At 45.7% G+C, this 140,154-nt stretch overlaps 1 protein-coding gene across 1 annotated transcript; it reads right to left on the reverse strand.

The window, feature by feature from the left end:
• Nucleotides 1-42,895: 42,895 nt before the first annotated feature.
• On the reverse strand, nt 42,896-120,977 carry LOC119433387 (F-box only protein 31-like). Its single transcript, XM_037700569.2, has 9 exons — nt 120,809-120,977; nt 99,638-99,694; nt 94,865-94,941; nt 93,359-93,535; nt 92,297-92,368; nt 89,223-89,332; nt 78,413-78,572; nt 75,880-76,103; nt 42,896-46,659 (listed from the first exon to the last, which is right to left on the reverse strand). Exons 1-9 carry the CDS (start codon nt 120,948-120,950, stop codon nt 46,503-46,505), a joined length of 1,176 nt encoding a protein of 391 aa, XP_037556497.1. The 5' UTR covers nt 120,951-120,977; the 3' UTR covers nt 42,896-46,502.
• Nucleotides 120,978-140,154: the final 19,177 nt, after the last annotated feature.

Here is a 140,154-nt window from a genome sequence, read left to right on the forward strand (position 1 = left end):
ACGTTAGCCCTAAGTCTTAACATTAGTCCTAATATTTTTCGTTCCGAAAAATCTTAGGACTAACGTTAAGAGACAGGAAGAGAGCGGTGTGGATCAGAGAACAAACGGGGATAGCCGATATTCTAGTTGACATTAAGCGGAAGAAATGCTCCGCGAAAAGGGTCTATTGGCCGCTGATGATGATTGATTGGCATCCCCTTTGAAACGGGGCGGTGACAAATAGTCTCCTAGCCTACTTGATTTAATCTGGTATGTTGCACATGTTTTTCATTCTAGCATTTTTGAATACATCTCCATAATCGTTTATTTTTTCCTCAAAACTTCTCTCTCTTTCTCTCTCTCTCTCTATAAAACGTCTTCCCAGCAATGCATTTCTGTTTAAAAGTGAAGCCGACTTTAAGGGGATCGGTGTAAGCTTGGTCTTTGTAACCTGGCTTTCCCACGTTCAGTGTTGCAGTGAAGCCTACTCAAAGAAATATATATATATATATATATATATATATATATATATATATATATATATATATATATATATATATATACCTTGTATCGCTACCTATACCTGTAACGGATCCGGTCGCATCTATCTCTTTCCTCCTTTTTTTTCCATCAATACTCTAAACGTCCCTTGCTTATCTCGACTGCTGACCGGTTGATTCTTCCGCCCACTTTAAATACAAGCTCTTCTGGAAGGTGTACAATACCTACAGGTAACACTGGGTGAATCCCTTCGCATTCCATTAGGATGTGCTGAGTGGTCTCCGGTTTTTTTCTGCACCATACACATGCGCGCCTCATCTTGTTGTGCGTATTTGCTCCGGCATGTTTTTGTTCTTAGGCAACAAGCTCGAACCTGAAATAGCAAGGCACTGCCCTTTGCGTTATCGTACAGATTTTCCCTTCTAATTTCTTTCTTCCCATTCTTGAAAATCTCCAAGGCCTTTTTCGTTTCCGATCTTTGCATCCCGCGAGATCGAGCGGAGTCACCGCCTGGAGCGTACTGTCGTCTGCTATAGCCGCTACTTGCTTACACGTGAACGTACGGCGGTCGTATGTTGTCATACATGTTGGTATTAATTTTTTTTTTCGATGTAGAGACTTATTTAGGTTTGCGCGGTAGCCTTTGCGCTGCAATAAACTGCACGCATGTGATCGTCGTGTCATCCACATCGCAATCATTTAAATTCTATTGCAGCATTGTAATCTAAGCACTCGGAGCGACAGAAGGGAAATTTTTGTCTGAGCAATGGATGACATTTTTAAAACTGCGTAATTTGCTTTTGACTTCGGCGGAGTCCTCCTCCAATACCATTGCAACAGTAACGTTAAAATCAGTAATTAAAAAGTTAATTAACACTTGTTAATTAGCGAACGGTCTCCAACGGATACTCGGTCGACCATCAAGCCTCACCGCATGAGTCAAATCTTTTTTTTTTTATCTGTTTCCATTAAAGTTGATCACACGTACGGGTGTTTCACTTAACTTTGGCCAAACATTAAAAATATGCAAATGCTACGTAGCTGGACAGAACCAAGGTAATGTTGTTTGACGTCGCTTGGAGATACCCAGATTATTTTTTTGCATTCCCGTAATGAGATAATTAGTCTTAATTGATTAATCAACTTCTCAATTATTATAATTAAATGAAAAGTGTCAATGAGAAAATTGTAGAGCAACATGAAAAACTCCCGATACTGCTTTCTGTTGCTCAATACGTGCTACATAAAAGTGTTTTTCCGAGCGTGAAAGAAGCCCCCGAATACAGGCAAAATTGCCGCGCGACTGGCCGCTCGAGGCACCTTGCGTGTATTCGTGGGCATCTTTCACGCAAAGAAAGATGCCCGCGTTCAAAGAGCTACCACTCGTTCTCGCATCCCTACCTGTATGGCGCACTGCTAATTTTGTCATGTGCAGAAAGTACACAGCTAAAATCACCCATTAATACAAGTTGCCTTTCAATATCACATTGCTTAGGTAAAGATTCGAAAAAATTGCGCCTTTCCGTTAGTCCATTAGGTGCCTGATCACGTCAATTTAACGATCCCAAACATGAAATCACATAGTATATGTACTAGCCGGCCCGGTGGTGTGACCCACAATTGCACGCATCGCCAACTAGCTCTTTGAGACGTCTGGCGCGTGCGTCACGTGCCACTTTCTCCCATTCCTCGCGACAGCTAGCGCTTTCGCTCGCACCTACAACATAGGGCGCGCGGCCGCGATGTTATCGCACTTGGACTTCATACTGGACGTCACGGTGACGCCGACGACCACGGCGTAATTTCGCCTGCAGTGCCCTCTATCGCAAGAAATTGAAGATGCTCTCAGTCTTCTATGACCAATACAGTTTCTCAAAATACTTACCATCATATTCCATGAACTTTTGCAATCTGGTAAACACTTTTAGAGACACTATTTCTGTTCATTTTCTCTGAGTGCTGCAAGATCACTCTCGTAGGAGTGGATGGCTTCTTCAGGGCTTGAAAGCATCTTACACCGTACGTACATGCAGTGTTTCAGTGTACGGAAAAGGAATTAATTGTGCATTGCCATGTCAGGACTGTACGGTGGGTGAGTCATAAGTTTGACCTCTGTGGGCTCCAAAACCTGAAGCGTGATGTTGGGTGCGTGCGTAGGCGCAGTGTCATGGAACAACATGATCCCCCTCAGTCCTGCCCTTGGCAGCCGTTCTTGCAGCTAGCTGAAACCTTCGAGGAGACATACTGTTGTGTACCGCTTTACGGTAACAGTACTTTGTTTCTCAAGAGGAAAAGTCGTGACATGGCCTGCTGTTTCCGAAGACGCCACCATTCTATTGCTGACAGTCTGTAGCCGCTTCACTTTTGTTGATGGGTATTCACTGCAAAAAATCCCAACTGTGACCGGTACTTATTCGGGAGGTCAAATTTATAAGAAAAAAATGCGGCAGAATCCATCACACGATGACTGTCAACGGTAATACGCTAGCATTGAATCAAAAAAATTGCAGGACGCTTAAGCTTCGCCTTTAACAGTGGAACGCGATAGCGTTATCGGGCCCCGTTCGCATCGCATTTTTCTTTGAGTAGGCTTCACTGCAACACTGAACGTGGGAAAGCCAGGTTACAAAGACCAAGCTTACACCGATCCCCTTAAAGTCGGCTTCACTTTTAAACAGAAATGCATTGCTGGGAAGACGTTTTTTCAGGGGCAATATAAGTGGTCTTATATTAAAATGTGAAGGCCCTAGGACCTTTTTTATTAATTTATTAATTGTTTGCTATTGCCCCGACGCGCGCGCGTGTCCAAAACACATCAGGCAGGCCAAGTCTCAATTTGACTGATGATGATGATGATGATGATGATGATGATGATGGTGATGATGATGATGATTTATTGGCATCCTCTTTGAAACGGGGCGGCGACAAATATTCACCTAGCCTCCTTGATTTAATCAGGTATACTATACATGTTCTTTATCTAGCATTTTTGTATACCTCTCATTATTCTTTTTCTTTTTCAAAAATTTACCTTGTACTGCTACCTATGATTTTATAGGTAGCGGTACAAGGATGCCGAGGATGTGAGCGCCATCTGGATAAGATTTTCGCAAGTAGCCTACCCGAGCACGCCGCTGTTGGTATGGTATAAATGCTGGAAACAGGGTTTGTGTTTGAGTTTCCTCGTAACAGAATTATGTTTTCTCGTACATTCAAATAACAGTCAGACGCCATCATGTCTGTAGGTTGTGTTTAAGTCGTTATTTGCCATTTTTCTGACGGATTTCACTGTGAGAAATTCAATTTTTGTTCACTAACACCTTGCGCCACGTGTAGGGTCTGCGCGGTCGGGGTGGTTCGGGATGATTTGCCCCGCCACGGACGCCGACATCCACGCCGACGCCGGATTTTCTGCGACACGGGGCCCTTAATCGCGTTAACATAGCCCCACAACGCATTCCCACCATCGAAACGATTCATGTATGACGCGTGTACTCTAGTGGGACTCCGCTTTCGCGCTTCCCCGAGAACACTCGGCGTCATCTGCGATGACGTTGCTGGAAACACTCTCATCTCGACGACTGCTCCGACGACAGGGCGCGGAGCGCCTCAGAGCGCTCGAAGATGGAGGAGAGCGATCGAAAAAAACCAGCCGAACACAAGGCGCGCACCCTCTTTCAACCAGCCGAAGATAAAGCCGCTCGCGAGAGCGGTCTAGAGCGCTCCGAAAAAGCCAGCCGAAGGTGCCATGAGAAACGCGTCAAGCGACAATCTGGATCCTCTCCCGCGCTTCTTTCTGGACACGCTGCGCGATCTAGTGGCACTGCCGAGAAGTACATGCGTGGCCTCCGAGACGAGAAGCATGGCGTGCCTGCGAACACGAGAATTGTTTCCTCGATTGCCGCACTCTCAGTGGCACTAACTCAGTGACCCAAGTTGGCGAGTGGTTCATTAAAGAGTGGCACATAACCAGTGCATTCATGGCGCAGCTCGCTAAAGCTTTGGGGTGAAAGGGGTTCATTGAAAAGAGGCACATACCCAGTGCATTTGTGGCGCATCCTGCTAATGCGTCGGGTTGCTGTCTTTGAGGAACTCTTGTTACGTGGGCTCGATTCCGCTCAGAATCGGAGAAAGAGATGTTTTTCGTCATTGTAGAGCGGCACATTTCCAGTGGTTGCAGTACCTATAGTTACCCAAGTTGGCGTCATAGACGGTCATTGAAGAGCGGCACACACTTACTGGCCCATACCCAGTGACCCAAGTTGGAATCAAAGAGGTTCGCTGAAGACCAGCACAGACCTAGTGGCACATACCCAGTGCTCCAAGTCGGCGTCAAATAGTTTCTTATAACAGCGGTGCCTGCCCAGTCCCGCATCTACAGTGACCCATGTCGGGGTGAAAGTGTTTCGTTGAAGAGATACACGTATGCACGGTCAGCCACAATATATTACGGACCATGAAATCCGAGAAAAAGCTGAATATCTCCGTAGCCTCACAACCTGGTATTTGCATTTCGGGCCTCGACTAAATATGCTAACTGAATATGGATCATTGGGGTGGTCTCCACAATGTCGGCAAGGAGTCCAGGAGGAGGAGGAGGCCTCTGAAATGGTCGGACCAAGCCCGTCGCCGGTCCCAACCGGCACACCGGCCCCCCAGCGCCCGGCGCGGCCGGCAAGACCTCGCGCCCGGGCATGGGCCAACTCATTAATGTTGGCTAGCCCCCCCCCCCCCCCCTTTACTTCGGCTCCCTCGTGCGCCGGGAATCATGTATTGACGTGATGAGCAAGCACCTTACCCTCAAGTGCCCTAGCAACCTCCTCACAAACAGCCCCAGTCGAAAAAGCTCAAAGGGCTGATCTCGAGTCCGTATAAATCTCTTCCCTGTCCGACCCAAGGAACGCCAGCGCAATGGCCAGTTGCTCCGCTTTGCAAACCGACGACGTCCTGATTGACGCGGCCGATAATACTCGGCCCTTCATGTCCACGACGTTAGCAACAAAACGACTGGAGTCGCCTTCGTACTGGGCAGCATCTACAAAACATGACTGCCTCGTGCGCATGTGCGTACCACAGAAGCGCAGAGGCGCGAGCCGTCCTCCTACCAGTGTTGAAAGTCGGATGTACGTTCCTCGGATTGGGGGAGACCTTAATAGCCTGCCTCACACTATCCGAAAGCTGAACGTTCATATCCCTTAACGTCTTCAGATTGATCCCGACCTTATCCAGGATCCCCCTTCCCGCCGCCGTAGACGAGAGTCTGGATATATGTGCGGATTGCTGTGCTTAATTCGATCACTTCCTCTAATGTGTTGTGGACGTCTAGGCTTGCTATAGTTTCTCCGTGCTTGTGCGCATTGGGAGTCCTAGGACTCTCTTAATACTCTTCCGGATGAGCGTGTTCAGCTTGTTATTTCGTGTTTCGGTCATCTGTGCATGGGAGTGACATAATTCACATGGCTCATGAGAAACGCGTGAAAAAGCTTGAGGAGATTATCTTCCTTAAGCCCTCCTTTTTAGTTCGAAACCCTTGCAATGAGTCTGATTATTCCTTCAGCATGCCCTATAAGCTTATCTACAGTACGCTCGTGCTGACCGTTAGCTTCAATGACCATGCCTAGCATCCGGAGAGAACGAACCCTGGGGATCTCGCGCCCGGAGGACGTTCGCACCCCAATATCAATCTCCTCGGGAGGCCTCAACCCTCTAGGCTTGGGTCCCCTTCCAGTGGGACGATACAGAACTCCAATTTGGAAGGCGAGAGTCGGAGACCCATCCGACTGACGTGTTTTTCTACGCAATGCACCGCCTCTTGTAGTGCGTCTTCAACGGGGCCGTCCGACCCGCCAGAACACCAGAGGGAGCTGTTTTCCGCATAGATTGCGGAGCCAATACCCTCCATCTGCTCAAGCTCATCGGTCAAGCCCTGCATCGCTATGTTAAACAAGAGCGGCGAGATAACCGACCCCTGTGGCGTACCCCTTTGCCCGAGATCGTAAGCCTCCGATCTCAGGTCACCCAATTTGATTGTGGCCCTCCTACCTCCGAGAAAGGACCGCGCGAATCTGTAAAATCTCTCCCCCAAGTCAAGGCGCGAGATCGAGTCTATAATATGCCTATGCGACACGTTGTCGAAGGCCTTTTCCAGATCGAGACCAAGAATGGCCCTAGTGTATTTATCTAATATATCGTGCTTGATGAGTAGCATGACATCCTGCATGGAGAGGTGAGGCCTGAAGCCTATTATGTTATTGTGAAAGAGACCCTCGTTATCAATGTGCTTAGAGATCCGATCATTTATCACATGCTCCGCCACCATGCCCAAACAAGACGTGAGGGAGATGGACCTGAGATTCTCAGCCCCGGGGCTGCGCCCAGGCTTGGCAATGAGAACCACGGACGAAACCTTCCACTCATCTGAAAATACACCCAATTCCCAAATGCGGTTGATCTCTGCCATTATGATCTTAATCGACCTGCCATCTAAATTGCGTAGCATTTTGTTAGTTACACCATATCCGGTCCCGGGGCTGACCTATCATTGAGTTTCTGTAGTGTTTCGCGAACGTCCGCCTCCTGAAACGGCCTGTCTAGGCCCTCGGCCGATTTGCCCTCATATCGTGGGCATTCCGGCCCCGGGGGCCCAGCCTCGTCCGCCAGGGGAAGACTCCGTACCAAGCGCGTGGCGATTTCGTCATCCCCATGCTGCTGCCTTTCCGCATGAAGAATTCTGTCCGTCCACCACCCGATTCTTTCTTCCTTTCTTTCTTTCTTTCTTTCTTTCTTTCTTTCTTTCTTTCTTTCTTTCTTTCTTTCCTTAAAGACCCCACACGGGGGTAATAAAATACGTAAGGGGTGGGATTACAACAATAGTTAAAACAATATTAGCTAAGGTGAGAGGATCGCTGACAGTTCTTCGTGAATGCAGATGAACCTCAGATGGCAGCGATTGGTTTTGGTCTTATCCTCGTGGAGCAGGTGCTGGAGTAGGTTCCATTTCCCTCCTATTCGCATCTACCCATCCACCATGTTACAAACCTCATCCCATTGCTGTCCCTCAAGCACTTGGCAATGTGCCATAATTTTCTTGTTTAGCTCGACTAGCCTCTTTCTAAGCCTACGATTGAGCTTTTGTGTTTTCCACCAAGCCAGCGGATTCCTTGGTCTCTATTAAGTGTGCTAATCTGCTATCCATTTTATCTACCTCCAGCTCCGTGTGTATCAACTTGGTCGCTTCTTCTACGCCCCTTTTGACTCTATCCAACCATTCCTAGAAGTTCTCCGGAGAATCACCCCTTCTTTCCTCCCTGATCTTACGGAAATGATCCCAGTCTATGTAGTAGAATGTCCTGGGAGGATTTCTGCCTACCTGCAGCACGGTGCTAACAATATAATGATCGCTTCCCAATTCCACCCCCAAGTTAGCCCAGGAAGATTCCTCTGCCGACCCCACGAATGTGAGGTCCGGAGTCGAATCCTGTGACACGGAGTTGCCAATTCTGGTAGGGAAGTCGGTGATTACCGTGGGATTAACGCCCTTTTTTGAGAGAAGCCCCAACAGTTCCATTGCCAGTTCGTAAAGTTCAATATACCGTTACTCGCAGCCATCATTGGAGATATCGACCAATTCAGCCTGTGTACTAGCTTGGACCTCCCCCGAGGAAGCAGCCTTACTCTTAACCAGCGTCTTGACGCCCCTCTTGGCTCTCAGTTTGCCTACCTCTTCCTCAAGCTTGGGAGTCCTTGCGCTAAGAGAGGCCATCGCCTCCGCTATTTGCCAAGAGTCTCCTTAATCTATGCCAAGGAATCTGTGATTTGCACCCGAAAATCGAGCTCCTCGTTCCTGATCTGCTCAGTAGTTATCTTTCTCTTTGCCGGCCTAACCTCAGAATGGTTATCCATTGAAACCTCAGCTGTTGGCGACTCCCATAAATTCTCGATGGGCCTGTTCGGCCGCGATGGAGGAGTAGCCTTCGCCACCTTAGCTCCCTTCATTTCTGCTATCTCACGATGCCTCTAAGAGTAGCATTCTCCTTTTGGATTCGACTAACTAGCTCAAAGCTAACATGCTCTGAAGCAGCACCCTCCTTTACCTGTGGCTGTGCCATTTTCTTGACCTTGGTGGCCCACGTTCCTTGGTCAACCCATTGCGTTGCGATGCGAACCGCAGGATTCCTGGAGCGGGATATTACTATGGAGGCTGATCTCCCTCTGGATCATGATCGGCCGCCCCTGGATCGGGAGCGCCTGCGCTGGATCACGCTGGTGCCCCCTGGCTTGACCGTGTGCAGGGGCGGGAAGTCTTCTTCCGCGTCGTGGCCTCGTTGAAAACCCGGATTAAAGTCTTGCTTCTGCCTTTCCTTTCTCCTGTGACGCACCACATACGGGATCTAGAAGCGCTACTTTGACTTCCTGTCTGCTGTGACGTGTGCGCCTCCGTACAGCTTACATGTCGGCTTGCACTCATGCTCCTCCGACGGGGATTGCTTGCCGCATCCCCTGCATATGACGTCATCTGGCGTAGGGCATACGTCAGCGCGATGCCCTGCCTTGCCGCAAGCGTAGCAAACATACCTGCCTTCTGTACGATAACACAAAGGGCACTGCCTTGCTATTTGAGGCTCGAGCCGGTTGCCTAAGGTACAAAACATACCGAAGCAAATATTCGGAACTAGATGAGGCATGTGTATGCTGCAGTAAAGATCCAGAGACCACTCAGCACATCCTAATGGAATGCGACGGGATTCACCCAGCGATAACCGTAGGTAACGTACAACTTCCAGAAGCGCTTGGGTTTAAAGTGGAAGGAAACATCAACCGATCAGCCGTAGAGATAAGCAAGAGACGATTAGAGTACTGGTGGAAAAAAAGCAGGGAAGAGATTGATATGACCTGATCTCTTAAAGTCATAGGTAGCGATACAAGGTATATTTTGGGGAAAAAAACAGAAAAAGATTATAGAGATCTATGCAAAAATGCTAGATAAAGAACATGTATAGTATACCTGATTAATTCAAGCAGGCTAGGTGACTATTTGTCGCCGCCCCGTTTCAAAGGGGCTGCCATTAAATCATCATCATCATCTCGCGGTTATCGAGTGAGATTTTGTACGTTTGACTGTGCGCGTGTGACACGACGCTTGCTTAGTTATAAGCGCATATTTATGGAATTTATACGAACTATAAAACTACAAACCTTCTTCGTGTAATGGACCTGTCCAGAAATACGTGCGCACCATCAGCGGCGGCCGCAAAGCAGTATATGGGAAGTCAGAGCGCTGGCCGCCGAGGCCGCCGGACGCTAGCCTGTTCGCCTTGCCTGCAGCGTCCCTCTTCCATAATACCTTGCACATAACGACCAGCGGCATAGCGCCAGCGGTGCGGCCGCCGCTGACGGTGCGCTAGTAGGCCATTGCCTACTTTGCTATCACTATTGACCCTTTTCGCGGTGATCCCGTGGGCGCTGCCGTGTTTGATCACGTGGTGACGCGTCCATTGCTTGCCTCAGCTGCCTCTGTTGCCCCCATATTTACAAGGAATGCACATGACGCCCGGTGCGGCTCAGGAAACCTCTGTTTCGGGAGATATCGTAGCTGCTGACTGGGTGGTCGTCACAAAGCTTTGGCCACACCTATAGAGGACATGTAAAAGCGCTTTCGAAGCTCATTAAGCTTTGTCCAAACGGCGCGAGCAGCGTATATGGTGCTTGTTCTAAAAACGAGGCTAAAAATGGAGTCCAAGCTTTCCGCTTAGTAATTGAATCAGAATCAGTGTGATTTGCTCTTCGTTCTTTATATGGCAAATACTTAAAAGCAGCAACTTCTCACGTTTCTGACTGAGTGAAGTTCGTCGCTGCGGTCACTATCTGATTATTTTCAGCCTAATCGCTCGCGGGTGTGCTCAGTTGCAATAGATTTGTTCTTGCTGCGCACAAGACTTGGAACGTAGCTGTTCTGTTCTTTGTAATAGCTTGTAGCAAATATATAGTATCGCTAGTAATTCGCTTACTCCTGTAAACCATCACGAAACATTCAACTTCGACCATTCGTGTGATGTCGGTGTAGTCGCTGTTACCCATGCTTTGGCACATTGATTCAAATATGCGCCCATTCACATATACTTAATACATTGGCGATAGAGTGTGGGTAGTTTGCGTGCGAGTTGGGGTGATGTGTGTAGATAACATGCGCGAACATAGTATGTCAGGAAGCGGCGTTACTCCCTTTGTCATTGTTTCACGAGTGGTACTCACTCTTGCCGATGTTCCGGGGTTCAAGTCTTTTCTTTGGGGGTTAGCGATACAACGCTGAGATTAATTTTTGTGAAACGTGATTTTTCTTTATCCACGAGGAAAGTCGTACATAGAGAAGGGCCGGCAACTGCCCGTATGTAGCAACGGTCCGTGAACTTGGTAACACATATTCATTCCATTCCTTAATATGCCAGTCACCATTTTTTCAGCCAACTACTGTAGACGTCTCCAATCCACCGCTCCACAATTTGCAGCAAATGAAGCACAGTGTGTGAGCTGAAACCCAGTTGCATTTCCGACAGAATTGATCGCACAGAAACAGGGCAGACGCGGTAATGGTTTCGTATTCGTGCGCTTTCGCTGAGGCAACGTATGGCGCGCCACTGAAAGCGCCATCTTGTCTCTCGAGAACTGCTCCACGAAAAGGGTCAATAGTGTACTATAATTGGGAGCGAGGAGTTACGGAGTCGCCATCTGTCGGAAGCGCCTCGCTTGCGTAGTATAAGGGATAACGCGGCGCGCTCTTCATAGGTTTGGCTGTCGGCACTCGATAAAAACACCACGCGGGAGTCCTCCTGGCCATTTTTGTAAGTACTCTCCGAACGAGAGAAGTTCCTTACTGTCAAAATAATAATCTTGGGCAAACAGAAAGCGTAGAATAGCTTACAGGCGCCATATTTTTACCGAATACGTACAGTGAACGCCCACTGCGCGCCGTCGCCGTGATGGAGTCCCCCGAACCAGCTTCTTGCGTGAAAGGTAGGCAATCGCTGAGAGCAGACTACGTTAAATATATTCTTATAGTGCACTGTCTGTATAACAAAACGGAGAATAACATAATGAAGCCTCAATGCAGCGATCGCACGGGTTCGTAGTGACCGACTGCGCGTCTGCATCTACGTCCGCGCACTATGTTTCGCTTTCGCTGCGAGCGCGTTTTCGCACCATGCCGTGTGCCGTGAGCTTTAGGCCGCAGTATATGAACATTTGGCAGTACACAAGCAACCATTGTTGGGTGGACGCTATCAGAGCTGTTCAAAAATAATTTCGTTATAACTGGGACTTACGGCGACCCATGATGTGCCATCGCGACGAGTCAATGTTTTTTTTTTTTTTTTTTTTTTTTCCGTTCTTGGACGTTCCAATGTCATTATTTCTCAAGTTGCGTCGCACTGTATGTTTGTCGGTCTTCTCAGCGAGAAGTTTCCTACTGCTTCTTTTTGTTAATCATTCATTCATTCATAATCATTCACTTTATGTTAAACATTCATTGTTTGGTGCTAACACTAACATGAGCATATGCCATGCTTTTCTTAATTGTGATTCTTACCGTTCTCTTTCCATTCTTGTGAACTTGCCAGTATCTAGCATCAACAAGTTCATGGACCAGGTCATCATGACATTAACCGGGCAGCGCGCAAGGGCGAGCTTCTCAGTGCGCGCTTAAATTTCTGCTACTCTCAGCAGCCCCAACGCCGTAGCAGAAATCTTCCTCGCGGAAGTGATTTCTATACACCCGAGTTGTAGTCGATGGCTGCTTGCCGGTTCTAAGTTTCGCAATCCAAAGCTACACGCAGCTTCTTGGCCTGCGGGTACGTGTGAAGGCTGACACCGGGCTCCGTTGCGCACGCGTCCGGCACTGCGGTACCGAGCAATAGCCTACCATGTCGGACGCCTTCAAAAGCAACCACTAACTATTGTAGTGCTTTCATGTGTTGTGAAGCAGACACCCGAAGCGGGAAAACATCCCCACTTAATCAACCGTAGCGCAGGTGGGACTAAACTTTCGTTTTCAGCTCGCTTCGGCGCTTCCGAAGCAGACGACGCGGCCGCTGCGTCCACGTGATTCCTCATACCACGTCACGCCGACGGTGGCGCCAGCTTTTCCAGTGGTGGAGCTCACCCCCAATATTCTAGTACGCTATACTATCTCAATCAATACTTCTAATTTCAGGTAAAACTGCGATCTATTTTTCTTTTCTCACTGAATCTTAAGAACGTTTTTTGGCGGTTTGATATTCAAATTGATATCTGTTTTCTCGGAATATCTCACACGACGCGTTGTTTTTAATTGTATCATTATTGATACCCGTTGACGACAAATTTTACGTATTTGTCCCAACTCAGCCTCGCACTGTCCTTAATGACGATAAACTGCGCGTTGTTATGCCAACGTAGTATCATGTTACGACGTCCGTGCTATCACGTCTCCACGTGATCGCGATTGTCTGTGTGCAATGCCCAAAGATACCCGCCGGGGTGGCTCAGTCAGCTAAGGCGTTGCGCTGCTGAGCCCGAGGTCGCGGGATCGAATCCCGGCCCCGGCGGCCGCATTTCGATGGAGGCGAAATGCAAAAACGCCCGTGTGCTTGCGTTGTAGTGCACGTTAAAGAACCCCAGGTGGTCGAAATTATTCCGGAGCCCTCCACTACGGCGTGCCTCATAATCAGAACTGGTTTTGGCACGTAAAACCCCAGAAAGAAGAATGCCCAAAGATGTCAAGATTGTCAAGAGCTACCTGAGATGATTACCATACTGCACGTGTCTCTTTATTATTTTCTTGTCTAATTGAAGCGTCGTCGTTTAGTGTGGCTGTAGATGGGGCATATCTTGCAGTATCTCACTGATCACTGCTGCGCGTGAGCTTTGAGGCATCTTAAGGTTCGCGCTCGGCAAGGTCAGCCATCTTCTTTTCCTGCCTGCCCCCCCCCCCCCCTCCCCATTAAGGCAGCTGCTGTAGAGAAACGCTCGTTCATCCTTGCTATTCGCTTACATTGACAATCACCGTCGATGGTTTCTAAACAGTTTTTCCTAGTCCGGATGGTCGCGGCAGATGGCGTATAAAGTATGTTGCAATGATAGTAATAGTAAATAATAAATAGTAATAAATAGTAAATAGACAACCAGGGGTCATCAGAAAGAAAGTGAGAGAAATAGAGACCGTGAATTGGATGCAAAGAATGGAAACGAAAAGGACAATGGAGATTTACAAGAATGAGAAGAAAGAAATTAGAAGGGAAAATCTGTACGATAACACAAAGGGCAGTGCCTTGCTATTTGAGGCTCGAGCCGGTTGCCTAAGGACGAAAACATATCGGAACAAATATTCGGAATTAGATGAGACATGTGTATGCTGCAGTAAAGATCCAGAGACCACTCAGCACATCCTAATGGAATGCGACGGGATCCACCCAGCGAGAACCGTAGGTAACGTGCAACTCCCAGAAGCGCTTGGGTTTAAAGTGGAAGGAAACATAAACAGATCAGCCGTAGAGATCAGCAAGAGACGATTAGAGTACTGGTGGAAAAAAAGTAGGGAAAAGATGGATGCGACCTGATCTCTTAAAATGATAGGCAGCGGTACAAGGTAAATTTTTGAAAAAGAAAAATAATGATAGGTATACAAAAATGCAAGATAAAGAACATGTATAGTATACCTGATTAAATCAAGCAAGCTAGGTGACTATTTGTCGCCGCCCCGTTTCAAAGGGGATGCCAATAAATCATCATCAATGAAACATATCCGTACTTAATCTGATAAGAGGACAAAGGTGCTGCATCTGTAATAATAAATAGTGCACTGTCGATTGGCGAGTCTGAAGAACATTTTATAGCGACTTGGTGTTGTTGTTAGAACGTTTATTGAAATAATCATAAAAAGTTTCCGCCCCCAGGAAGTGAATCCATCAGGGCGGGGGGAGGGGTAAAGGGGGAGGTTAAAATATTATTAATCATTTTTGACTCTTGTAAAAAATTGAAGTAACGACTGGAATATGAGGCGCCGTCTCTCGGGGGACCAGTGGGAAGGCGCCAGGCGTCCAAATCCTGAGGCCTCAGAGTAGGGGGCAGGGTGGCTATCGCTCTTCTCCGGTGCTCGGCGAGATCCGAGCAGCCCCAGAGTATATGATTCTGATCCAGCAGCTGGTTCCCTAGACAGGAGCGGCAAGTGGCTGATTGCCAGGTCTGGAGGCGCATCATGGCGCGGCGGGCTGGTGTCACTGCTGTCTCCGTGACGATGCGTCGCAGGCGTGTGGCTTCAGTACGCGTAAACTTCCCCGGCAGGGGCGTAGGATTTTCCGAGAGGATGTTCCGGAGCGCGGCCCTTCGAGCAGCCTTCGCCTCTGCCAGGACTTTGTCCGGGACGATGGGGTATGGGTCGTCGGGCATTTGTGGACGCGTCTTTGAGGGGCAGGAAAGAAGCTCCCTTAAGAAGAGTCGGCCATTCGGTTGCCAGTGACCCCAGCTTGACCTGGTACCCATGCGAGGCGGACAGTGTGGCCAGCCTCGTCGGCGATTCGGATCGCCCGGTGTATTGAGTGAACAGCACCATTGCGCGAGTCCAGCCGGGCGCAGGCCTTTATGGAGGCCTGCAAGTCTGTGTAAACAGTGTGATGAGTGAAGGCTGCGAAAGGAGGCTTGAGGACGGCGTCGCATACAGCGGATATCGCACCCAGTTCCGCCGTTGATGGGTCGTTGCAGGCAGGACGACAGGAGGAGTAGGCCGTGGCGGTGCGTGGGCTAATAGTAGCCTATGGCTGAAGCTTCGTCACTGAGGGCGGCGTCGGTGTAGACAGCGTGGTGATGGGGAGGAGCGTCGCGAACTTTTGCCTCTCTGCGTGATCGGCATTCACGTTTTGGGAAATCGGTGCAAAGTCCCCGATCAGGGGACAGTCCCACGGGGCAGGGAAGGGGGGCAGAGGCGCTGAGGGGACTGGCAGATGAAGAAGCGAAAGGATGCTGCGACCGGATATCGTGGCTCTTAGTCGGAACTGTTGTGAATGCTTCGCAGCCTCGGCTATTGCCTCGATCGGATTCATCTGGGCCATTTGGGCAAGGCGGTGTAAGGGTGTGAAACGCTGCAGGCTGGTGACAACCCTCATGGCTTCGTGGTTGAGCGATTCCAGTTTTTTTAGTTGCTTTTGGGTAAATCTGTAGAAGTTATAGCCATATACAGCACGTGAGATTAGTAGAGCAGTCACGAAACGACGGAGAGTTCGCTCCCCACTGCGCCAGTTCTCGGACGCGATGCGGCGGATTAGGTGGAGCATCTGATGCCAGGTCCGAGTGATGTTGCGAAGCCATGTTGCTGCACCACCATCTGCATCGATGTAGATGCCTAGAACTCGAACACTGTCTTGCTGAGTTATTTGCTCGCCATCAAAGGTGAACGAAAATTGCAAGGCAGAACGCGCTGCCTTCGTGCCTATAGTTTTATCAGAAGGTGTGAGTCCGACCTCCTTCAGAAATGTGGCAATGGTGTCGAGTCCGGCTTGAATGGCATCGGACTGGTCGCCGTCGGAGCCTCCGTTAGTCCATATTATGACATCGTCCGCATACACACTGAAGCGAAGTCCAGGTATCTCAGCCAGGCGATAGCAAAGTGGTGTCATCACCAAGTTAAACAGCAACGGTGAGAGGACTGCGCCTTGCGGCACTCCCACTCGTGATTTCTTTGGTGCGGAGAGTGTCTGACCTACAGCGACTTGAAATTCACGGTCATGGAGAAATCCGCGTATGTATGCCCAGGGTTTTCCTGTGATACCGGCGCCAGCAGCGGAACCGAGGAACGAGGGGTGAGGTATACGGAGTCAAACGCCTTGTGTATGTCGACCGTAACCAAAAGCTTCACATCCAAGCGATGGCGGGTGTGTATAAGGTCCTGCGAGAGTAGTGCCAAATTGTATTGTGTGCTGTGAGGATGGCGGAAGCCAGTCTGGCAGGCATGAAGGATGCTGTTGCTTTCTACGTGCCAGTCAAGGCGACTCAGTGCCATTTTTTCAAGAAGCTTTCCGGCCTCGGAATATAGGCCGAAGGTTGCTCAGAATAGAGGGTGCATGATTTTCCGGGTTTGGGAATGGGGATGACCGCAGGCGCGGATCCAGGGGGGATGTCCGGATGTCCTGACCCCCCCCCCCCCTCAGATTTTGGCAACGCCCTCTCGCTGACAGGGATGGCCCTGTCGCAAAAAATATGGCCACCAGCATTCTTCAAAATTATTTTTCGCGAGTACCAGTGGTATCAGCCATGTAGAAGTAAAGCTAGCTCGCTCACAAGCTTAGTTGTATTCCGTAGGAGTGTGGTGTCGCGAAGTTGCCGTAGTTATTTTTTCTGATGAACACTTTGGACCTCCTGGCGCCGGCCGTGCCTTACTCGTCCCATCGGTGGCGTCGAATGAACGAGGGGACGTCCCTTTTGCCAAGCACGCCGATGTCCGCGCGAGCGCCTTCGCGCCTGATCAACTTAAGTTCCCCATTGGGGTGTCATCGGTTGCCTCATTCGCTGTCATCGGTTCCGCGACCAACTTGCCTAATGAAAGAGATATCTCGCTGTAGTGTGCATATATAAATAATAACAACTAGCACCTAAACTAAGAACTACGCATAGGCGACTTTTCTTAAACTGTAGCACTCATTGTGATCAACGTTACACGTTGACAATATCCAGTACGAGCACAGTACCGTTCATACGCTACAAGTTTTTTATTGTAACTTCGCAGTTTTATTGTCGTATATTAAGCATAGGAGGCTCAAAGCCGCCGGATCCGTTTATCTGAGTGGGCGTTCTCGCGGAGCGGGGCGAAGCCTCGAGCAGCGGCTGCGAAGTGGGGGAGCGTGACGTCAGCGGCCACCGCCAACGCGCGGGCCTATAGGATAGCGTCGCGTGGTTAGAGAAACATTAAGAGAAACGGGAGCAGATGCGCGCCTTGTGTAAAAGGATGACGTCGCGTGGGAAACAAAACATGAAGACGATGGCTCGTGCTCTCGGCTACTACGCCACATCGTTCTTCTTGCTGGTGGCGTCGTGAGTTTTCATACGCGGTGATTCGCATATCGTAAACAACCAGCGTAGTGGTTGCCCCGTTGGAGCGGAGCGTTGCTCCAAAGCAAACGAAGGTGTCTCAGCCGAACACAAGGAATCTTCTTAAGGAAATCAAGGTGTCCCAACAGAACTCCAAAGACGGATCCGCGCTTACGCATTTATAACGAACCTGCGACAGATCATCCCAAATTTTATTTAAGGAAACCATAAGGCTAGATATACCGGGTGTTCAAAATTAGGCTTTATGGTTTTCTTAAAGTTAGGCACTGGGAGGCACGTGAGAGCGGTTTATGCTTTACGTTGCTGTGGAAGGGAGGCATTTTGAACATTTTTAGGGCATTGACATCTTGATGGGTGAAGTGTTGTCATGAGATTTGTGCATCACAACACCAAACTTAAAGCGGCAGTACGAAATTTTCGTTAGCATAGCTAAAAAGGTTTCTGCTGTTGATGGTGCAGTTGTTGCTCTTGATTTCAATAAAACTTACAATACTTGGAAATCAGCAGTCACTTTATTTGGGCAAATAAATAATGGCGCGAGCGGAGAAGCCGGAGGGCAGTGCACGTGCGTAATGGTGCCTAGACGATCGGGCCTGGTCCTTGCCTGGGATACGCAAATACGTTATGCGGCCAGGCGGACACTAAGTGAGATGACAATTATCGCTGTTAGCAGCCGAATGAACTAAAATTGAATAATTAACTTTTTATTGACTGCAGTAAGTGTGTATGTTTGTATTCAAATGTTAGAGGCAGTCGTGTTTCTACACAGTTTCACTTGGAAGAATTCTTCTAGCATGTCTCTGCTCCGAGATATCCACCCCAAATTTTAATTGTCGTCCACATGATTACGCATGCAAGAGAGTAAGGATCGGCGCAAAGCTCCTCCCTGATGGGACGCGGCTGTTGGGTGCGGCGTTTAGTGTGACAACGCGGCGGAGGCATTGGCAAAAATTATAAATGTCCCTGCGCAGCTCCCAACTCGACGACCAACTCTGGGCTACCCAGCAAGCCCGCGAGGCGGCGAAGAGGCAAGACCTCGATGTCCCCACGTGGGAGGCCTAGGCCCAGCCAACTAAATTGCTGGTTTAAATAAAAGTTTGTTCCTCCTCCTCCCCCTTCCCCTCACGGCTGGCGAAATAAAAAAAAATCGAAGAAGCCGTAACCGCTGTCGTAACACGCGACCGCGCAGCCAGTAAAGATGGTGGCAGCTGCCATGCCTAGGTCACTCTAGACATGCCGAGACAATGGCGCGAGCGGAGAAGCCGGAGGGCAGTGCACGTGCGTAATGGTGACTAGACGATCGGGCCTGGTCCTTGCCTGGGCTACGCAAATAAAGTGACTGCTGATTTCCAAGTATTGTAAGTTTTATTTAAATCAAGAGCAACAACTGCACCATCAACAGCAGAAGCCTTTTTAGCTATGCTAGCGAAAATTTCATACTGCCGCTTTAAGTTTGGTGTTGTGATGCACAAATCTCATGGCAACACTTCACCCATCAAGATGTCAATGCCCTAAAAATGTTCAAAATGCCTCCCTTCCACAGCAACGCAAAGCATAAACCGCTCTCGCGTCGACTCGATAACTCTGCGCAGTACGACAATGGAGTCGGATATCTCGGAGCACGAACACGCTAGAATAATTCTTCCGACTGATACTGTGTAGAAACACGACTGCCTCTAAGTTTTCAATACAAACATACCCCCTTACTGCAGCCGAAAAAAATAATTGTTCAACTTTAGTTAATTGGGCTGCTCACAGCGATAATTATCATCTCACTTTGTGCCCCTCTGGCCACATAACTTATTTGCACAGGTGGTCGTCGCGTGCCTCCCAGTGCCTAACTTTAAGAAAAGCATAAAGCTTAGTTTTGGACACCCTGTATTATCAGGCACAGCCGCCAACGTCCTTTTCCGATAAGCTCGGAGAAACCGATACCTGGCTTCGCTATAGAGCTTCTTCCTCTTTCCTGGGTTTTACGTGCCAAATCCAGTTCTGATTATGAGGCACGCCGTAGTGGAAGGCTCCGGATTAATTTTAACCACCTGGAGTTCTTTAACGTGCTCTACAACGCAAGCACACGGTAGTTTTTGCATTTCGCCTCCACCGAAATGCGGCCGCCGCGGCCGGGATTCTATCCCGATATCTCGTTCTCAGCAGCGCAACGACTAAGCTGACTGAGCCACCACGGCGGGCTACAGGTGTTGCTCTAGCCGTATAAAGCGCGGGTTTATCGTGACCAGAAACGGTGAATTTCGGTAAATGAGAAAGGCTACTATCATCATCATCATCATTGACAGAAGCTGACCCCCCCCCCCCCCCCCCTCAGAAAAAACCTGGATCCGCCCCTGGATGACCGTTGATAGCTGCCATGAATCGGGCAGCTTTCCACTGTCCCAAACCTGATTAAAAAGAGTAAGAAGTTCCTCGAGGGTATTGTCTGGAAGGTTGCGGGGGATAGCGTATGTAATGCCATCCGGGCCTGGTGCGCTGGACGTGTTGGTGGAAAGCAGTGCAGCACGAAGTTCCGCCTTAGTGAAGGGTGAGTTCATCCCATCGTCCATCGCAGGTGGACTTGGGTTCGAAGTTATGTTTGAAGGATCGTATGAGGGTGGGGGGTTCATTGGGAAAAACATCGCATATCCACGAAGTGAATGATGATGAGTGGGCGAAGCACCAGGGGATCATTCGGGTAACCGTGAATCCCCCGCTCATTGCCCACTCGAACATGCAAATGAGTGACAATATACACGTGTACAGTATATAGAATGTTGTTTTATTGGTCGTATATTGTATTGAGGTGCGGACTTCGTTTTCCCTTCATTAAGACTGCCTTGTGATCAGTGCACCAGCACGGCAACGCCGGCAAGCTGGCCCAGAGGCGGCGAGAGCGCGGGAAGCGGTGGCACAACGCCGGAAGCGTTCTCTACCTGAGGTTCGTGGCGCGAGTTTCGCGTACATATACTATACATGTATATATATATATATATATATATATATATATATATATATATTGTAGTGGGGAAGAGAGTCCGCAGCCATTGAGAGAGGAGGACGAAGTCCAGCAGCCCGGAGAGCGCGAGACAGCGACCGACGCTCTTGAGACAAGGCTGTTGCGTAGCCCTAACTGCTGTATAAATAAACCCCTTCACAGTTTGGTGGAGGTGCGGGGTATCGATCCCAGTCTCCCAACCTGGAACTACGAAGCCGTACCTTACCTCCAGCGTCAGCGATGGCGGAAGAAACCACCACGCAAGGCTCCTCTCAGACTCAAGCCACCGTCTGTCCCGGCGTGCTGCCTCAGCGTCACCCACCGATATTCAGCGGGACTGATGATCAAGACGTCGAGGACTGGCTGACAACTTATCAGAGGGTAAGCGCAGTCAACAAATGGGACGATGCGACTAGGCTGACCAATGTAATCTTTTACTTGACCGGCGTCGCCAGTCTCTGGTTCCGGAACCACGAAGCGGAGATTAATAACTGGGCCTCGTTCAAAACAAAGTTTTCGGAAATCTTCGGCCGCCCCGCGGTACGCAAACTCCGCGCAGAACAGCGACTTCGTGAACGTGCTCAACAACCCGGTGAGAACTTCACCAGCTATATTGAAGACGTCGTCGACTTGTGTAAGCGTTTAAACCCGTCGATGCACGAGTCGGCTATGCGGCTATGCGGCTATTCTTGCGGCTATGCAGGACATGTGGCACGCTTCTGTCGCCGTCGCCTTCCTGTTCCAATAGATGTCATGCGACCGTCTGCTTACGATCCTGGGCACTTTGACGGCTCAGCGCGGCTGCAACAATCCTCTTCGCCCGAGCGCATGCCCTCAGCTACCCGCCGATCTCCATCCCCCCGACGTCGCTCTCTGTCACCTATGCGCCGTCGACCCTGCCCTTCTGACGCGGAAAACTAAACGTCGCAGTTCCCGAGGCACGAACTGCGTCGTCGTCGAAAAGTTCAAGTCCTCGAATTTCTCCAGCGAACCTCATTGACGTTATTGTGGATGGCTTTCGTACCCTTGCGCTTGTGGACACTGGTGCTGCCGTTTCAGTGATTGATGTAAAACTTTGCCACTTGCTTCGGAAGGTTACGACGACGTCAAGGGGATTATCCCTCCGTACCGCCAGCGCACACCATATTCAGCCGTTAGCCGCCTGCACAGCCCGCGTCATAATTCAAGATGTTGTTTATCCCATTGAGTTTCTTGTGCTACCAGCCTGTTCGCATGATGTCATCCTCGGTTGGGATTTTCTTTCTCGCCATCATGCTGTTATTGACTGCGCTCGTGCCGAGGTGGCGTTCTCACCGTTGTGTTCCGCGTCGTCTGCACCTACAATGAAAAAGTTGTTTGTCGCCGAGGATACAACCATACCACCCAGTAGTGCAGTCCTTGTCCCCGTGTCCTGTGCCGCTGTTCGTGAGTCTACAGTTCTCTTTACACCCTCCGAGACCATTGAACACCGCAGGAATCTCACGTTGCCTTTTGCCGTTCTCGACATGACCTACGGCGCCACATCCTTATTTGTTATGAATCCGTTGCCGGTTCCCTCAACCTTACTCCGTGGAGAGTGTATCGGCACAATTCAGGCGTTCGACGTATCGTCCATCTTCTGCCTTGACGACATGGACAACTTGCAGCTTAGTGCCCTGACACCTGCTGCTAGTACGCCTGATCGAGCACCTTTAAGTATGTTCGGCTCCGCCATCGACGACGAACTTGCAGAGGTACACAGCGAGAAACTTCTTGCACTCCTCCACCAGTTTCGAGGCTCGTTTGATTGCCAGAAGACGTCATTAGGCCGCACGCATACTGTTCTCCATCCGATTGACACCGGCTCACAAGCGCCTCTGCGCCAGCGCCCTTACCGCGTATCCCCTGCTGAGCGTCATGTGATCACCGAACAAGTTGACGACATGCTTAAGCGTGGCATCATTCAGCCGTCCTGCAGCCCCTGGTCGTCGCCTGTTGTTCTTGTCAAGAAAAAAGACGGCTCAATCCGCTTCTGCGTCGACTACCGCCGATTGAACAAAGTTACTCGAAAAGATGTGTATCCCCTGCCACGCATCGATGATGCCCTGGACTGCTTGCAGGGAGCCGAATTCTTTTCCTCACTAGACTTACGGTCCGGTTACTGGCAGGTCCCTATGGCACCATCCGATCGCCCGAAAACTGCCTTCGTAACTCCCGATGGGCTGTACGAATTCAATGTTATGCCCTTCGGCCTATGTAATGCCCCAGCCACATTCGAAAGGATGATGGACAGTGTCTTGCGTGGGTTGAAATGGAAGACGTGCCTGTGCTACCTGGATGACGTCGTCGTTTTCTCCCCTGATTTCGACAGTCATCTCCGTCGGCTTCACGAGGTACTGAGCTGTTTGACGCGCGCAGGCCTTCAGCTTAACATCAAGAAGTGCCGATTCGGCGCTCGCAAACTCACCATCCTTGGCCACGTAGTCTCTAAGGACGGCGTCCTTCCCGATCCGCAGAAACTTCGTGCTGTTGCTGAATTCCCGAAGCCTACCACCGTGAAAGCGCTTCGCAGCTTCCTTGGTCTATGCTCCTACTTTCGCCGCTTTGTGCAGAACTTCGCTTCTATAATAGCACCACTGACGAAGCTGCTCAGCGGCGATAGCTGTCTGTCTGGTTGGTCGCCGGCGTGTGATGAGGCTTTCGCAACACTACGTCGTCTCTTGACTTCACCGCCCATCCTACGTCACTTCGACCCTACCGCTCCGACCGAGGTACACACGGATGCTAGTGGGATCGGCCTTGGCGCTGTCCTCGCCCAACGTAAGCCGGGCTTCTCTGAGTACGTTGTTGCCTATGCGAGTCGTGCCCTTACCAAGGCAGAGTCCAAGTACTCGGTTACCGAGAAGGAATGTTTGGCAATTGTTTGGGCGTTGCAGAAATTCCGCCCATACTTGTATGGCCATTCGTTTGATGTCGTCACCGATCATCATTCGCTCTGTTGGCTGGCTTCACTGAAGGATCCGTCAGGTCGACTTGGACGCTGGGCGCTTCGTCTACAAGAATTCGATATTCGCGTCATTTACCGCTCAGGACGCAAGCACGCCGACGCTGACGCACTTTCCCGCTCGCCCCTGCCTTGTGCCGTCGTGCCTCTTTCCCTTTCCGCGACTTCCTGTGCTAACATCGATATCACTGACATGCCTTCAGAACAGCGCAAGGATCCCTGGATCGCCTCACTGATCGACGTTCTCTCTATGCCTTCGACGACACCAGCCCCACAGCTCTCTCGTACCCTTCGTCGCCAAGTACCTCATTATGCGCTCCGGGACGCCATGTTGTACCGCCGCAACTACCAGCCCGATGGTCGAAAGTGGCTTCTTGTTATACCTCGCCATTTGCGCTCCGACCTGTGCACGCACTTTCACGCAGACCCACAAAACGCGCATGCTGGCGTTTTGAAAACGTATGATAGACTGCGCCAGCGATTCTACTGGCGTGGAATGTACACATACGTCAGGAAGTACATTCGTTCCTGCATTGAGTGTCAACGCCGGAAAACAACTTGTCACACGCCTGGCCCATTACAACCTTTGCCGTGTCCCGCTCGCCCGTTTGATAGGATCGGCATCGACCTGTACGGACCCCTTCCTTCCACCCCTGCGGGCAATCGGTGGATTATTGTGGCCGTCGACCATCTCACTCGATATGCCGAAACCGCCGCTCTTCCAACAGCTTCAGCTCGTGATGTTGCCTTATTCATGTTGCGCAGCTTCGTTCTTCGCCACGGTGCGCCACGCGAGCTGCTTAGCGACCGAGGGCGTGTGTTTCTTTCTCAAGTCGTCCAAGAGCTTCTTAGTGAGTGCAATATCATTCATCGCACCACTACAAGTTATCATCCGCAGACTAATGGCTTGACGGAACGCTTTAACCGAACACTCGGTGATATGCTATCCATGTACATAGCCTCCGACCATTCTAATTGGGACTTTGTGCTTCCGTTTGTGACATATGCCTACAACACAGCCACGCAAGCCACCACTGGATTTTCCCCTTTCTTTTTACTATACGGACGTCAGCCATCTTCCACACTGGATACTATACTTCCATACCGCCCGGATGCATCCGAATACCGCCCAGCCTCAGAACTTGCTCAATGCGCCGAAGAGTGCCGCCAACTCGCACGCTCATTTACATCAGTGACACAAGGTCTTCAAAAAGAGCGCCTTGACTCGGCTGAACCTACCCCTACCTTCCCTGTTGGCTCGTTCGTGTGGCTTTCAATTCCTTGCCCCACCCCTGGTCTCTCCCGCAAGTTTGCAGCGAAATATCACGGTCCCTACCGGATCGTTGAACGCACATCGCCGGTGAACTACGTCGTCGAGCCTGTGACACCTCCCACCGACAGACGCTGCCGCGGTCGTGAAACAGTCCACGTGAGCCGCTTAAAGCCCTACTACGACCCTCTGGTGCTTGCCTCACCTTGAGTCGCCAGGATGGCTCCTCTTCGCCGCCGGGGCCAATGTAGTGGGGAAGAGAGTCCGCAGCCATTGAGAGAGGAGGACGAAGTCCAGCAGCCCGGAGAGCGCGAGACAGCGACCGACGCTCTTGAGACAAGGCTGTTGCGTAGCCCTAACTGCTGTATAAGTAAACCCCTTCACAATATATACACTGTACATGTGTACAGTATATACAGCGCTTGTATAGCCCTTATGCACCGCAGCGTCCCTAACGGACTCCATGCAAACCAGAGCTACGGATAACTACGAGGGGGGGGGGGGGGGGGGGGGGGGGGCAAGGCTCGGCCCTAAGGTGCTTCGCCCCTAAAAAGCGGTTCCGACGATGTCTGCCACTTCTTGTGCGGTGATTCGGAGGGAAAGAGCTGGGTCTTCTCCTGCTGTGCGAAGGCGGGTGCGCTGGGATAGTCCTCTGAAGGTGCGCCAAACGCGGCCGGCTCCTGTGTGGCTGTCAAATGATTCACAATGCCGCTGCCAATTTTCACGAGCCAGTCGGTTGGCATATTCGGTTGAGTCGGCAGTTCCGCGGTGGGCGATGCCGAGCGATGCGTACCTTGTGTTGGGAGCGACGCTGCTTCGTGAGCTGTTTCTTTAATGGGCAAGAATTATCAGTGGCAATGTGCGGGCCTTGACAATTTCTGCATATAGGAGGCCCGACCAACATCTTCTCAACCTTTGGGCTTCTTGCCTGGCCGCCCAAAGGTTGAGAATATGTTGGTCGGGGACTGGCGTGGAGTCGGTAAGCTGCAAAGTACGTGTGGCGGCACGTCTGGCTTCTTGCAAGCGGTCAAACAACGGCCGTTCTCGGGAGAGATCTCCGAGTGCAGCGGGCCTTTGCGTGGCTCAGTGCCGTGCATGAGTTGTATTCGGATAGGGAAATGGTCGTTGCCCCTGGCGTCTGCAAGGACATTCCACGTACCTGTAAGTTTCTGAAAGAGCCAGGTAAGGTCCGGCGTGGTGGCTGATTGAGTCGCATGTAAAGGGTGGCGGGTGGGCCTGTCTGGCGAATTGAGCAATGAAAGATGAACTCGCTCGATAGCTTGTAAAGTCGATGAACCGCGGGCACTATCGTGTGCATAGCTCCACGCGCGATGTGGGGCATTGAAGTCGCCACCGATGAAACAAAGATGGGGAGTGAGGTTTGGAATTACAGCAAGCTATGATGCGTCCGTGTCACCGGGAGCAGGTTTCCAGTACACCGACGGCACGGACAGTGGCTGGGAGCCAAGTTGTACAATAACTGTTGTGATTTCACGAGTCACTGTATTTAGGTGAGACGTTGGAACTTGCGTCGCTGGAATCGAGCGTTTCACGAAAACGTGAGAAAGACCGGGGGGAAGTAGAGTTTGTTGGCGAGCGTAGCGGGGTGGTATAGAAGGCTGGTTGAAGACGCGGTAACCGCGCACAGGTTGACTGGCGAGAGGTTAGCTTCTTGCAGCAATATAATATCAGGGACTGGGTCTTGGGCAATCCAAACAGAGAATTCGGCTTTTTTTTTTTTTTTTTTTTTGCGGATTCCACGACAGTTTTATTGAAAGATAGTGTAAGGGATTGCCTTAGGTTGTGAAGCCATGTTGTGCCACGACGTTTAGGAGAGGCGAGATGGTGCTCATCGTCCTGGCGAAAACATTTTCCACAGTGAACTGGTTGGTTAGGTGAATGAGTTCGTCTTGTAGGCGACGATTCAGCCTTTCCTCAAGAGCTGCCACGACTGCTCGGTACGACTCGGGCATAGAGGCCATCACTTTTGATTGCGGAACCCGTGTCGCTGATGCGCCTGGCGTAGAGACTGCAGGCGTCTGTGCACACAAGTTTGGCGAGTTTGCTTTCTTTGCTACTTTATTGTGAGAAGGAGTTGGCTGAGATTTCTTGGGGCCTGTTGAAGTCGAGGCTGCTGCCTGATGAAGGTTTGGGTGATGAGGGAGTCTTGGCCACTCCACCGAGTCAGTGGTATGGCGGCTCAATGGAGGTGGAGACTGGGAGCTGTGGTCACCTGGTTGAAATGTGCTAACAATTATTTCACTGTTATGATTGGTCGGTGCTGTGGGAGCATTGGTACGGGTGGGTGGGGGCGATTGGCGATGCCGAGCGATGCGTACCTTGTGTTGGGAGTGACGCTGCTTCATGAGCTGTTTCTTTAATGGGCAAGAGTTATCAGTGGCAATGTGCGGGCCTTGACAATTTCTGCATATAGGAGGCTCACGGCAACGATCTATCTCAACGCGGTGAGCTGGACGCGCCACATGTGGAGCAGCATGGTGTCTCAGTCGGGCACACGTCGTGGGTGTGTCCGAGCAGGTGGCAACGGGTGCAGATCGTCGCCTTAGGGCGAAACGGAGTAATCTGCTTGTGATGTAGGCGGTAAGTTATGAAACGTAGAAGTGTGGGCCCGGCGAATGTCACAAGCACGCTCCGGCCTTGGCTGTCGAGCGGACGTGCGGCAACCGGCTTGTCGGTCCGGCAGGCAATTTGTGCGAGGAGCGTGGGGCCATCGTCTTTAACGTCGAAACCATGAAATATGCCCCTCGCGTGGGCTGGCGGTGTTGCTTCACGGGCGGAATGCGAAATTTCGAACTCCGTCTTGAATGGTTGTTAGCCCGAGAAAACGGGGTATGAGGGAGGGGTTCCATGCGTCAATGGCGATGAGATTCGGGCTGAATGCGGATGCGGTAATCTTGGGTTTGAGGGCCTCCGATGGCCATATGGCACCGTATCCCAGCATTTTCTGGAATTTATTGATTATTGATCGATTATCGATTAGCTATTGATAGGCTATCGCAAGGTATTGACCACGTATTTATCCTGCAGCCCTCCGTGAGGTATTTCCAACACGGCGAAACGCTCGGCAGGTCGCAGCAGGACCGTTTGTGACCATGTTTAGTTGGAAAAGTCGGAGACGAAGTGTGTAGTCTACTGTGGATGGGATGAAAGTTACTGCATTTTAACGCGATAGCGTTAATGGCCCCGTGGCGGAGAAAATTATCCCCAACCACACCGACCGCGCAGGCCCTCCACGTGGTGCAAGGTTTTCGCGAACAAAAATTAAATTTCTCACAGTAAAATCCGTCAGAGAAATTGTAAAGTACGACTTTACCATTCGGTGTCGGATTGTAATTTGAATGTACGAGAAAACATAATTCTGTTACGAGGAAACTCAAATACCAAACCCCTTTTCCAGCATTTCTACCAGACCTACAGCGGCGCGCTCGGGTAGTTTACTTGCGAAAATGATATCCAGGTGGCGCTCGCACCCTCGGCAGGTCAAATTGGGACATCACCTGCCTAATGCGTTTTGGACACGCGCGCTCGTCGGAGCAATAGCAAACAATTATAAAATGATGAAAAAAGGTGCTAGGGCCTTCACATTTTAATTTAAGACCACTTATATTGCCCCTGCAAAAACGACTTCCCAGCAATGCATTTCTGTTTAAAAGTGAAGCTGTCTTTAAGGGGACCGGTGTAAGCTTGGTCTTTGTAAGCTGGCTTTCCCACGTTTGGTGTTGCAGTGAAACCGACTTTAAGAAAATGTGATACGAACGGGGCCCGATAATACTATCGCGTTCCACTGTTAAAAGCGAAGCTTAAGCGTCATCCAATTTTTTTGCTTTAATTTCATATGTTTGTCCGTGTATACTCGACGATGGAAAGTATTAGAAAAATATTCAGAATTTTAAATAGTGGCTCTTCGATTCGAGGACCGAATCGAATAGGACAATATTCAATTCATTATTCTAAAGTATTGAGTATTCGCACACTCATTAAAATTATGCAGATTCCACACACCATAGATATCATTGTTACGCAAAGCACTAGCAACGAGGAAAAGTATCCGACTACCTATATCTGAGATTATCTTGTAAAATTATGCATAATATAATGCTGAAAAGTGAAACACCACAACCAGCATATGTTTCAAATAACTGTGATTTCATTTTTTTTAATATTTGGTTCACAGCAGACACTATAAATTGCAAAAGTGCATACTCATGCAGCCAAACAGCTTGGTTTGCAGACATGACTTTGCACCCATAGTCAGTCCAATGACATGACAAACAGAGAGCTGTCCCACCACAACACACACAAGGCACAGAGACCTGTTGGGTACCAACACATTGGTGCATAAAAAAATAATAATAAAAAAATAAAAATAAATAATTGTTTTAAAATGGAAGCAATGTTTGTATATATATACTGGGTGTTCATTTTTTAAGTTTTACGAAATTTTTAAAAATAGTCTTTGGCAGCATAATTCTTATTGTTGAGCTGGGTTATTGGAAGAGGCGGACATTAATACTAGCATGAGAAATGAAAACACATATTCAACTAATTAAGAAAAATGGACTAATGAACTATAACTTTACGATACATATTGCAATTTACAAATTGTAGCCAGTGAGTTTGCAAGACGCATCCACTTGAAATTAATTTCCAGGATGACACCAGTTTCGAGATATTATTTCCCAAAGTGTGGAACGAAATACATGGGCGTTCCAGTTACTTTTGTGCTTCAATGTATAATACATCATTTTGGTAAAAAAGTAAGTGGAACAACAGTGCATTTTTATGGCGAATTTGATGGTGCATATCTCCAAACTGGTGTCATTCTGGAAATTAATTCCAAGTGGATATGCCTGACAAGCTCACTGGCTACAATTCGTAAATGGCAATGTGTCCTAAAGTAATTAATTAAGAAGTTAATTAGTAAATTTTTGTTAATTATTTGAATATGTGTTGATTTCTCACGCTACTAATGTCCACCTCATCGAATAACCCAGCTCAATGATAAGAATTATGCTACCTGCCACAGGTGATTTCTAAAAATTCCATAAATCTTAAAAATGAATACCCTTTATATATATTGACCTGTGTAACATAGACGCTGCATCTTTCACCTGCTCTGACTGTTCAACTGAAGCCTCAAAGTTGCAGTGAAACTTTCACTTCCCACAAAATGCTTGTTAATGCAGCTATAAGAAAAAAAAAGGAAGAGTGCAAGAGGAAGAAGAAAAAGCCTGTTACAATCTCAATAACAAAAAAAGAGGTAATACCGATATCAGGAAAATCTCGCATAAATGGACTCGACACACCCTTTCATAGCCTTTCCTACACATACACACAACACACAAAGAACACACACACATGCACACACACAAAGAAGACAAAACCTTGGAAATTATTGGGTAACTTTCAAGGAATGTAGCAATTTTAATGAAGTCAATTATAAATGTGGAGTACTTCCTTTCTCCTCCTTAACCCTCCTTTCCTACCACGGAACGACAAAGTTTATAAGCAATGCGTTACTTAATAGGGCAAGGTCATATTTCTGAACATTTCATCAGTTTATTGTATACCCTAGCCACTCTCTCAACCTGATGTGCTTCTTTGCCTAGCTTTTCTTTGCAATATCACAATTGGCACAACTGAAGATGTACATTGTGCAACATACTATACGCAGAACTTCTGAACAAGATACGCTGCAAATGAAAGCTGCATAGGCGCTCACTAGGTTTATTAGGGTGGTTCATGTGTGCTCTTATACATTTCGTGTGGCAATAAATTTCTCAGAAGTTTATCACCTTGTAAGCTACCTTCTGCAGTTACTCTCTGCAGAAAGACAGCAGTGTAGAGCTTCTTTAAGCTTAAGGTAACTTTGGTAAAGGTAAGGTAACTTGGTAAAGGTAAGGTAAGCTTAAGGTAACTTTGGTAAAGAGAATTAATAAAATGCAATAAAATAAAGACATAATTTACTTACATTTTGCTTCATGTAAACTTGAGGTTTGGACAGAAATATATTTTGCATTTGTGCATAGTTATCTGAGCTACTGCATAGTATCATGGGGCAGCACATATAAAACGCATTTGAAATCTATTAGCCGCTTACAAAAGAAGGCAATAAGAATTATTACATTTTCAAACAGGACGGATACCATAAAACAACTGTTCCAACTGATGCGTGTACTTCCACTAGACTCTGTTCACGTATTAAGTGTTGCTAACATAATACATAGAATAATAAAGCATGATGATTCTCCACCCATTAAGCACCTACACGTTAACTGCACGCTGTACAAGAGCTGCAGCGAATAACTGCTTTAATTTACCAGTTGCCAGAAATGCCTACGGTCGAAGGCTAGTAGAATTTCATGGCACTCTTATTTAAATGAATGAATGAACGTTTATTTCCCTTTTTAAGAGAGGGGCCGGGGGGGGAGAGAGGGAGGCCTGTGTGCTCCAATCTCAGCACCTTATGTTGCCAGACGTCCGCCTACCAGTCGTGATAGGCCTCCGCTACCTCCTCAACCCACCTCAGGACTCGGTCCTGCAGGGTGGAATCGGAGCTGCGCAGGGCAGTCTCCCACATTTCCTCACTACTAATTAATGGTTTGAGGTTGCGGGGGGCGATATTTGATGGGCAGTTCCACATGATATGGGAGAGATCTGCTGTCTGGACAGGGCAGAAGCGACACTTGGGTGTCGGGTACGTGTCGGGAAAGAATAAGTGCAAAGTGGATGGGGTAAGAAAAGTGCGAGTTTGTAGTTGGCGCCACAATATTTCTCTCTGGCGTGTGCTTGACACAGAGAGAGGTGGATACGTTAGGTGTTGGTGTTTGTAATGTGTGCAAATTCCATGGAATGTGAAGGGTGCGTCTTTATTGGTGTGTTGTTGGAAGCCATTGGGTTCTAGAGTAAAGCCCACATTTCTGTCCACTCGGTCCGTGAATCCTCGAGCAGCGGCATGAGCCATTTGCATGCTCGACACAGAGAGAGGTGGATACGTTGGGCGTTGGTGTTTGTAATGTGTACAAATTTCATGGAATGTGATGAGTGCGTCTTTATTGGGGTGTTGTTGGGAGTCATTGGGTTCTAGAGTAAGGCACACATTTCTGTCCACTCGGTCCGTGAATCCTCGAGCAGCGGCATGAGCCATTTCGTTGCCTGGTAGTCCTTGATGTGCTGGAGTCCAGATGAAAGCGATGTAGTTTTTCGGCGGGTGAGCAACAAGTAGAGAGTGCGCGAGGTTGGTAATGTAGCCGCTACTGAAGTTCTGGATAGCAGTCTTCGAGTCACTGATAATGACATCGCAATCAGGTAGCCCTGATGCCATTGCAATGGCGGCCTCTTCTGCGTCGCCCGCTGAGGTGGTCTTGACTGATGCTGAACGAACAGTATTGCCCTGCTTGTCTACGACCGCTAGAGCATAACGATGTTTAGTGTTAAAGGCTGCGGTGTGCACATAGTAGACTCCTTCTGCCTGCCCATAGCTGCGTTGTAGCGCCTTGGCTCGAAGTTTCCAGGCGTTCGATGTGAAATTCGGGGTGCATGTTTCTGGGTAGGGGTTGGATGTGGTATTGGCCGTGTATGTTCGGAGGAAGTTGATGTTGCTTGTTCTCGTTGAGTGGTGGAGTGCAGTGAAGTTGTCTCAGGATCTCACGCCCAGCTTCAGTGGTGGAGAGTCCGTGATATTGCGATGATAGATGTGCTTCAGTTAATTCTTCAAGGGTATTAATTGTGGCTGTGGCCATCACCCTTTGTATGGATGCTCTAATCGGAACACCAAGAGCGACTTTGTATATCTTGCGGATCAAGCAATTTACAGTATCCGCTTCCTTCCTAAAGAGTGAGAGATACGGTAGTGCGAAGGTGATTTTGCTTAGGACAAAAGCTTGGATGAGCTGAATTAGTTCCTTCTCTCGAAGCCCTCCGTGTTAATTAGAGATCCTTCCTATGAGGCATAGCGTGTTAGCTATTGTTGTTTGTAGTGCTTGCAAGGTACGCTTATTTGCTTGGTTGCCTTGAAGGTGAAGTCCTAGCACACTTATCCTGTCTACCTGGGGTATGGAGTGCCCTTCAATCGTGAGTTCGATATTCGGGGGCGATGTCCTGAAGCGTCTCGTGGAGGGCAGAAGAAGAAGCTCCGATTTGGTGGGGGAGCACCTAAGATTCAAGTCGTGACCTACTTGTTCGATCTGGTCAATGGCTGCTTGCAGGGTGTCTTGGATGTGCCCGTCCGAACCTCCGGTCATCCACAGCGTAATATCGTCTGCGTACAGTGTGAATCGGAGGTCAGGAATCTTCTTGAGAGTGAAAGCTAAAGGTCACATAGCCAAATTGAACAGGAGGGGGGAGAGTACTGCCCCTTGGGGCATACCAGTGCTTCCTAAACATATGTGACCCGATTGTTCGCTGCTTAATTGGAGCATTGCAGTGCACTTCGTGAGGAAGCTGCATATATAGCGGTAGATTCGCTTTCCACAGTTTACACTGTTAAGTTCGCGTAGAATTTATTTACTCTTATTTGGAATGCTATACCGACTGATGTGAAAGCAGCACACAAGTTTTCTGCAGCCATGAAGCGTTTCATGTTCAGTGGATAAGTGGTACAAATAGATAAATGGTCAACTTGTTTGCTGTTATCCTCTGTATAATTGAATCATGTGTTTTATAATATCTGTATTCAGTTTTGTTTTACTTTTGCCACTGTTGTAACCGCTTGCCGAATTATGTAGGTATGTTGAACAATTGGTCCCGTTACTAGCCAGCCCGGCTATGGGACCAAACAAGTTTTGCGAAGTTTTCTGTAATGTAAAGATCAAACTAAGAATTAAAAAAAAAACTGGCCAACCAGGCCAGGTTTTTGAACACTTGCAATCAACTATGTGCAGTCAATAAATGATGAATTCAGACGATCGAGGAGATGCATTTAGGAGATATTCACCACCTCCTAATAAAGGAAACTCAAAATGACACACACTAACAACATGCAAGAGACAAAACCAATTACACAAACGTAGGCTACATTACAACTGTCACCATGCCATGAACCATAAACAACCTATACCTAAAAACTGAGAGTGCAAAGAACTTGCAAAGACTGAATTTTCTGCTAATTTAAGATTTACAGGACTATTCCACTGTCCTGTATCACTCCCCTTCTATGCATATTTAAGAAAAAGTTACAAAAAAAAAAATCCAGTAGACAGTACCTATCAATACAGCAAGTGAAGAGAAAAACCACACAATGTTGACAATCATTGTTGCCATTCTTATGCACATAACATTTTTTGTATAACAAACATAGTTTTTATTTGCTCATTTATGAACACTAGCCATGAAAAACAAAGTGTACTACACTGCAACCATAGATAGAGTAGGTGTGAGGCCTTTTGGCAGTGTTGCCGAAGCTCTAGAGACTGTATACAGACCTCCATATTGAATTTTGCATAAATCATGAAGCCAGGTAGAGGCATAGCTGAATTGAATTCTGGGGTTTAATGTGCCAAAACCATGATTTGATTATGAGGCATGCCATAGTGTGGGGCTCCGGATAAATTTTGACCACCCGGGGATCTTTAACGTGCCCCCAATGCACGGGACACAGGCATTTTTGCATTTCACTCCCATCGAAATTCGGCCGTGGCGGCCGGGATTTGATCCCACGACTTAATGCCTAGCAGGGCAACACCATAGCCACTAAGCCACTGTGGCGAGTTAGAGGCATAGCTGGAAGGTCCATTCATGACTGGCTCCCTTATTTACATAACATTCAGTACTCACTAGCCCAACTACACACCACTAACAGCAAGCAGCATGCCACAAATCTTCATACCAACTCGGGCCATGGCTGCTGCGAGCTATGCATTTTAGGAACAGTGTTGCATTGGTTCTTCAGTCTATGTGTCAGCTCTTTTATGGCAAAATTATACACAGAGGTAATTATTCAGCCACCTTATCTAGTGTTGACACCTGCCTGGCTTGCCCAGAACAGATATATATGCATCTGTATGAGATAAGACCCAACCAAAACCAGATACATTTCACACAAAATATAGTTGTGCCATATGCTGGAAGACAGACATTTCCTTAACCCCCTGAGCTCTGCCTTCAGTGCAGATTGTTTTTGTCTTTACAGGGAGCCACATAACCGTATGCATCATGAAGTTCTACTACTTGTAGTTACGTAGTGGTGAATACAGCCACTTTATATAATTTGATATGTATGAAGCAAATGCCATACTCACACATGGTACCACACAAAATTCATCATGGGACACCACCTTTACATAAAATCAGAGCAAATAAGCAAATGTTATAAAGGCATTTCTACTCACCAGCAGTAGCGTGCAGTGAAACCTGTATGACACATGTAACCCAACATGGCTGTTAAACTTCCACAACCATGAGGAAAGCACAAAGCAACAGCCAAGAAAGTGTAACCAATGAAAAGTTATGCTGCCTGCAGCTCACATTTATAAGTTGCACTCAAATGATGCTTCTTATGAGAAACAAAATGAACTTCATGTACACAATACTACGTGTACTATGTCACTTTCCAAATCTGCTCATTAGGCCCCTTTGGGCCCTCCTGCTTGCCAATAAAATGCTAGTTTAGCCAGCTTACATTTCTCGATTGATGAGCAGCAGCTCATGAGATGAAGGTTGCTGGTGATCATAGAGATGCCTCTATCACTGAAACCCCATACTTCTCACAGATGACACCATCAAACTGCTTCTAGTATGTACAGAAGCTGAATGGGATATTGAACTGCTGTCCTGCACAACAAGCATTGAAAGCAGGACTGATTTTCGCCATCTCCTCCACATGTCCAAAGCTACCTTTGTCATTCTTTGTTGCCAAGATACATGAGACTGATTTATGAAGCTCTCTCAAATCGATTTGTTTAGAACAAAATTTGGCTGTAGAGTCAGGTACTCATGAATTCAATAGCTCAAAACAGCTATAAAACACTTATCTTCCTGCTTGCCAGAGACCAATCAGTAATTCTTCCAGCAAGTGTTTTGTAAATTTGGTAGGTTTCAGCATGAAGAACAGAAGTTCTATTGATAAACCTGCTATCCAAAGAAAGCTAGACAGCCGATAAATTATTGAAGCCCTGAGATCTGTCCAAGTCAGCATCAACAAATGTTACAAGGAAAAATCGGATGATGGAAATGATAAATCACATCACAAGGTGATTTCTGCCATTTGTTTCCGATTTTGTTCTTCAATCTGCGCCCTTCTCTCATAACATATGCATAGAATAAGGGCTCATTGTTAACGACTAAAGAAATCAGACAGCAAGACAGCATATCCCACTTTCTTTTTTTTCTTTTCTTTCTCACGCTACTAACACAGTAAAATATCTAGTGTTTTTGCAGCTGTTACCACATGTATAATATGTGTTGTACTTCTGTCTTGTTGGCAGCGAGCTAGCACCTCATGTCTGCCTTGACGCGCGTGCACGTGCGTGCGTGCGTGCGTGCGTGCGTGCGTGTGTGTGTGTGTGTGAGTGTGAGTGAGTGAGTGAGTGAGTGAGTGAGAGAGAGAGAGCTCTACTTGACTCAATAACAGCCTTCGAAGCGTTACACTCTGGATTAGTTCAACACAAAATGAGTATTGTCAGAATTTTGCTCTTCCTATGATACACGTAAGTCCACTTCTGTTGCAATTTTCTCTTTTGTGCACCGCAATTTTTAGCATCATAGTGCCATTTCTGCTCATGTGAAAATACTAGCAGTAACACATCTGTAGATTTGTCATGAGTTGACCACATTCCTTACTTGCACTTAGACTGTCCACACAACAGAACAAACCAGCTGTCAGTAGCAGAAAGTAAGGCCAGAAAGTTAAAGCACCCTGCATGCTTCTGCCAGTGGCGGGGCATGGGTCTACATGAGAGCATCTCTGGTTCGATTAGCCTTCACCAAGGTCTTCGAGAGAAGTGTCATTAACCCTTTAAGGCGCTTTGTGCACAACTGTGCACACCAAGATGGTGCATCGAAAGCAAAGGCATTTATGAAAATAATAATATTTAAGACATGTCACATACATCTTGAAACACTTCTGTTTGAACCTGTTCTGAGATTTTGAATAACATGCTAGTTTTTTAGTAAAATTAGTCAGAAGGCAGACAGCTGGGTGTTTCTTCTTGGTGTCAGTATGTCGTCATGTAGTGGGTTCCCGTCTTTTATTCATTTTGCTATGTTCTACATCAGTCACATTTTTCAAGTGGCATGATGGGTGCTTTCCAACTGTTAGACAAAAATAGTTAATGTTCTCATATATGAGATCCTGTCGAGAGTTCTCACATAAAGTCCACATTGTTAATTTGATAAAACTCACTAAAAAGTTATAAATTCTCAATTCGTTTTGCAGCTATGCACTTTTCACAATTCTGAAGATGCAAGTACTGCTCTGAAACTAAATTTGCAATGGATAGAATTTACTGGTGTCCTGAAGGGGTTAAGTATGCCTAAAGCTTAGTGTGCTTCAGCCTTAACTTGACCAGACTTCACAGTGATGAATTCAACACAGCTGAAAGTTTGTTGTGCTGTCAGGAAAATAAAATCCAATGTTGTTTTCCATCTTGCATGTGGCAAAGCAAGGTTTGCTGCACAAGTTCCGAGACAGTCAGGACGATTCCCATACTTGAGCTCTATGTGCATAACATTTCAGTATTGTTGTTCAAGCAAACACAGACCAAATCTTACACATCCTTTGTTACAATTTCTCTTTTTCTTAATATTCATTCTTTGTATGCTCCTTGAGCAACAAATTGACTCTGTGGAACTCGGCAACTGGTCTTGCAGCATTCTGTATGAGGACAGAACAAAATAGATCAAAAGCAAATTTGAAAACAAGCTCACTGTAAAATACAGCTACTGACTGACTTTTTGAACATATTCATAATACCCTCACACTCCCCAAAGAGTCAGTATGCAATATCAACTGAAAGTTCATACGTCATAGATCCTGTCCAATTTTTCAGGCACGATTTGTTCAATACAGCAAAAGACCAGAAAACTTCAGATAGCACTTTCGTGTTTCGTGAGCCATAAACATGCTAGTTGGCACTATGCCTCATTAGTGGCACTATGTACCACCAGCCAACAGCAACTGAGCTAGAGATTGTGCCCATGTAATCAACTAGAAATCAACAGCCAAGCAGCTGACAGTGGTGAGTGCTGATTTAGAACTAGCTTGCATGGGAACAGTTCTCAATCCATCCCCACGTGCAAAGCAGTAACAGCAAATAGCTGGCAAAGTATTATACAGTGAGACTTGCATTGCTTCAAGCAGTATTGATGGCAGTAAACTTTTGCAGCAGTATGTGAACAATGTGCACATCATTGTTCATCGGATACAGGGCCTTGGATGTAAGCTTCCACTACAACAGTACTTTAGTCAAAGCCCTTTCTAAGCCCAAGACAAGGGAGAGTTGTATACTGAAAGCCCAGCCCACAGATTAGGCTGGACAAGGCCTTCAGCCAGAGCCCATGCAGAAATGGGCAAAAGTAGAAATAGGCACCATAAAACAAAAATATTTAATAAAAATATTTAGTAGGCAGATTAATTATCCAAGTATAAATCGTGAGAAAGAAGTGCAGGACTTTGTTTCATGGGCAAAGATCGCTGTTATCTTACCTGCAATAACGGTTACCTTAACGCTCATAGTTGTGAAAGCACTTAGTTTCATAGCTCACTTGGCTAAATTTGATAGCAATCTGGGGCTGCACTCTTGGTTGTTATTGTATGGGGGGCACGTTTTCACTGTAGCATAATCTGGCCTCCGGCACACCTCGCTGCAGTGACAGGTGCTCTGCCTGTTGACATAGCCAATCAAGATACAGCTGAAAGTGATCTCCCATAAAGTGAAAAACTAGAATAGAGCCTTAGGTCATGTTTTTACCCGGATAACCCTATGCAGCATTTTAATATCACTAGCATTGCACTATAGAAGGCTGGGTGTCGCATGCAATTCCCACCCCAAGAATATATCTTGGCAATAATATTGGTGCACTTCAGTCATTGCTTCAGCCTAGGAGTCCTGTCACACAACTCTGCCTGCACATATCCCGTTGGAAAGTATGAAACTGCCCCTCGAACTGACAGCCACCTGCCTGATACCGAAGCCATTGGTTTGTCAGCTTTGCTTATTGCTTTTGTCACCAATTAACAGTGTTTATGAATGTTCCTTTCTGCATCTTTATTAACACTTAAGATATTAGAAATAACTTGCATGTTCTTCAGGACTTTTCCTCAGCACAGCATGCCTACCTAAGAAGCAAGCACTACTACCCATTGTTGCTATGGCAATATATTGTAAAACCACAGTGCTCTGCTATGGCCAGACTTGCATGCAATGAACTGCATGCAATTACTTGTCATCGAGCATATTTCTGGTAATTTTACAACTGATGTTATCTTTTGTACACGGTAACATTCACTGTAATTCAGATGCCTTCATCAGCAACCAATTACACATAAACAATTACTTTATTGACGACACATGCTGCAACAAGCGATGCCAGCTTTGAGCACATGAATAGACCAATCTTGCCACACTCAAAGCGCATGCACAGCAGCGCCTTGCCAGTGTCATGATGAATGTAATCCTTACTGCTTTTCACTGTACTTTATTCAAGATAGCATTAAAGGGTGTGCCGAGGACAATGCCATTGCGGACATTTCCTGTGAATTTTACGAAGAAGTTGCGGGTTGCACCTCTTCAACCCCACTCCTATTGAAGAACCTTTTTATTCTCAACCCCCTGCCTTTTGATCACGAGCACTAAGGATATTTGTCATGGTACAAACACATTCTTCTTACCACAGTTTCCCTCCAGCCTATAAAGGACTACTAATACAACTGGCATATGCCTTGCAACAGTGGTAGCATAGTGAAGCTCATCGTGAAATCTGTCTACTTGGCAGTAACTAGCATGCCTGTGGTCATGTTACACAGCAGCCTCGTGGATGCTCATGTTCAGACAGGCAAGTATGGGTGCTCAATTTGACAGCAGGTCATGTGGCCTGTATCGTTGGTGCTTCATTTTGTTTTGATGCCCTACCAGTACTGCAAATGTCATAACACTCGTGTTCAACAAGTTTTCACTTTGTTTTTTCCATTGTTATGGAAAGTTCTCGATGTTGGTTCATTAACTGGCCCCATCTGTGCCTCAAACTTTCAGGCACTAGTGTGCAAGGTGTTCCCCTTCCCTCGAGCACGTACATTGAGAGTTTTCAGTGTTGCTGCTGAGGCTTCCATAAAGAGAGGATGACTGCTGAAATATTTTAGAAGAAAATGCATAAAGAGCCAGGCCAGCTTGTTCTATTCACTGTATTTATGCACATTTTTTTTTTTAAGTTGAGGAAACTAAAGTAAAAATTATAACTGCTTTTAGTAACTGTTCAATTACTTCCTTGGGGGAGTAATTTGTCACTGTAATCAATTACATCTTTGAAACTGTAAATCATAATGGGTTATTTTTTTTCTCCAGCATGTACATGTCTGGCTATGGCGTTTGTGCTAAAATCTGGTGGGCCTAGACATAAGCAAGTGGGTCATGTGTCGCATTGTTGTTGCAGGCTCTGCAAATATGTAAATAGGCACAAAGAATTGCTGACACGGTGCTATGGATTTCCAAAGCCCAAGAAGACAAATTATCTGGGTAGGGTAGTTGAATAAGCTGGCAGTTCAAATCTTTAAAATTTACATTAGATTTTGCAGGACTGCAGCATTTCTATAAACAATTTCAAAGAAACCACCACTGTTAGCTGCAGCATGGTTTTTGCTAAAATATATTTCTTTGGTGCGAGACATGCAGAGAATCTACAGCATTGCCAGAGCCTTTCCTTTTCTGTGTATGCCTTTTACATACACAGAACAGAACTACACGGTCAATAATGGAACATGATCATGGCTACAGTGATGCCACAAGAGCAGATAGAAAGCACATATACCAGATACTGCTGCAAAAGTTTGCATGCGGCCAGAAGGTTTCTTACCTGTGCTGCCATTAACTTGCAGTCACAGCATATATGTGATTCATGCATGCTGCCACATCATATAATAATATCACCACACTGCGTATAGAACTGCATGCCATTTGATTTAAAACAAAGCCCCACAACAAAATTTTATTATGATTCAATTTATGAGCTGCCCGATTTTTCTGGGATTTTTACGATCCCTTCATTGTCGAAAAAGTCAGTCACTACAACCTGCCTGCAGTCCCAGCCTAGTTTTCTCTTTCTCCAGACCACCCCTACCTTTAAAAAATCTGTACCAAAGTAATGATTATATTTCAATGCTATTCCTTTCCGTGCTTGGTCAATGGTTCAAGCAGAGCTCGGCCCACATTACCCACCAGAGTTGGCTGGCCATGAGGGTGAACATTAAGCAAAAGGAACCTTTACACTTAACCGACCCTGGTCACATTACCTAAAGCACATGCTAGCTCTGAAAATAGACATCATAAGAGAAAGCACATTGCATTGGCAAAAACGCAAACTGCAAAGAAATTACACATCTCTAAGGCAATGGCATCCAGGAGGGCAAAGACAACATAAATTCTGTTATCAAAATACTATACACTCCTACAACAAACCAGATATATACATAAAGACTGCTAGAGATGGATGAATAAAGACTTCATACTTTTCAAAGGCACGAGTTGCTCACAGAAAGCTGTCAGCACTCAATACCACAATCTAAAGGTTTTATGAATGAGCGAATCACATGGTTTTGAAAACGGGGAGTGTGAAATGGAGCAAGCAGACAGGGATATAAGAAAGGTGGGGGGGTGAGGGGGAGAAGTGAGCAGTTGCATTTTGTGTAGAATTAAGCATGATGCATACCAAACATGAGCTTGGCAAACCAATAAAGGTTTCTGGACTAATTGGTGCAAGAATACTGCAGCATACAGCCTGGAAATACGGACACATTGCTAAAGTGTCATGTCTGCAGTCCTAGGCTGTATGCTGCAATAGCTCATCACAGCACTTTTTGCCAACCTGCTCAAGGAGTCGGAAGAAGAATTACGCTCCATCACTGCCAGTAATAGAGCCACAATGCCTTGCCCAACGTGAGTTAAGAAGCACAAGGCATGTTTCTGCATCAGCTTGGCAGACACTGAATGGTGGCGAGTAACAGCATGCACAGCCAATTACAAAGCATGGAAAAATGCAGTAGAGCTCCAGGTATGGCTTACACTACAATTCTTCCACACAATAGAGTAGAGAAGCCTCAACTTTTACAGTTTTTATTAAATCTTTCACACTTGTATAACCTTCTAATGAAAGAGAAGAACATAAGGAAAGACCAGTGTAATTGCAATCAAGTAGGGGTGTGCGAATAGTGAAATTTCATCTCAAATCGAATTCGAATCGAATAGTGCCAAATAGTGGCCGAAAATATCGAATCGAATATCGAATACAAAAGATTTTATTGAAAAATTACAGAAAGAACAAAGAAATGATGTCTGCTCATGTCCTCGAGCACACAAAGTGGTGAGTGACGGTTACTGCAAGGCTACAAATTGTCAAGGAAGATGTGAAGGAAGATGTCTGTGTAAAAGTGTTTTACGGCGCTTGCGGCATACGCGACCGAACTACGCAGAAGTCCGTGCCTTCGTTTCGGAAGCGAAGTTGTGAAGGGCTTGACAGATTTCTCATATGTGTTTCTTTTTTTTTTACGTGTGGAAATGGCATAACCTCCTTTATTATAAGCATGCGCTCGCTTTTGAACCAGGATACCGGTGAAAGTTTTCATGAAAGGCCTACTGTAACGACGTTAGCATCAGTTTTAACCACACCACCCTAACCAAGTTGCACCATTGGCCTTTGTCGCGTTTTAGATATTCGTCCTGTCGAATTATTCGAAACTTCGAATACTAGCTATTCAAAAATCAAATCGATTAGATATTATTCGATTCGAATTCAGAACTCAAATATTCGCACACTCCTACAATCAAGCCAAAAATGATACAGAGCTCAATGAGGACTGCCTCAATAACCAGTCTTTTTTTTTAAACATGAATATTTTCTTGAGCAAACAAAACATAATACAACAAAAAGGCCAAAGTACCAGGTAAATTTTTATTATGCCAGTCACGTGACAACCACTTAATATTCGTTAAAAAATGTCATACTGCAAATTGGGTGTGCCTTATTTAGACAAAACTCCCAATAAAAAAAAAAGTGCTTGAGCTCTATCTGACACAAAACATGAAATAAAAATCAATGCTTACAACAAAATAAAGGAACCCAAAAAGTAACAATCCAGTGTCATGTGTTCCTTGCTTAAACAAATTTATGTAAAAGGAAAAAGCTTGTCACACTCCAAGCTGCACTTAATAAAACTCCACATTAGCACAACAAAAACCGTTAAAAAAAATTTGAGTATCACAGCACTACAAAATGGCATTCAGGTTGTAAAAACTCAAGGAAAGCTCACCACAATGTACAGTCGTCATCAAACATTTGGGGACCACGGCACCAGCAAAAAATTTAAATATATTCAAGTGCAGCTCTGTGGCCTGGAATTGGTTTAAAAATTGGGAGGACGCTTAAGCTTTGCTTTTAAGAGAAACTAAAATCGCGGCACCTTTGGTCCCCAAACTTGATTGCAACTGTACAAATAACAGCGACAAATTCACATTGCCGGTAACATGAAAGGTATCAGAAAGCTGTGCTCGTACACTCATTCACCAAGTTTCTACACAAAACGCTACAAGCTTAGACGGCCCCGTAATAGTTGGCGAGGACTTCAATTTGGCCACAGAAATTCACAATTTCACCTGATAGGAAACCACGACCATAAGAGCGCTAATAACACCTGGTACCAAACAGGAACCTCATGAACTGCAGCAAACAAAAAGGCGTTCTTAAATACCCGCACATCTTCGGTCATTTGAATAGGTACAAAATGCCCTTTCACATCACTTAATTTTTATTTTTGTATGTGCATTTTTTAATTATTATTATCCTTTTTTTTTGGTATTGATGATTCATGTTCATGCAACTGTGGAGACACAACTAGGCACGATAGAGAAAAAAGTTGGAGGACACTTAAGCTTCGCCTTCAAGAGTGGAACGTGATAGCATTCAAAGATCCTTGACTGATTCACACACTTCCCGGCAACCGCAGCTTTTGTAACCGTAATGTTTACCGGGAAACGCTGGCGGTGCATGCTATGCACGAAGGCGCGCTTTCTGGTAGAAACGCGGCCTCTTTTGTGGGCCGCCCTTCTTTTATTGTTTGCACCTTTAATATTCCAGCCTGAGAAGATTTAGCATAAAAGGCATGCGCTGCCGGTGTTTTGTTTCATGACAATTGTGGGCTGTCACTCAGAATTCCGAGGAATAACATTGTAAAGAATGAAAGACAAAGTGTGAGCAACTTTAGCGGTAAAATAAATTTGGAGGGCCTGCGTGCTTGGGGATGATTTTCTCTGCCGCGGGCGCCTATGACAACCCGATGCCGGATTTTCTGCGACACGGGGCCCTAAATGCTATCACATTAAAATCCTAAATGTCCTCTCAATCTTCCCATACCACAAATTTGGTGCCGCATGTACACATGGCAAAATACTTCACTTATGTGACCACAGTTGCATGTTTTATCAACTAAACAAGTTTACCTTCACTTTACATAAGGCCAATTCAGTGTCCCTTTAATACCTGTACTTGAACCCCAACATTAGTAAATGTTTACAGCTAACCCTGCACATTCAAAAGCATAAATGTAGCAGCACTATGTGCAGGCATGAGTGGTTCGGCCAATATTGGCCTGCACAGCTCCAATCACACAGATGTACACACAACTGATGGTTTTCAGTTTGTGATGGCAACATTTACGAATTGGCTTAAACTCAAAAAGCCTTTTGATAAGCATATGCTGCCACATGCAGTGTTTTTACAGATAGAAAGGTATATCGAGCTTGAAGGTGCTGGTAAATGTAACGTTTCACTTGGAACTGCACGGCTGTGTTCTGTACGAGTGTGACTGGGGCTTATGCATAAAAGCACAGCCATTAAAGTCTCTCACAATACGAAACAATAAAAAGAAAGAACATGGCTAGACGTTGCAAGAGATCATAAACATCACACTATATGGCTGCTTACAACCACAATATATATATATATATATATATATATATATATATATATATATATATACAGGGTGTCCCAGCTAATTTGGACCGAGATTTAAAAAAAGACCAAGAGCTCTAGAGAAATCGTACCGACTGCATAGCAGCGACAGTCGTGTGTACTTACAGCCAGTATTTTTTTCATCACGAAATATTAATTAATTGCTTTTAATTAGTGAACTTTTTAATTATTGCTTGAATCACAAACATTTAAATTACAAAGTTGTAGGGCACCTCAAAAAACCTCCGAATCAAGCATTTATTTCGTGCTGAAGTGTGCCGGGTTGTTTTTTCTAAGAAAAAACAAAAGCCTGCAAAATACGCGAAATATGAAATAGTTGAGTAGCGGCGCGCGAGCGCGCATCTGTTTCAATATCTCGCGTATTTTGCAGGCTTTTGTTTTTTCTTAGAAAAAACAACCCGGCACACTTCAGCACGAAATAAATGCTTGATTCGGAGGTTTTTTGAGGTGCCCTACAACTTTGTAATTTGCATGTGTGCAAGTCAAGCAATAACTAAAAAGTTCACTAATTAAAAGCAATTAATTAATGAATACTTCGTGATGAAAGAAATACTGGCTGTAAGTGCACACGACTGTCGCTACTATGCAGTGGGTATGATTTCTCTGGAGCTCTTCGTCGTTTTTTAAATCTTGGTCCAAGTTAGCTAGGACACCCTGTATGTATATATATATATATATATATATATATATATATATATATATGTCTGTGTATGTATACAATTATATATATTTGTATATAATTATATGTATGTACACATTCTTTGATCTTTTCTCCTCACAAACATAGGTCTGCAACAGCAGACAGCCTATGAACAACACTTTACACAAACTACCACAGGCTTCTAGTAACATAATTTCACCACATTGAATTTTGTGACATGCATGCATGCATATCATTTGTAAAACAAGCAAAGGTAAGAATTATTTTTACTAAAGCCAGGAATCAAAAATGGCCCAATGCTTTCTAAAATGGCCTCTGTAAAAAAATGCACATTGTATAGCAACACCAAACACCAAACACACACACACGCACGCACGCACACACACACACACACACAACGTGCTATCCTCACAAACGTACTCTCCACATATTGTCTGAATGGCACTACCCACCACGGTTAGGACAGGCAGGTGAAATCTACAGACGACCAGAGTTGAATGAAACCCCACCTGAAATATGTGGCCTTGCACACATGAACAGGGTATCAGTAAGGCAGTGCCATTGCTTTCTGAGCACTACATTTAACACTTCACCTTTCCGTAACAAGGCAAGAACTGCCCACTGAATGCCAGACTGTGACACCACTCCTAGCAATCATAGCAAATCGGTGGCACCAAGCTTTGCAGTATTCCAAGATGTTCGGTACACCCGCACTGCATGGCCTCTTAACAGCATTCACAATGATGCCTTCGGTAGGGCAGCTCTGGCTCCAGTTCCTTAGCGGCTTTAGCAAGAACACACACAACAGCCTAATACCAACACTGATCATTCCAGCATCTCAGTTGGAGGAGACTTCCTAGGCGAGGTCCTCCTTAACTCTGTGGTACATGCTCAACGAAAGCAGTTCCAGCCAGAGGAAGCCAAAGAGGTCCTCGCTGAAGACAACCCAGTGACCTCGTGAGAAGGATGGGTTTGTGTAACCATGTCCAGCCACCTGGCCCAAGCCATGGTACCTGCGCAGGTAGCAAATTACAAATCAGAACCTGGTATGCCTTATTAGCGCATTTGGACACAACACCGAAGCCATCAAGGCAATGAAGAGCCACAAGCCGGTCACCAGTGCATAATTATTTAAATGGTTCGCTTCTCGAAGGAAAAGTTGCAGTGGCCTCCCAAAGAAATGTCCTAACAACAGCTCACTGATGTCATTGTAAGGTGACATGGAAATACTTGAAGTCACAAAGTACTTTATGCTCCAGCAGAGAGAGGGACAGCAGCGATAAGCCCAGGGTTCTCCCCACGCTGGGCGGTGGTGGAATTACCACCCAGCTATCCGGTTTACCGCCGACTGCTCCAGGTTTACTTCTCACTCGTTCGAGGGAGTACTCGGAAAATAGATGGTCGCCTTGCTCAAAATTTCCTGTTTTTTTTTTTTTTTTATATATATCCTCAGATGTATCTTTATCACGTGTGGAAAAATTTGAAAGTGACGCAGAACTTCAGAAAAATCTAACTTTTCTAGAGCACTGTCGATAAAAATCTGGTAGAAAGCGGCCGTCAGGAGGTACCATCGCATCACAGAGTGTGCAACTTTCCGTTGACGTAATACCGTCATTTTGAAACCATTGCAAAGAAAAGAGATCTTAGCTTCAGATAGCCCCAGCAGCGTATTTCCCCATGCAGCAATAACAGCAAAACAAGGCAATGAAAAGTGAAAAAACTAGTGTCTTGATTCATTACTGCTGCCAAGAGCACACAAGAAACGTTCCTATTGGCTGATGCAGATTTGAATCGCTGGTGCATATTTCACAAGCATTTTAATGGCGACGAGCTGTGCATTTCTTTGTCCCGGCGAAGTTTGGTGGTTGATGTAGGATGTGTCACTGGCTCGCGTTAGTTTCATTAATGCATCCAAAATGCAAAATCGATGAATTTACATTTCAAGATGGCAGAAACGTATCGGAAAAAGAGAGAGAGGCTTAGTTGCGTGTATAACCCCCCTCCCCGGTCACAAGATGTCCACCCCTCAAAAAATTGCTGAGAACCCTACATAAGCCCCAAAACTATTATAGAGAACCTGAAGGTCCACCAACACTATGCCAATGTTTAGCTGTATCAACTTTGTCTTGTAGGTAATTGGAAACAATACTGGGTTGAGCAATGAGCAATCATTTAAAGCCAATCAATAGACTGATCTCACTGCTAGTTGCGCTATGTCACCACTGCCGTAGTGCATGCTGGTAGTTGTAGTACTCCAGCTGCATTGGCCTATGGAGAGTGCATGGAACATGGAATGCACCAAGCCGTTTTGATCATTTGCAACGTTTTTTTATCAATGCATTTTGACGGTGTAGTAAAGGAATGAACTGTCACGTGCCTGCGTGCTGCAATAAAATGTGGAAAAAAAAAAGCCTTTAAAGGGTCCTGAACCACCCTTCAGGCTTGGTGAAAAAAACATGGTCCGCGGATAGATGTTCACTGCTGTGAACATCTCAGTCAAGCTTTGCAGTCGTGTGCGACGCATGGAGCTCGCAAGTGGAGCGCGGAGTCACCTTTCTCTCAAACGCTCTCTTTTCAACAGAAGCCTGCTCCTTACTCACTTCTGGATGCTTTATTTCGTAATAAAGTGGATTCACATATGTGGCTGCTATTGGTCAATAGCTGACGTCAATCAAGAAGGGTGTTTGGATCAGTGGGCTTCTTCCTACTGTTACTGTGTATATTTAATGATGAAGTTCAATAAACAGGCTGAAGGAAGCGAAAATGTGCTTTCAAATTTCGATAATAATTATGTACTTCTAGAAGAAGCCGACTTTCGTCAGCTCACGCTCGGCCTAGCCCACCCGCGTAGGAATTTAACTTTGGCCACCCTGCTTATCGGTGTTGTAGCCATAGGTTCTCGCTAATTTTTACTATAGTCGGGTACAACTTAAGAAGACAGGAGAGGCCCCGCCCAGATGACTGAGCGCAGGAGCCGATTTCCTCCGCGACTAAAGAAATAGTCCTGCTGACGCGATTCGCCGTGGCTTGAAGCGCGGGCTGCCATGTTCTCCGTCGGCGGGGACACCGGTCGTCCGGCTCATGACGCAAGTCTTTAGTGTGTGCCCATTGGTGGAAGCTCATATGCATCCGCGTTTGAGGGGGCAGATGCCGCTGCCTTCTAAAGTTGTACCCGACTATAGTTTTGAATGCTCAACTAGCCTCAAACCACGCAGAACTAAAGGTCAGACCACACCAGCGTGCGCTCACTCCTGGCCACTCCTGGTTAGACACCTTGGCAGACTAATCGATGGCACTTCAAAGATGTGCAAATTGGATGTGGCTACTATCCATCGGTCAAGCTGGTGAAGAACAAAGCCGGTCCGCACCACGCAGCATGGCCAGACAGGAGCCTTTTAGCGCGAACATGCACTCAAGCCCTGTCATGCACAAAGCAAACGCAGCACATAAGTACTACAGTTGCATGTAGCTGCGGTCTGCTACGTAGTGTAGATACCGCGGCCGCCGCATGGTGCCGTGACGAGTACACTGGCTAAGTGCACTGCGGCTTGCTGAGGACAACCGCATTTGGCTTATGTTTGGTGCACCGTAGGCGCCAAAATTGGAAGTAGTCTCGTCTACGTTAACACAGAACATCAAATTTGAACTGCGCGCCACGGTCACATTTAGAAGGCGGAGTGTTGTGGGCACGCCCTGCTCTGCCATAGCTTCACAGCACAAGGCATGTGCATGAAGAAGGAGCGGAAGCACCATGAAGGCCATGTTTGATTGCCACTAACTCCGTTTCTACTGAACGCATTGAAGTACTTCTTGCGACAAAGTATTTCTGAAATAGCCTATCTTAATTTCAAATGCTTTTCTCCACTTCTATGAAGAGAGATTCAGTGCCCCTTTTAAGAGGAAGCTTTAGCTTGGGATCAACTCCGATTTCCCAATACATGTAAAATGCAGACGCTGAACCAATCTGAATTAAATTTGTTGCATTTGAAACAGAAAGCTAAATTCTAGTGACTACAGGAAACAAAATTTCAATTCAGGGCTAGGAATTGTTTTTACGAAACTCACAAAATTTGGCAAGCTAAAAAAAAAAAAAGGAAAAAACATTGAAGCACAAAGGTTATGAATCCGTAACCCTGCACTGAATATAGATATCACAGTTCTCTGAACTGCACCTTTTACAGCATCTAAAGCGAACCAATTTGATATATAAATTTACAGCTTATGTGAAACTGTTGCAATGCTTACGAGGGTTGTGGAAAAGCTTGACTCACAAATTAGTGATATAAGAGTGGCGTATATAATAAGTACATGAATTTTGTCTGCTTTAGATGTGTTATTAGGAAGAGATTAAATAATTGTGACATCGTTTTTCATTTTTGAGTTAGAGTAGTAAACTTGATAGCTCAGTTTTCTGAAATTTTGCAATTTTCAAACCATTTTATAAAAAGTTGAAGGGCTTAAATAAAAAATTCGCTTTTTCTTCAGTTACTAGGTTTTTAACGTTTGCTTTTAAATGCAACAAATTTCATCAAAATAAGTGCAGTGGTTGAAGGAGGAAAACAATATCTCCGTTCCCATGCATTTAAATAGAAGATCCCGAGCTAAAGCTTCCTCTTCAGTCTTTATGTCCTTCGAAAAGACACGACACCTGGCCACAGGAATGTGTATTCAGGACTAGTATGGCAGGTAAAAACTTATTGTTTTGTAGGTTTATTTTATTTCTTGAAAGACTGCTGCAACTCCTAGTGCATCTTGTAAAAATTCAGCGAATGGTAAAATGGCATGAAATGTGGCAATGAGGCATTTGTGCAACAGCGGATGCAGTTACGTATGTTGCAAAAGATGCGAAAAGATGAAGGAACAACAGGACAGGAAAGAATAATTTCAGTGAGATGCCTACTGCTCTGGATGAGTCGTGTGCATTTAAGTCTAACCAGTTTTCTCAAATGAGAGAGGCAGTGATGAAATCCAACAATAGCAGATAATATTCAGACATTCAAGACACGCGAGTATTCAATCTGAAGCATTGCTGATGTGGCCAATCTCTGCCTACACAAATTTGTCACTCGACAGCAATAACCAAATCTCAGACCGTAGAAAAATATACTCAAATCGTAATATAATAGCTAGTTCCAATACTAGGTTCCAATACTAGGAACTATAATAGCTAGGTTATTTAGAATAAGACGGTTTTCTTGCACTCCTGGTGTTGTTTATAGGCAGCGCTTCGACTGCAGGACCGCGGGTGCATGGTAGCAAGCATGTCTTGCGGCATAAACAAATTGAAGCCGCTTTGACACAACAAATAATTAACTTCGTGCTTGTATATCAACACCATCCTGTCTGCACCTATTCCCATCAATAGCCCACTATCAATGGTTGCAAATTCATACTTTGCCGCTTTCTGAGTGCTCTCGGACAGCTAGTACCAGTTCTTGGGTTATTTAGGAACTATTTAGTCAGTTTCAATTTTGGTTTTCTTTTTCTATTTATTCAGAATGCCTCTGAAGAAGGGGCATGGTCAGCGCGATGAGCGCTTGTAGTTTCCAAGATGGTTGACGTTGCACGCTGCTCATGCACGGAAACATTGCATTTCCACCATTTCCTATGCATCTGCACGCGAGTTTTGGGACTTTGGAAGCAGCACTGACGCGGAAGACAACTTCGGTTTGTCGTATTTCCAAACGGAGTTTCACTTTTTTCGCAAGAAAAGTACAGAATAAAGCATAACCAATGTTTTGCATAACTGGAAGCAACCACATAAATCTGCCATTCCTATGAATAGCACATCCGACTGGTCATTTCCTAGCATTCTTGCCCCCATTTTTTTAAGTTCTTTAACAAATCTACAAAGGTTTATCATGACAACTAACACTTTGTGACAAAAACAGTGTAACAAAGCTTTGTTGTTTCATAAAATTATCAAAGCGCTCGGAAACAACCAGTCGAATATGCCATAAGCTTACTGCTACCAAGGGCCACGTAGCGTCTGTGATTTTAACAATTGTAAAAACATGTTCATTAGGCAAATAAACATAGTCAGAAAAATTTCAACGCATGCCAGTATATTGTGTTGCAATACACACACAGATTAGTTCCTCAGTCGAGGCACTGCTGAAATGAAAACACATGAGCACCACTGCTTCTATATGCAAAATGTAATTTGGGAATGCCAAGCACAAATATTATTGCACAGTGTCTTTGAAGAGCAACAATATATGCCCGCACAAGTTTTTCACTGCAAACAGAAAAAGAATGTGTAAATGCACTTCACATATCTGGTGCATGTTAACAAATACCAGCTTAAAAAAAAACCAAAAAAAAACACGCCGTACAAATTGAGAGAATAAACTTTTGCATGCTTCCAGCCCCTCAACCAGTGGAAAAGTTTTGTAACTGAATATGCACTCTTACAAGCCTTCAACCACTACTTCCACAAAACTTTAGTTGGCAAAGAGACGAAGTGGACAAACATCATGCAAGGCCTTCTCGTCATGCTCGAGTATCTCCAACTACAAAGTAATATGTCGACAAGGGAATTTCCGGAAAGTGCATGAATGCGCAGTAGGCGTGGTGAGGTAGTGAAGCGCTTACGGTGCACAAAGTGCATGGCCTTGGTGTTGGATTAAGACAATGCTACAGTAGAAGTGCTTGAAAATGAAAATGCATGAGAAAGACCTTTTGAAGGAAAAATTTTCTTAGCTAAGTATTGTTAAAATGTTTTATGAAATCTGCATGTGCTAACTGTAGGCCCATGCAAACAGGTGGTAGAGTGCACGGTGGCTCTTACATTCCTACAGACAAGATTCCATGGTTTAGGGAGCTCACTTGCAATGCAGCAACATGCAGAAAGAAGAGAACACCGGTATGATGTGGAGCTCCAACGCACTGTTGCACCTCTGAGAAGACTAGGAGAGAGAGAGAGAGAAACATTTATCTAGACCATTCAGATCGTTGATCTTGAGGACGAGTGGGTGGTGTCCTCATTCCAGGACTCCACTGGCCATGGCTGCTCGACGTACTTGCTGGACGAGAGCTTGTTGTCCCACCAGGGTATCGCCGGTCAGCTGTACCTCCCACCGCTCAAATGACGTGTTAGGCGTCTTTAAATGTTGAGGTTTGCCCCCGCACCCCCACGAGATGTGAAAGAGTGTAGGGCGTGTGTCGCCGCACCAGGGGCAGATGCCGCGATATGTTTGTGGGTATATTTTGCTGTATCTGTGTAGGTTGGGGAATGTGTTTGTTTGGATAAGTCTGAGGGCTATTGCCTCTTCAGTGCTGAGATTTTTGTGAGGGGGACTAGGAGTCATCCATGCCTTGAAGTGGGTATAAGTGTTGAATACAGAGATGAAGTAAAACCACGAAAGGAATGCTTATGCAATTGCACTGAGGTCAATTTTATTGCTTCCTAGGCTTGTTGCCTGAACAGGCACTTCCCTGTTGAGTGCTCATGGCCGAGCCTCCTTATGTCCCCATCAAGAATATTACTGAATTGATGTATTCATTCCAAATCCTCTATTGTTGCTCCCTACAAATCGGAACCTAGTTGATGTCCATGTAGATGGTGCTCATATGACAGCTTTGATTGACACTGGAGCCCAGATATCTATTATGAGTGACAACCTCCATCGTTGCTTAAAGAAAGTATTAAGGCCTGCCACAACATGCCTTATTTTTCCACGTATAACCCACCACCGCGTATAACCCGCACCCCCGTTTACAATAGTTGGGAAAGAAAAAATATATATATATCCGCGCGTCTAACCCGCGGAAATAACTGCATGCAACAACGCTTAAATATTTCCAAAAACAGTCTATCCATGGATGCACGACTCATCCACGTAGTATCTTCGGCCAGCGGCTCTTTTCCACCCTCTTCAGCGATGCTGATAAAGCTGGATTCACATACGATGGACGTGATCATGGACGTGATCACGGACGAATCGGTCACGTGACATCTGACGTGAATCAGATCGCCTAGCAGGCACAGCTAGCATTCACGCGACAGAGGATGACAGTGCAGCCGGAGCAGCCCTCGCATGGGCCAACGGCGATTTCTCTCTCCACCGTTTCACGGTAGCGCTTCGTGTGGACCGAGGGAGCGCCGCAGGAACGGATGACGTACGAGTTCGCCGGCGCTGCATGTACTATTCGCAAAATCTCGACCCGTAAAGAGGAGGAGAATGGACGACCATAAAGGAAGAGAGAAGGAAACTTCCAACACGCAGTGGTGGGGCGAGGGTGGCATTCCCTAGGAGATAATGAAACTAAATGGTGGAGAACTTTGCCTCAAGGTGTGGCAACACTCAAGGTCTGGCACCGCGCTGCCGTGTAGCCACACCTCCAAGTAAAATTCACGTATAACCCACACCCCAACTTTAATGTTAATGTTTTTGAATTTTTGGTGCGGGTTATACATGCGAAAATACGGTAAGCCATCTACATCGCTGGTGGTGGCATGGTTCCATATAAGTGTCACTGGCTGCCACACTAACGTTACTAGAACCAGCTCAGTTTCACAGCTTCATATCCCTTCCCATGGAGTGGTGTGTCCAGAGTTGTGTTCACTTGAACTAGTGGCACTGCAGTCGACACTTTCTCGCATGTTGTCGGGAGAAGCATGGAGCGGGGCCGACACAGCTCTGCATACTGCCCCTGTGCGCTGCCTTCACTTCTCACTAGCGCACTGTAAAAGCATGCTTAGTAAATGAGAGCATTTGGTTTTACTGCATGCGGAGATGGGCATAGCGGGCATTCATAATGTGGCTCAGACACATTTATTGCTGACACACGCCTTTAACTTACATTGGGCTTCAAAGACATTGTTAACTGCATACAGTAAATATTCAAGCTTACGCATGTCTCTTTTACATGAACCAGTGTTGTACAGAACGGCGCTCCTGGAACTAGTTCCTTTTGGGAGGAACAGAGGAATGGCAGAGCGAACGGCATTCCTTCTGTAAATGTTCCACGGCATTGAACAGACACACGCACGTACGCAGCACATCATACAGGCTGGATTGGCGACCACATTAGGCACAAAGAACTACCGCTTGCCTGTCACGTGACTATGGTGCATCCTTTTTGTGAGTTCTCTGTTAAATTTTTTTTAATGACTAGGCTTTGAGATTATCACGCGACGCTCCTTCCTGTAGTTACTTTCCTCCATGCCGGCATGCCGGCCTGTCGCAGAGTGCCATATGTGTTGCACTTGTAATAGACGAGCACCAGAGTTGTAGTTAGACATGTCTGGAGTATGTCCGGTGCTCCCTGAACGTTTCTTTGAATTCTTTTAGTGGCATGAGCACCGAGTGACACTCTTGTTTATTGCGCAGCAACTTCCGGTTAGGGACCGACTTCTGGTTTGTCACAGAGGTGGGACGAAATTAAAAATAAATTATAAAATTGAAAACAGGCAGATATCGATTGTTCTACTTATGGTTGATGATAGATATGACACCAGAGCACAGGTTTAGTACAGTAAAGAGCTAATTAAGTGTCAGGAAAAATAAGAAACAGTTAAGGAAAGTCTAATTGCCGTACACCAAAGCACACAATCCTACACTTTAGATACCCACCATATCAGTACAGGTTCACGTGATACTCCGAGACCAGAAGTGACGTCATCAGTGACGTCACACTTAAACCAGGGGTACCCACTCATTACTAATTAAAATTGAAAAAAAAAACCTAATTAGAGCTACACACCACCTGACAGAGTGAACGTCTGCTTAACATCGCGGAGGGGTGATGTCACTCCCTCCTCTCTCGCTTCTCTCACGGCGCGCCTGCTCCGTCGCTCACTCGCATGCGCCAGCACTCGTTACATGCTCTCACGTCAGCGGCGGAGGGGCGCTAAGGTGCGCCGTCCGCTAAGGGGCTATGCATCGCGCCCTCCTCGCCCTCCTTCACTCTTTCGCACGCTCCTCTGTACATGGTGGTTTCCCGCCAGTTCCGTTCACTCGCTCCTTGGAGTTCGGTTTCCTGCCCTACACCAGGGTACACCAACGCCAAGGTGCGAGTGCCACTAGCAGACACCTAAGTCAAGGATTAGGGTCATTTCTCATTTTTTATTTGCAGATAATATGCAGTCGGCGATGTTCAAGTTCGTATAATATACTCGTACGTAGTTCGATGTGAGTTTTAAATTGCTCACTTTGTTTCGCCTCAGGATAATCTGACACTATTTTAATTAAAAAGATTTAATGTAACGTTAATGTAACGACGCGTTCCAATGTTCGAAGTGTAACTGAAATGCGTTCCTTTCGCATTAAAGGAACTTGTAACGGGAACTCGTTTCAACATTGGGAAGGAACGAGGAACGAGCTTTCGTTCCCGTTTTAGAGGAACGTGTACAACACTGACATGAACACAAGTTTGTACACGATACTGCTCTGCATCAATACGAGCAGACATGGCTGCATGACATAAGTACTCTCAGAATTATTCAACATAGTAAGCAGCATGAAGATGCATGCAGAGAGAGAATCACAAGTCAAGTTGAATAAAAATACGGCATTTAGCTAATTGGTGCATCGATTGAAAAAAGTAGTGTAAAGAGAACATGAACCAAAAATTAATATTAAATTATCAAAACCTGTTCGGGTGTTTTCTTTTGCATCAACGCTGATGAGATGCCACTCACGTCTCTGCGATGAGCGCTTATCGCAGAAAAAAAATACACGCAGAAACTCCTCCGGGAGTTGTCTAAGTAAGCATAAGCATTGTGTCACTTGCTCATCTCCACACAGCATGGTGTCATTATCAGTGTTATGACACCTGATCCGGCCACAGTGCAAACGACAATGCTGCAGTGACACGAACTGGTGCAGAAGGCGGAGCAAGGTGCATTTGATAACGCAAGCTAAAAATTGCAGGTGACAGCGCCATGGGCATTGATGATGTTCCGATCATCATAAGCCGCTATCGCTCTTTAGCTCCTTGTCCATTCGTGTTGAATATTATGAACCGTGATCAAAGGACTCCGGCGGCGGTACGGACCGTATCTTGAAAGCGATCTGCGAAGCTGACAGAGAGTGCAAACTGCTAACTCCCACGCTCCGTTTTCACCGCTTCGTTCACGGTGAAGTGCCAGGCAGCATGAAGATAGTCTCTTGCTGCTGTGGGCTCTATTTTGAAAGCGATCGTCTTACGCGAGGGACGGACGGATGGACAGACGGACGCATGGTCAGTTTTCTCGTTGGGTAAGCACAGAAATGTTTAAGCAAGCATAGAAATACTTAAGCATTAAAAAAAAATCATATGATGCATGTGCGACTTTGCAGAATCAAAGCTCAATCTCGCCAGTGTAGCCATTTCTTTAGAGCACTTGCATTAGGAATTCCTAATTAAGCCACACTCTGTAACCTTCCCGCATAAGACTCATGACATAGACCCATAGCATGCAAATTTAAAGTTGATGTCACATTTTGTATCCTCAAGAAACCAGGGAAACAGGCATGTAATTGTACACAACATATTTATCTACACGCGTCTAACTTTCCACACACATAAGACATAACATGTTCGCTGTTTCCCCCAAATGTGACGCCAACGCCACATAGTTCTTAGAGGACACAGGGAAAACCTACTATGTGACTTGTATCACGCATGAAAATAGGGAAAAATGAGTATCCAGTAGTAATTTGCACTGCTAATAATTAAGCAAGAAATGCTACGCTTTCCCAAGACATTTCCCTTATTATGCCCTCCAGCTCTAGTGAATGTGAATGAGGAGTGATGTACAGAGCTCCCAGGACACTCGGACACATTCATAAAATGGCTGTAAAACGCTTATAGGCTCTTGCCTAATTGTTTTTTATTTTTTTAAGAACACATGACTGACACCCTTTAAACATTTATAGGAAATGACCCATAAGACCAAATGACTTCAAAACGTCTATGCATTCATTTCTGCCAAAAGATTGAGCAAGCTTCATAATAGGTTTGTAAAGTATGTAAACACTCTGGAGCACTTGCAGAAGTAATTTTTTTGAAAAAACTGCAACTAACCCACACGGTCTAAACTTCAATCGTACATCACGCATAACATGCCCCCTATATACAGTATAGACCACTTATAACATAACCGCTTATAGTGCAGGACCGGATATAGTGCGGTCTTTTCAGACTCCCATTAATTTTTCCCATAGCAGTCCATGTATACACGTATCGCTTATAGTGCAGTTGCGGGAACCGAAATACCGGTTACAGTGCGGCTGCCTGAGAGTACAGAAGTCAGCGAAGACGGCGAACGCTCCCCTCAAACGGGCGCCCCAAGGAGTGCTCGAGGAAGAGAGACGAAGTGGAGGAGAAGGGCACATGGTGCGAACGAACAGCCAGTGAGGCTGAAACCAGAATCTTGAGTGCGAGTCGTGAAATATCACGGCATGCATAGCGAGTGAGGGCCACGGAACTGCCAACGTCGGCCAACGCTCGCTTCACGATAACGGCAGTAAACGAAACTTCAGGGAGCGGGTTGCGTCAGCACAGCAGGGCGAAGGGCGCACGCGGAGACCGTGGAATGTGAGAGAGGAGGGCGGCAGGGAAGCGGATTTCGCCTCGGAAACTCCGCTGCTTCGGTGGCTCCCCTCGCCCTCCCTTGTAGCTCCCTCACTTTCGACTGTCAGACAATGTCACCATGTGCGCCCACCGCCGTGCAGGCGCTGCCGCTCCAACCGGCCCGGCGCCAGCTCGATCCCCAAAGTTTCGTTTTCTGCCGGGCGTTTTCCGGCGTGGGCAGTTTCGTTGGCCGGTCTGGGACAGCACCGCTGCTTCCCTCTGCGCCGTAGCCGCAGCGTGCAAGGTCAACACGTGACTAGAAAGTAGAGGAAGCATAAAGGAGAAAGAAGGGTTCACTGCCATGTTCTACGCGTGGCTACGGTAGCATGGCTGGGACGTCGGCACGTACACGCATGTTCCGGTGCAACACAGAATCGGTGACCTTGCCATTTGAGAGAGGGTGAAATTTCGACCACATTTTTTTCTTTTCTTTTTTTTTGTTTTGTTTTGTTAGCACGTGTCATTTCCTGAGGGGTCTCTCCTAAGCTTTTACTCTATGGCGGTGCCGGAGCAATGCCAGTCGGAGGCGCCGCCGCGTGATTTCGTTCGAATTAATGGGATTCGACTGTAAATTGAATGCAAACATTATAACCGCATTCCTCGACTGTCGCATACGCGCGGCGGCTCAGTGCACATGTTTTGCATATGTGCGGGCTTTGAAAATTGTTGCTTTGGTTATAGTGCGGTACCGCTTATAGTGCGGATATTCGTGACTCCGGCGACTTACGTTATAAGCGGTCTACACTGTATTCCAACAAAATATAAACAAAATGCCTCATTTAGCTCACCAAGGAGACCGGGGAAGCCAAGAACTACATACGTGCCTCGTATTACGCATGAATATAGGCAGAAAACGGCAATTCAGGAATTCATTTAGAGGTTCAGATTTAACCTACACACTTCAAATTTTTGGAGCATATTGCCCATAGCAGGGCACCCAGTCATTTCAAACATAAAATTCCCGACACCTTTGGTTCTTCCACGACAGTGGGAAAACTTCCGTGTTTCATGTATAACACCTCTGAACAGGCAGAAAACAAACATTTATAATTTAGCCTCTAATCAACACCCACATGTCTTAATTAGTCCTGGCATCACCCTTAACATGGCCCTTATGTTAAGTAAGGGCCATGTTAAGGGTGATGCCAAGTATAAACTCTGTAAATAATCTAGTTATCTCAAGACACCGCAAAACAAATAACATTTTCGAGCGCTTCCATATAGACACACTAACAGCTCGGCTGTAAAATGCAGCCCAGCGCAAGGTTATTAGATTGGTTCAGTGGACTGCTTGAGGAGGAAACTGAGAGTTGTCCTAAAGCAGTCCTTTTAACTAGGTGCAGTTATTGGGAGTTTACTCCAATTCATTTGTCGCTTGGATGTGCCTAGACCTATCCTGGCGTCTTCGCTCGTTACCCGTAACTACCCGTAACAGCTGCCACTAGGATTAAATTGCCCGCCGAGTGACCAACTCAGCTACGTTTGCTCACAAGTAATTCTTTATATGCATGCCAACATAGCTAACCCTCAATGCATTGGCACTTGAAAGCAGTGGCCATTCCTTAATTTTCATGGCGCGCATATCATGCCCGAGAGTGGCCACGTATGAACCCTGTAGTTCATAAGGACGTCAATATATCCGACATGATGTGTATGAATGCATAACTATACTTTTGATTTTCAGTTTATTATCCATTTAACAAGCAATAATCATGTACAGATAGTATGCAGACGAAGGGCTCAAAGTCAACGACTGCAATGGGGCCACCAATCAAAGGACCAGCATGGTAGCGAAACAACACTGCTATCTCTTTGCATAGCAGATGACCCCTCTCTGTCAAGAAAGTTGCGATGGCAGCACTGCTAGTTCCAGCGATCACTGCTCGGGACAGGTTTTCTGGCGGAGCTGTGGAATTGAGCTGGTTCTAGTAATGTTGTGCCACACTGCAGTCCTTGTTACCATCCTTGTCCATTATCCCCACGACCTTATACTTAAACTCTATTTTCTTTCGCCGCATTCCGCCCCTCATTGACTGTTCTGCCTGTACCTTCTAGCTCTAACTTCCTCCTCCTCCTCATTTTCCTGCCGAGCCCTTGAGCAATGTTAGTACTACCGGCTTCGTCCACCTGCATCCTAAAGCCTTAACATTTGTCTAGTTGCTCTCCTCTTTCCCTGTGCCCAATAGTCACTATCCAAATTGCAGAGTGGTCACTTCAGAGTTGGAATGATTCTGGAATCATTCCACATTTTAAACACCCGGAATGGAATGGGAATGGAATGACGGCACCAGTCGTACAGATGGAATGGGAGTGGAATGGGAGCCCGAGATTCCAGAATGGAGTTGGAATGGAATGGGCACATAGTCCTGGAGAGCTAAAATGTTGATTTTAATCGAGACTACAAAACTGGTAAATTTGCCATTTAGACTAAACTAGACTTGGCCAATATTGTCACCGCAATAACCGGCGTCACGAGATGACCACCTGCAGTGCGGAGTTGGGGACCATTCCATGGTGTGGTCACCTTTCGGAGCGTAGCCACCAATTCACCACTCTTAACGAAGTAGTCGGCGCCGGTATCCACGAGGGCGGTGACCTGGTAATTGTCGACGGTTACAGTAATATCGGCGGAAAGTCCTGCGTCGCTATCAGAAAATGGCGTGGCAGATAAATTGTCGTCGTGAACGTGTCGTGTCGGAGGATGTTTGTCAGGACGATCCGCAGCGGCCCCACCCCCGGAGGTCGCTGTCCTCAGTTTTCCTGACGTGGGCGTGGACTTGGGGACCTGTTGCGAACATCAGCGAACCTGGAGTAACGGCTAGGCGACATGATGCCCCGAGGAGATGATGAACGTGATTGGTGTCTTTGTGCGGGAGAACACGGCTGCTGAGAAGCCAGGAACTGCTCTATCTCGCGTGGGCGCTCACCATTACTTGGTCGACGAGCGTTAGGATGAAATCCCTGAAGGCCCATCCTCCGATAAGGGCACTGATGATACAGATGGTCCGCTTCGCCGCAGTGGTAGCAAAGTGGCCGATTATCCGAGGTGCGCCACACGTTTGATTTCCACATGATATCTCGCGGGCCTACGTCCTCATACGGGTTTACATTTGTAGCTGGAAATTGACAGTGGTAGAGCTGAAACAGGGCAAGGCAAACGTCATCCCGTAGATGGTTGAGGGCTCCGAACGGCTTCGGCATATGTCAGCACTGGGGCTTCCGCTCGCATTGGCGCCAATGGTTGGGTCATGGTCCTCATTTCGGCACGAATGATGTCACCAAGCGCATGTAACAGTCGGCTGACAAGAAGTTTTGCAAACTTCCTCAAGCTCTTCGCGCACAACAGTTCACACAAGCTCTCGGAGTGCTGCTAAATCATGTCCACAGGTGAAACATGACACTGAGGCGACGGTGCTTTGGCGGTCGTACTGTTGGGAGCGTTGCTGTAGCGCTCGTTCCATTGTCGTTGCTTCACTTACGAACTCAGCGACAGTAGCTGGAGGGTTACTGTCATATGTAAGAGGCCACCGGTGGGGCGAAAAAGAAAAGGAGCACGAGAAACACGGGGTTCCGAACGGCGCGAGCGCGCGAGGCGCACGAACCGAGGCATAGTCGAGGGATGAACGCGGACTCAACCAACCCCCAAGTCTCCCGTAGCCAGAACATAGCTGGAGATGCGACCTTCCTGACCCAGTGCCACGTTGAAACTCAACGGACAGCGCCGTTCATCCCTCGACTATGCCTCGGTTCGTGCGCCTCGCGCGCTCGCGCCGTTCGGAACCCCGTGTTTCTCGTGCTCCTTTTCTTTTTCACGCCACCGGCGGCCTCTTACATATGACAGTTACGCATGAGTCCAGCGAAAAGTTGTTCTTTCACCCCTCGCATTAAGAGACGAACTTTCTTTGTCTCAGCCATACCTAGATCTGCGCGTCGGAACAAGCGCGACATGTCCTCGACAAACATGGCCACACTTTCATTTGGTTTCTGAAACTGACTCTGCAGAGTCTGTTCGGCCTTTTCTTTCCTTTCGGGGCTGCTGTATGTCTCGCGAAGCTGTTGTCAGAATTCTTGCCAGCTAGTGATGGAGCCCTCATGATTCTGAAACCACGTGTGAGCATAGTCTTCCAGGGCAAAGTACACGTAGCGCAGTTTCTGAGAGTCATTCCATTCATTGACTGCAGCAACTCAGTCGAAGTGTTCAAGCCAATCCTCCACGTCCTCGAACACGTCGCCATGAAATGACTTCGGAATGCACGCTGTGTAGACGACACTCGGACTAGAGGTGGATTGGACTGTGTCGCTTTCTTGAGTCTGACTTGCACTTGCCCCTGTGGTGGACATCCTTACTTGGCTCAATGGGCTGTATTCAGGAGGTAGTCCTTGCAAGCGGCGGCTGTGGCGAAGTGCCCGGTTTTCCTCCGGAATCGTGGGAATGGTGGTAGGGACTCGAAGCGTCGGGAGGTCAAATTAGTGCATAAGACGGTACCCAGCACCTCCACCAATTTGTCACCGCAATAACAGGACAAGCAACAGCCAGCAACACAGCAGAACAGCTCCGATCGAGCAGCACCTCTTCTTCGTTGTCTTCGTCCCACGCAAAATAAAGCGCAAGCGAACGGGAACCACACAACACACTTTTTTTTTTTTTTTCTTTCTTATGGGGTTTTACGTGCCAAAACCAGTTCTGATTATGAGGCACGCCGTAGTGAGGGACTCCGGAAATTTGGACCACCTGGGGTTCTTTAACGTGCACCTAAATCTAAGTACACGGGTGTTTTCGCATGTCTCTCCTCAAATCCACGCATTACCACACAACACACGAAAATGCACTTAATTAGCGTGTCAATATACTCTATTTTTCCTGATAGCTCTTTCAATACCTACTTATAGATGACTACCTGTGCCATGGTAATTGTAAACACAGTATTCTGCACATTCTAATCTTCTGAAAATCCGGAAACCTTTCTGCGTTACAAGGTTGAGGGGCGTTTATATATATTGTCACGAGCCTCGAGAAGTAGTCTTGAAGGTTTTATAAACCGAATTGCAGCTGGATCTTGGAAACCGCGACCGTCGGGCAGGGAAGGGCAGGGAAGGACTGCCTCGAGCAGGGAAGGGCGCGCGGTCTTCTTCGTTCTCTTGGGCTCGACCCACTCTTGCCCTCGACCGACTACCTACAGGTGGCATTATCCCCCCTTTCGAACAAAAGCATCGCCTCAATGCTAAAAAAAAAGATAGGCGTAGAAGACAAAGAAGAAGGCACGTAAAGCGAAAGTACACAAAAAAAAAGTAAACGTCACGCCGACACATTACGGACGCGCAATGTAAGGCTTCATGCGCACAACATGAACTATGTCTGAGCTCGGTTGTCTTTGTGTCCTACTCCGGGTCTGCGATGTCGTGTCCGGACCAACTTCGTAGTTTACGTCAGTGACGCGGCGGAGCACGTTATATGGACCGAAATACCGGCTCAGCAGCTTTTCACAGAGGCCACGACGGCGAACGGGGGTCCACACCCAAACTTGGTCCCCGGGGTTGTAGGACACGTCCCTGTGGCGGATGTTGTAGCGTCGTGCGTCTGCCTGCTGCTGCTGGCTGATATGCAGCCGCGCGAGCTGCCGAGCTTCCTCAGCACGCTCTGCGAATTCCTCGGCGTCAGTTGTCAAGAGGTCAGCATCTTGACACGGCAGCATAGCGTCCAGCATCGCCTGGACTTTGCGACCGTAGAGAAGGCGAAAGGGCGTGAAGCGCGTCGTCTCTTGCACGGCGGTATTATACGGGAAGGTCACGTAAGGCAAGATCCGATCCCATGTTTTGTGTTGGACGTCGATGTACATTGCGAGCATGTCTGTGACCGTCTTATTCAGTCGCTCGGTAAGTCCATTGGTCTGCGGATGGTACGCGGTCGTCTTGCGATGCCTGGTGTTGCTTAATTCAAAAACTTCGTCCATAAGCTGCGCTGTGACTGCAGTCCCTCTGTCTGTTATTACAGTGGAGGGAGCACCGTGACGCAAGACGATGTGGCACATGCAAGAATTGCGCTACCTCTGAGGCCGTGGCTCGTGGGATCGCCTGCATTTCAGCATAGCGTGTTAAATAATCAGTCGCGACGATAACCCATTTGTTGCCGTCGGCAGACAAAGGAAACGGTCCGAGAATGTCCATGGCGACTTGGTCGAAAGGCGTGTGAGGTGCTTCAATTGGCTGAAGTAAGCCAGCCGGTTTAACGGATGGTGTCTTGCGGCGCTGGCATTCACGACAGCCTTTAACGTACTGTTTGACGCTTGCCGAAAGCCCGGGCCAATAGTACGTTTCGCTTACTCTAGCGAGTGTTCGTGAAAAGCCTAAATGACCAGATGTCGGTTCGTCAAGGCAAGCGAAGAGGACGTCGTCGTGCATGTCCCTTGGAACCACCAGGAGGTAAGCACGGCTGGTCGAACGAGCATTCTTCTTATACAGGACGTTGTCTCGCAGACAGAAGGACGTCAGCGAGCGAGACAGATGGCGTGGTATGGTTGTGTCGCGGCCCTCTAAATGATCGATGATCGGTTGAATCTCAGTGTCGTCACGCTGCCGTCTGCTCAAGTCCGACGAACTAATGGCGCCCAGGAAGCCGTCATCATCCTGTTTCCTGACTGGTAGGATCAATGGGTGCGCGGGACAGCATATCAGCGTCTTCATGCTTACGGCCAGACTTTTAAACGATGGTGATGTCAAATTCCTGTAGCCGCAAGCTCCACCGTGCCAGTCGTCCTGAAGGGTCGCACATGCTTGCCAACCAACAGAGGGCATGGTGGTCCATCACTACTTTGAAAGGACGACCATAGAGATAGGGGCGAAACTTGATGATCACCCACATGACCGCGAGGCACTCTTTCTCCGTGGTCGAATAATTCGCCTCGGCACGGGACAGGGAGCAGCTGGCATACGCTATAACTCTTTCCCCTCCATCTTGAAGCTGGATGAGCACTGCGCCAAGGCCAATGCTACTGGCGTCGGTATGCACCTCAGTATCAGCATCATCGTCAAAATGTGCAAGAACGGGTGCTGACTGCAGGCGCTGTCGTAATTCAGCAAAAGCCACCTGTTGCTCATTATGCCACACAAATGGCGTATCGTCCCTTGTAAGGTGAGTCATGGGTTCCGCTATCTTCGAGAAGCCTTCAATAAACCGGCGATAGTAGGCGCATAAACCCAGGAAGCGCCGGACGGCCTTCTTATCGGCAGGAGCTGGAAACGCGGCCACAGCGGCAAGCTTGTCTGGATCGGGTTGGACCCCTTTGGCACTTACTACATGCCCGAGGAACTTGAGCTCTTCATAACCAAAGTGGCACTTTTCGGGCTTAAGTGTGAGATCTGCCGATCGGATGGCCTCTAGCACACTCCGTAGGCGGTGAAGATGCTGTTCGAACGTTTCAGAGAAGATGACCACATCATCCAGGTACACAAGACAGGCCTGCCACTTCAGTCCAGTAAGGACAGTGTCCATCATTCGCTGGAAAGTAGCCGGGGCTGAACACAAGCCAAAAGGAAGCACTCGAAATTCATAGAGACCATCTGGAGTCACAAAGGCTGTTTTCTCGCGGTCGCGTTCGTCTACCTCGATTTGCCAGTACCCACTTTTTAAATCGAGAGAAGAAAAATAGTGGGCACGCCGTAGTCTAGCTAACGAGTCGTCGATACGCGGCAGCGGGTACACGTCCTTTTAAGTCACGTTGTTGAGCTTGTGGTAGTCGACACAGAAGCGTAGCGTTCCGTCTTTCTTTTTGACAAGAATGACCGGAGACGAGCACGGGCTGTTGGAAGGTTCAATTACGCCATTGTCACGCATCTCCTGGACTTCCGTACGTATGGCTTCGCGTTCTTTTGCTGACACGCGGTAAGGCTGCTGGTGTATCGGGCGTGCGTCTTCGTACGTGATGATCCTGTGTTTAGTGATGGAAGTCTGGCGTACCTTGGAAGAATGTGCGAAGCAGGTCCTGAATTCAAGCAAGAGCTTGCGCAGTGCTGTCTGGCTTCAGAATTGATGTCGAGATGGCCCAGAAACGTGTCTGCTGTCTGCACTTCTTCTGACGTGAAACAGTTGTTAACGTTTGCTACTGCGTCTGCAAATGCTAACGAAGTGCCGCGGAACAGGTGTCGGTGCTCGTAGCTAAAGTTGGTAACAAACAATTGCGAATGACCAGCATGAATCTGCATAACACTTCGAGCCACACAAACACCTTGCTTCAGTAGGTGTTCCAAGTTACTTTCGGCCACCACTTCGCCATCGCGTAAGCCACTGCATGTGACGTCAACGAGGACACTGGCTCGTGGAGGAAGCGTTACACTGTCTGGAGAAACACGAAGTACGTCGTAGCACCGTTGCCCGTCTTGCACGTCGATTGCTCGTTCGGCAGAGAAAGTGATACGACGTTCTTGCAGATCGATAATCACGCCGTACTCCTGCAGAAAGTCAACCCCAAGAATAACGTCACGGGAGCATTTGCGTAAGACAAGGCAGCTCGCTACGAATGTAGATCCTTGAATCTCAACTCTAGTCGTGCAGGCGCCCAGCAGAGTAACGATGTGGCCGCCAGCCGTCCGAATCTGCGAGTTATGCCAGGGCGTGATCACTTTCTTCAGCTGCGTTGCTATTTTCCCCCTTAGTATCGTGTAGTCTGCGCCGGTGTCCACTAAAGCACTCACGGCATAACCGTCAATAGTCACTGGTATATCGAGCGAAAGCCGGTCGTCTCGTTCAGCTGCAGGTGATGACGGATCGGTATGTTTCGGTAACTGCGTCCGTCGGAGGTCTTCAGCGCTTCGACCGTCAGCGACCTCGCCCCCAAAGATCGCCTCAGTTAGTTTTCCCGGCGGGGACTGGTGGGGACCGGCGGGGACTCGGGAGAATAGCGCTGGGGCGGTGATGAAAATCGTCTCGGAGACGACGATCGCGACTGTCGCCTGGCAGGCGGTGCAAGCACTGCTGAGAGAGGTAGTCCTGAATCTCCCGGGGTCGCTGGCCGTATCGGGGCGGTGGCGAGTAGGCAGAAAAGCCTCGAATCCCAAGGCGCCGGTATGGGCACTGGCGGTACAAGTGGTCAGCTTCACCGCAGTGGAAACAGAGGCCGATGATCGGGTGTGCGCCAAACATCCGACTTCCGAGGGGGCGGGCGTCTGTCGCCGACGTAGTGAACCGCTTGCTCCGAACGATGGGCAAATGGAGCGGCATGAACAACCGGCGGCGGTGTATACCCAGCGTCGTAGTACGACATCGGCTGCGCCGACTGAATTGACACCGTAGGAGAAGCACGAACGAACAGCGGCGGAGAGGGAGCAGGGCACTTCAGGGCTTCCGCGTAGGTCGCACGCGGATATTCAGGAGGTACTGCCGCAGCGTTAGCAGGAGGCAAGGTGTCACGGAGCGCCTGGTGATGTTCGTCCTTGATAATGCTCGCTATGGAGCTTACCGTAGGGTGCGGTGTTATGGCGGCCTTTTGCAACTCTTCACGCACGACAGAGCGGATGAGTTCTTGCAGACAGTCACCGTTGCTTCCTATGGCCGTGAAAATGTCAGCAGCAGACATGCTGTTCGCTTGCCGCTCATACATGTTCGAGGGATCCAGAAGCATCTTTTCCATAGTCACAGCCTCGGACAAGAACTCCGTCTTCGGAGGGCTCCGTACGAGGCCAGCGAAGAGTTGCTCCTTGACCCCGCGCATCAGATGACGTAACTTCTCCTCCGTCATTCTTGGATCCGCTCGTCGGAAGAGGCGCGTCATGTCTTCGACGTACGTGGTCACAGTTTCGTTTGGCAACTGGACGCGGGCCTGAATCGCACGTTCCGCTCGTTCGTGGCGATCAGCACTGGTGTATGTCTCCAAAAGCTGGCGACAAAACTCGCGCCACGACGTCAGTTGCTCCTCGCGGTTCTGAAACCACGTACGCGCGCCATCCTCCAGGTAGAAGTAGACGTGCCTGAGTTTTTCCCTGTCGTTCCATTCGTTCACGGAGGCCACACGCTCGAAGTGACCATCCAGTCTTCGACGTCTTCAAACACTGTGCCATGAAACGTCTTCAGGATCCGCGGGCTCTCAAGTGTGTACCGGTTCAACATCATGCTTCCCGTACCGGTTGGGGCGGTTTGAAGGGAAGCGCTGGTCATACCGGTTGATGTGGTGGGAACTGTAGCGTCGACGACTTCTGGAGACAGTCCCCTGATCCTGCGGCTGGCCCGATGCACGGGAGTGTCGACAGGCACTGGATTCGTAGCGCGGATCCTTGGAGGGGTCTGCAACATCCGTGAGGACGCTTACCCAGCACCTCCACCAGTTTGTCACGAGCCTCGAGAAGTAGTCTTGAAGGTTTTATAAACCGAATAGCAGCTGGATCTTGGAAACTGCGACCGTCGGGGCTGCCTCGAGCAGGGAAGGGCGCGCGGTCTTCTTCGTTCTCTTGGGCTTGACCCACTCTTGCCCTCGACCCACTACCTACAGGTGGCAATATACACCAACTTCTAGTTGTCAAGAATGATTCGGTTTAGTGAGAGTACACTTGACCTACGACACAAGGATGGAGGCCAAGAACGAAGTCGCAAATGGTTGCACCTTGCGCGCATCCACGGTGATTTGAAACGCACACCATGTTTTTTCGCCCATTGTCGTGTATCCAGAAAGTGTAATAAATGGATGTCAGAGAAGCGTCCTGGAAGAAAATGGTGCCCGTTAATAAACCGGCAAATGTGGAAAAAAGAAAAGATAGTCCTGCTAAACATATCAATGCATTTCGCTTTTATATGTTAGTCATCAAAGTGACAGAATAATTTATAGCTGGATCCATGGCATGCACAACGATGTGAGATTTGGTATTTTGCTTTACTCGAATAAAAATAGTTTCTGAAGAATTGAAGATTGTTGGAAATTGTGGATTTTCTTTTAGAACGCAAGCGTTGTGTATTGCAGTGTGCAATGTGGTCGTGAACCGCTTAACACGTGAGCAGCTAAAGTGAAGCTAAATTCAGTGGTCACGAGCGGGCAGGTGTAGGCAAGTTTTTGAAAAATCGGTACACTATGATGTCAGAGTGTCATATTTAGCTTAATCTTAAATTGAAGAAAAACCACGTAAGCATGACAAAGCTTAATTTCACTTGTGAAGCCCTCATTCAATAGGGACATTTTTTATTATTATGGTTTTCAAGAAGCCTAGAGAGTGCGCCCTTGCTCCGTCTCTTTGCTTTTTCCATGTAGGGCCTAAGAAGGGGCTAAGGAAGAGCCATAGCCTCCTATATACTTCATGCCTGCCCATCAGCGCCGAGAACGCAGGGAACCGGTCGTCGCGCCTAGTGCCGTCACTCACCACCAGTTGGCGGTGCTACCCCAGAATAGAAATACAGGACGCTCAACGGCGGCGTGCGCTGTAGCATAACTATATATCACGCTATTTCTTTTTACCGGTGCCGATTCTATTGTTTTACAACATCTACGGGCGTTTAACGCCGACACAGAAGCGTACAGGCCGCCGTGCATTGCTTCTTCCAAAAGAAAAGAACAATAAAAGGAAAACCACAGCTCTTATCTGTACTATATGAAGCTTCATTTTCCTTCTGCTTATTATTACATATGTTTTGTATGTCAGTGTGGAAAAAGAATAATGTCGGCTGTAATAACTCCACAACAAAAACTTTTATTGCCATCATTTGGATTTAAAGTTTGTCGAGCTTTCGTGACAGGGGCTTCTGTGAAAAAACTTTTGCGATGTCGTTCTTGTCCGTTATCTCCAGTGCAAAATTAGTGAATAGAGGGCGGAAGAACTTTGTCACCATGATCTCAAACAGCATCTCGTGATGCTCAGGCACTGAACAATTCAATAGTTCACGCTCTCGCAGCACTTGAGCAGCATTCACAGCAGTCTCCATCAGCGGCTGCTTAAGATTTCTTAGCTTAGCGAGCACTACTTCAACCTACTTGTGCGAAGAGTTCAGCACAACTACGAATTCGTCTGACCGATACAGCAGACGGCTTCTGCCTAATCAGTGAATCTGATGGCGTCGACGGCTTGGGCTTTGTCAACAAACTGAGGCATTCTTTGCAAGACACCCGCTCATTAAGAGCTTAACAGCTCTCGATAGGTATCCGCCAACCATCGCTAGTGCTGCACATTCTGGCGAACGAAGCGTTTCTTTGCGCCAGGTAATGTGGTTGAACAGCGCTGCTGTCGTCTCTTAGGGAAATTTTTTGGATAGTTCTGGCGTAGTGCTTACGCTCAGTTGCCGGCGTAGCGACGGGCATGTGCTATCTTCCGTGTCCATCACGTTGTTGTTTGTCGATGTTGACGCAATGCCTGTCTTCAGAGACTTTTCTGTTCCGCACAAAACTGCCCGTGAGTCTGTCTGATCGTTGCTTCCAGCTGACCTCCTCAACCACCCAAAAAAAGATTCATTGGCGTCAGACGAGAGCTTTCTAGTCAGAACAAATCGAAAGTGCATCTCTCTCAGCAAGTATCTGACGCATTCCACGTTTGACACATTCAAACTTGGAGCCAATTCTCTGGAAGTTCATCGCTCGGGATTTCATGAAATGAGATGCCCGGGACCTTTCTCTTACTATACGAGGAGCATCCAGGTCCACAACAATACGCCATACTACTGGGTATCAACTCGCAAAGCGCCCTATCAAACCACTTAAGGTAGCACAACTCACTCGTGACCACAATGTCTTCTTTTCGGCCAGAAGGCTTTCATTTGCGCTGCTGCTAGACGTCCTCAATACGGAACCGACAGTGTCACCATAGCCACAGTCGTTCAATACCATGCCGCAGCTCACCGCGTCAATCCAAGGCAGAAGGCAAGTTTTTTTCCCAGCCGTGGGCTACTGCAGAAAGGTGATCTCCCAACAAACCAGCGAACCGTCGGCAGGCGAGGCAAATTAATATTGTCTCGATTTGACACTAATGGAGACGCGCACACGCAATTTTTCCCGCCTTTAACCATGCACGGCGGCTAGCGAACTATTCTGGGGTAGCAGCGCCCCTAGCGGGCGACCTGCGAGGTCAGGAGAGGAGGTTGAACGGCGCCCCCGGAATGATTGCGCGGGCACAGAAAGTATATAGGAGGCTATGGAAGAGCAAACCACATGACAGGCTGTCACCACAAAATGACATGTTTCGGAGATTTTTTAATCGCAATTAGAACTGAATTTATTTTGAAATCACGTCACATATTTGCGACTTCTAACCTGCACAGCTAACATCTGTTTGATGCTATTTGGCAAGCAAGACAATAAAATTTATGTAATAATATTTTATACATTTCTTTGTCTAGTCCTGTTAAATGTGTAATTGTCTTGAGTACTCACCTTGCATACGTGTTTGTGAAATAAGGTCTCTTATAAGTATGGACACTGTATTGACCACATGCATGTGCTCCTACGCAGGAATGGCATGTGCTCTACCTACCGAGCATTCGCGCAATGCTTCTTCTTCAGGGGCTCACTAGCGTAAAATTCCGAGCAAGCGCCCCCACCCGTGCAAGAGCCCCCCCCCCCCCCCTAACTTCACTGCCAACTTCAAATTTTCGCGCCGTTCCGGGAAAGCCCCCCCCCCCTCTCTTCCGCTCCGCACCAACACTGGCCTGCCACATCCAGTCCACGAAAACAATGGCAAATTCGGCAAATCGCACCAGTGCGCATCGCGGTGCCCCGATGAGCCATTTCATCGAATCATGGTCACACCCGGTGCCCCTAAAGTCCCTAGATATTTTTTTTCTAGGGACTTTAGGCGCCTCAGTGGGCACACGTGCGCATCAGGCGAACTGCGGCTGGTGGTCTGTAGTTCACGGACCGCCAACCAACGGCGAGATCTGCCTCTCACACGGCACAGAGGATTTCCCTGCAGCACAGCGACGTGACCACTCGGCGACAGAGGAGTGGTCGCGGCTACACTTTGGCGTCGCCACTGCTAATCACTCGCCACCGATATCGTCACTAGGCCTTTTCCAGTTCATTTCGATCGAATCTGTAGCAGACGGCGCTTCAGAACGAACCGCCGACGCTCCCAAGCAGCAATGTTTTGTTACCGTCGTTGCCGCTTTACCCTCTCCTCGCAATAATTTCACACGATGAAGAAAACATGCTGATATTTGCGGTGCCACCAGCTGCAATGCGAGCATGGCCAAGCCGCGGTTCGCTCTCCGCCGTCGCTAGCCATGCACAGCAGCTGAGCTCGACTTGTATCGGAACTCTCATTAGTGCTAAATGTTTCACCGTGGACATGGTTATTAATAAAGTGAACATTACGCGTCACTTTACTCTAGCATACATAATTATGCCTGGAATAGAAGCTGCATAACCAATGTTCGTTTCGCCGGTCGCGAGACGCGTCGGTTCTGTAGTTCTTTCGGTGGTTGTGAGAGTGATAAACACCACTAACAAATCTTTGGCTTAATAAAGTTCAAGTTCAATAAAATTTTAATGCCATTCCCAGCGCTTTTTTTTTTTTTGGTGGGAAAATTTCGTCGTTGCCATCTTGAATTTTGGTGCCGTTCCGGGATAGCGCCCCCCCTAACTTTGCCGGTAATTTCGACTTGATAGAGGGGGGGCGCTTGCTCGTAATTTTACGGTATTGCTTTTAGCACATGAAGATTTTTGCCAAAACCAAACTTGACAAAAAGCTCCATTTAAAAACAGTAGATAATAGAGATATTACAGGCAACATTGCCCTGCAGTGATGACAGGTCACAAAGCAGGTTTCTGGTGTGAAAAGGTTTTATGTAACATTATTTCTATAAACTTCAAAAATATGTTTTTAGTTACGAGGCACGCAAATGTGAGTAGTAAACAATTATACAGTGTTATTTTTTTAGTGTACCTAATTTTTTTTAATTGCCTGTGGCAGTTAGCTCAATTATAACCGTTGATCTAAATTAGTCGATGAGGCGGCCCATAACTTCAAGAAATCAAAATGCTTAATTGAATAAGCAACATAATTACACTAATTTACTTTTTCATTAATTACTTTACGGCATATTTCAATCTACGAATTGCCATGCGCACTTCTGTATCTTTTCCAGTGACCGTCTTTCACCGGCTAAATAATGCTAAAGGTTATTATTGCTCAGCACAAGACACGCCTTTCTGTATCAGAAGTTTCTTGAATTCTAGAGCCGATTTTATCTGTTGCCTCTGTTGTTGCTGAGCCTTGTGTAATAAGATTGCATGCGTGACGCGAATGGTGGTGCACATTGTAGAACTTACACAAACACCAACGATTCGCTGGAAAGTTCATTAAGCCATGTATAGACCCTCTTCACGGCGATCCCATGGGCGCCGCCACGCTGGATCACGTAGAAACGTGTCCATTGCTTGCCTCAGTTGCTTCCGTGTTTACAATGGATGTGCGTGTCGCCGGTGCTGCTCTGCAAACCTCTGTTTTGGAAGATATAGTAGATGGTAGTTCGGTAGATAACACAAAGCTTTGGCCACAACTTCAGAGGACATGCAAGCACATTCGGTGCTCATTACGCTTTGTCCAAATGGCGTGAGCAGTGCATACAGTGCTTGTAATAAAAGCAGGGCTAAAAATGTATTCCAAGCTCTCCAAACTTTCCGCTTATGAATTGAATCAGGATCAGTGTGTTCTCCTCTTCGTTCTTTATTTGTCAAAAAGATTGAAGCAGCAGATAGTCACATTTCTGACTCATTAAAGTTCCCCGGTGCGGTCACTATCTGATTATTTATTTTCTGCCTGATCGCTCGCGGATGTGCTCAGTTGTGATAGATTTGTTCTTGCTGCACACAAAGGGCTTGTGACGTAGATGTTCTGTAGCAATGTGCTCAAATGGGCTGGTTGATGCATGACGAAAGGGGTAAAAACAGCGCGAAAGACAGGACAAAAGCAGAGACAACGTGCACAGAACTAACAACCCAGGGTCGAAGCTAACATTTTCAAATTCCCTGAGTGACACAGAACTTTGTTTTATGTCAAGACAAACTGACACCATCTCGCCCGATGCTGTCACCCTCTAGTAAGCATGTTAAAAAATAAACGACTTAATACAGTTTGAGTAGCAAGGAGTACTGTTTTTTTCACTCAAAAAGAAAACAGAAGGGAGGGGTTAGTAAAATGCAAATAAAGTATCTTTAAAAAAAATGGTAATACCTATAGGAAATCTAGTCGAACATTTTCAAGTACAAATAATAAAAAGGAGGTGCATACAGAAGCAAATACATATTGTCAAATATGAGCTATTTCTATGAACCGTAAGAAACCTCATTGGTATGAGGCCCAAACTTTGTCATAAGTGAGATTCTCTCTCAGCAGCTGGAAAGTCAACCTCAACCGTCCTGACACACTCTCAGCTCACGCACGCCTCAGTGTTGCATTTCACTGCTTTAAAGAGTTTATTTTGGTTTGGATGAGAGACACCTGCACCTCAGCGTCAGTACGCCACGTTCGCCTATGAAACACCCCCGACGCCCCATCTGCTTCCCGGTCCAGTGATATCGTGCACGTTACACAACTGAAGATGTATCACCCTCCCAGTGATGGCATTTAGACGCTCCGAGACGTCGCTTCTACCACTGGGGGATTATGCTACACGCGTGTAGTATTTGGTCGTTTGAACGAGGCGCGCGGGCGCCATCACTCATGCAAAGAGGAGGAAGATCGAACTGGGCTCGAGCTGTGAATCCAACAGGTCAGCGCTGCAAACGCTGCTGTAAATATAATCTGTAAATAGTTTGTCGTTTAATTGACTCGTCCTTCACGTAACAATATTATCTCTCTAATATACACAATCATAGATACATAGCCTCCGGCAAGTGCATGAAGTACCCTACGAATGCTATCGCATCAAAAGATGGTGGAAGATACAATTATAAAAATTTGGAGGGCACTTAAGCTTCGCCTTTAAGAATGGAACGCGATAGCATTCAAAGATCCCTGAATGCTTGTCAGGCTTCCCAGCAACTGCAGCTTTCTTTTTTCTTCACCTTCGCCTCCGCATGTCGCTGCCGAGGAAGCAAGCGCCATCTGGATGGTGTTTTTGCAAGTAACCTACCCCGGCACGCCACTTGATCATTTCTACCATACCATGTTGGTATGGTAGAAATGCTGGAAAAGGGGGTTTGTGTTTGAGTTTCCTCGTAGCAGAATTATGTTTTCTTATATTTTTAAATTACAATCCGACAATATGATGTCTGTAGGTTGTGGTTAAGTCATACTTTACAATTTTTCTGACAGATTTTACTTTGAGAAATTCAATTAGTTCACTAACGCTTCTGCACAACGCAGAGGGCCTGCGTGGTCGGGGTGGTTCGGGATGATTTTCTCAGCCGCAGACACCGGCGCGCCACGCTGACACCGACGCCGGATTTTCTGCAACACAGGGCCCTTAACGCTATCGCGTTAAAATATGTCCAGCATTAGACACACAGATGCACTGGTGTAGCACTACACTGATAAGAAGTGGTGGAGGTAATAGACTAAATGTTCATTCACACAATAAAAATGGTGGGTCAGCTACTACATGTCAAATGTTTCATATGCAATGGGAATATTTAACTGTTCCAGAAATCTGCTGCCTTGTACACTCTTATTCTGCTGTACTAAAAAACCAAAGTCACATGGCAGCCACTGCTGAACTGATGCATATTCTCTAGGCACAAATAGAAAATGTTTGTCATGGCCACACTGACCTGGCGATGCAAGTCCTGGGAATCTCAAGAAAACGTTCATGACAGTCCACTGGGACACGGAATGGCTGGGGTGTGGTTGGCACAGTGTTGTATGGGGTGCCACTTGCACGCACCTCGATGGCATCCAAGGCCGATATGGATGCTTGCTGCTGTGCTGTCAACACCATTGAGTACTGCAGCACCACCTCAAAAGTCACCTGGCCAGATGGTACATTGGGGTCACCCTGCAGAGACAGCACCCCTTTATGAAAGTCAGTCGTGCCCGAGTGCAGTTCTTGCAGAGAGTACAAGCACTATCCATATCTTCAAAGTGTTACAAACAGTACGGTGTATGTACGAGTGAAAGCGTGCGAGGGGAGCCGACGACCGCATCTAAATCTCACGCGCGCAAGAAAGAAAAGCAGGGAGGAAGCGCGCCTTCTCCGTTGCGCTCGAGGCACCGGCGAGGGATCGAGGGGGGAGGGATAGCGGGTGGCGTTGTGCATACTCTGGCATCAACTGCGTACTGCCCGGCGGCGCGCGGTCGCGCGGGCCATATCTTGAAAGCCATCTGCATTGGGGGCAGAATCTAGGCAGTGTAGGTGCGTCGGCGGCTCGTAGCTTTGTGTGCACTGAGTGTTCTCGGTGCTCAGTCTGTGTTGAAGCAATAGACAACAGCACGAAGGTCAGTTCTCTAGCTGCTGCAGCAGCGCTTCCTCACGCCAGCTTTTGACAGCACGTGTCCGCGCTCATCGAGTGTGATGTGTTCATGTTTGCCTGTGGGAACTGACACCATGCTTGTTAATATAGTTAATAAGCAAATGTTTACAAGTTTATACGGACGATAAAACTACTATCCTTACTTTGTATAGCTGTCTACTAATTTGCTATTGCAATCGATGCTTCGGCTTTTGGGCGAAACTACGACTTTTTTCACACGTAAGTATTAAAATATTTTGTGCAGTTCAAAACTACTCCCATTTCTCAATTTTTTCTGTTTCTCGGCTGTTGCGTTTCCCGGCTCTTACGTTTTTTTTTTTCGTTTTTTTTTATGGTCCCGTGAAAAACATATCAGCGGGGTTCTACTGTATAACTCAGTATGCACACACTGCTAATTACAATATGCTAATGCAACAAACCTTTTTTTCTGTGTTTATAGGGCTTTTCTAACACTTTTGAAGAAACAGCCAAATCCATAGTATGCCATCTATAAAAAATTTTGCAGATCCCACGTACTGTGGGATTTGAAATTATGCAAAGCATTTTGCAGGTAGCTGGCTATGGCGTCAACCCTGCAGTGGTGCACCTCGACCAGCTCTTTGACTCTCTCGATGAGTTTGAGCAGGTGTTCGTTGTGGGCCTCGGACATGCCAAGGGGGAGAAAGAGCGTGGGCTTGCCTAGCTGCTCGATCCTTACGAACACGTTCCTCTTCCTTTGTGCCCAATAGTAGCCCAGTAGTACGCTATCCTCAAGCTGCTCACGTAAACCCTCGAGGAAAGCAAAGTCCGACTTGATGCACTTTTTTGACGAAGCTGTGGCCCTCTAAGAGCTTCTTTGTTAGCGTCAAAAGCCGAGGTCATAGATCCGAGTCACTGTAATGATGCTGCCATGCATTGTCGTACTTAAGACTCCGTGTGCAGTACGAAAGAGCAGGCCACTATGCTTGATTAAACAGCCTGGTAAATATGAGAAGGACCATGAAAGTCAGGTACAAGCGTGGTGAGGAACGAGGAGGCGGTGAGTCGCTGCCCAGCAATTGGAAATCAACGCTCGTGGGAAACATGCTTTTGAATCGCTATTCGTACAGAGGCAACCACCACCCAGTGTTCCACAGCCAAATGTCCGAATCTTATGTGCACCACCTGGCTTGAATGCGGGTAGTATGCAAGAATCAGAGGCAAGAGTCAGATGACGAAGCTCGAATGACAATGATGCAGCAACTGCAACGGCATTACGAACATGAGCCTATACCCAGCAGCTCAAGTTGGTAGGCACTGCCAGCACCACGACGCTGGAAGCTAGATTGATAGATACACTCAAAGCACCTGAAGTTCACAAAGAATGGTTTGCATTATTATTAATATGCCAACGATTATTCTCAGCTACAAGTCCCTCATTTTCTATTACATCGATAAAATTACACAATTTATTGCTATCATAAGCTCTACATCATCATTACCCATGTATTCAAAAATAAAAACAAATTTCGAACTTATTCGTATTTTCCCTCACCACACTTGAATAAATAATATATGTTCCCTCAGACAGCTGTTTGCACTAAATTGCTCAAAGCACTACAATTTAAAGATCTTTCAGGTTCAAATTTTATGCCCAATTTATGCCAACCTCAAAGCAACACAAGGAAAATGCAGAAATGATGGGGCCCAAAGATAATAAAGCAACGGCGGACAAAAATCTGAGGCTTGGAAATTGTGGTTCTACGACATGTTTTGAGCTTATAACCAAGATACGCTTTAACATGTCCCCTCCTTCCCCACTATAACCCCCCCCCCCCCCTGGAAAGAGAGAGAAATTTAAATGTGCAAACATTACCGAGAGTTTGGAGGCCCGGAGCTTTGTGCAGTTGTCAATGTACTCTAATTGTATCAACTCGAGACCATGTGTGCCGTAGGTGCCCTTGAAAATGCCAGGCTGAATGGGTACGCCAGTCAATGGGGCTTGCAACCTAACTCGCCTATACTGAAACGCATAGCTGAAATGCACATAAAGGATAGCATACTGTTAGAAGGTACACACAAGCAGATGACCCATGCTCACTGCAGCACACACTCTGGGCATCACAAATATGGTCCAATGCATAGGCACAGACAGCAGCAGAACCTTTGCCTCTAGCATGCAGTACATCGTAATATTGTGTGCTGCCATCACTGCTGCCATGCAAAATTTCCCTGATCCCTTCAGTGGGTCGCCTCATTTATCCAGTCATTTGAGTTATCCCTCCAATACTACAGCGATTCACAATAGTAACATACCAACTAGAGTCACAGTCATGTAAGAGCTTAGGACACAGCAATAAATGCACGTCAAAAAGAAATTCTGTAAAAGCACCACCCAATTACCGTTCGTCATTCTCCTCCTCACAATTCACTCGCAATGTGGTCTAGTGTGCATTCAAATGGCGCTAGAGTCTCCACATGCTTTGTTCAGTTCCTGTACAGTACTGTACAGTAATGTAGAGTGCTGCATAATATTGTACAGTAATGAATAAGGGAACTTGCACAGGTGGTGTTCAAAATGTAAGAAATTAGACTGCCAGTCAAGCTTTGGGCAAAGGTTGGTCTGAAATTGACAGCATGCTCTTGCGTGAGTGAAAACCCCAATCAATGAAAGGATTGCTTGTAATAATTTGCACATATGCTGCTGAATTGGTGATGGGCAAAAGCAACCTGCTGTGGAAAAAACAAAGTTGCACTTGATATTAGTCGAACACAATTATCAAAATAACACATACTCGTTAAAACAGCCCAGACGTCAGGTCGGAAAATTCGACAACCCGTGAGAATCTTGTCTTCACTGCTGCTCTCATTTAAAAATTACGCTGCCGAGTAGACCAAAGTGCAATTTTGATTCGTTTTATTGAGGAAGTGCTAGGAGCACTGGCGCCTAGCTTCGACGGTACCTCTATATGAAGTTCTATTTTTACTGACTTCCAAATCTGCCAAAAATGGTCAAATCTGACAAATAGTTTTAGTTAAGTCATCATTTCAGAAAGTGCAATAATGTTGCTAGTAGAAGAATTCCAACAGAAATGTTTAACAGCATGTAAAAAATTTTTTTTGATCAAATTGATCTACTTCTATAGGCGCGGTAACGAAAAAGTTAAGCAGTACACCATCCTGAACAAGTTCGTTGTCTAAACTGCACATTATACAGAGTCCTCCAAGTTAAACTATCAGTCATTTTAATAAAAAAGCTACGGTAGCTACACAATGCCGCTTGCACAGGTGGTTTGTGCACTTTGGTGGACACAATTTTCGCAAACAAGTAGAAAAAGCAAGTACAAAACAAAAAATTCATAACTTCTGAAATTTCGAGATTATGGCATATGTTTCCACTAGAAACTTGAAGACAATTGTATTCAAAGACAACTCTATTTTATTTGACACTTCAAAAGCGTTTGTGTTTCGAGATATTCATAATAAAATTTAATGCTCAGTATGCTAATTTTGCATTCAGAGGCAAGAGTTTCAATACAAAGACGAACCCCCTACCTGAAGCAGCCAATTGCGGGAGGAATGAGGAACCAAAGTTGCACTTTGGGCATGTTGGTTTAGCATGGCAAAGCCAGCCTTGTTTTTGCCAAGAGAAGGAGTGCAGCTGTTATCAGCTCCACCTGGATTCTAGACTGGTGCGCGATATGGAATTTGATAAGTCACATCGGTGGGTGTTCACCTTTGTGTGAGGGCTCACACCTCTGAATACGACATTAGCACATTGAGAGTCAAATTTATGAATATCTTATAACACTAACGCTTTAGAAGTGTCAAACAAAATTGCATTCTCCTTGAGTACAGTTGTCTTGAAGTTTCTAATATAAACATATACCATATCACAAAATGTAAAAAGTTAATTAAAAAATACTGTCAATTATGTATTTGCCGACTCTACTTGCATTAGAAAATTATGCTTGCCAAAGCGCATAAACCACTTGTGCAAGCAGTATTTGCGTCACTATCACAGCGTTTTGATTAATATTAATGATAGTTTAACTTTAAGGACCTTGTATAATGTGCAATTGGGAATTTGATGTAGTAACATCAAATTCATAACATCGAAAACATAGTGTTTGCTCCCCTCTGCCTGCACTCATCGTGATACTGTTGTGCTAATCGTGCTAATAACACTAATTATTATCTAACCAAAGTAACCAACTAATTAACTAAGCTATATAACTAAAAGTAAGCATACCTAACTAAAGTAACTAAGCAAGTACAACTAACTTACTAAACTAACTAATATACTAATAGCTAACTTACTGAACTAACCAAATATAGCTATCTAACTCACTAATTAGAGAATAGTGTAAATATAGACAGCTAACCGAGACATTTTGTGCAAGGAATGCTACTAGGAGGGGGATCACATCAATCACACAACTGTGCCGTGTATAAGCATCGCAAATGAAATTATTTTGCCAAAGTTCTCATTGCATGTTCACTCTGCAAACATGCTGAAATAAATGTGGGAGAGGCACCTTTTCTCATGAAAGATTTGCATGATCGCCTGATCGCCGAACGTGGCCATCTGGCACGACAGATCGATCCTTGTCTACTCATGCCAACGCCTCTGCTGCTACCTTCTGTCTCTATATAAAACTGTCAGGAAAAAGTTTCATGGCCAGAAGGAGAGTGTAGAAGAACCCTGATTGTGTTCTCATGATTCATCAGCAGTCGTCATGCGGCGAGACGAGAGCACAAATTGAATGCCGACTACTCAGTGACGTAAGAAGTGAAGTGAACGTTTGGAAAGCGAGATGCTTCTACGATCTCGCCCCAGAGATTCTTTAACCTGCACCCAAAGCTCAGTACACGAGGGTTTTTGCATTCTGCTCCCAGTGGAAGCCTGCAATAAAACACATCATCTCGTTCTCGGCAACAGAATGCTGCAGCCGCTGAGCCAGAGCAGCAGGTGTCACGATCTGTGACATCACAGAGAAAGTACAGTGGAACCTCATTGATACGATTCTGTGCAATATGTTTTTCGAAATGACAAGTTTTTTTTTTTTTCTTTTCCCGATAATATTATTGGGTTGGATAATGCATTGGATGATACAATTTTCGAATGGTACACTTTATTTTCCGGTTCTCGTGAAGATTGTATCAACGAGGTTCCACTGTATTAAGAATTTTTTCATGACCTTGTCACACCCCCTTTGCTTTTACATCATCTTCTACAATACGAAAAACCTTTTCATAACAAAGGTAACCTATAAGCTATTTCAAAGTCGTAAACAGCTTTACTTACATCTAGATCCTTTCGTGTCCCTTTAAGGATCTAGACATCATAAAATTTAGCAAGTTTCATTCACTATGTCAGAGTGCAGGTAACACATGACAGGGTTGGTGGCTGTATTGACCCCTTCTGGCGCCAATTAGTTCTGTCTATTGAAAATTTATTTTCATCATATTTCTTGCACCTTCAGAATCATTAAAAGTGTACAGTTGTAGAAAGGATTAAGAATCTTACATTCTTCTGTGAGTTCTGTCAAGTTTACAGAATATGGAGTCTAGTGAAAACTCTTTACAGAAGCGTCAGATATTGACCCTTTTCGCGGCGATCCCGTGGGCGCTTTGATGTTTGATCACGTGGTGACGCGTCCATTGCTTGCCTCAACTGCCTCCATTGCCTCTGTGTTTACAATGGATGTGTATAACACCGGTGCGGCTTAGCAAACCTCTGTCTCGGGAGATATTGTAGACGTTGACTGGGTGGACAACACGAAGCTTTCGCCACAGCTTCAGAGAACAGGCAAAAGCGCTTTCGAAGCTGATTAAGTTACGTCCAAATGGCGCAAGCAGCATATACGGTGCTTGCTCTAAAAGTGGGCTAAATATGAATTCCAAACTTTCTGCTCATGAAATGAATCAGGATTAGTGTGTTTTGCTCTTCGTTCTTTATTTTTCAAATATTTTGAAGCAGCGGCTTGTCATATTTCTAACTCAATAAAGTTTCTTGGTGCGGTCACTATCCGATTATTTTCTGCCTAATCGCTCGCAGTTGTGCTCAGTTTCGTTAGGTTCGTTCTTGCTGCGCACAAAGCTTGAAACGTAGGCTGTTCTGTACACTGTAATACCTTGTAGCAAAGATGTATTATCGCTAGTAACTCGATCACTTACTCTCGTGGACCACAGCATGAGTGATGACACATTCAGCTTCGACCATTCGTGCGCTATCGGTGTAGACCGTCATTTATTGTGCGTATAAAGTGCACATATATTCAAGTGTGCACCAATTCACTTATTCTTGACATATTGGCGAAAGTGGGCGTAAGTTTCTGTGCTGGTTGGGGTAGATGGGTGTAGATACTGTGTGCAAAACCTACTATGACAGGAAGCGGCGCTACTCCCTTTATCATTGTTTAACGAGCGGTACTCACTCTTGCCGACGTACCGAGACTGAAGCCCTTTCTTTGAAGGTTAGCGATACAATGCTGGAGGATGAGCAAATTTGTGCATCATCGAGGAAATCCATAAATCTCGAAGTGCCGGAAACACGTACGGACAGTTGCAGCAGCGGTCCGTGAGCTTGGCCTTATATATTCATTACATTCTTTAATATGCCAGCCACTATTTTCGCAGCCAACTACTACACGCGTCTTCAATCAACATGATCCAAACCAGCATGAATGAAGCATAATGCGTTAGCGAAAACTCAGTTGCATTTCAGACAGCTGATCGCACAGAAGCAAGGTAGAAGCGGTAATGGTTTCATATTTGTGCGCTGTCGCTGAGGCAACATATCGCCACCGTAAGCACCATCTCGTTTCTCTAGAACAAACTGCTCCTCGAAAAGGGTCAATAAGAACACCAACTATTTCATGTCTGGCACACATGAAAAGCATCTAGCCACTTAAAAAACATTCTTGGTATAAAATGCTGTGAAAAACAATAAAAGAAGTGAACCCACTACATGACAACATACCGCACTGAGACCAAACGTCCAGTCTTATGCCTTCAAGTTTGTTTCACTAGAACATTTAACACATATTACTCAAACTTGCCACACAGGTTCAACCGGAAATGTTTCAAGATGTATGAGACATTTTAAATACCATTTTTTCATCAGTGTTTTTGCTTTTGACACACTACTTTTATGTACACAATTGTGCACACAGCGCCTGAAAGAGTTAACATATTTCTACTCAGCAGAGTACTAGAAGACAGCCCTACATTACTGTCATTGTTGCATCAATATAAGTAAATTGTTTCTGTAATCTTCAGCCAGAAATTGTGCCTCCTGCTACAAATATAATCTGTATGTTTTTTTTTTGGTTTTTTTTAACATGGAGCAACCATCAAGCACCTAGTCAACCTTAAAGAATATATGCTATGTTTATTTGTTTGACAATGCACGATTGTCATGATGGCACGGCAAAAGCCAACTATATGCTGCCTGACAACTGAAGCTGCTGCCTGACAACTGAAGCTGCCACCTGCAGACTTGCCTAAACACCCAAGATGCAGTGCAGCGGGCTGAAGCAGGGCAAGGGAGGTTATTGAAAGCAACTAATTGCAATTCTTAAGGTAGTAAAGAGGCACTAAACAAAATTAATGAAGAGGATAATGACAGAGCAGCTTACAGGCAACCATCCCACAGGCATTCACACATAATTTCCATTTCTCTAGGTTTCCATTTGTCTAGGGGTTCTCAAGTACAGTCATCCCACGGAACCCTGCTAAGCTCCATAAAGTGCCAAGGAACCCCCCCCCCCCCCCCGAATTAACCGAATGTCGAGTTATGGAGGGTATCAAGAAAACAATAAACAAATACTTCACTACGTCATCGCGCTTCTATTTACTCAATGAATCGTCAAATCTTGTTTCTATTTAGCACAAGACCAGTGCGGAAGCTGAAATTCTCTTCATCTCATGACTGATTAGCGCTAGCAGCGGCGAAGGCCTCGCGACATCCTTCGCGGCGCGCGTTTTCATCTGAGACGCGCATTGCACACCAACGGGCGCACATCTAGATTATTTTTTCGCCACTCAGCTGCTCGCCAACAAATTGTCCGTCCATCGCGATGTAGCTGGTGCTTTTTATCTTTGACAGCTTTCACTGAATCAAAGCGAGACAACCGCGGCCGCTATCGACGATCATGGATGGCGACTTTACGGTTCAGAAGGCAGGCGGCTGACGCACGCACAAAGTCAAAACGAAACTACCGTTCGCTGCAAGAAGTGCGGACGAAACTGCGGCCGGTCGCTATCGACGCTGCCATGGGAGGCGACTGCGCAGTTGTGAAGGCACGCAGCCGACGCGCGCATCGAGTGAAAACGAAACTACTATTTGCCGCAACCGCAGCGGACGAAACTAGAGTGTATTCTAGTACACTCTAACGAAACTGCGGTGGTTATCGACGCGATTAGATATAGCGACTACGCACTTACGGAGGCACGCGGCTAGCCGCCAATGCGGTGTTGCGCGCGGCGATAAACGCAAGAATAAAGGCTTTAAAGGTTAGGCACGAAGCGCTTCGGCGTTGCTGTCAGTCACGTGCCGCTTACGATCGCCGCTGAGGATCACGGCGATGCGGACTACGCCGATTCGTTTCGGTTGGACGCTACGCCGTTCTTGCTCTTCTGCGTCACGCATTTGCGGCGCTCCGCACATTTTTTTTTTTTCGTCCAACGTATACGTCAGTGCGCACACTATCGGCACTGACCCTATCTGCAAATAGGAGAAACGCGCATGGTGGTAAGCTACGGCCTCCGAGATTCAAGTGTGAAAGCTTAGGCGCGCTGCCCGTTCTCAGAGGTTGGGTGGCTAAAAGCTGCTTGCGTATTTATTGCGCAGTTCGCGCGTTGCTGTTACGCACTGTGATGTGCTTTTTGACACTCGGGCATGGGTAATGGAGGTTCTTTCGATCAAGCACACCTCGTGTTCGCCGTTTTAGACACTTGTCGAGAGCGGGACCAGGGAAAATTTATCAGTGGCTCGCGGAACCCCGAGCAGGGGCCTGCGGAACCCGTAGGTTCCGCGGAACCCACTTTGAGAACCCATGCTCTAGGTCCTTGGTTGCGGTTGTTGAGCACAGCATCAGGATGCATTATAATCATGATAACACATATCAAAAAGTGCAACATCCAGGGATGAAAACTGGAATATAATGCTGTTCAAGCATTATATTCGTGGCTGTGCCTCACAGATGCAAACACGATGCCTTCATAATAATGTTGCTTTTCTCATAATGTACAGGTAGGACAAAAAATACAGGACCTGCAAGTGCGTGCTAAACCGCTTTCTTGCACTTTGTAAAGGGGCCCTGAACCACATTTCATTGAAGTGGAGAAATTCATTCAAAGTTAAAGACAGCTATTTGAGAAATACTTTGAAGCAAAAAGTACTTCAGTGCATTCAGCAGAAGCGGAGTTATCGGCACTTAAGGCGAGATGCTACTCGGAAAAACTTTTTCTTTAATATTTGCGACAGCTCAATGAAACTTTCACCCAGTGGCACACCGACGGGGGGAGGGGGGGAGGGTTCAGGTATTGTAACCCCCCCCCCCCCTCTGACGCCGAGTTAATACCCCCCCATGCGCCCAGCCCCACCAGTCCAACGCGTACCTTCAGCGCTCTGTTCACATTGTCATCACAATTCGGGAGGTGGCTTAAGGTCGAATTTTTCTGATTACCAAAAACACTCTATCACTGTCTTGTATTTATTCATTCAGTCTTAAATTACTTTGAGTTTTACGCTGAAAAAATAAACATCGTCATCATCCTTGGTGTCATTACTATAATTATTAGGCATGTTATTTGCTGTTGGATTCCTCTGGCTAAAGCAAGGAAATTGCATATTAGACAGTTTTAGTTTAACATTAGCGTAATAACAGGGTTAAGGGAAATAGCATTACCGTTCCGCAAACGAACTTTGCAGAAAGAGAGTTTTAGTATAGCGTGATAGCGTAGTTTACATGCGGGACTCTATTCCATTACGCTTTGAATTTCGCATACATAGGGCACCTAAGATATGTGTGTGTGCGTCCGGAAAGTGCGAGAGCCAGCGCAATGGAAGCGAGGAGCGCGTTGTATGTTTACTTGCCATGTCCGCCGATCTGCAGCGAAACTGACAAGCAGTACAAGTTATCTACCATAGCCCCCAAATATGTTCCGATCTCAGAGGCCATATGCCGTCGCCACGCCTATCTCCCGACTTTACCGACAGGTGGCGCTCGCATCTCGGAGAAACTTTCTCTCGTTAGGCTTAGGCGCGTTCGAAACGAGAAGCGATCTCGAAAATTCCTTTAGATTAGCCATAACACTCTCTCGTCGAAGCGGCATGAGACTAAGCAAAAGCCGTTTACGCAGTCATTTGCTACAAACGAAGTGAATTCTACAAAAGAACGCCAAATTCAGTTCGAAGCGGGCGACCGGGACCGCCACCATGTTTTACGTGAACTACGCAAACACGCAAACACGGTAACGTTAACTCTGAGAAATAGCGTGCGCAAAGTAAACGGTATAGGTCGTTTAGCGTTCTGCGCATGCGCATTTCGATCCCGCTATTCCGGTACGCCCGCTATTCTGGTAGCCACGCTAAACTAAAACTGTCTATTATGCAAAGTGCTTGCTCCCCCCCAGGCAGAGATCCTGGGTGCGCTGCTGCTTTCACCATTAACAGAGTTTGGGCTCCTCTTTTCAAATCTGCTTCTGGTTTTTTTTTAAAGCTCGTTTGGTTAATTTTTGGCACATCATGCATTTGTAAAAACAATGCATCTTTGTGCAAGCTTTGGCGATAACAGCAAGCACAAAAAAACACTAAAAAATAGCTCGTATTGCCCCCAATGAATAGTAGAATTCAATAAAGCAAAAAAAATATATATATTGTAACATTTGTGTTTTAGTCTAGAAGAAAATTTCAACGATGAATTTCAGTTTTACGATTCTCAACAAGAAACTCTTAAAGTCATCTTACTGAATATGTTTGTGTCTTTGAATTCAGGACATGTTAAAGCATAAGCATGCTAAAATTTATTATGATCAGACTACATAAAGTGCACAAATTTTAGTGCACAAACTCTAAAAATGCTACAAAATGAGGAACTGAGAAAAACACGTTTGAAAGTTTAAAGTGAAAAATTGAAAGTCGCAACGCTCGAAAAACGCATGCTTTTTTTATTGTTTCTTGCGCCGCAGCAGCCCGGGCAGTCATGGTTATTTGGAGAATGAGGCTTGGCCGAGCTCCTCATGCGATACACAATGGCGAGCAGCTGCACGTTGTCGGCCGCGAGACGCTAGAAGACGGCGCACTTTCGGGCTTTTAACAGCCACTTTGTGCTCTTAAACGCAGTTTTAATCCTTTCCAGTTGCGTCTCAGCTTTGATTTTTATTTTCGTAACAGTAGAGCTACTAAACTTATCAAAAGTAAAAACAAAAAATCGATAATTTCTGAAAAAATTTGTGCTTTTCGAGTAGCATCTCCCCTTAAACATCCTGTTCGCGTTGCATCCGCTCCTTCTTCAATGCCTTGCACTGCAAAGGCTATGGTGGAGCAGGGCGTAACCACAATGCATGTCACCATGGTGCGCCATTCAAATTTGATTTCGGATGTTAACGCAGAAGCCACGACTACTGTTTTGCTGCCTACGACGCGCCAAACGCAGTTGTCCTCAGCAAGCCACGGTTCGCTCAGCCAGCGGACTCGTCGCGACACCCCACGGCGACCGCGGTATCTTTGGTACATAGCAGACCGCAGCTACATGCAACTTTAGTGCGTATGCACAGCATTTGCTTTGTGCACGACAGGATTTGAGTGTGTGCTTGCACTCATAAGCTCCAGTCTGGCCATGCTACGTGGTGCAGACCGGCTTTGTCCTGCACCAACTTGTCCGACGGATATTAGCCACATCCAACTTGCACATTTTGAAGCGCTTTTAATACGAAGCGAAGTCTGCCAAGGCGCAGGAGCAGCCAAACGTGAACGCGCGGTGGCAAGCGTGGGTGTGGTCTGACCTAAGTTTCAGATGGTTCGAGGCTAGTTGAGTGTTCAAAACTAGTCAAAATTAAAGAGACCCAACGGCTAGGACACCGATAAGCAGGGTGGCCAAAGTTTAATTCCTACGTGGGCGGCCGCGGCAGAGAGTGAGCACACGATAGTCGGCTGGGTCAAGTAGGGACACGAGGCCTTTTGTACTCAGAAGTCAAGACTGTCCCGCTAAATTCGGGATGGTTGGCAACCCTAGTACACTACCCACCAGCCGAAAAGGACAGCCCTCACCTAGCGTAATCTTCTGCAATCATCGCGATTATGACAGCATGCTGGCAAGGAATGGGCATAGGGGCAGGCACACAGCATGAAAGGTACTTTCTCTGTGAAAGGGCACAAGACAGCAGTTTGGCAGGTGCTCACAGATACTGCATTATTTTGACCCTGTTTGTACAAGTGTCTACAACAATTACGAAGAAGAGTAGAATAAACTTATTTCATATTCAACTTTCACTCAAGCTACTTTTTAACTGTTATCTCTTCATACAGAGTAAAAAGACTGTGCCATTTATTACACAAGCAAGTCTAGCATAGAATAGGGGCCTCCGATGCACTTCAAAGTCCCATTTTATGCATTCCAAACCATTCTGGATGACATATCAACATTAACACAAAAAAAGCGTAAACTTGTGCTTACTCTAACTGCCTCAATATCAAAAATTTCATGAGCAGCAGCTCCTGGCTGTGTGGAAACTGGTGCATATCCAGAGGCATTGAAGTCTCTTCATGAATCCAGTCACGAAGTTCCTGAAAAAGTCATTTCAATGCTGAGTAAGAACATTCACAACAATTACTGTGGCAACTTCAACAGCACAGCACACTTTTATAAGCTGAGTGCATGACTGAATAAATGAGCAAGACTTTATATGTTCCCACAAAAAAAAAAAAAAAAGAGTCGGATCTGTTCTGCTAATGACAGCACTACTACATGTACAACGTACACCACACAGGGTTGCGATACATGAGCAGTTCGAAACACTGTGCAAATGCTTTACTCCCAAATTTGATAAAAAATACTCATTAATTAGTATTTCACAAGGACAGCAAGAGGGCACAAATTAAATCACAGTCAGAAGAGAAGAAAAAAAAAACGCATTTGGTGGTGGAATGACAGCGAACACATGCAAATACTCCTGTTGGGCTCATTCACACTGGCTACTGAGAGATGCTGTGCGACCTACCGTGATTCACGACCAACGAGCGACTCACTGCAACCGATGTCCACAAAGGCAAGCACGACTTATCCGTCGCCCCACTAACATGACCCAGAGTATGTGCCGCTCACCCTGCTTGCACCACCATTGCAAGGTAAAATAAATGTCATTGTATACTGAGGTCCCACTCCTGTACAGCTGATTGGTTCAGTAGGATTCAAACTGCAATCGGAAGACTGAAAAATCAAGCAGCTGAGCGACTGACCCAAAACAGTCACTTTTCAACCAGACAACCACTTGCGACCAACTTGGTCATGCAACCTCTGCGAACCGCCAGTGTGAATGAGCCCTTAAATTACAATATAAATTTTCAACCATAAGCAGATGTTCTTATTGCGATAGCAATTATACGGAAATTTGAGGCGTATTCAAGCCGCCACCGCCATTACGCTCTTCTGGTATAGATGGCGCATGCGCAGCCTGTGCGAGGAATGTTAGAAGGTCTCTGGAGACACACAGTGCATTTGGCTGCAAAAGCAACTAAGCCAAGTGGATGCACCAATCGGATCTGCCATAGCCAAGGCAGCATTCTGGCTTCTGCTGCTGGCATGAGCATTGTGCGCACACACAAGCAAGCTGCTAAGCAAGCTGTGTGCATACCACACCGTGGTGTGCATACACTGGTCTGAGCGAAATGGGAAAGTAAATGTAAAGCTAAATCTATCTAATCCTTGCAATGGGTGCTCACAAACAGCAATGGTTTTCCGTCGGTCTCATCTTGTGCACTATCAAGGTGCGATGCCTGTAACGCCGCTGCCATTTAGAAACAACCGATCCCATTTTTTATGGCAACCGATCCATGCTTTTTTATGGCATTTAAAGAAAGCCTGCAAAATACAAATAAAGAAAGCCAGACACGTGACTGTGCTCATGCGCTATCCTACCACAGTGCTCTCAACAGTGTTTTAACAAAGAGTGGCTATCGCTTATCATAGACGGCAGCGACACACCTTTTCTGTGCGCAGGCGTGCAAGGTGATGATGCACTGTCAATGTTGGGAGCAACGGCCGCTCACTTAGCTGCGGTCCACATGCATGCTTCATTGACACACACACACAGTGTGTATGTGTGTGTGTGTGCGCGTGCATGTATTTTTTTTCTTCATATTTTGTGGGCTTTCTTCAAATGCCAGAAAAAAGCACCGTGTAAGAAGCACATTGCCACAAAAAACTGGATTGGTTGTTTCTGGAACACCTCTACAAAGTAACAAAATGCACTTGGACCTAAAATGAATATTAAAATGTCTCATAATTCATCTTAATTAACAAATTAAGCAGAATATTAAAAATACTCTGAAGAGCGCCACATGACGGCAAACAATATGTCATCGGTTTCACCCAGCTGTGGTTTACTGTTGGTTTTTTTTATGTCCTTGGCTCAGCTTTCATGAGCCACCCGGTATACATTCTGAACACTAGTTTGTCGCCTTTTGCTCCTTGAACCCAAATCTTAGCAAATTCACAAGAACACAAAATGTTCTTTTCCTGCAAGCACACATGCACTCTCCTCTTTCCTACTGCATTTTGACTCCTTCACACAATGCTAGCCCACCTTCGAAATCTTTTTTTCTTCCTTCCTTTCTCCCCATTATTCAATCTGCCACCCATTTAACCATGCCCCATCTGCTGGTGTTGACCTTCGGCGGTTCCTTTCCTTTGCTTTCTGGGTCTTTGTTAAAAGTGGCATCATTTAGTCATTGAACTTGTCTTGCTTCTGTGCCAGTGGCAGCCCTTCACTTTTTAGTCGTGCCACAACTTGTCTCACCTGAAAGGTTTTCTACTTGCATGTTTGCTTTCTCCTCCTTGGTATATTTTTGCTAAGTATAGATGTTCCGTCATCCTCCCTTGCTACCCCATGCCTTTTTACACTAGTACAATGTTTAACTGCATTATGAATGATGGCTGCTTTCATTGTAGCTTGAAATGCCAAAGTGCAATCAGTAAATCAAGTAGCGAGCACTATACTATCAAAACTTCATGCCACCAGCATGACTGAGAAAGCACTGCCGTTTTTGTTGAAATGGTGACCTTCACCCGCAACTCGGCACACTCGACTCTGGAGCTACCAAAAGCATAAGACCAGAGGTAACAGCGGTTCACTTACATGTTCAATGATGACACACTGCACATACAACCATGTTATTTTAAGAGAGAATTGTCACTGAACCGCATGTAGTTGTGTTGATGTTTTTAATAGTTCCATCTCAGTTAAGCATATTGTATTTTGCTTTTATGATACACCTAAAATAGTGCACGCCCATTGCGGGCATAAAATGCAATATTGTCAAAGCTGCAGTCATGCAGAACTGCAACATTTCAGATGAATGCACCACCATTTTGTGAAATTTATGCAATGGGAAATTATCTGATGTGTGATGGAAATCTTCACATTGCACAGTATGTGCAAATTCTGCAGAACACCACTCCCCCCCCCCCCCCCAAAAAAAAAAAAAAAACATGAATAAATTTAGGCTGGACTTGAAATAAAAACTTCATACTTGGTGTTTTCCACTTGGGTGACGATGGTGGCTTGAGTCACAACATTTAAACACAAACTCATCCTTGGAAATCTGAAATGCAAATATAAAGAAAGCTTTAGCCATGGGCACTCTACCAATTTTCAATTTAAGCCAACACTGTGGAGAGTATAGTGGCGCGAGAAAAGTGCCAACTCAATGCAGAATTTGTATAGATTACAGTGATAGCTGTTATAGAGGATTTCTGGTTGCACTTGTCAGTGTTGCAGTATGAAGACACCACAGGTTAAATCTCCACAACATACTTGCTACTGCCCTAGTGCCTTCTTAGAAGGCATTTAGCATTTAGCAAAAGCTGTAGCAGTGAAAATGCTTACTTTCATTTTCTTTTGCTTTTCTGATCCACTAATGCTTTCACTAAGCTTCAAGTGATGCCCAGACCATACAAATTCATTGAATGGTATATTTTTCTTTTCTCTTGGTCGCTGTTTCTATGCAGGGCCTACTGTCTCCATTCTCTTCAAAGAGCAACCCCTTGCAATTACTTGTTCTCCTCAGTGCTCTACTTTGTTCAGTGCACATAACCCAAGATATTAAAACTGTCTTTAACATTACTGATGTGGTTTTGAGCACACAGTGTTTGTGTTGAGAATTGTTGAGAAATAAAGGTGCAATAGGATGGAACTCCGAAATTTGGATAACGTAGAACATTAGAAAAATACTTTGCACAGCTTTCTCACATCATCGTAGCACTAAAACAACTTGTCTTCATCAGATGCTCCAAGTCATGGCCACTGCAGGATTAGTGCTGTAGCCAAGCTTAACAGCAAGAAGCAGATTTAGCGAGTGACCACAGTGATCAATGAGCACTGAAGAAGCTAGTGTAATGTGCAACACTGAGAAAAGCTATCCTTCTATGAGAAAAATATTGAGAAGGGTCAATGTAAACAAGATAGCGCCATGAGGAGTGTCATAAACAGCCTTCTACATCAACAAATAAGCTTTCTGCCTTGACTAGTCACATGTGCTAAGCATTTCTCGAAACATGCTCAACAAGAAAATGAGAATATATTTGCACTGCACCTCCAAAATAACCGCTTGGTGGGGTCCCTTGTAACCACCAACACAAACAACATCATCTTCATTTTCCCGGTCAAGTGAAACGGTAAAGAGCAATTTCTTGCGAAGTGGCTCAGTGATGAGTGGGTCCCGTGGAGGTAGCAACTCCTGCCCCACTATGGCTGCACGTCCAGGGTCAAACTGCAAACAGCAAAGCCATCTCACCATCTGTCATTAATTTTTCTTTTAATAACTTTTGTAATTTGAATCCCCCGCCCATTTCAACGTACACACGCACGCACAAACATACACACACACACACACGCGCGCACACTTTTTTTTTATGGCACCAACCACTTTGGCTTCAAAATATTCACTGCTAGTGGCCCAAGACCTCAATGGATATGGCAAACATGAGCATTGGATTCAAAGCCTAGTCTTGCCACACAGCAAGAGCAAGAGAGGAAAAGGGTATTGCTGTGTAAAAGGTATGTATGGCTCAGGCACTTTCTCTCAAGAGCCAGCTGAGGCTAAATACAAGCTAAAGCAAGAGCAGAGAAAATTGAGAATGCATAAGGCAAGGATCAAAATCTTATTGCAATAAATGTCTGTTGCTTTTCTGAACATTTGCCCAAACAAGTGCTTGTTTGGACTCCTTTAAGGGGCCCCTCACAAGGTATGGGGAAAGTGCAGGCATCACAGCATCACGTCAGCAAAATATTACACCAATGTATGCCACAGAAACAGGAGAAAATTCGAACAAAAGCCCGTGCCCACTTCTCCTTGAAGAAGGCACTTGGACAGTGAGCTTCTACATCACACACATGCCTCCTGCAGCACACGGGAACAACACGGGTGAAATGCGGAGAGCACAGGACTTGTAAATGCGCAACCCAAGAAGAAGACAGACCCCAAAAAATATAATAATGAAAGAGGAGGCAGGGATAAAGGGAGTAGGGGCCATGACAAAAGAGAAGGGCAGGGTCCCTTGGCTGGGAGAAGATATCGGAGAAGGCGAGAGAGGAATGTCACTTGCAGGCACGGTCTGATGCAACAGGAGCGCGCCTCTGCTGCAGGGAGGGCACCTCATCTCCAAAAACAATCGCTTTATTTACTTCTATCTCGGCTACTAATAAACCCTCTTTAATAATTTCCACAGTAGAATGCTTCTTGGATATCACTTTAAAACTTCTAGTTTCAATAAGGCCTGGTGAGGGGCCCTTTAAACTAGGCTTTGTGCCTTTCCTTGGCACTCATGTCATTGAGCTAGTTTTATAAAAACATGGCAGTCTCTAAAGGCATACACCAACTTAGATTATGAGATGTTCTGAACTGATCCCTACCGGGGAAATAATCTTCACTTTCATGCAACACCGCATAATGTGCGGCACCTCACTGGAGCAACGGACATTCTGTCCACTGGCTCAGCCGAACAGCGCCTGCTCAAAGTGATGTACCCAAAAGTGATCAACCCAGAATTTGGACACTGCTTTTACCATTTTTTCAAATGTGAGAATTATGAATACTAACCAAGACTTGGAAAAGGCCCCCGTAAGAAGACACCTGTGGCTGCCAGAGGCCCAAGTAAAACCGGTACTTGTGGAGTACTGTCGCATGATAAAGAAAAAAAGAGCAGGTCATGATGCACTAAGAATGCATGCACTAAGCATAATAGCAGTAACATAGACTATGCCCCACAAAACATTAGCTGGAAAAATATACAACAATAAGAACCGTCACAACCCGCTTACAGTTTGTGTGTATGGCAAAAATAAATTAAATAAAATAAAATAAAGTAGGGTTGCACCAACTAAGCACCACACTTAAGTGGATGTATACTCCAATAAATTATTTGGTTCATAAAACAATAGGACTATAGATGCTACCTTATGTGTGCAATAAAATGTCCAGAACCAATTTATAAGGATATGTACAACAGAAAAATACCTTATATAAGTTCACTAAAGAAATATTTATCTCAGCACCATGAATATTGGAACTTCTTTCTCCCACCTAGCAGACAACAATTCATCATCATCTCTTCCATTAAAACCAGTTTGCCATACGGATGTGCAGTCTCTTTTTTGATCAAGACAGTGTGGTAGCCTGCAGACCTTGAGGTCCATCACATGTTGCCAAGAAACCCAGGATCTTCAAGATTATGTCAACCTCATCGACACACGGTATCGTGCTGCAAACCCTGCGCAGTGATGAGTTCATGGTCGTAGCTGACTTATGGAACAGCTACTCTGGCAACACCAGAGCCTGCGTTTGCAACTGAATGACATCGTAAACGAAGCGGAAGGCCCACTACGAGGACAGCAAGAGCACTCAGAATCTCAGATGAGCGCCCTGCATGACCGGATCATTGCGCTCTACCTGCAGATCAAGAAAATCGATGAGAGAATTTTAGACAAGACACCTGATGAGCTGATTGAGAGTGAGACATGAGACACAAGCAAATATGGAAACAAGGTTGTCACCACGACATCGAGACTGCGGTACAAGCTTCAAAACAGACGGGCGTCTGAAGCTTCATGCACAGTGAGCAGTCAAACTTCGATCAGCATCAAGTCTACGCTGCCGCAGCTAGAACAGATGAAGTTCAATGGAAACCAAAAACAATGGCAGTGTTTTTGGACACAGTTTTCGACAGCTGTGCACAATAACGATGAGCTCAGCAGTGCTGTCAAGTTTAATTACCTAAGAACTCGTTTCTAGAGCAGCTGCTTCAGCCATATCTGGAACTCCAGGCAACTGAAGAGTGTTATACCGATGCAGTGAAAATCCTCAAGAAACGGTTCGGAGGTAAAAGTACCATTGTTCAAGAGCACCTCCGAAATCTCCTCAATCTGAGGCCGGTCTAGTCCCCATCTTCGAATATCATACAACTTCAACACTTACAGACCAAGTCCAAGTACGTGTAAGGCGTCTAAAACCCATAGGCACGAGCCCCGCTAAATATTGTTTCACGTTACGGGAGATTCTCTTGCGAGTCCTCTCGTCTGACTTGGTGCTGAAGTACCACAAGTTTACAAGAAGCAGACTGCGTCCGTGGCTGGACCAATGACTAAAGCAGAAGGTGACGCAACACAACAGATGGCAAAAGCAGAGAAAGAACTAAAATGCATGTTGAAGTTTTTTGATCATCAACTTCAGTGCTGGGAAGCTTTGGCTCAACAGTAATCTCTGAAAGCGTCAGATGCCATTCAGAAAACTAAAGAGAAACCAAGGTCTGTTCCGCAGCGCAGCGTGTCATCAGCAGCGACTCAACAGAGCACGGCGGATAAGCCTGACCTGTGCCTGTCTTGCAAATCAGGCAAGCATAGCGCCAACATCTGTGACAACAAAGACATGAGTGTGCCATTTAAATGCGCCGTCTCTTTTTTGATCAAGACAGCAGAGTAGCCGGGGGACCTTGAGGTCGACAATAATGTATACACAATAAAGTTTTGAATTGTGAGTATTTTCTAAAACAATTTTAATGGCTATGTAAAAATTTGTTTAAGGGACTTCGTGTTATGCATGGTTCTGGTCCAAACAATGTATGGTTATGGTTCATCAGCCTTCATTCGATTTTGACAGATGCTGAATGTCCATCCTATTATTCATGATCACCCAATTCAGCATGTTTTTATAGAGGAATGCTTGCTGCAAAATTCATGAGAGAGAACCAGTTTGAAAGAGAAAGCTGCTTCAGGAAACAAGGTGGTAAAGGCCCCAATAGGCAGTTGAATTTGACCCAGACGCCCTTGCCTACAGTCATGCATAGTGAAATACTGTACATAAAGAAAGTGCACTGGGTGGGTTTCATAACTAAACATGAGCTAAGCAGGAGCACTGGCCTCACTCATGTCAGGGACACACAGTATAACAGCAAACTCAAGGTGACAATCCTGTGCAGTGGCCAATTATCCACAAGCTCCATCAATGAACGCACCAAATTAGCTATCAGTTCTTGCTGGATGTCTTGCACAACTTTATAGCACATGGGTGAATGTGTGGGTGGACGGAGATGATATAAGAAGGGGCCAAGAATTAATTTAGAGCACTTAGGGTTCTTTAATTTGCATTAAAAGCATGGTACATGAGTGTTTTGGCATTCCACCTCCTTCATATTGTGGCTGCCATAGCCAGAAATTTAACACGTAACCTCATACTTAGTGGCAGATCACAATACATAGCCACTTAGCCACCAAGGGAGGAGAATTGCAAGACATTAAGCTATAAAAACAGAGGATAAAATTGATATTGCCAGTTCACTGACTTTCTTTTTCACACAGAAATGCTTACAGACAACATTTATAGCTCCTGGAGGAGAAACAAACAAGGAGAGCAGCACAAGGCACAATGCTATGTACCAGTCTGTTTCACACTTAGCGGAATACTCGGAGTGCATTGCATCACGATGCGGCGAGCGCTGGAGTCGGGTGCCGGCAACAACTTGTGCAGGCGCAGACGTTCGAGGCGTTGAATCTTGAACCGCGGCGACTGCTACGGCGGCACGCGCTGGCTGCATGGTCGGGAAGCGTGCTACTGTCAAGGGCAGTGCACGGATTTCATCGGTACTGCGGGAACTGAGCCGATATTCTTAACTAAACATTGTGCTATGCCAACCTCTGAGCCTTCATTGGCAATAATGGGGTTCTACAAACTTCTTTTGACAGTATTCTTCGTTTGGTCTTTCGAAAGGACGGGGTACTGAGTGCGAGCACTTATATTTCTTCACTGTGTATGCTACCGTAACATGCAGCGACAAGAAAGAGACACCAAAATGTGCGTGCAGCGTGCTCAGTCTTTATTTGACGTGAAAGGAAAACAAAGCACTCAGCAATAATAACTATATGGGTCAAACACAATGAACACCTGTCTGGTTTAATGAACCATTGTCAAGAAGAATCACTTCCAGCTCATTGTCTTAACCTAAAGCATTCCTTAATCCGTATCCATTTGTTTCATCGTGTTTGACCCGCATATTATTATTGCTGAGTGCTTTGTTTTCCTTTCATAAGAAGCCAACAAACAATGACACCAAGGACAACATACGGGAAATTACTTGTACTTACTAATTGAATTGAAGAAATGATAAATTAATGGAAATGAAAAATGGATGAAAGAACAGCTGGCCACAGATGGGGAACGATCCCACATCTTCGCATGCTCTTACCATTGAGCTACCACGGCGCCGTTTTCCCATCCACTTTCCGGGGTATTTATGTTTTACAACTAGAACTAACCCCCCTGGGAGTGTTAGCCAGCGCCACACTCACAAACCTAACGGCGGATGTGGAACATCCTTTCTGCCGCAGGTGTCACGAGCATGCGAAGACGTGGGATCGTTCCCCACCTGCGGCCAGTTGTTTTTTCATCCATTTTTCATTTCCATTAATTTATCATTTCTTTAATTCAATTAGTAAGTACAAGTAATTTCCCCTATGTTGTCCTTGGTGTCATTGTTTGTTGGCTTCTTATGAAAGGAAAACAAAGCACTCAGTAATAATAACTATGCGAGTCAAACACGATGAAACAAACGAATACGAATTAAGGAATGCTTTAGGTTAAGACAATAAGCTGGAAGTGATTCTTCTCGACAACAATTCATTAAGCCAGACAGGTGTTCATTGTGTTTGCCCCACATAGTTATTATTGCTGAGTGCTTTGTTTTCCTTTCACATCAAATAAAGACTGAGCACGATGCGCACACATTTTGTTCTTGTCGCTGCGTATTACGGTAGCACACACAGTGAAGAAATATACGTGCACGCACTCAGTACCCCAGCCTTTCGAAAGAACAAACCAAGAATGCTGTCAAAAGAAGTTTGTAGAACCCCATTATCACCAATGAAGGCTCAGAGGTTGGCGTCGCACGTTTAGTTAAGGATATCGGCTCAGTTCCCACAGTAACGATGAAATCCATGCACTGCCCTTGACAGTAGCAAGCTTCCCAACCATGCAGCCCGCGCACGCCGCCGTAGCACTCGACGCGGTTCAAGATTCCGTGCCTCGAACGTGTGCGCCTGCGCGAGCTGCTGCCAGCACCCGACTCCAGCACTCGCCGCATCGAGATGCAATGCACTCCGAGTATTCCCCTAAGTATGAAACACTGTACCTAGAGGTACAGTAATATGTATTATAAAATAAAGAATGTGACCTGTGAAACACGTGGTGCATGAAAGAACACACATGTTCTTCATGGGTAGGTGCAGCTCAAAGCTCGGTTCTCACAATGTAATTGTGCAGCACCATAAAGCAAAACAGAACACAGTACCAACTCACACTGGAAAGTATATGCAGACAACTTACACTTTGTATAGACGTCCTTGAAGACAAAATTGCCTTGTTGCACTTTCACAGCAAATTCTAGAGTAGATTATAAAGAAGGAAAAGAAAGAATTACAAGTCAAAACTTTCACACGTGCTACAAGCTGAAACATTGCAACACTGTGACAGCCACAATGTCATGAGCCATTGGCATAGTCAGCGAGCCTCTGTTCTCTACCAAGCCATAGAAAATCAATCAGTTTGATTGACGGCTGGGTTCAACACACTACCAAAAACTGACTTCAGAATCGTTCTGCAAGCAATGCCATGCACTGTATGAACTGGAAACCACATTTATTTTTTAGCAGATTTGTCAATCTTTCACACTTCAAGAATATCTAAAAATAAACCATTACAGCAGTCACTATCAAAATTAACTTTCAGCACATGCCACACTTAACAAATCAAACAATAAAATATAAACTCTCTGGCCAACTCAGCTGCACAATATTTTTTTTAATGACAGTTCAAGACTGTCAGGTTGCCCAACTTGCTGCTTCGACACCTACACTGCTTTCACAATGCCTTAAGCATTGGCACATAATGTAGAGAGAGCACTGTTATGATTCTGATGTTCTGGCAATACTGAGTGCAATTTAATTTTTAATTTCTCCATGCCAGTTTATTCATTAGTGTTTCAACAGTATAGGTTCAACATGTGAGAAACGCAACTCATCATGTGCAGTTTTCACCCAGACAAAAGGACACAGTCAATTTCAATCCAACCTTGCGCAGAAGCTAGGCTAGCAGTATGTCCTCTTACAGCCTTAACATAGCCTGAGCAAATGGCATTATTTTTCACTAGGTACGCTGGATTTAATAGAGACCTCGGCTTCAGTTCAAGGTACATTGCTAGGCCAGCTTTCTTCCAGAGAAAGACTAAATGAGCCCATTCATTCTAGTATGAGGCAAGTAGAGGTTCAATTTATAGAAGAAATTCCTGACAGTCATTGTTTTAGAAGCATAAATAATCCAGGAAAAAAGGAACCAGAAGCTTGCTATAAGGAAAGCCAATACTTTCTGCATGATTAGTGATATACACCTATTCTTAACATCATCTCACATAACATCAATCCAAGTGAAATATACATCGATTTTTTTAATGTGTAGTCTAATTTAAATGATAAAAGCACAGGCAAGGTAAATATTTTGTATAGTATTTCATATTTCTTTTACTTTTGGTACTGTTTATCAAAATCACAAATTGCTTTTTGGTAGCACTTTTTGAGTGCTTCCTTGAAATCAAAAAAAAAAATGAAAAATTTTCAAAAACCTTATTCAGTTACGACTTTTACTTCTATTCAAAGTGCGAATGATTAAGCTACAATTTGAAGTGTTACAGTACACAATACCACTAATATTTCTGAAAATAATATGATAAAATATAAAATCAGTGAAAATGAGCCAACCTTCTGCGATAAGGAAAGCATTACCCCTTCAAATGCTGTGCCCAAGTACATATTTATCAGGCCCCTGATACTCAAGCCTGACTTTGCCCGAGATAATTCATGAATGACAAACATTCGTGGACTGTTTCCACTATCTACTCGGAAGTCGATTAAATAAAAATTTATGGCAGGTTTTGTTTTTATACGACAGATGGCAGAACAAAGCTTATTGACTGTCGGTGTTGCTTGCATTTGTCATCTTCCGACATTATAGACCGGCACAAGAAGCCTGCAAACGTTTTTAACGATGATAAGTTCAAAAACATTGAATGGTGCATAAATTCAAAACTTCTTATGAACTCTGATTCAGATAATTTAGATGTCAATTATGAGTTGTCTTCAAGGGACAATGACAGCGACGAAGAGGCCTGATGCCAGTTGAACACTAATTATTCTAATAAGCATGTCTTAATTTTGTTTGAATTTCCAGGTTGAAGAATTTTTTTTAATTTCCAGCAATATATCACAAATAAACAGCATTTCAATTTAAAGCCTGCTAATGTGCAACTTAGGCATAAATTGAATTTGCTGCACAATCAAAAGAATACTCGACACCCAAAGAATTAAAGAACTAATTTAATCAGCCAGGTCATCAGAAGTTGGTCTCAATAACTTGACCAGCACAATTCAACACCACAAAATGACCAAGTATGGGAATATGTCAGAAAATTTACAACTCTCCAGTCTTCTTTCTGTTATTGCCCCTCCTTTCACCTTGATCAGGTACTGCCAGGCCATGAACCCTGGGATGGTGGTTATGCTCATTAGACATAATTGATACATCTGTCAGTAAAAAGATTAGTACCAGCAGTTGTGGGGCCTCTTCACCTCCTCCCAATTCCTTTTCAGAGTTCTCTCTCTGTCTGTCTGTCTGTCTGTCTGTCTCTGTCTGTGTGTGTGCACGTGCGTGCATGTGTGTGTGTGTGTGTGTGTTCGTCCCCACACCTGCCCATGTCGGCTGTTCATATGCATGGTGCACAACTATACTATAGCGTATTGTTGCTAAACCCCAGGGTCATCTCCTCTTTGTGCCTATGCGATTTGCAAGATAACTACTTTCGGAGAGATCAGAGGCACAAAGGGCAGGTGTGGCATGCTTTTGTGGGAGGAGCTTCTGGATTCTTGACCCATCACCGACTGTAGCCATTTTCGACAACCTTCCGATTGGCTTCAATATGCCCCAGGCTCACCTTGGTATTTCGGACATCTGAAGTGCCTTACATGTCTACACTCTGTCTGCTATGCATTCAACACAGCCTATCTGTCAAACCACTACCTCAGATGCTACGCTGTGAAGCCTTCAATTTGTCCAGCCCACCTATGCATTCGATGTCCCTTTGGTACAACCAAGTAGAGTGCCAGTCTCAGAATCCATAGGACCTCCCTCCCATTATTTATTATATAATGTGATGGTGATGACGATTATTGGAGTTTATTGGCACAAGGGCCAGATGTGGCCAAAGAGTGCTAAGGCCATGATAACAGGCTGTCATTGGTACATGAACCATGAATATAGAGAGGTGGATGAAACACGGCTGTATAGAGGCCTAAAAGAAACATTAATTTAAAAGTGCATAAATATATACGTATTAAAACAAGACAATGATACATGACATGTGCTATGAAGATACAATGTATTAAGACGACGTGATATGCTAAAATACATCGCTACAAGTAGCGCTACTGCCTCATCAGGGCCCTTAAGCACAATGGCCTGGAGGCATGTGCCACACAAGTCGCTCCTATCGCAGCAACAGCCTCTGGTGAGAGGATGTGCTACGAATCTCGTGGGCTTATAATGCACAGTAAATAAACATCTAGCAAAAATTTTTAACTAATTTATGGTCAAAGTTCTGCTACAAAGAGGAAAGAGATTTTTTTTGTTCAGCTTCTGCTTCCCGACAACTCTACCAAGACATGGAGAATGATCAGCCTCTTACCATATCTACCACAGAGGGGAGGTTCCCCACCAGTCAGCAGGTAAGAATGGGTACCATATGCGTGTCCTATTCTCAGTAGACAGAACATGACGTCTGTTTGTCACACTTTTGTTATTGAAGGCCAATTTCTAATTAAGTTTATTCGAGGTTTCAGCACCCAAGATGGATTGCCAAAAGTTCCTCAGCATTTTGCACAATAAAGGCTTCAAGTCTGTAGGAGGGATAGCTATGGTAGAGTTATAGACTTCTGTTGGTAAGTATGTAGCAAGTTTGTCTGCAAGCATATTGCACACTATGCCTCTGTGCCCTGGCACACAACATAATAAGACATGTTGGTTAGATGCATACATAGCACACAGAGATGAGTAGAGGTCATTGACTACTGGATTTCTATGTTTCCGCAGAAACACTAAAGCTCTTATTACGCTTAGAAAATCTGTAAATATAACAGCTTTGTGTAGTTTTAATGTCTTTGTGTCTTCCAGCTGAGAGTAATGCACAAGCCTCTGCCGTAAAGATGCTCGTCTCTGCGTGCAGAACATTGTATTCCGAGAAGGATGGCCCGATTGCCGTGCAAGATATGCCATTATCTGACTTTGATGCGTCGGTATAAAATTCTAGACAGGAGTACTTCGACTGGAGTTACAGAAAGTGCATACGGATGTGCATCTCCGAAGCATGCTTTGTTACTTTTGACAAATGATGTGTCGCATTCTATCAGCTGCCACAGCCATGGTGGTAACCGCCTTGTTGGAGCCATCATAGATGTACAGCCTCCCACATTTTTAGCTATATCGCACGAGAACACTACAATATGGTCGTACGTCGTCCTGAAGGGAACATCGCATCAGACGACTCTTGCAAAGGAGAGTGCTTAGTGCCCTTGAGAGTACTTCTGCCAGTCTCATTGATTATCGCCGCTTAAAGGCGCTAAAATGATGCGTGATCGACGCTAGCGCGATATAGCTAAAAATGCAGGAGGCTGTACATGCAGTGGGACATTCATTTCTTCTCTCAGCTTTCTCACATGTAGTGAGAAAGTTTCTCTCATTGAAGGTCAATTTTGAAATAATGTAGAGGACATCAAATAGTTAAATTTTATAACATGGGTGTTCAGGATTAGAGTGCACTTTGAGGAAACATGTGTAACTTACATATGTTCTTTGCAGGTGGAGTGACCACTCAATGGATTATAAGTATAAACTTTGTATAGGAATAGTTCTGAAGGCGCCTGTGGCCAGGCGAATACCTAAATGGCGAATGGGATCCAAAATCTTCAAAGCACTCGGAGCAGCAAAGTGATACACCACAGAACCATAATCCAGACGTGACAATACAAGGCTCCTGTACAGGTTCATTAAGCGACCCCTGTCACTGCCCCATGTCGTATGCGTAAGAATTTTAAGAATGTTCATTGTTTTTAAACATTTGGCTTTCAGATAATTTATATGTAAAATGAATGCAAGTTTAAAGTCAAGTATGACACCTAGAAGTTTTTGCTGTGTGTTCAAAGGTAAGCCCCGACTATGGAGCTGGACACTCAGCTCTGGGACAAGGCTCCTCTTTCTTGTAAAGAGTACGGAGGAGCTCTTTTGGGTTTTAGCTTAAAGCCGTTCTCATTTGCCCATATTGAGACTTTGTTCAGCCCAAATTGAATGTGTCGTTCACAGACTGCGATGATTTAAATCCAATCTGCACGTCATTGACATATGCAAAATAAAACATACTTCGCCGAATACACGAACATAGAGAGTTCATTTTAACAATAAAAAGGGCACAGCTAAGTATGCCACCCTGCGGTACCCCAGTTTCCTGTGTAAATGACCCCTAGACAGAGCATTAAAAATTCTAACACGAAAAGTACGGTGTGAGAGCTTTCAATTATGCAAAGCATGTTGCCACAGACACCCATTCCCGATAGATCTCTGATAATAAAAATAATGCCATGTGGTGTCATAGGCCTTTTGCATACCTAGAAAAACTTACAGAAATATTGTTCATAAGCAAATGCTTCGCGAATGTTAGCCTCAATGCGCACAAGATGGTCGGTTGTGGACCGGCCTTCTCAAAAATCATATCGGTAGGGATCAAGCATTTTGTTTGATTCTAGGAAATGCAAAAGATGGTGATTTATCATTTTCTCGAAAAGCTCACAAAGGCAGCTTGTGAGTGCTATCGGACGGTAGCTTGTTACCAAGGGTGGCTCTTTACCTTGTTTCAAAACTGGGACATCGATAGCTTCTTTCCATGTAGATGGAAGGTGTCCGGTTGCCAAAATGTTAAAAAGTGTGAGCGATGTAATTTGTGTGTCTGTGTGCATGTTCTTAATCTTGCCATACATCATCCTGTCTGTTCCTGGCACAGAGTTTTTGCAGACGTTCAATGCTGCTCTAAGCTCAGCAATGTTGAAAGGACAGTTATATGGATCATTTCCTCTGCATTTGCGGTCCAATGTCTTCTATTTCTTCTATGTTTCTTCTATTTCTTCAATGTCTTCTAATTCTTCTATTTCTTTGTACTTAAGGAACGTCTGTGAATAGTGCATAGAGCTAGATACATACTCAAAATGTTTACCAAGACTGTCTGCCTGGTCTTCCAACCTGTTTCCTTGATTATTTACCAAGGGCACCGGATGCGGTCGCTTCCCCTTTAGCCTTCCAAGTGCATTCTACATTTTTGTTTCCTGCGTTTATGAATTGATTTCCAAAAGAAACCTCCCCCAGCTTGCTCTCCTAGCCTGACGTCATGTGCGCCTTCCCTGTGATTTAGTCTGTTTAAATTAAACAAGATTTCCTGCAGTTCAGTATCGGCACAGAATGCCCCATGCTTTGCTTTGCTTCTTTCGAGCTTGTCTGCAATCATCGCTCCACCAGGGCACTCTTCACTTGAACAGCCTTTTGTTTGAGGGATGTTTATGCTGCGACAATAATAAAACGGTAAATTAACTTAGTGCGTCATCTACAGTAAAATCACTTTAAAAATCTCATGGTAAGCAAGTTGATTCTTTAAAATGATCCCAAACGGTGGAGGTTAGTTTCCACCAAGGGGCATGTGGAGGACATTGGTGTTGCTCTATGAAGTTTAACGTTACCGGGAAGTGGTCATTTCGAAAAGGATTTCTTATTACACTCCATTCTAAATAAGGTAGAAGGACCGCAGAGCCAATCGCTAAATCGATAGAATATGAATTATGATAAGACGTTGTAATAGGTAGGCTTTTTCTTATTAAAGAGGCACATGCCTGAAGTTACAAGAAAGTTTTCCATTATTCAACCTCTTGTGTTACATCAGGAGTTGCCCCAGAGGTTGTTACGGGCATTAAAGTCACCGGTGATAATGTAAGGTTCTAGGAACTGGCCAATGAGGCTGTAAAATTCCCGTTTTACTGAGCTGATAATTGAGCGGTACGTAAATGGAGCAAATGGTTATCAGCTTGTTAAAGAAAATTATTCGCACACAGATACAGCCTTGAGCAGTGTCTAAAAGGCAGACTGTTGGCAAGCAAGAGACTTACTTACAGCTATAGCTACACCTCCGGACGAGGCAGATGCATTCTCACGGTCTTCATGTAAAATGGCATATTGTGTGAGAAAGTTCGACTGTGAAGGCTTTAAGTGTGTTTCTTGGACACACAGAACCTTCAGATTAAATTTATCTACAAATTCTGCAATACCGTCGAGGTTACGAAGAAGTCCTCTGACGTTCTTCAGATTAAATTAATCTACAAGTTCTGCAATACCGTCGAGGTTACGAAGAAGTCCTCTGACGTTCCACTATAGTATTTGAGTGTGTCCACATTGCTGAAGATGTTTGTGCTGTGGTGCTGTGTGTCTTGTACATGAGGACTAACTTAACTTACCCCTTCGGGCACTGTGATGTGGGGTTTCTTTTTCTTGGAGTGGTCGAGAGATTCTCGCCACTCCTTATGCGCTCGCAGTGCCGTTTGACTGGGAGTCGCATCCATCAGCACTTGCGAGGTGCTAGACACGCGCTGTCACGAGCGGTTTGTTTGACGTGAAGGCCTCATCTCAAGGGACAAGACCCTTGAGGCCACCAGACCAAAGGTCGATGGCCCCTTCTTCTGGGACAGCAAAGCAGCACTGGCTGAAGCCGCCAAAGGGACAGATGGTGTCAGTGGCGGCTCACTGCGTGTGGGCTGAACAACTGCCAGGAGCCATTGTGGCACTGCCCCCTGATGCACCACATCGGCAAAGCTGTTTTTGGGCAGGTATGATACCCACCTGCGTACCTTTTTGAATTATATGTTTTATTTGACTTTGATTGTGACAAGTTTTCTTTCTTCCAGGACGGGCTGGACCGAGAATATGGGACATGTTCGCCTTCACAGTTCCCGCAGTGTGGAGCATTCTTACATGTTTCGGAAGAATATTCATGGGCACTACATTTAGCACATCTGTCGGCCTTGGCAGTTCTGTGAACTAAGGCCGAAATGCTGGCATTTAAAGCATCGAAGAGGATTTGACACATAGGGTCCGATCTGGATCTTTACAAAGCCTGCTTCGATTGTCTTGGGCAGGATGCTTGAGCCAAAAGTGATAATAAAGCGTTTCGTCTGGATCTCTTTGCCATCAAGCCTCATTTTTATTCGCTTTACATTGATTGCATTTTGCTCACTTCAGCCTTCTAATAGTTCAGCTTCAATCAAATTCATCAAGTCATCATTGAAAACAACATCACGGGTAGTGTTCATCATGCGATGCATGCGGCACAGGGATACTGTAACTGGGATGTCATTGAATGAGACTAGGTTAGGCAGCTTGTCATGTTGGTGGGTCGCCGCTGGCCATCCTCAATGCTTTGTAGCCTGCGCCAAGGACTTCAGTCTGACATTTTAAATCTAGGAAAGGTGAGATCATTCTCTGTCTTTTCGGGTTTATCAGAATGGATAACACGGAATCAGGGAAAGTTTTGCTTTTTTGGATGCCAGAACATTGGAAGACTACTTTGATGCACCCTTCTTTCTGAGGACAATCAGGGATTTTGGAGTTAGAGTTGCCCATACGTATTTCTGCAGATTTTTTCAGTAACACCAGCCGCCTACTGTGGAGCCCAACAAGGGGACACCGCAGGACTTGTAAAAAACAAGTCCTTCGAACGCCAACTGTACGTTTCCGCTATAACCAAATATCCAAGGTTGGTTGTTCCACACAAGGTCAATCCTTGCTGCCGGGAAGATCGGAAGTAAAAAACAGAAGTGAAGAGAAGACAGGAAAGATTGAAGGTAAGAGAGGAAGATGAAAGTTGGAGAGAGAGAGACAGAAAAAGGCAACTACCGATTTCCACCTGGTGGGTCAGTCTGAGGGTGCCGTCCACGTCAAGCAGAGGCCAAAGAGGTGTGTTGCCTTCGCAGAGGGGCTATAAAGGTCCTAACACTCAGCATTGATTACACTCCCAGGGCCCCCCTTTTCCCCGGACACCGGAAGCTATGCACAGTTAAGAGCGGGAGGGTCCAACACCCAAGTGCTAGGGTCCATGGTGTCACAACACACCAAAAATTCAACTTCAACTTTATTTTCGCATTTTCCCTCCCTTTCTTACAAAGAAAAAAAAAGAAAAAATGCAGGGCAAGGAACAAAAAGCTGCATAAAAGCAGCTTGACGGGATTCCTTTCCTTGGCATCAGTTACAGCATATACAAATACAAAAATGGGTTAGAGAAGTTCAAAACATATTCACAACTATACATATACAAACATCTATATTCAAGAAGTATATTTACTCTGTAGTGGGGAAGAGGGTCAAGAAATATCGAGAGAGGACGACGAGGTCCGGCAGCCCCGAGAGCGCGAGACAGCGACCGACGCTCTTGGGCCAAGGCTGTTGTTACGTAGCCCCTGCTTGTAAATAAACCCCCTTACAGTTTGGTGGAAAGGTGCTGGGTAGTCTCCTTGTCTCCCAACCTGGAACTACGAAGCCGTACCCTGCCTCCAGCGCCAGCGGTGGCTGAAGAAACCACCACCCAAGGGTCCTCTCAGACTCAACCCACCGTCTGTCCCGGCGTGCTGCCTCAGCGCCACCCGCCGATATTCAGTGGGACTGACGACCAAGACGTCGAGGACTGGTTGGCAACTTATCAAAGGGTAAGCGCAGTCAACAAATGGGACGATGCGACTAGGCTGACCAATGTCATATTTTACTTGACCGGCATCGCCAGTCTCTGGTTCCGCAATCACGAAGCGGAGATTCGTAACTGGGCCGCCCCGTAGTACGCAAGCTCCGCGCAGTACAGCGACTTCGTGAACGCGCTCAACAACCCGGTGAGAACTTCACCAGGTGTATTGAAGACGTCGTCGACTTGTGTAAGCGTATCAACCCGTTGATGCACGAGTCGGATAAGATCAAACAAATCCTGAAAGGTATAGCCGATGACGCATTTCAAATGTTATTGGCCAAAGACCCACAAACCGTCGCCGATGTTGTCAGCTTGTGCCAGAGTTTCGACGAATTGCGCAAGCAACGCACCCAAACTCGACGCCCTCTGGAACAGAACGACTCGATCGCGTCCTTGACTCTGGGTGACCAGAATGCACTGCTGATTCAGATCAAGCAGTTCGTGCGTGAGGAGGTCGCCAGACAACTCTCTATTTTATCAAGCATGCCCAAGCCAGCACAGGCACAACATCTGGCCCCAGTCATACGCCAAGTTATCCAGGAAGAGGTCACCGACGCTTTGCCTTTCGCTCGTCCGCCACCTCCGGAGTCTGTGCCCTTGACGTACGCGCAAGTCGTCGCTGCCGGGTCGCATCGTCAGCCAACCTATTCTTCCGCGCCGGCAGCCGTTCTACCACCACCTGTTCCGTTCAGCTGAGCAGTCCCCACGTTTTCAAATCCATGGCGCACTGCGGACAATCGCCCTATATGCTATTGCGGCTATGCAGGACATGTGGCACGCTTCTGCCGCCGTCGCCCTCCCGTTCAAATGGACGCCATGCGACCGTCTGCGTACGATCCTCGACGCTTTGATGGCATAGAACGGCTACAACAATCTTCTTCGCCCGAGCGCCTGCCCGAACGCCTGCCGTCCCCTACCCACCGATCTCCATCCCCTCGACGCCGCTCTCTGTCACCTATGCGCTGTTGTCCCTGCCCTTCTGACGCGGAAAACTAGATGCCGCAGTTCCCGAGGCACGAACTGCGTCGTCGTCGATCAATTCAAGTCCTCGCATTTCTCCGGCCAACCTCGTCGACGTTTTTGTGGATGGCTTTCATACCCTTGCGCTTGTGGACACTGGTGCTGCAGTTTCAGTGATAGACATGAAACTTTGCCGCTTGTTTAGGAAGGTTACGACGACATCAAAGGGATTGTCCCTCCGTACCGCCAGCGCAGACCATATTCAGCCATCAGCCGCCTGCACAGCCCGCGTCGTCATTCAAGATGTTGTGTACCCCATTGAGTTTCTTGTGTTACCGGCCTGTTCGCATGATGTCATCCTCGGATGGGATTTTCTCTCTCACCATCATGCCGTTATTGACTGTGCTAGTGCCGAGGTGGCGTTCTCTGCGTTGTGTTCCGCGTCGTCTGCCCCTACGTTGGAGAAGTTGTTTGTCGCCGATGATACGAACATCCCACCCACTAGTGCAGCCCTTGTACCTGTGTCCTGTGCCGCCATTGGTGAATCCACAGTTCTATTTACCCCCTCCGAGACCGTTCAACGCCGCAGAAATCTCGCATTGCCTTTTGCCGTTCTTGACATGCCCAACGGCGCTACATCGTTGTTTGTCATGAATCCGTTGCCAGTTCCATCAACCTTACTCCGTGGAGAGTGTTTAGGCACAATTCAGGCATTCGACGTATCCTCCATCGTTTGCCTTGACGACGCGGACAACTTTCAACTTTGTGCCCTGACACCTTCTGCTGGTACGCCTGATCGCCGACCGTTAACCATGTTTGACTCCGCCATCGACGACGAACTTCCCGAGGTGCACCGCAAGAAACTTCTTGCACTTCAACATCAGTTTCGTGGCGTGTTTGATTGCCAGCAGAAGTCATTAGGCCGCACGCACACTGTTCTCCATCCGATCGATACCGGCTCACAAGCGCCTCTCCGACAGCGTCCTTACCGCGTATCCCCTGCTGAGCGTCGTGTGATCTCCGAACAAGTCGACGACATGCTTCAGCGCGGCATCATTCAGCCTTCCTGCAGTCCCTGGTCGTCGCCTGTTGTTCTCGTCAAGAAAAAGGACGGCTCGATACGCTTCTGCGTCGATTACCGCCGATTAAACAAAGTTACGCGCAAAGATGTGTATCCTCTGCCACGAATCGATGATGCACTGGACTGCTTGCAAGGAGCCGAATTCTTTTCATCACTAGACTTAAGATCCGACTATTGGCAGGTCCCTATGGCACCATCCGATCGCCCGAAAACTGCCTTCGTAACTCCCGATAGGCTGTACAAATTCAATGTCATGCCCTTCGGTCTATGTAATGCCCCAGCCACATTCGAACGGATGATGGACAGTGTCTTGCGTGGGTTAAAATGGAAGACATGCCTGTGCTATCTGGATGACGTCGTTGTTTTCTCCCCTGATTTCGATAGCCACCTGCATCGTCTTTGCGAAGTATTGAGCTGCTTGACGCGCGCAGGACTTCAGCTTAACATCAAGAAGTGCCGATTTGGAGCTCGCAAACTCACCATCCTGGGCCACGTAGTCTCGAAGGACGCCGTCCTTCCCGATCCGCAGAAACTTCGTGCTGTTGCTGAATTCCCGAAGCCTACCACCGTGAAAGCGCTTCGCAGCTTCCTTGGTCTCTGTTCCTACTTTCACCGCTTTGTGAAGAACTTCGCTTCTATTATAGCACCACTAACGAAGCTACTCACCGGCGATAGCTCTCTGTCTGGTTGGTCACACATGTGATGACGCTTTCGCAAAATTACGGCATCTCTTGACGTCACCGCACATTTTACGTCACTTCGACCCTACCGCTCCAACCGAGGTACACATGGATGCTAGTGGGATCGGACTAGGCGCTGTACTTGCCCAACGAAAGCCGGGCTTCTCTGAGTACGTAGTTGCATATGCTAGTCGTGCCCTCACGAAGGCAGAGTGCAAGTAATCGGTTACCGAAAAGGAATGTTTGGCCATTGTTTCGGCGTTGCAGAAATTTCGCCCTTACTTGTACGGCCATTCGTTTGATGTCGTCACCGATCACCATTCGCTCTGCTGGTTGGCTTCATTGAAGGATCCGTCGGGTCGACTTGGACGCTGGGCGCTACGTTTACAAGAATTTGATATACATGTTCTTTACCGCTCCGGACGCAAGCATGCCGACGCCGACGCACTTTCCCGCTCACCGGTGTCTTCTGACGTTGCGCCTGTTTCCCTTTCCGCAACTTCCTTCACCAGCATCAATATCACTGACATGCCTTCCGAACAGCGCAAGGATCCCTGGATCGCCTCGCTGATCGACGTTCTAGCTGCGCCTTCGACGACACCTGCCCCACGGCTCTCTCGTGCCTTTCATCGCCAGGTCGCTCATTATACGCTCCGGGACGCAATGTTGTACCGCCGCAACTATCAGCCAGATGGTCGAAAATGGCTTCTTGTCATACCTCGCCATTTACGCTCCGAGCTGTGCACGCATTTCCATGCCGACCCACAAAACGCGCACGCTGGCGTTTTGAAAACCTATGATAGACTTCGCCAGCGCTTCTACTGGCGGGGAATGTACACATACATCCACAAGCACATTCGCTCCTGCATTGAGTGTCAACGCCGGAAGACAACTTGTCACACGCCTGGCCCATTACAACCTTTACCCTGCCCCGCTCGCCCGTTTGATAGAATCGGCATAGACCTGTACAGGCCCCTTCCTTCCACCCCTGCGGGAAATCGGTGGATTATTGTGGCCGTCGACCATCTCACTCGTTATGCCGAAACCGCTGCTCTTCCAACAGCTTCAGCTCGTGATGTTGCCTTGTCATCTTGCGCAGCTTCGTTCTTCGCCATGGCGCACCACGCGAGCTGCTGAGCGACCGAGGGCGTGTGTTTCTTTCGCAAGTCGTCCAAGAGCTTCTGAGTGCGTGCAATACTATTCATCGTACCACTACAAGCTATCATCCACAAACTAATGGCTTGACGGAGCGCTTTAACCGAACACTTGGTGATATGCTCTCCATGTACATAGCCTCCGACCATTCTAATTGGGACTTGGTGCTTCCTTTTGTGACATATGCCTACAATACAGCCACACAAGCCCACCACTGGATTTTCCCCTTTCTTCCTCCTATACGGACGTGAGCCCTCTTCCCACACTGGATACCATACTTCCGTACCGCCCGGATGCTCCGAATACCGCCCAGCCTCAGAACTCGCTCAATGTGCCGAAGAGTGCCGCCAACTAGCACGCTCATTTACATCCGTAGCCCAAGGTCTTCAGAAAGAACGCTGTGACCCGGCTAAACCTGCCCCTACCTTCCCTGTTGGCTCGTTCGTGTGGCTGTCAATTCCATGCCAGACCCCCGGTCTCTCCCGCAAATTTGCAGCGAACTATCATGGTCCCTACCGGATCGTACAATGCCAGTCGCCGGTGAACTACGTCGTCGAGCCTGTGACACCTCCCACCGACAAACGCTGCCGCGGTCGTGAAACAGTCCACGTGAGCCGCTTAAAGCCCTACTACGACCCTCTTGTGCTTGCAGCGCCTTGAGTCACCAGGATGGCTCCTCTTCGCCAAAGGGACCAATGTAGTGGGGAAGAGGGTCAAGAAATATCGAGAGAGGACGACGAGGTCCGGCAGCCCGGAGAGCGCGAGACAGCGACCGACGCTCTTGGGCCAAGGCTGTTGTTACGTAGCCCCTGCTTGTAAATAAACCCCCTTACAACTCGCACATATGTAAGGCTCTTTATGCACAAGTGTAGATACATGCTAAGATTTACGCTATACAGGTTTTATTGTGAAATATCGGCATTATCCAGTGGTACACACACAAAAAAAAAAGCGGAACAAAAGGGAATATAAAAAGAAGTTTTAGACATTGTAAGCAAATTGCAAATTTAGTTTTTATAAAACTTTACCATTATTTATTAAATTTGTTTTCAATGTATTTCTTGTAATCGTATTCAGCTCAGTATGAGAAGCATTTAACAAGTTTAGTATTCTCTGCACTTGGTTCTGCAATCGCTTCAAACCGTAATTAGTTCTTGAGAAAGGCAATACCCACTGATTCCGGGTTCTAAATTCATACGACACTACCGCTGATTCCGTTAGGTTGCACAAATTTCTGAAAACCGTATTGTTAGACCAAAAATATTTTTTTGCTTTTCAAGACAAGGTTATATTTATAAAAGTGTTAAATAGGCAACACATTAAGAGCGCAAAATATTTCGAGTGCATGTGCATCAAATGGAGCATTAATAATATGCCGGACGGCTTTCTTTTGTAGTGCTTTTAAACTATGAATTTTTGTTTGCGATGTCGTACCCCACACTAGATTACAGTAATTAACATGTGGAAGGAAGAGACTTATATAACAACAGCTTTATTTTAGAAGGCAGCATGTGTTGTAATCAGCAAATTATACCACATGTTCTTGCCAGGCTAGGACATATGTTCTACGTGTGCATCCCAAATTAAATGTTTGTCAAAAATCACTCCTAACGTTTTTACATTATCTACTAGTTCAATCCTTTCTACGCCGAGATAAGATTATGTGCTTTTGTGGTGGTGTAAACAGTATAGCCTTAGTTTTATTCGTATTAATCGCTAAAGAATTTGAGTTACTCCACTTTTGTAATAAGTTTAGAGTCGTGTTTGCTAAAGCTATAAGCTGTACAATGTCAAAAGAAGGCTAGTATCATCGGCGTAGACTATGAACTGTACGTCTTTACTAATATTTGTGATATCGTCAATATGAAGATTAAATAAAGTAGGTCCAAGTACACTTCCCTGGGGAACACCTTGTGTTAATGTTCTTACTGATGAAAGTTTCGATCCAATAGCGACACACTGTTTTCTGTGTTGAAGATATGATTGCAAAAGTTTAAGGGGGATCCCGCGAAAGCTGTAATGTGGTAATTTTGCAAATAGGGTTTCATAGTTAATAGAGTCGAAGGCTTTGGAAAAATCTATGAAAATGCCTAGTGCTAACAATTTACTCTCGAAATTATTTAGGATTAATTCTTTTTGCGTTAGCAGAGCAAGCTCTGTAGACATACCATGCCGGAAACCAAACTGCATATCTGATAAGATACTGTACTTATCACAAAATGACGTAATTCTCTTGCAAATGATTTTTTTCTAGGCCCTTTGAAATCACAGGAAGTACAGATACTGGCCTATAATTTCTTAACTCATTCTTGTTTTCGGACTTAAATAAAACGATCACTTTTGCGTGCTGCATTTTCTCAGGAAAGACGCCACTGGGTAAACAAAGGTTAAAAATGTGAGTAAGCGCTTGCAACAAAAAGGTCAAGCACAAATTTAATGGGCCTAATCTCAAGTCCATTTATATTGTGCAATGTGCTGTTCTTTAACGATGTAAATGCAGAGTATACCTCTCCTGGTGTTGTAGGTTTGAAAAAGGCTGTGTGTCTGTTTGGCTCTTTCAGAAAGGAAGTCGCGTTTACATCATGCGTGCTTAAGCTTAATGACGTGAAGTGTTTGTTAAACTTGTCAGCTAATTCTTCACCATTAATTGCTTTATTATCAACTATTAGCTCTAACTCCTGCTGTTTACGAGATTCAGGTAGTAGTAGTTTATTTATTTCGTGCCACACGACATCGCTCCGAGTTCTCACTCTATTAAAGACATGTTGAAAAAGAGAAGTCCGCGGGTTCCCGAGTCTTCACAAACTTTGCATACAGCATATTTTTTTTCGCGGATCATTCTGAGGCATTCATCGGTAGGCCATGACTTTTTACTTTTTTATACGAAAAACAGTATTCTTAAACGTTTAGAAGTGTATGCATGAATATGTTGTAAGCTTCATCTGCTTCTGTGCAATCAAGCACAGAGCTGAAATTTATTTTTTCGATTTCTGTACAAAATAATTTAAGAGTCTTCAGATTAATTACTTGAACCAGAAATGACTCAGAATGATGCGAGCTCCTAGACGCGTGATTCACTTTACAGAACATGTACACGGGCGAATGGTCACCTATGTTTCCAGCAATTACACCAGACATTACACAACCGTCTGCGCCACTTGTGATAAACAAGTCAAGCAAGCTATGGGAGTTAGCACAAGTGCGTGTGGGTGCTGTAATTACGTTTCTGCAGCCGAATGAATCGAAGATAATATGCAGTCTGCATGACTTCGGCGTATTTAGTAAAAGGTTAATATTGAAATCACTGCCGATGACAAGTCAGGTCATTTGTGCACACAAAGCACAACAACCCTTCCAAAAATGTAAAACACTCTCAATGTCACCACGAGGGGGACGATACACAACAGTGAAAACACACCTGTGTGATTCCAGACTTAACACTTCATAGTCTAACGTCAGTGCAGAGTAACTTAGGAGCCATGCTACAAGAAATTCTCTCAGATACAAGCTGTAATACACCCCCGCCACACCTATCAGAACGATTCAAAAAGAAAGTTTGAAAACCGGGCATTCGAAATACTTCCTCGTTTGTTCTAACCCAGTTTCCGTAATCATGACACTGTCTAACTGAAATGGGAAATCACCGAGAAGCGCAGTCAACTCGTCATGTTTATGCCTAGCCGACTGCGCGTTACAATGAAAAAATGAAAGATAATCATGTGAACTTGGTTTGGTGGCGTCTCTTGGTGCAATCATTGCCATGGTGCAAATAAGATAAGGGGTCTGATCAAACAATCCTTAGGCAAACGATCCTACTCGCGCATCTTTTCGACATCTGCCTCACAGCCAATCCGGATTACGTCAGATGTTTCCGTTTTCCGTGGCAAATATTTTACTGCCCTTCACCCAAACAAAATGCCAGTTTAGTTCCCTCTTCTTAGCAATGGTCACACCAAGAAGTTTCTTTAGCTGCGGACAGAGATGCTCACTTAGAAATATTGCTCGCCTCTTGTCACAACCCAAGTCTTTGGAATTGATTCTAGCCTTTTGTGCCTTTTCAATAACTTTGTCACGCTTTGTAAGTTGGTTGAAAACAACCACAATGCTCTGCTCTGTGTCGGCTTTTCGCGTAGCGACGCAATGGCAAATCTCGATGTCTTGCTCCTTGATCAGTTCACCCAGTGCATCGTCGACTTGCCTAACACGTCAATAAGGTTTTCAGTCTGCTCATTCAGAATTCCTTTAATTTCGACATTTTTGTTTCTAGAATATTGGTCTTGAGCCGTCACTTTGAGAGACGTTTCATGCAGTTGCTTTTTTAGTGTTTTGACTTCTTGCGTAAGCATCTGTTGCGATGCTTTGAGAGCCACGTTTTCCGTTTTCACTTCAGCGCACTCCTGCTTCAGTGTTTCGAACGCTTTGTTAATGAACTCAAGAATACTTTTCAGCTCTCTTATTTCCTTGCGCAGATCGCACCCTAAATTTGATAGTTCAGTTGACATAGTGAAAAGCAGTCACAGTTTGATAAGACTTACTGCCCTAAAGAAAAGGAAAAGTTACAGTGGTTTGGCAACAGAGGAAGTACGCAAACAATTGGAAAAACTTGCACTATGAAATAAAGTTTCAAACCTGGGAAGTCAAGTAGAAAAATGTCAGACATATGCCAAAATCTGACACTTGCTTATGCAGATGCCCTTGCGGGGTATTAATATAGTGTGCCTTTGCTTATTATTTGTGTAATATGATCCTAACCACTGTCAGGGCAACATGCTTGGTTGCATGTGCACATAAATGGTTTCAATGTTCTGGCTATTGCTTGAAGGAGAAGGCGGATTACACAAGCAAGCTAGCACAACACATTACAGCTAACAACACATTAGCCCTCACACACCTGCCGGATGGGATGATACACTTTTCTCTTCTAAACAAGGCTGGTGACATTGCAATGTATGTCTCAAAATGGTGGCTTATAATGCCAATAAAGGTCAATAGACTGGGAATTTGGCACCACCAAGGTCGCTAAGAAGCTTCCATGCACTTCACCCCATTGAGTAAGCACAATGTACAACTGAGGCTACAGTAGGGTAACTACACAGTTAGTTATTGTCTTTAATCAGCACAGTAATTCGTTGTCTGACCTTTTCAATGAGCCAAGAAGAAAATCTGCTCCTGCAGCACCAATGGGAGGTTGATGACTACGACCCAAAAGAGTCTCATCCTAACCAACCATATCAAAGATGGCCATTTTGCTACAGACTCTATTTCAGAAGCAGAGGCTTCGAAGTAGCAAGCAGATTTAAGGGGCTGCATTTATTAAAATTATGCTTGAAAATAAGACCTGCGTTAACATTAACCATTAGTTTTGCACGATGATCTGGAACAACCCTTTCCCACTGCACAGATGAGAAGGCATTTTGTTTGATTGCTTAGCAGTACATGTTTCACAGGTATAGCAAAGGATGTTTAATATAAATTGACCATTCAAATATTTGTTCTTGTATCTTATCCACCAAACAAGCATGCCGTGTGATCAGCAGAGCAATAAAGAACTTTGGATAACTCACCACAATAGTTTCTACTAGTGCACTACAAGAAAATAGTTTACTCTGGCCATACAATTAAATTTGCATTTATAGTATGTCCCGACTTAAAGTGATTGTTAATGGAGTACTGACATGACATTTTTACTTGACATTGTGCTAGATGAAGGTCCATACACTCTAAATCCCAGAAAATAGTGGAAAGTATCAGATCACCCTGAATGATTTACTATAAAATTTGTTTCTATGAACCAGCTTCGGTTTCGGTATGCAGGAGATGGATGTGTCATGGCGCCATGAGAAATCACTAGTTCCTGCAAATGCTGAGGCAGCCACGCATGAGCGCAGCCACAAGACACATGCACAGCACTCTTGTCTATTTTTGATGAGCAATGTCGTCACACCTAACATTATTGCTACACGGCCTCGGCAAATTTCGCTTTGTGCCATGGCATCACGATAATGCCGATGACGCCATGGCGGCATTTCGAAACCAACATTAGTATTAAATCAAAATATTTTACAATTGTTTCTCAAATTTTGTACTTCCTCCTTTACATGCGAGAAGTGTGTGGTATAGTTTCTATAAATTCGAAACTGTCATTACTCATTCATGGTAAAGTGAATTCGCAATGATAAATTTTACACTAACAGTAGTACTATCTAAGCCTTACAAAAGTATCCCTTTTAGATTAGCTTGGGTTGCTACTTTGACTTTGGATGCATTCCAGCTTGCAAGCACTTGTGCAATAGGATAGTAGACCTTTTCAAGGAACCCCACAAAATCCACAATCGATGCCTGTGCGTGTAGCATATAGTTGGGAGTTTTAGAAATAGCGTACCCAAGTGGCTTAGCGTAAGCAAGAACCCAAACTCAAATGTAGGACATTTGCATTCTTTCGTACACCCGACGGTTTGCAACCCCTAACTTTGAGTCCCCCTCTTCCTAAAGCTCCCGGCTAGTACCAAACAAAGTGCAAGCAAGCCTTCCAGTACCATCAATGTGACAGAACCAAACTGTCTGAAAACTTTGGCGGTTTTCATCAAGTAGAACTGCATGCAACAGAATAAAAATATCAGTGCAATGCAACTAAAGTGAAATTAATTGACCAGTTCAAATGGGACACCACAGTGGCATAGGTGGCACATTTTTAACATGATTAAGTGCACAAACACACACCACACAAGGAGCCATCAGACAGGACGAGCGCAATACAGACCACATCTTCTATGGCCGGCACTTGTCTTGTCCATGTCCCCTTTTGTGGTGTTGACCAGATTAATTTTCGGTAGGCAGCAGTTGGTTTTGGTGGTTTCTCATAATTGTACTACATGGTCACATATGTGAATATAAAACAATTATACAAAAAGTTCCACTCCCAACACCATCAGCTCAGAACGGTCATGCCTTCTAGATAAGCCATTTATTTTAACACTTAAACAAGCGATTTCTCATCTAGCTTTTATTAGACAAAGGCATTTATATGCGCATGTCTATATCCACCAAACACAGACATCTCACAATACAAAGTGTTTGTAAATGTAGCGTGCATGTGTTGCACGTGAAGAAGTTGCTTAAGCATGAATAAGCACACATCTACAAACATAAACTTATTTATATAAAAACGTTGCGAGCCGAGAAGGTGGCAAACATTTCCGACGCTGCTCGACAAGCGTCCAGTTCTGATCTCGGGTCGAAAACCTCCAACAACAGCCGGAGGCACCGGCAACAGTCCCGGGACTCCGCGCGTTAGGTGCAAACGCGAGCAAAACGCCGACGGCGTCGACAACAGTTCTGCGCGTTGCTGGTGCTGCCTATTACAAAGGCGCAGACCGAAAGCGAATTCGTACAGGTCGCTTTGGTAGATAAAAATGCGACACCAAGAAGGTCTTGTTCCAAGGACCTCTGCAAGTGGCTCCAGCACACGTAAAAACTGTGTGCAGCACAGGTAAACTACGCACTGCATTTATGTTGTAAGATGAGTGTTTATCAAGACAAAATGTCATTTTAAAGAAGCAAACAATAATGTCGGAGCCGTGGCAAGCTTTGAAACCGATTGTACCTTTTTCCATAAGAATTTACAGATAAAATAGAGTTTTAAGAGAGCTGCAACACTGTTTCAACGGCCCACGTCGTTTATGGGCAAAGCCTGCGAAACCTGACAGCTCCGTGATGTTCGACATGCGACGTGCGCATGTCAGCGCTGAAAAACTTACCTTGGGCACATCGTGTTCGCCAGATGTTTTCTACAAGACTCGCTTCATAAAAGGAATGACATACTTGAGCGACGGAGGCGATGTCTTTACCACTTAAAAAACTGAAGATTTTCGCCAAGAGTTCAGGCGGAAAGGACTCCATGGTGAATAAATTGATAGCACTAACACTAACGCTACATTGCTGAACAAAAGAAAATCATTTTTGGTTTCGGTCTTATGGTCACAGTATTTTTCGTTTGAATGTAAACGTTATTCGTATTTTATGCGATATTTCGCACAAGTTGGCATAACTGTTATTACACACATCAAAATTATTCAGTTTCATTTTTTTTCTTATTTTCTTTCGGACACGGTACACAGCAAATAGAGCACGACATATTTTATCAAGCGGTATAACCAGCATAACTGACACTTATCTAAACGAAAGCGTGCACAGAGAAACCCGGGGCCTCTGCATGTTAGTGCAGAAGTTTTTCCTTAAGTCCACAATGGGGTCATGGATGCATTCTCTTGTACTTGTTTCATCAGAACCAAGTGAGTTGCTCAGCAAAACACTTATTTTTCTTTTAGAATGACTGTTGACCTATTTGGTTCATTCACTTGATGAGACATGTGATGAGACAAGTTGGTCTTTATTCTATGTGTGCACTCCGACATGGCAACGCAACACATCAGTCAAGAAGAATCAAGCGCGCCGATGAAACTGTCATTCAATCATAATAATGCAATGTTGACTCTTAGGAGTGATTGGCCTACGTGCTGTTTTCACACCAAACAGCGCCACACTCGAAAAAAAAAAAAAAAAAAAAAAAAAAAAAAAAAAAAAAGTTTACACTATTTAAGTCGTATGTTGTCCCCAAGCAATAATCGTCATCTGCTTTGCTTGCGTTTCCTTTCTTGAAAACTCAGCGCTCGCTACTTTCCTGCCGAGAATGCTGTGTCACGCTGATAACGCACAAGCCTTTCCTGTCTAGGAAGTACCGGGATCGCAGCGTTAAAGAAAAGAAATGCGAACAAGACAGATGACGATTTTTGTTGGGGGACAAGATACGACCAAAAGGGTGTATTTCTTTTTTTTTCTTTTTTTTTTGATTGCAGTTATTCAAAATATATAACTTCGTTTCAACAACCTGTGAGCATAGGTCTTGTGGGGACCAGTGGGGACCAAGAACTTGGCTAAAAACGAATCCGTTATGCGCGAAATACCGATGCGCGCCTGGGTACGCCCTGTAAAATTATACCATTTATGAATCATGTTTCAACATTCTACGCGATATACGTTTCATAAAACGGAACGACATACCACTTTTCGCCGCTGAGACTCATTCCAGAAACTTCCTTGAAAGAACTCTATGAACCATATTGTTGACGTCGCCGTGAATTCTACCACTCTACCTGCTCTTATTGGTTAAAAAAGCGCTGTCTTCTCTCCGATTGGCTCCTACAAAGGAACATGGCGGAAGAGCAAATTTGTACAACGACATAGTTGATCACTTGATGCACTGCCCAGATTCGTTTCTTGCAAACATTGTTGACATAATATTTATTGGAAGAATATGAATACTTGAGCTTGCTATTTACTTTATTCAAGTAGACGAAACTATATTAAAAGAACAATAGGTCAAATACTTCACCACGAAGTGTAGGTATAGTGAACTAGGTACACGGTAGTGTAGGAGCGTTGTCGGCTCCTAGCATATATATATATATATATATATATGTGTGTGTGTGTGTGTGTGTGTGTGTGTGTGTGTGTGTGTGTGTGTGTGTTTCTTTATCTTATTTTTAATGGTGAAGCCACTCAACCTCTACTTCAGGATATCAGTGGGTGAAACGGGTCATGTCCCTTCCTTTAGAGTGATATTTTTGTAAATGCACTTTGGGCACACAGGAGTCTATCTCTCATCCGTCAGGTGCTTGTTATTTGCTGTACCAGTGCTTTAAATTGTTTAAGCAACTCCATGGTGTTTCCGCGACATGTGTGCACTCTGTCATGACGTGGTCAAGGCTCTGTCGATCATCATAGCAACTGTATAAACAGCCCGTTGCTAACGGTGTGGGAGATATGGGTTCGAGGGTATTGTCGGTTGCTGTGTGTATTTCGGCGGTTTCGGTACGCATGCGTGTGTGATTGAAGGTGGTGGCAGGGTATCCTCGCTCAACATGCAAAAGACAGGTGAGCATTCATTGTTTTAGCTCTTCACTTGACTCCTGTACGTGCACGAACGCATACCACACCGATAGCTCGAGTATTTTAATAGCAAACACCATGCAGGTGTCGCGCGATTTTGAAAGGTGCATCTGAGAGGCTATTAGGCTTAGTTTCTTTATCAAGTCAGAGTAGGTGCGAAGTGCGCACACTTTGAAGCTTCTGAATGAGGGGTTGTGCCGGTGGTTGCATGAAAGTAAGTGCATGGAGAGCGTCCGCTGCATTTAAAACGTCTTCTCGCAGCTTCCTGTCGCGAAGCGCCCCTTAGGTGTGGTTCAGCACGGTGCAAGACCCCGGCTATTGTTTGAAATCCGGGCTTTTCCACTGAACACTGCGCCGCCGCCGAGTTGTGTTGATTCATTTTTATCTGATTTTCGCCACTTCATTTTGAAATTGCTTTTGTGCTTGTTACGCCGCACTAAAACGTTCGATGCGTAAACGCGAAGAGTAAAAATTGCTGCTGTTCTTGTGCGTCTGGCCGTTTTTTTGCGGTTCCTTGGAGTAGTTTGCAACCGAAGGACCGGTGCATTGAACGTTGGCGGAGGCTATCCGCTCTCTGCGGTCTCTTTCGTAACCAGAATCTGAAGGAGCGGCGCTTGCGCGTGGTTAAACGAAGCCCCCGTCTTGTGATGAATGTTACCTTGCATTTATTGACTTCCGCCCACTTGCTTTTTTTGTCGTACTTTGGTTAGATTGACTGAATACCATGCTTAGCTCTGCTGGCAATGACTGCAGTTGCGCTCGCTGTGAAATGCCAGGTTGTCGGTAAGCGTAAGATTTGTGCGAATGTTGGAAGACAAAAAGAAAAAGCGAGGAGGGGGAGAAATGAAAAAAAAAAAAAAAATGAAGAAGCCGAGCAGTAAGAAGCGTTGGGGAATTTAGTAGCGGAAGGACCCTTATCGGCGCGTTGCCGGCATAGCAAATCTGTGGACCGGACGTTGGCTGAGACCGGATGGGCACCATAAGCAAAAGGCGCCGATGTCTTATTGTTTACGGAGTCGAGGAAAGACCGCGAGAGCGGATACTGTTTAGGGGCGAGGCATTGCCCACATCGGTGACTCGGTGCGTGTTCCTCGCTCGGCGAGGCCAGGGCTTACGGCGATGGTAGCCTAGTTGCCATGGCGACGAGCGTCGGTTGCACACCGACTGCTCGAGCATGATTCACACACCCTTGTCCTGTGAACGATAATAATGAGGATGGGACCCTGCCATCGCAGGAAACTGGTAGCTGTGAGCACGCAGTGAACAGCACTTGCAAGGGAAACGGGGACGAAATCGCAGCGGCTACGTTGTGACAGCATATCCTCTGCTACGGCGCGTCTCTCAGTACCGTAACGGGACCGCGAGCTAGGCTCTCCTCTCGCTTGTGTGCTGCGCGCGCGCGCGCCCTATGCGAACGAGCTTGATGTGCATTTAACCGTATACTTCCTGTCGCGCTGGCTTATGTTCTTGCGCCACATCTCATTTTTGTTTGCATTTCTTTCTTGCGTATTGTAACTCATCGCATTCTGTGTAGGCTTGGACTTCTACATTTTCATATTTCTTGTTGGGAAGTGGCAAGCGTCGTTCGTCGCACGAGAAATGGCGGGCAGTTTACGAATCTTCGTTTTTACACTATAATACCAGAAAACATGACATATGCTTGAGCTATGGTCAAGGTTCACTGTTTTAATGAAAGTAGACAATCGTTTGCGTTTGTTTGGGTTTTTAATTACGATGGGATATTACCTTCCTATGTAAATGAAGTGCTTAGCATCTGTTTGACTCACGGGAGTAATGTTTCACATGTAACGCATGAAGTTTGGATGCGTCAATGTTTTGTTGAAGTGCAAAGAAATTTGAGCTAACCACACTGACTGGTAAAATCTCAAGAAAAAAAAAAAAATCTTAATGCTGGACCTCCAATCTTCAAACCTTTCATAAAGACCACCTACTGCATCCTAGTTTAACTCTTTCCCTACTATGGGGAAAATAGGTGTTTTTTTGTATGTTACGGCAGATGTTTTTTCTGAAGGAACTACTGCACTCAATATTTAATGTAATACACGAACAGAAAGTAAAATGAATGCACTTTTCACGCATAAAAGTTTTATTAACGAGATGTATGTAAAAAAAATATAAATTGTTTGTAAGGCATGCTTGTATCTACTAAGAAAGAAATGTTACGAAAGTTATGAGATATACAAAACGTATTGCCGTCTATTAGGCACTATCTCCGAAAAAATAAAAAAAAATTAATTGAACAGGTATTTCGCGAGAAAAATTTAACTGCAAGCACTACAGTTGGGCTGCGGCCGCCGATGTTCCGGGCTGGTTTTCGTCTTCGTTGCTTTAATCGAAGTCCTACGAAAAATTTGCGTCCTCTGACTCGCTATCGATAAGATCAGCCGCAGAGGCAGCTGCTTTGACGATCGCAAAACTTTGGAGCGCGTAAAATATCGCCGCTTGGCGGGAAAAAAAAGCGAACTGCTTAGAAAACAAAAATATAGTTTCTCCTCTTTCATGTCCGATGGCGCAGTGTGTCCGTGAGCGGCGCGGAAGGTCTCGAAAGCGGCGTTTAAAACCATCGATAGCGGGCGGCCATTTTTTCGTTCTCCTTTGACGATCGCGAAACTTCGGAGCGCGTTTAAAACACCGCCTCGCGGGACAAAATCAAAGTGCTTAGAAAACTTACCCCCGTATTCAGAAATGCAACTTCGCTTCAAGTCCGTGCTTGACTTGAATTAAGTGACGCCTATTGTGAACATGCCCTGGACGTTCATTGCGTTTGCTTCTGCGTGTTCACAATAGGCGTCACTTAACTCAAGTCAAGCACGGACTTGAAGCGAAGTTGCATTTGTGAATACGGGGGTAAGATCTAGTTCTCCTTCACGTACGATAGCGCGGTATGTCCGTGAGCGGCGCGGAAAGTCTCGAAAGCGGCGTTTCAAACCTTCGATAGAGGACTAACCATGCCCAGTGGGCGCGATACGGATGCATTTGTTGCGCTGCTAGGCTCGATGTCGCGGATTCGATCCAGGCCCTGGCCACCACTTTTTGACGAGGGCGAAATGCAAGAACGCTCGTGTACTTTGATTTAGGTGCACATTAAATAACCCCAGAGGGTGAAACTAATTCGGAGTCCTCCGCTATAGCATGCCTCATAATCAGATTGTGCTTTTGACACTTAAAGTAAATTTTTTTTTAGAAATAATGTATTTGGAATGGATGTTCCCTTATTCACCTAGCGTAAAAGAAAAACCGCTGTTCACAATATTGGAACCCAAGAAAGTGAAACTAGTTCAGTGCACTGAGTGGACTGGAATAGTCACTGGCCTGTGGAGCCCCTGCTGCTGTTTTTGCATTGCCTGTGCCACTTTCTTGACTCTAAACCAGTAACACGAACATCATGTAAAGGAGCTTTGCAGACGGGTATTGCAGCCAGTCCACTCAGCTGGCTGAACTCCTTTCCTGACAGCTGACCGTACTTCTTAACTTGTACAGGATGGATAAAGAACACACCCATGCCAAATGTGTTATGATACAAGCTGGACTGGAAAGCATGGTCTGGCTAAACTCAATACTTTGCATAGTGTGGGTGAAAACTTTTCATGGTATTTGGTAGTCAGCACATTGGCGACTGTGCAATCATAGAACTGCAATATGACAAGTGGTACAGCCCCTGAGCTCATAATTACTGTTGCGACTGTGGGTATAATTGTGAGATGTCATCATTTAAGACACTTAATATACATAGCAGGTGCACGAGGTGTTTGAGAACACGATGCTGACTTCAGGTACAGCTACCATATCTGCGGCAAAAGTAGATATATTTCCATCAAAGTTTGAGGACTGCTGTGTTGCTGTTTATTTTGAATATTATTCAATGAGCGGCAGCAATAACTGACTCAATTAGGCATCGAAAACAGCTGCATGCTTGGATGTGGTGGGACTTGGAGATGTTCACCACTGATTCAGTTATGGTGGCCTTCAGTGAGCCTTTCGTGTTATGTGGCTGTTTGTTGGTCTCCCTCTCAATGACGACCCAGACATAGTAGTCCAACGGATTTAAATCTGGAGAAGCTAGGAGGCCACATGTTTGGAGTGACATGGGCGAGGAAGTTCTAGGCCAGCCAATCTTTGGTAATGGAGGTGGTGTCTGCAGGAGCCGAATCATGTTCAAAGACATGAGACCTGTCTTTGTACACACCTTCTATCCAGGGCTTTACAACAGTGTCAAGCACCTCCACGTACGCAGTTGCTTTTACGCGGAGTCCTTCTTAAAAGTGCCGAGGCACGACATCGCCCTTGTTGCCGACGACGCCTAACACCATAATAGATTGCATAATTTTTATGTGCATCACTGTAGGCACCTCTTCATGGCTTGTGCAGAGCTACCTGTTGATACGCTGGTTAACCTTTTGGTCTTGGTCGAAGTTTATCAGTCTGGGGGTAGAGGGGAAAAAAAAGGTCATTTCATGCTCTTCAGGGTGCTCAGCAGCCTTTTGGACCGGAGCAGACGGTTATACCGAGTTTTATCGGGCATGAATTGCTCGCTGCTCATGTCGTAGAAATGGTACCTCAAGTCCTCATGCACCGCAAGCCTGATAGTTGACTTTGTGACCTGGAGCTCTTTAGCAATGGACCTCATCGACTTTCCTGGGTCATCACTCACGATGGCTTACAGCTCCTGGACAAAATCAGGCGTTCTGACGAAATCTGACTGCTGGCTGTGCTCCTTCCTCCTCACCACAGATGCCACATCGCCAGACACGAGTTCTTTCCGAACTTTGTAGACGAAGGATCTTGCCACATTCAGGAAGGTTGAAATTTCCAACTCACTGTCGTTGGCAGCCAGGGCGACGAGGACTTTGACATTTAATTTCCTTCGTCAAACTGTACATTGCCATTGTAGAAACAAACGTGCTACGTGCATGATAGAGGCGTTAAATTAAAGAAAGCTACCCGGCTAGACAGATACATTGAGACCGCTGGCTTCTATATCGGTGTGTGAAGTGTTCTCAAATACCTCGCGTACCCGGTAGCTTTTTATGTTTTGGTAGATGTCAGTCGGCACGTGATGACAGTTTCATTTTAATGTGCCAAAGTTGTGCTTAGTAAAGTTGAAATGGCTCTAGACTTGATTCTGCCAGACCTTTTTGCACTTAAATGTAGAGGTGGAGTAATAGAATTTTTTGAATGGTGTATTGAATATGAATTGCAAAGTGCAGGCACATATATTTACAGCAGAAATATTTATTTCAATATAATTAGATACCAGGCCTGTACTGGGGGGGGGACTAGTGCAAAAAAGACAGCGATGTCAGGGACATCGCTGTCTTAATTTGTTATTAAAAATGCTGCACAAATATCCTCTCAACCACTTTTAGAGCCTAGTTGCAAGCAAGCTCGCCAAGAATAAATTGATCCTGTATGACTAGTTTTCCAAAAGCCCCAAATAAATGGTTGCTGATAAATAGGAAGTTGTGGGGGGGGGGGGGGGGGAAGGAAAGCTGTTAAAGGACGTGTGCCTCAGACATGGATGTGTCTAAAAGGGCCCATTGCAAGGAAAATAACACTGGCTGTAGCGTGGAAAACTTCTGATAATTTTTGATGCTTTGTTTACCAGATGGGGAAATAGTACAAAATATTTGGTAATTTTCTAGTATTTGAAAATACTGAATAGTTCTTCGAATACAAATAGTGTGAAATATTCTAATTATTGTTTTTGAAACTGAATTTTTGCCCACCCCTAGGTTAATACTTCTGGCTTTGATCTTCCGCGGTGGCTCAGCGGCTGCCTGCTACTGAGCATGATGTCACTCGTTTGATTCCCAGCCTTGCCGGCCACGTTCAGAGGGACAGCATGCAAAAGTGTGCCTGTGTACCACTCTTTAAGTGTACGTTAAAGAATCGCAGCTTGTTAGAATTAACCCGAAGCCCTTCACTATGATATTCGTGGCCTATGTGCTGCTTTGGGATATGTAAATTCATCAGTCACTTTTTGGCTTTAGCAATTTTGTGCAGACATGCTACAGGCATACAGGCACTGCCAGCAGCCACCAAGAAAAAGGCATACCAATGACCACTGAGAAGACATGAGATGTCTAGCATTTGTAATATTGACTGTTTGAGTAATATTTACACAGGCCCTGTCCAGTGAATTGTAACTGTAATATATTGAGCTTTAAATAATTTGTATTTTTCGGGGGGGGGGGGGGGGGTTTAAATTGTTGTGGCAAAATCATAGTGAAATGTGCACGTACATGGAAAACGAATTTTGTGTGCATTGAATTTTTAATGTCAGATTTCTTTTGAAAACACCTTTGCAGGTGGAATTGAAACAAACAACTTCGTCTACTCTGGCAATGTTACTGCGACTTCTAGAAATAAATTGCAGATGCTAAATATACTTGAAGCTGGTTACACTATTCACATGTGTGTTGAAAGCAGTGCCTGCACCTACCTGTGTGTCTTGGCGTGTTAGCTCCTGAGTTTGGTGAATTACATGCTGAGTGACGGAGAGCAGGATTGATCTTCTTAAGTCAATGGTACAATGGCGTGTACCTCGTGTAGTAGACACAATGAAATGGAATAACAGCTACCACTTGCCATGTAGCACTTGTGAAGTTGTTAAAATTGCCAAGTAAGCAGCTTTTTCAAATACTGGTTTTGTCTTGAGAGTGCTGTAAAGTGATTGTACTGCAGAATTTTAGGCACTACATGGCTTAAGTTTTCTGTATTTAAAGCCAATGATAGGTTACAAAAAGTACTAGAGTAAATATCATTAATAGATGATAGTATTATCACACAAACCTTCAGGTGCATGTTAACGATTTGAGGGTGTCAAAACTAAACTGGAACCCTCTGCTACAGTGTCCCTCAAAACTTGGGTTGTTTGTTTTCAGGTTAAACCCGATTTTACCCGATTTTTACACCCCGAACATGTTTCAGGTGAATCGGATTAAACCCGATTCCTCCCCGAATTCCAAAACCACATATCAACCAACCTCTTCTTTTTTTACGCTGCACAAAGCTTGCGGTGCACATGCGCTGACTACACGGCGGCTCTGAACCAACTGCCTAATGATCGAGCTTGCCTAACTCTTAAGTCAGTAACTCACCGTGACATTCTACAGACGCGGGATGAAGAAATGTGACAATAGGCATTGGGGTGGAACCGCCTCTGCATGCCACGTAGGTCTCGGATGGAGACGGACGTGTTGCGCATGCAGATGATAAAGTCTGTTAGCAAGCATGCGTAAAAATCTACCAGTTTTTCGTGAATAAAATGTTTATTTCCTAGTTATCAATGCTCTTTACTGTCATCATTACTTATTAATTTCCAAACAAATTCCGTACTTCGGAGTATTTGCTAGAAACCCCTGATGTCCCCCCCGATTACCAGCTTGTATCAGATCTCTGGTTTTAACGAGTTAGTGTTGAGGAGCTCGTGATACCCTCCGATTAAAAAAAAAAAAAGAATGTAATGTAATGTGTTACTTATTACATTTGTAAATTTAACCCGGAAAAAAAAAAAACGCATTTCGGAATGGCTCCACAAAAGAAACTATTTCTTTTGTGGAGCTTGAAACTTATCAGCTTGAAAAATAGTACCAGATTTTTACCCCCCGAATTTAAAAATATAGAACCCGAAAACGAACAGCCCTACTCACAACCCACTGCACAGTTTCAGAACATTAAACACTGCATTTTAATTTTGAGCTTTATTGTGCAAATGTTAGTCAAAGATTTTTCAGAAATTTCATTACAGCGTTTGAGAAGGTCTGAAAAGTTTGTACAAATGTTTAATACTAAACTCCTAGATTCGCTTTCAATTTGTAAATACATACAGCAAACACAGATGCTGGCATTTCATTTATTTCATTTCATTTATTTTCTCTCAAGGCCGTGGCATTACAGAGAGGAGTGGGTAGTGTAAACACACAAACAAAAAACACATTTTAGCAGCCTAGTGAGGTTACAAAAAGTGGTTAACAGGGGCTTGTTTGAATTCGTGCATATTTACGAGTGAAACAATGGAAGCGGGAAGGCGGTTCCAGTCGTTGCTTGTTGTGGGAATGAATGAATTGAAGTGCGTGTTCGTGCGGCAACATGGCACGTCAACTTTGAACTGATGATCATTTCTTGAAGAAATGTACAATGGTGGTGACAAAAGAGTCTCTTAAAGTAGGATTACAATGATAGATCTTATGAAATAGACATAGACGTGTGATTTTACAACGAAGTGACAGTTTAGGCAAATCGAGATTGCACTTCATTGAAGTGACACTTGCTGTACGCGATAGTTAAATAAAATAAAACCGTGATGCCCGGTTCTGAATTGCTTCTATGCTGAGATTGAGTGAACTGACATGAGGATCCCAAATGGAAGATGCATATTCAAGCTTGGGCCTAACTAATGTTTTAAAAAGCAAAAGTTTAAAGTTGGTGGGAGCTAGACTAAAATTACGTTTTATATAACCAAGAGTACGGCCAGCATTACTTGTTATATGGTTCAGGTGAGTTTGCCAGGAGAGGTTCTCGGAAATATAAATGCCAAGGTATTTGTAAGTGGAAACCTGAGTTAGGGGAATGCTATTAAGAGAATATGTACATGATGTGTCGTGAGAAGTACGTCGAGTAACTCTCATTGCCTTACATTTATTAGTATTCAGTTTCATTAACCAGGTCTCACACCATGCATCTATATTACTGAGGTCCGATTGAAGCGTTAGATGGTCGGCAACAGTTAATATTTCACGATATATAACACAATCATCCGCAAACAGCTTTATAGACGAACAAATCTTGTTAGGCAGGTCATTAATGTATACAAGGAAGAGCAAAGGTCCTAGTACTGACCCCTGTGGTACGCCGGATGTCACAGGACAAGGGGCAGAGTTATGGTCATTAACTGTAACGAATTGCGCGCGTTCTGACAAGAAACACTCTATCCATTTAAGTACGTTAGGGTCTAAATTCAGCGCGCATAGTGTAAGTAGTAGCAATTTATGACATACCGAATCGAAAGCTTTCGCAACATCTATGAAGATGCAGTCTATGAAGGAGGAACGATCCAGAGCGGAGAATAAGTCGTTAGTGAAAGACAACAGTTGTGTCTTGCAGGAATAATTTTTCCTAAACCCGTGTTGCTGTGCACTGAAGAAAGAGTTTGTTTCCAAGAATTCTACGAGGTGACAATAAATGACATGCTCCATGAGTTTGCAAGGTATACTTGTCAATGAAATGGGTCTATAATTATCAGGATCATGTTTGCTACCAGTTTTGTGCAGAGGAAACACCTTCCCAATCTTCCAGTCGTTCGGGAGCACACCATGTTCGAGGGACTGCAAAAAAATCATAGATAGTATGATGGATTAATAGGTTTCAGTATTTTTGAGAAACTTATCTATAATGAGAGGGTCCATGGAGAAGAAATTATGTGTAGTAATTTCAGGAAAGGAAATTGGTTCAGTATCCACAAATGACATCGAGAATACAGCGTTAAGTACAGAGCAACACTCATCCCTGGAGACAGCAACATCGCTGGCAGTGGCTAATTCGACTGTTTGTTTTGCATCACGGTTTACCACTTGCCAGAATTTTCGTGGATTTGATATTAACAAAGACGGAAGCGTTGTTTGAAAAAAGTTAAGCTTGGCATGTGACAGAGCATGCATATACTCGCTCTCTGTGGCATATGCTGTCCAGCGTGCGGGCGCAGCTGATAACCTGGCTTTTCTGAAGAGACCTGCTTTTTATTGAGCAAACGTTTCAGCGATGGTGTGAACCAAGGTGCGCGATTGTTTGCCTTGATTCTGCGAAGCGGTATGCAGCGGTTAGTAAGCTCGAATACTTTCGATTTGTAAAGAAGCCAGTTCTCGTGTACAGACCTATCTGGAAAGCATGATACGAATTCATGCAGAAAAATTTCAAGCTCAGTATTTATCGAACTGAAGTTTCCTTTCGCATAATCTCTGATAGATTTTACAGCTTTGTGCCCACTTGGTGAAGTATTCAACAAATCGAACTGTATGGCAGCATGATCGCTTACACCTGGCAAAAGTGACACTGATTGCACCATTGACGGGTGAGCAGCTAATAATAAATCTAGGATAGTTGCACTTGAAGACGTCGTACGGGTAGGTTGCTAGACTAGTTGCGTAAGATTGAAATCAGCACAGGTGTTCAAGGCTTCACATTCTGAGGAACCGCTATTCACCGCAGGGTTAGTCATTCCATGATATAGTAGGGAAATTGAACTCTCCTACAAGGAATTGGGAATACACATTGGGAATAGATTTGAAATAGATTGTTTCCAGTGCTTTTCTAGTGTAGGTAACTTCCATGTCCGCACAAAATGAGCCAGTGTTATTGATTAATAAACTTTCAATTTGAGAGGTTTGTCGCTTGGAGAGCTCCAGGCATACCTGTGTGTCTGTGTATAAAGTCAGTAATCTTTGTTTCACGTAACTTTGCATTCTTTTTGAACGTTAATTCATTGTATGTGCTTGGACTTTCATTTAATTAAGATTTGGATGTGTAATTCAGTGGAGCCCATGTTGATTAACTTATCTACGCGTTGGTTCAGCTAAGTCGTGCCATACTTTAAAGAATCCGCGTTCGAGTTTCTGTTCGCTGTCCTGTTGGAGCAACTCAATATTTTCTTCTATGATCTTAGGAAATAATAAACAATTATTAGTCAACTTTCAAAGTATTGATTTAAACGCAAAATTTCGATGTAGAAGTTGTAGAGCCTGTTGAGAAATATAAAAATAATTTCTTTTCGTGATTATCGCTGCTGTGTATTTAATTTTTCGGGGCTGCAAAGAAAGCGCGCGAGATTTGAAAGAAAAAGTACCACGTGACTACGCGCGTAAGAGCAACGGTATTAGTGCCCTCAAACATTGCTGCCAACGAAGGATCTACGCTGCGCGCAGACCGAAGGCATGAATAGGCTGCAAGCAAACAATGATAGGCGGTGGCCACACCCGTCGGCTCTGGTGCATCGCCAGTCTGCTCGCCCTGTAAGCTGCCTGTCAACATCAGAAACCCTGACAGCGTCAGGAATTGCCATGCGTTATTTATCGCATGTCCCATCGGTATCTCGTCGAATCACATCGGTTTTAGTTCTCAGAAGGAAAAAAAAAAGGGGGGGGGGGGATGACAGGGAAGCTACAAGGGGTGTCCAGAAAATGCGAAATGTGCTTCGAGTTGGCGCAGTTGGCACTGTCTCGTATTTGTGTCGTATTTTCACATTGTATATTTTAATGCTTTTGTGCTTTTTAGATGAAGAGGCTGTAAAATTTAAAATGGGCACTAAATAGGAACATTAAGTTGCACTAGGAAACAACGGTTTTAGAATACCGGAGTGCTCTTTTATCGTGAGCAGATTCTTGATGAGCCAGAAAAAAAAAAAAAAAAATGCGCATAAACCAGATGGGCGGCGAAACCCCCCTTGAAGTTCTCGCACCAGCATCCCGCGAATTTTCACAGCGTGTGTTGCGGTTTAGCTAACTCTCTATCAACAAAGAAAGGTACAACAATTTAAAATTACCATATACGCGACCTGGGAAGTGTGCTAACTTTTTCCGGCACCATAATGCGGGAAATCATTTTAAAATTCATGACGTCACGCCGACGTGGCGGCGCTGTGGTCTGGACGCGAAATTCACGAAGTTTGTGCCTTCATTTTCTCCGGTATTAAGTATACCACATGCAAGCTATCTTGCGCGCGACGGCTACAAGCGAACGCGATAGCCATGACCGCCGCGTCGCTTGTCGCCTACAAGTCGTACCCTACACGAGCGACGACTTTGAGCGACGTCTCCCCAGTGGTGCCGGTACGAGGGTAGCAAATACACGCCGAAGCTGGCGTGACGCGTGCTTTATTAATTTAAGTTGACGTGTTTTATTGTAAAGGGGAGCAGCCTAAAATATTTCTGAAGGTCTTGCAGTATGTTCTGATCATTGCACATATCGAAATCTCGTTTGCTCGTTCCGTGCGACAATCGGTAGTACTTGACTGATGTACTTCCAGTTCCGGCATCGCGCTATTGGCTAGTCACTCATAGCACTTCCGGTCGACTAGCGACGAATTCTATACTCTATCTCGCAAGCTGTTGTCAGCACTGACGGAGGTACGAGGCGCACACAGGCCATATCCTTGCGCAGTAACTGGCCGATTATTGGCTACACTAAGGAGTTTTTTTTTTTTTTCTTTTTTTTTTTCTCTCGCTACATGATACGGTACAGCCATACGTGACATGTTATGGCCTTTGCGCATGCACGTCGTATACGGAGAATTAACTGTGGTAGTTACCGGTGACCGTAATAGCCACCGTAACCGTGATCACTTATAGAAACATGCCAGAACTCATACAGCGCCGACCAACCGCTTCCATCCGAATTCACGCTTTTTATTCATTCTCCGCCATGTCGACAAGAAATAAGGGGTAAAATCCGTCATCGCCAAGTCTCATCTCAAGCTGAGGTCAGAACATTCGGTATGTTTTGTCCTAATTATTGAGATCGGCTGTTCGTTTTTACGATGCTAGGACTACAGACACGGCACCGAGCCGTCAAACTGGTTTGATTTCTAGTTAGCCGATGGTGCCACAGCATCAGAATTGGTGATGCGTTGACGATGCGGAACGCTATAAAAGCCTAATCGTTCATTGCATCATTAATTTACTACCCCGCTCTAGCATGGTACTGGATGTCGGTAGCGAGCAAACGCCAAGTATAGATGCCGTGCCGCAGGTGAACATTTATGAGGGCGTTCGTCCTTATTACTTGCTAAGGAGGCTGCAAGGTAACTGCAGGGAAATCGTACAGGTAAAGCGAAGCACTGCTGTCGCATGCATGCAAACGCAGCTTATGGTTACGGCGTCAAAACATTTTTTTGCGTCAATCCACCAACCATGGAGCATGTAAATGGATGGCAAGCAGACGCTGAGCAGACGACGCCGCGCGGATGAGCACATCTCGAAGAGCATTCGGCCTTCCTATTGGCTAAGAATTCGTGTAGCTTCCACAGTGCTGACAGCAGCTTGTGGGATGGAGTATAGGGTTTGCGAACTGCGAGCCCAACCAATCACACTGAATAGTAGTATGTCGTGTGAGATCCGCTGCCAAAATTCCCCGCCGCATGCTGCGATCATCCAGGGGGCACACTTCTGGGACAGATTAAAATACTCGTGAGTATTCTGTTGTCGGCGCTCAGTCGAGGCATCGCCAAGGCCCAATCCATGTCAACGACGATAAAAATTACACGCACAATCTGCGTCGCAGACTACCTCAGCTATTCTATAAACGCATTTCAAGTGAATCCAACCCGCACACATTGTGTACAATCGTCTCCGCCTGGTATCACAACGCTCGGTGATGGGATTTCGTGCGGACGGCGCTGGTAAAACGAACCTGCCAACCGTTTCTGGCCGCAAAGTCATGGTACCGATAACGCGACTTCCGCAATGGTAGCGCTTGTACTTATGTTTAATTGTGCTCAAAATGAATTCAAAGATGCTCATGGAAGTCGGGCGCACGCTGCTCAGCTTGCGGCGGCCGCCAACCTCAAAAATCACATAAATCTTGTCATTGCGAACAATATTGAGTTCGATTGAAACCGCTGTATAAATTATCATTTTTTTCTTACAGTTGTAGTTTGAAACAAAGTGTACCTCGTGTGTATTCTGCCCGATTTTTGTATTTTGTATGCTTTTTTTAACGAAAATAATATTCTGTGTCGCCACACTCAATTTGATTTCGGCATACCTGTGTTTGTGTGCTGGGTAGCTGCTTTGCCGAAATGTTGTAGGAGCAGAAGCCTTCATCAGGCTATATGACCTTTAACCTCAGCATCTTTTCTTCTAAATAGAAGAAATAAATTAATTCATTCAAATCTGAGCCGATGTTCTCGTTCGATGAAGGTTAGGCCTAGCGCACCTCGAAACTTTCTACGTGTACCCCCGATACAGGCGGTTCTGAGGCGAAGGTTAAGCAATCAGAAGGAATGAGTGGTTTGACTTAAAATCAGACGCTCTTGGCGTCATAGGTTGTCTTTACGTACAAGAAGCTGTAAGCGCAGATTCACTCTATGAGCGTCGTGAGCTGCTGTTATCAAAAGTGTACCTGCTCAAGTGGAAGTCAGCCAAGGTCGATAAGTGTGGCCCGCCACTCTTGAGCGCAGTGACCTCGAGGTTGTCGTCAACTTCGACAACCTCGAGTGGCCGCGAACGGGTGTGGCCGCACAGAACACCGACGTTGTTCTTGTTCGTGGATATCGTTAAGGAACTATTGTCTTATAGCCCTGTATTGGGCGCACATCTGCCGACTCTCTTCCTTTGGGCTCTCGTTTGTCAGAAGCTTTCAAATATTTTTTTTTTCTTCTTCAATTTTAGGAGAAAACCTTTTCTCGCGGCCAACTCTATTTTCCCTGTTCAAGGTACTCGTCAACAAGCTGGAAAGGAAGGTCGGAGGTGCTCGATGCCTGTTATGTCCAATGTGAAGTTCGTTGCAAGGGATTGGTTTTGCGTAAAATAACAGTAAAAAGGTTTTGCTTGTACGATATAGAGGGTAACTTGGCTGTATGTTGACTGGTCCGTCATACTTTGGGTTTGTCTGCATTACTATCTCAGTTTCGTCCGCGCTAGAGTTTCTAGACAGGTGCTGTTTGCAGGATTGGCAATATCTGCTTTGACCCGCCGCGGTAATCCAGTACCTATGGCGTTGCGGCGCTGAGCTCGAGGTCGCGGGTGCGATCCTGGCCGCGGTGGCCGCATAGCGATGGGGGCGAAATGCACAAAAAAAAAAAAAAGAAAAGAAACGCCTGTGTGCTTAATTTAGGTGCACGTTAAAGAACCCCAAATGGTCAAAACTAATCCGGAGTCACCCGTCACGGCGTGCCCCTCAAAATGCGCAATCATATATTGGTCTGCTTTTACTATATATATATATATATATATATATATATATATATATATATATATATATATATTATACAAAGTTAACGGAAGTTGGTTTGGTGGAGGAGGCACTCGTGGGAGCGCGTCTTCATTTGGTTAGTGTCGTCGGCCAGGCTGCTCCGATTGTCCAGAGGCAAATGTTCAAGCGCTCTGCGAATTGAATGGCGGGAAGTGGGCACACGCCCCTCCGCCCACTGCCAGGGAGGAGGAGGAGCCCGTCTGCGGACGATTGGTGGTGTGGCGCACAGCCGTCCGTTAAATAAAAGGGGGCTCTCCCTGCGGCCGACGCATGTCGCGTTTCTCTTTGGCAGCGTGCCATGCTGCGCTTTTTCCCCTCGGAGACCCGTACCGGTATGCGCATATGCTATACACGTGGGCGCCGCTCGGTCTGCATCGAGGTTGGAGGAGGAGGGATCAGCGTGGCCTTTGTGCGGCCACGCTCTGTTTGCGGAGTAATTTCACGCCGCGTACATTCGACCCGGGCGCACTGGAACCGCGGCGGGATCCGGCGGTAATCTGGCCACGCGATGGTCCTCGCGCGCTGCTGCTGCTCCCAGCCGAACCAAGCCACAGCCCTCTTTACGTTTTCTTACTCTTTTTGTTCTTAAAAAGCCTTCCATTTGCACAAAGGTCAAGCATTCAGAGAAGCGATGCGCGAATCCAGTAATGAATGGGCGTTTTCAGTTTCGAAAAATATTTGTTGCTCGCTTTCTGAAGGAGGGGAGGGAAGGTTTGAAGTTACCGTCTTGTTGGAGGTTGCCTGGAGGTGGGTCTAGCGTGCGCGAAGCCAGCTCGAGATGGGCATAGGGTTGGTAATATCGATGAACGATTAATCGATTAATCGATTAAAAGTATCCCGCAAAACGATTAATCTTCATCGATGTCCACCTTTCATTTAATCGACTTAATCGATTAGACCGGTTCGATTAATCGTTTTCGAGAGTTCGACAGGAGTGGCACGAGAATTTTGAAATCGTTCCGGAATGGCGGCCCACGAGCAGTGCGGCTGGGGTAGAGCGACTGTCGAATGTCTTTTCGAGTCCAGAGTGATGCCAAGCTGAGCGCTTCCCCTGCCCCCCACCGCACACGCCACCTGCCGCGCGGAGCCGGAGGCTTGAAATGCCCTCGCAATTCAAGGCACACTGTAGCAACCCAGTCGTTGATCGTAGTGCCACTCCCAGTCTACTAAAAATGTTTCGCAGCATGCGCGCCGGCTTAGACCATGTATTTGACATAGCGATGGAGTTCTATATTCTGGCATGCTGGTTGTGTGCCATTCAAAGTAGGTGTCGGTTTCACCTAAACATGCCAGCCAATTGACATTCCTTTGCTCTGCAGAAAAGATTACGTGGTTTAAAATACTAAACCACTGACTTTCTTTTACCCTGTGTACATTGCAATTTCTTGCATATTTCAGTTGAACTTCACCTTTCACTTTTGCCATTTTTCTTAATTCTTTAACTGTACTCTACTGGGATTCACTAGTGCAATGTACCTTAATAAAGCGAAGCTTTGTATGTCTATGGTCGGATACAACTTAAGTCTGCAGTGAAGCCCCGCCAGCCGTGAGGCTGTCGGTCCTCCGTGAGGCTGCAAATAGTTCGTACTTCAATGTTTCCCTGTTACCTAAGTAAGGCGGTAACCCCAAAATAAAATTATAAACGCGTAATTTTATACGTTTTGAGGGAACTATTATCGTAGTAAGTACAAGTACAACATTTACAGTCGTATCAATTATGACGCCATTTTGAAAACGTCGCATGACGACGATTTTGTTTGCTTCTGTGATTGGCTGGCGGAGTAACACAACTCCGCGCGGTCCGTCTGCCTTTTTTGCCAACTGCTGTTTTTAAAGTTGTAGCCTATTATAGGCGAAATCGTATATGGCTAGGCGAAATCGCCTGTGTACACAACACTATAATCATCAGCATTCGCTCGAGCGTCGTCGTCTTCTTCCGCAGCTGGCTCGTTGGCACCCCTCGGGTTGCGCTCGTGCTCGGCATGCACTCGTGCCACTGCTCCCGCGTTCGTCGTCTGCTTCCATAGCTGGCTGCGTAGCCGCTAATCATTCCAGCGTAGAATTTCACTTCTGTCTTCGTAATAGGAGGCCGCGTTTATGGCGCTATGAGCCATTGCTTAAGGGGGTATGAGCCATTCATTGTCTTACGTGATGGACAGATTTAATTTTG

This window comes from Dermacentor silvarum, chromosome 1 (assembly GCF_013339745.2).
Source record: "Dermacentor silvarum isolate Dsil-2018 chromosome 1, BIME_Dsil_1.4, whole genome shotgun sequence".
Classification (NCBI taxonomy): Eukaryota; Metazoa; Arthropoda; class Arachnida; order Ixodida; family Ixodidae; genus Dermacentor; species Dermacentor silvarum.

Excerpts from the sequence above, each read along its gene's own strand:
- LOC119433387 (XM_037700569.2), bottom strand. The coding sequence starts at position 120,950 with ATGGAGTCCTTTCCGCCTGAACTCTTGGCGAAAATCTTCAGTTTTTTA. Across the intron at positions 99,695-120,808 it reads GCGAACACGATGTGCCCAAG|AATTTGCTGTGAAAGTGCAA; the intron begins GTAAGTTTTTCA and ends AATCTACTCTAG. Across the intron at positions 92,369-93,358 it reads ACCAAGCGGTTATTTTGGAG|ATTTCCAAGGATGAGTTTGT; the intron begins GTGCAGTGCAAA and ends TTTGCATTTCAG.